Source organism: Podarcis melisellensis (genome assembly GCF_964234715.1).
Source record: "Podarcis melisellensis genome assembly, chromosome: 8".
NCBI classification, from domain to species: domain Eukaryota; kingdom Metazoa; phylum Chordata; class Lepidosauria; order Squamata; family Lacertidae; genus Podarcis; species Podarcis melisellensis.
Genome location: NC_138540.1, coordinates 83,843,528 through 83,984,727, shown reverse-complemented (window position 1 = coordinate 83,984,727; position 141,200 = coordinate 83,843,528). Strand labels below are relative to the sequence as shown.

The following is a 141,200-nucleotide window of genomic DNA, read 5'->3' as shown; positions in this document are numbered from 1 at the left end:
ACCTGATCCCAGAAGGAGATGGTAGTAATAATAATAACAACAACAATTTATTATTTATACCCTGCCCATCTGGCAGGGTTTCCCCAGGCACTCAACAAAGATTAAAAATACACTAAAATGTCACACCTTAAAAACTTCCCTAATCAGGGCTGCCTTCAGATGTCTTCTAAACGTCAGGTAGTTCTTTATCTCTTTGACATCTGATTGGAGGGCATTCCACAGGGCGGGTGCCACCACCAATAAGGCCCTCTGCCTGGTTCCGCGTAACTTGGCTTCTCGCAATGAGGGAACCGCCAGAAGGCCCTCGGCGCTGGACCTCCGTGTCCAGGCTGAACGATGGGGGTGGAGACGCTCCTTCAGGTATACTGGGTCGAGGCCGTTTAGGGCTTTAAAGGTCAACACCAACACTTTGAATCGTAGGTGATGTGCCAACCTCAATTTAGGCACCCGGGAGGATCAGGTGAGTTTGCCTTGGGTCTGGCCATGGCCTGGGTGGGGACGTGGAATACCTGCTGCTGGCTTGCAGTTATAAATAACTGGCAGGCGGGACGGAGGGAGGGGAGGAACGAGGGCACAGCGGCACCCTGCCCTTTCCCCTGGCTCCTGTAGCCAGAGACTACAAAGGCTCCTTTCATGCTCCCACACATGGGCTGCTGCTGCTGCTGCTGCCACCGCCATCGCACCAGCCAGAGACCAGCCCTGGGGCTGCCCCCGTCACATCCAGCACAGATGGGTCTGTTGTTCAGGCAGTTCCACACACCCACCCCAAAGTTGGCATAGGCCTTGCCCACTTGCCCACCGGGTTGAGGGAATCGGAGGCATGCCAGGTTCTTTCCCTTCCCTTCCTTTTACACACCCCGCCTTTCTCCCAGCAAAAACTCAAGGCAGGCTACATTAAAAAACAAAAAAAACCTTGTGCCGTTAAAAATTGCGCCCGCGCAAAACCAGAGAGTGTGGGGCAGCTCCAAACAGGGGAACTGAGGCCCGCAGATGAAACCCAAAGCCAAATAAAGCTGCGTCAACAACGGCTGGAACTTTTTTTTACTTCTTTGTTTCGGGTCAAGTGGAAAATATTGCTTTCTACGTGAAAAAATTAATGTATACAGACGAAATTCTGATGCCGGGAAATTTGGAGTCAAATCCGTTTGGGAGAATCCCGAAAAGGGTTTGGGGAGGCGGGGAGAGAGAGAAGGTCATGAAGGAAGGAAAATGCTAAAAGAGGCAGGAGAGAGAGATAAGTGCTGTATCTGTGAGAAGGGAGACAGGTCACAGTATGGCAGAGAACTGTGGTTTGTTAAGGGTACAGAGAGTGGTTTGAAGACCCCCACCCTCTTCCCCTCATAGAGGTACAGTCCTCAGAGTTCCCTGGGAACAGGGCCAGGACATTTTGCAGCTTGAGGGAAAACCTTCTTGCATATAATATCTGCATATAGCAACAAAATACTAAATGAAAGCTCAATAAGGGTGGGATATAATCTAACCACGGCATAAATTATGTGCAAGCAAATCAGGAATTTTAGATTAAAAAAAAGAAAATTGGAAATTATTTATGTATGCAACAACAGCGGCAAGAATTATATTAGCACATATGCATACATCTATATGTATATATGTATAATATCAATAAAAATTTATCCAAAAAAAAAGAATTATATTAGCACAAGCTTGGAAGACAGAGGAAATGCAAAACGAAAGAACAATGGCAAAGGAAATGTATGGAATATGCAGAACTGGCAAAATCAACAGATAAATTTCATGAAAAGGATAACAAAGACTTTACAAGATAATGGGAACCATTTACAGCATATATGAAGAAGCAACATAAAGAATTGGACTCACTGGCAGGGTTTGAATAAACAAACACAATTGTATATAACAAAAAGTAAGATTATATGTATGGGGAAAATTTTGGGAAACAACACGCAGGATGAGTACTATGGAAATAAAACAAAATAGGAATATGAAGGTTTCTGCTGCGTAACCCTGGAAACTGTAGTTTGTCCAGCATGCCGGGGGTTGTAGCTCTGTGAGGGGCAAAGTATTGTCGTTATTATTGATTAATTGATTGATTGAATTTATATACTTTCCTATATGGGACGCGGGTGGCGCTGTGGGTTAAACCACAGAGCCTAGGACTTGCCAGTCAGAAGGTCGGCGGTTCAAATCCCCGTGACGGGGTGAGCTCCCGTTGCTCGGTCCCTGTTCCTGCCCACCTAGCAGTTCGAAAGCATGTCAAAGTGCAAGTAGATAAATAGGTATCACTCCGGTGGGAAGGTAAACGGTGTTTCCGTGCGCTGCTCTGGTTCGCCAGAAGTGGCTTAATCATGCTGGCCACATAACCCGGAAGCTGTCTGCGGACAAATGCCGGCTCCTTTGGCCAATAAAGCGAGATGAGCGCCGCAACCCCAGAGTCGGTCACGACTGGACCTAATGGTCAGGGGTCCCTTTACCTTTTATACCTTCCTATACCAGGGGGTCTCAGGGCAGTTCACGGAATAAAATCAAGATATAAAACCATAAAATACCTAATAAAAATATAAACAACCACCCAATAGCCCCCCCTCCCACAAAAAAGCACATTTTAAAAAGATGTAAATCAGATCAACCAAAGGCCTGGTTAAAAAGGAACGTTTCTGACTGGCACCTAAAGGTGTATAATGAAGGCGCCAGGTAAACATCCCTGGGGAGAGCATTCCACAGACGGGGAGCCACTGCAGAGAAGGCCCCGTTCTCGTGTTGCCACCCTCTGGACCTCTTGCGGAGGAGGCACATGAAGGAGGGCCTCAGAAGATGGTCTCAGGGTCGGGGTAGGTTCATATGGAAAGAGGCATTCCTGTGGTGAAAACACTGTGCTTTCAATGTGCTGTAAATGTATGGTGTGTAAGCAGCAGCAGCAAAACAGCAGAGGTTGCCCTAAGCTTGTGGCTGAGGCGACATTTGAACCCAGCACCCAGCAGCTTACGCGACACACATAGCTGCTTATATAAGAATACGCAACTGCGGCAACGGCTTGTGTTTAAATATAATGTTCACACTGAATACCCGACACTGAGACAGCGATTGTGGGAGCAAGAGGAGAGCGGGCGAGACGGACTACAGACAGGTGGCGGGCACAAGGGATTGCCAAGGTGGCAACTGGAGTTTGGCAGGTGGGAACGGCGGGTGATTTTTTTCCTGTGCCCCCTTCAAGTGTTGGAATTCATCTCCGTCTGTGATTCGTTCCTGGGAACGCCGCGACCTAGGAGGCAGACCGTCTCGGGCGTCTGGAGTGGGGGGAAAACCACAATTCCGAAGGAGATGGCGAGAAATATTTTTATTTTTTGCAAAGCAGACGGTGTACCCCGTCGGCGTTGCTGGTCCCTTGGCTGCCCAGCCTTCCTCACATCCTCGCTCGGTTTCCCTGAAAACATCCGCCTCCTGGCCCCGGTTGCTTGGAGTTGCTTTATATATATCCATACATTATTAAATCAACACCGAGGCCTGTGTCTCTTCCAGGCCGTTGGGCCTCGGAGAACAGGACAGGGGGGGAGACACCAAACACTCGGGCCTTTGTATCCGGCTGGGTGGGCTGGGTGCAAAGACCTCGGCTTCCAGGCTAGGAGCATAAAGATGCTCCTGTCCGTGTTGCCAGTTTCCTTCCAAGGTGCAAGACACGAGGACAACTCAGACGGACAGAGCCGGGGTGGAAATGGACATCGGGTGGAGGGCGGGCGCGAAGGAGGGGGCTTCTTGAGAGAAGGTTGCAGTTGATGAAGGTGCGTTCCCAAAAACAGGCACGAGGGAAAGTTAAACTCACGTCCGTCCGTCCCCCTCTTCGCTCGTGAAGGAACAAGCCATCTCTCTCAAGTTATTGGAGCGAGGGTTGCGGGAAAGTTTTTCCGATGCCCTCGGAACCAGGTGGAAAACCTGCCGTCTGCTCCAGGATGACAGGGCACCGCAGGATTTACGTATAAGCTGAATAAGCTATAACTTAGGGACATAGCTGTCAACCTTCCCTTTTTTTGCGGGAAATTCCCTTATTCCAGTGCCGTTTCCCACTGCTATCCCGGATTGTTAGATATCCCGTAGACTGTCCCCGGGACAGGTGAGGCTGCTGATCCCTTATTTTCAAGGCTGCTGATCCCTTATTTTCAAATCTGAAAGTTGACAGCTATGCTTAGGGAACCAGTCTCTTGGGGGCCCCCAAAAATTTTAAAGAAAAAAAAAACCCTGGATGTACATTTCCAAAATATAAGATAAAAAACAAAATAAAACCTACATACAGCAACGGTGTTTTGTGTTGTGTCGGCTCCTATGATGTACCGCATTTTTCACTCTATAAAATGCTCCTAAAAAGTAAGGGGAAATATGTGTGCGTCTTATGGGGCGAATGCAGGCTGCGCAGCTATCGCTGAAGCCAGAACAGCAATCCCTCTTGCTGCTCTGGCTTCTGAGATTCAGAATATTTTTTTTCTTGTTTTCCTCCTCCAAAAGCTAGGTGTGTCTTGTGGTCTGGTGCGTCTTATAGAGCGAAAAATACGGTAAGTCATGGGCCCCGCCTGCTAGCCTGCTCCCTAAAATATCACTGCTTTGCTCCTTTCTATATATAGGGTGCCTTCATTCTGCATGGACTGGTTGCATGGCAACATGCGCAAATGGATTTAGATACCTATTAGGTCCATAAATTACCATATAGCATATATTCAACACAAAAAACAGCGACCATTTGTTGTTGACAAAGGACAGCTTGACATATGCAGCGTTTCCCAACCTTGGGCCTCCAGCTGTTTTTGGACTACAACTCCCATCATCCTTAGCTAGCAAGACCAGTGGTCAGGGATGATGGGAATTGTAGTCCGAAAACAGCTGGAAGCCCAAGGTTGGGAAACACTGATATAAAGGGCCCCATCACCTTCAGTAGCTTAGGGCCTCGTCAAACCTAAATCCGGCCCTAACTGCGAACATACCTTCCAACATTTTTCCGATGAAGATAGGGACATTTCGCATATGTGATGAACAGATAACATTTGTTGGTTTTCAAGAGACTCTGTGAAAAATAGAGAAATATTGTAAAAAAGAGAATAATAGGAGGGAAGGAGATATCTAAAGGCAATACTAAGTTAAGAAATGCATTAATAATATAGATGTAAACGAAAGATCGGCAGAGGAGCTGAGGGAAGTCAAAAAAGAAATGAATGTGTGATAAAATGTGAGTTGATTGTATAAAAAATTGTTGGAAAATGAATAAAAAATATTATTTTTTAAAAAAAAGAAGATAGGGACATTTCTCGCTCCCCGCCTATTGACCCTCCTCGACCCCCCCATTTTTTCTCCTCCAGCCCCACAGAGCATTTCCACCAAATTACACCGACGGGACCAGACCCTCCAGGTATCCCTATTTTCCAGGGACATCCCTGATTTAGAGAAGCCGTTCCAGTTTCTGATTTGATCCCGGAATGTCCCACTTTTCCTTAGGACGGCCCAATTTTCACTGGAGAAATGTTGGAGGGTGTTAGAGATTTAAAAAACCAAAACGAAACATAACAAAAAAACTGGTTCCTTAAGACTTTAAATCCCAGGATCCTTTAACTGTGTTTTTCCTGCATTGGTCACCCATCCTTGCACAATGATGTTTTTCTTTAAATAACATTTTACCTTTTCACCAATTTTCCCAGATCATTTTATTTAAAGGATCCTGAGACTATTAAGCCTTAAGGAACCAGGTCTGTTAAATCTCTAACAGGGGGTATGGAGTTATCCGGCCCCCGGGCAGTTTGAAAGCAATCCTGTATAAGGAAGGGCTTTTTAAATGTTGAATGTTTCATTATGTTTTTATATATGCCAGAAATAATACATAAAATTAATGAATCCCCTGCACAATCTACAATGTTGTCTTTTAGGTGTCTAGCACGAATACTTTTGCAAATAAGGCTGTTTCACATGTGACAAGTGGGTCACAGTCAGATATATTTTCACTTCAGGGTCATAATGATATTCAGCCCCTCTGAATGGATTACAGCATATATAAAAACATAATAAAAATTTGAACATTAAATAACTTCCCTACGCAGGGCTGCCTTCAGATGTCTTCTAAAGGTTGAATAGTTATTTACCTCCTTGTCTTTGGGGTTGCATAACTCCATACCCTCCTAAATTTATCCGATGAAAATAGGGATATCCTAAGGAAAAGCGGGAGATTCTGGGATCAAATCAGAAACCGGGACGGCTTTTGTAAATCCGGGACTTTGCCAGGAAAATAAATAAATAAAAGGGGGTGGGTATCTGCGGGGGTGGGAAGACTTTGGCAATCCCACCCACCATTGAACCCATTGCATTTTGACTATATGCCCAGAATGTAAATCGAGGGCTTGCTGTATATTTTTTAGGATCCACCCTGTTCCAGTGACTGCAATTGTTGGGAAACTGCTTTTAATGCTGCATTTTACGCCTCGGGACCTTACGGCGAAGGGCGAGTAAGAAACTGAAATACTAGCGATATTGAAAAACAAATGAGATTCAGTTTCCTGGGGTTGTGCGCACAGGAATGGGGAGGAATATATAGTGATTTTGGATCAGACTAGCCTATCAGAAACTGAAAACAAATACCGTATTTTTTGCTCTATAAGACTCACTTTTTCCCTCCTAAAAAGTAAGGGGAAGTGTGTGTGCGTCTTATGGAGCGAATGCAGGCTGCGCAGCTATCCCAGAAGCCAGAACAGCAAGAGGGATTGCTGCTTTCGCTGTGCAGCGATCCCTCTTGCTGTTCTGGCTTCTGAGATTCAGAATATTTTTTGTCTTGTTTTCCTCCTCCAAAAACTAGGCGCGTCTTATGGTCTGGTGCGTCTTATAGAGCGAAAAATACGGCACCTGATAGACTAGTGGCTGAGGGGGCATCATGAAAGGCTTTTATTGTGAGGTGGGTACATGGCATAATTGGCATCAAAGTGCCAGTCGGTATGCCCCCCTCCCTGCTTAATCCAGATTTAGCATTTCCAGGGGGGGATCTGGTAAATTAAAAGGAAAAACCTGTTGCCTACAACCTGTTCACAATATTTAAACAACCTGTTTACAGCAACCCAGAAGCAGGTTGGCAGTCTGGTTTCAGGAGAGTCTAAAGTGTTTAAGCTGGATTTCTCATATTGTCAATATCTGGAAGAAGCAAAGATCACCAGTGTCGAAGCAATGATTCTTCAACATCAGCTTTGTTGGACTGGTCATCTTGTGCAGATGCCTGATTATCGTCTTCCAAAGCAACTACTCTATTCCAAACTTTAAAACGGAAAGCGTAATGCTGGTGGTCAACAAAAGAGGTTTAAAGACTCTCCCAAAGGAAATCTTTAAAAATGTAGTATAAACACAGACAACTGGGAAACATTGGCCGGAGAGACAATCTTACTTGGCTACACCAAAGTAGAAGATGACATGTTTGTTGGTTTTTCCTACTCTCTGCTCTGCATCCTGCATTAAACAGGTTCGGCAGGTGCACACACACATCACAGAGCCTAGGGCTTGCCGATCAGAAGGTCGGCGGTTCGAATCCCGATGGGGTGAGCTCCCGCTGCTCGGTCCCTGTTCCTGCCCGCCTAGCAGTTTGAAAGCACGTCAAAGTGCAAGTAGATAAATAGGTACCACTCCAGTGGGAAGGTAAACAGTGGTTCCGTGTGCTGCTCTGGTTCACCAGAAGCGGCTTAGTCATGCTGTCTGCGGACTAACGTTGGCTCCCTCGGCTTAAAGAGCGAGATGAGCACTGCAACCCCAGAGTCAGTCACGACTGGACCTAATGGTCAGGGGTACCTTTACCTTTATCTATGGGCTTGCACACCAATGTTCTGGGTTCCTCCTCCCTCCTGCGTGTGGTGAGTGAGAACCCTGTTGCAACAGTTTAATAGAGATCATGCTTACTACAGCCTTGCTTCTCAATATTCTCTGGCTGGTTATTTTCTTCTTCTGATAGGGGACCTACTTAAGGAATCTATAGGGGCTCTTGGACACCCCATAAGGGAAAAGGATCACTACTTTTCTCATAACATAGACTTGGGCAATGTGCTCAGTTAGACTCTGGACTGAATGGTCTCAAGGGCCCCTTGCATTACAGTGGTACCTCTGGTTGTGAACGGGATTATTATTATTTAGAAGACATCTGAAGGCAGCCCTGTTTAGGGAAGCTTTTAATGTTTAATAGGTTATTGTATATTAGTGTTTTGTTGGAAGCCGCCCAGAGTGGCTGGGGAAGCCCAGCCAGATGGGCGGGGTATAAATAATAAATTATTATTATTATTATGAGCAGAAGGTAACCCACATCTGCGCGTGCGCGAGTCGTGATTCGCCACTTCTGCGCATGCGTGTGATGTCATTTTGCGCGTCTGCGCATGCGCGAACGTCGAAACCCGGAAGTAACCCTTTCCAGTACTTCTGAGTCACCGCGGGACGCAACCTGAAACCCTCAACCTGAAGCAAACGTAACATGAGGTATGACTGTACTTCACTTCTTCGAAAATGTGGCAAGCCTTAGCCAGGCCTGCTGTAGGGTGGAGTGTTTGGGGTTTTGCTCTTTTTTTGGGGTGCAAGAGGGTCCTTCTGCTCAGTGGGGTTCCCAGGCGGCTGCCCCCCAAGTACCTCTTGGACGGCACCCGCAGGGGAACCATGCCCATGACGGGCACCCTCAAGACGGTAAGAGAAGGTCCGGGCAGGAGCAAGCCTCCAGGCCCCACCCAGCTGGCATTGCCTCCCTGGCACCGGCCGGAGGGCAGCGGCGAGAACAGCGCCCGGGTTAATGTTTAATGGGTTGCCTGTCCCAGTTTGATGGATTAGCTCTGTCCTTGGGTGGCAGCCCGGTGGGAGAGGCCCTGCTGCTTCAGGCAGGAGGGTTAAGAGTCTATCATGAGGGCTGTATCTTGAGCACACATTCCGTGTTTGCCATGAGGGATTACCTCAGGGCTAGTCCCCCGCCAGGTCAGGTTTCGCACACCAGCTCTTCAATGGATGAGTGTGGACACGGAACCTTCCGGAGAAGATGCCAGGGGCACCATTGCCAATGATGAGCCTGGAGTCCACCATCGCCTCAGGCAATAATAATAATAATAATAATAATAATAATAATAATAATAATAACGATTTCATTATTTGGTTTTTAATTTTTTAAATTATTTTTCCGATACAGACAACCACAAAAGACACTACAACCAAAACCATAATAATAATAACACAATTTGACCATTCAGATTTAAATATACTGATATACCTATGACTGCACCCTTTTAACAATATTTCCCCACCTCTCTCTCCTCCCCCCCCCCACTTCCCCCCACTATCCGCCTTATCGCTTAAATATTCATTCCAGATTTCTTCATATTTATCCATTCTCAATTTGCGTTGATATGCAATTCGTTCATATGTAGCTAATCTGTCCATATGATCAATCCGTGTGCTCAACGGAATCTTTTTGTGGCTCTTCCAATTCATCAAAATAATTTTTTTTTTATTCTAATATAGCATGGTACATCCATTTTTTTTGACGATTTCATTATTTGTAACGTTTAGTGAGTAGATCACTAAGAGCAGGAGACTCTTAATCCGAAGGTTGTGGGTTCGAGACCCACGTTGGGCGAAAGATTCTTGCGTCGTGAGGGTTGGACTAGAGCACCTTTGGGGTCCCTTCCAGCTCTATGATTCTGTGAAATCTATACCCTGCCTCAAGTGATTAAGTGTCCCCTCAGGATCTGAGATGTCCGGTTGTTAGTGAGGGCTTCATCCAGGGGTTGGCAACCTAAGGCCCAAGGGCCACAAGCAGCCCATGGGGGTCGTTTAACCGGCCCACAAGCCGTCCCCAAACCAAGCTGCCTGCTCGGCGAGTCCCTGAGTGCTAAACCGGCGCAGTGCGGCGCAGGGACTTGCTTCCACGGCGCTGGAGATCGCATCTGCGCAGACGCAGACACCGGAAATCGCAAGCGTGCGCACGATCCAGCCCACAAGGGAATCTCCGCTGGAGTAAACCTTGATGACGCCTGGCTTCATCCATCCATCCTTAGAGTATCAGTCTTCCAGCAAAGATTTTGTTGTTGTTGTTGTTGAGTCATTTAGTCATGTCCGACTCTTCGCGACTCCCTGGACCAGAGCACGCCAGGCACTCCTGTCTTCCACTGCCTCCCGCAGTTTGGTCAAACTCATGCTGGTAGCTTTGAGAACACTGTCCAACCATCTCGTCCTCTGTCGTCCCCTTCTCCTTGTGCCCTCCATCTTTCCCAACATCAGGGTCTTTTCCAGGGAGTCTTCTCCAAAGTATTGGAGCCTCAGCTTCAGGATCTGTCCTTCCAGGGAGCACTCAGGGCTGATTTCCTTCAGAATGGAGAGGTCTAATCTTCGTGCAGTCCATGGGACTTTCAAGAGTCTCCTCCAGCACCAGAATTCAAAAGCATCAATCCTTCGGCCATCAGCCTTCTTTATGGTCCAGCTCTCACTTACATACATCATTACTGGGAAAACCATGGCTTTAACCATACGGACCTTTGTTGGCAAGGTGATGTCTCAGCTTTTTAAGATGCTGTCTAGGTTTGCCATCGCCTTTCTCCCAAGGAGCAGGCGTCTTATAATTTCGTCACTGCTGTCACCATCTGCAGTGATCATGGAGCCCAAGAAGGTAAAATCTCTCACTGCCTCCATTTCTTCCCCTTCTATTTGCCAGGAGGTGATGGGCCCAATGGCCATGATCTTTGTTTTTTTGATGTTGAGCTTCAGACCATATTTTGCGCTCTCCTATTTCACCCCCATTAAAAGGTTCTTTAATTCCTCCTCACTTTCTGCCATTGAAGGGAGAGGGGAACGGTTAATCATTAATATTATCTACACATAGTAAATTCCTGCACTCTGCTAGGATGGTCAAAACAGCCCAAAATTGCAGTTGCTTGCAAAAGTCTAAATCAGACAGGTCAGGAGGTCGTTTTCTGCCTAACCAGCTACTTGAAACTGCTGATGCTAGCTACAGGTCAGAAGGTCGCTTCCTGCCTAGCCAGAAAACTGCTGTTAACCGAGAAAACCACTAGCAAGATGTTTCCTACTTTACTTCTGCTTAGTAATGCAAGAATAAGAAGAGATACGAAGGGAATGCTTAGCTAGCAAAAGAAGACACGTGTACAAGGAGGTGGGAGGGAGTGCTTGGCTTAGCAGAAAGACAGGAATGTTTAGCAAGCAATAAAATGTGTTAAGCAAGCAATATTTGCTAGCCGATTGGGGAAGTCTGGGGGTATAAGAAAGTCTGCTGAAGTGTCTTGCTTTACAGCCAGTATTTCTAGGAACTAACTAGCAGGCTGTCTCTGAGTACAGACCTTGACTCTGTGCTCAGATCTCAATAAACTCTTTTTCTCCAAAGAAGATTTTGCTTTCCTGGTACTTTTGTTCCCTCCGAGGTCCAGGGGATGGCGTGGCTAATGGATCCCTAGGTAAAAAAGGCTTCATTTCTTTGGGGGCTCGTCCGGGATCAGCCCCCTCCCCAAATACGGACCGGAGGGCCAGGCTCAACCAAGGTGAACAGCTCCAATCGGCGTTCGCATTTCCGGTGCACACCCTGCCAGTTTGTAGGGGGAGATTGCCACACCGTCCTGGAGCGGAGACATCTAGTTGAGGGAGAACAAGAGGACAGAACGGCGCCGAGGGGACAGGTCCGCAGCGGAGAAAGGTAAGCCCGAAGGAAAGGGCTAGGGGCCCGAGGGAAAGGGCTAGGGGCCCGAGGGAAAGGGCCAGAGGCCTGATCAGCCTCACCTGGTAGTTGGCAGTAGAGTGCCCGGCAGTAAGAATGCCACCAGGAAAGGAATTGGTAAAGGTTTGGGAAAGGGAATGGGGCAGAGGGAATTGAGTGTTTTGTTGACATGTTGTGTGTCAGATACTCCAGTGGATGAATTGTTGAATGAGGGCCAAGGCTTAGTGTCCCCTTGGCCGAGCGATTGTAGGGTTGTGCATTTTCTGACAAACTGTAGCATGTGACATGTTGAAATTAAGTTATTTTGGTGTGTTTTGTGTATTGCATGCTGAAGTTATTTTGGTGTGTTTAGTGTGTTGAAATTATATTGGTGTGTTTTGTATGTTGTATGTTGCATGTCAAGATACTCCAGTGACTGAATTGTCAAGTGTGGGCCAGGGCTTAGTGTCCCCTTGGCCGAGCAATTGTAGGTCTGTTGTGTGTGAAGTGTGAGAGAATTTTTACTGTGAATAGTAGCGAAGGATCTGGAAGAAATGGGTTCTGGCCAAAGTAAAAGTACCCCTTTGAAATGCTTTTGGGGATTCAAGCTAATGAGAGGGGAGGACGAGGACATTGTGTAAATTAGATTGGCCCACCCCAAAATAACAAATTGGCCGTCCACTGGGACCCTTGATTTGCAACTCATTAATCCATTATATCAGAACATTTTGAATGTCCACCCTGATCAAATCCCCTACATTTCCACATGGAAGACCAATATGGAAAAGAACCCCCCCCTCCTGGCTGAAGTCATGCTGCCAAAAGGTCTCAGGCAGCAGTATCTGCTCAGTCAGGAAAACAGGAGGACAACCCCCCAGTCCTCCAGGATTCAGAGAAGGAAGAAGATAAAGTTTTAATGCCCCCACCGCCTTATGCCCCGGCAACAGCCCTGGCACCACCCCCGCCACAGGGAACAGATGGCCCAGCCCCAATCCCGTGGACAAAAGAGTGGGGAAAGCAGTGAAAAGAGTGACCCTCCATAGGGCACATAAAGCACAGGAGAAGGGCGCGGCCAGAGTGATGCCTCTCCATAGAGTGTATGACCCTCTGGCCCCCGCGGGACCTGATGGGGTGGTGCCCAATAGAACTCATACAGTTCAACATGTCCCTTCTCTAGTGCAGATGTTTGTAATTGGAGGAACCAAAAACCCTTCATTTGAGGAAAACCCTGCCAAAATCATTAAGCTGTTTGAGGGAATTTTTTTTAAAACATACAACCTCACTTTTTATGATGTGTAATATTTGATGGATGCCCTGCTAACTACAGAAGAGGCTAGGCAAATTCATGCTGAAGTCCGAGCACACATGAGAGCGCAGGGGGCAGGAGATCAAGCTGTTGCAGCAGGATATCCTGAAAATACACTGAATTGGGATTATCAGATCACTGAAGGGCAAAATACTCTCACCATTTATTGCCAGAATGTCTTAAATGGCATGAGGAGGGCAGCCAGAAAACTCACCAACTTCGTGGAGGCCAGAGAAATAGTACAAGGAACAGAGGAGGCCCCTGGAGCCTACTTAAAGAGGCTGAAGGAAGCCTACCGCCAGTATACTCCTGTGGACCCAGATGAGGCTGCCAATGCCCCTATCATAAAAACTGCTTTTGTAGCCCAGGCAGCGCCCGATATTTGCCGAAAAATCCAGATGGGCCACACCCTGAAATGGATGTTAGAAAATAGCCCAAACCACTTATAATCAGAGAGGAAAAGAGACCCAGAAGAAAAAGAAGTACCAGGCAAAGAAGTTGATGGCCCTGAAGACGGGAGGTCCACCGTTAGAAGAAGAGGAGGGCGAGGCCGCTTAGGAAAGAATCAGCGTGCCATCTGCCGAAAGGCACCTATTTCCTCTCCCAGGCTAAAATGAGGAAATGTCAGATGCTACTACTACATCCGCGTTAAAAATTCCAAGTCACCAGAGCCCTGAGCCTGGCAAAGGGACAGAAGATAAACATTTATACAGATTCTAAGTATGCATTCCTGACTTTACATGCCCATGGAGCCTTATGGAAAGAAAGAGGTTTGCTTACCTCCAGAGGAAGCCAGGTGGCCCACCCACAAGCTTTATTGAACCTTCTGGATGCTGTATGGGAGCCCGATGCAGTGGCAGTTATCCATTGTTATGGACACAAGACTGGACCAGGAGAAGTGGCCAGAGGAAACCGATTGGCAGACAGAGTGGCCAAGGAAGCAGCCCAAGAACTGGCCCCCGCCTCGGTTATTGGAGCACTGGTCCCAGAAGAAATTTTAAGCACCACTGACATGCCAGCTTACACGAAGCAGGAAAGGGACACTGCAGATGCTCAGGAGCTGACATTGTCCAAAGAAGGATGGTACCTTACCCCTGATGACAGGATATGGATTCCAGAGTCCCTTTCTCGGCAGATTACTCAGAGATACCATGATTCAACCCACATAGGACCAGATGCTACAACCAAGCAGCTGGAGAAATGCTTCTATACAGCCCACCTCTACCAACTGGCAGCCCAGATCTCCAGGAAATGCCTGCTGTGTCAAAAGAATAATCCCAGAGCCGGACCACTGGCTCCCCCAGGGATTCAGCACAGTAGAACGGCACCTATGGAAGATCTTGTCGTGGACTTTACTGAATTACCCCGTTGTGGACTACACCGCTACCTGCTGGTGGCAGTGTGCACCTACACCGGAGGGCCGAAGCATGGCCAACAAAGACTGAAAAGGCATTTGAAGTAACCAGGTGCCTGCTTAGGGAAATCATCCCTCGCTATGGATTGCCAAGGTCCATAGGATCTGACAATGGACCAGCATTTGTTCATGCAGTCCTACAGGGACTGGCAAAAGCGCTCCAGATCAACTGGAAGCTGCATACTGCTTATAGACCCCAGAGTTCTGGAAAGGTAGAGAGAATGAACAGGACTTTAAAGAATCAGCTATCCAAGCTGACGCAAGAAACAGGGTCTAATTGGGTGTCCATGTTGCCCTTGCCTTTGCTTAGAGTCTGTAGCCTCCCATTGAAACGTATTCACTTGTCACCCTTTTGAAGTGATGTTTGGGAGACCGGTTCCTTATGTGTGCATGCTTTCACCTATCCCTGCTCAAGATGTGGAATTGAACAATTATGTACAGTCTCTCTCTCGAGATTTTCTCTCTCAACCCAGGCCCGAACTTCTTGCATGACCAGTTTGAGCCAGGTGACGTGGTGTGGATGAGACCGGTCCCAGGCACCACTGCCGCCGTGCTGGAAGGGCCCATCTGCTCTCCACACCCACAGCTGTGAAGGTCGCTGGCACCACCCCTTGGGTCCACCACATAAGAAAGCTGCTTCAGATTGGACTGTGTCTCAGCATCCTGAAGATCCCCTCCAGTGACGACCGCCTTGCTGATATCTCTATGCACGGTGAAGAATTGGATGGGAGGGGCGCCCGCAGGCAGCGCCCCCAACGTAGACATTTGTTCTCCAGCCAATTTAGAGGCACCACCAGGACTTTTGATATTGGTACCAGAACTCACTCCAGACGATGTGGAACCACGTTACACCCTTGATGAACAGCAGTGGACCAGCCAAGAAGGAGCAACGCTCCAGGAAGGACCGGACAGCCGTGTTTTTGTGCCCCAACATCCGGCCAGCACAATTGTAAAAAATTACCACGAGCCCACCCATTTGGGAGGCCCAGCTGCTAAGGCGCACCTTGGGAGAATATTCTATATCCCAAAATGTGCCCTGTGCGCCAACCAAGAGACTGAGAACTATCGCCCTTTGAACTTCTATATGGCAGGCCAACCCCTTTCGTCCGAGGCATCCCCGCCGGTTTGGGCAGATGGGAGATCACATCACCCAAGAACAAGTGCAATCCCTGTGTTTGTTGTGTGTGTTTGCTCTCTTTCCAGGTATTCCCTCAAGCGTACACCTGCAGTCCCGTGGCAGTCTCGCTGAGCCGGTTCACCAGTCCCTCTGAGTGACAGCGTCTGGCAACCCCCTCATCCCCAACTGCAGTGAAAGTAGTCGAGGTGATCCCCTGGGTACATCACACGCATCTGAAGAAGGGTGTCTGGACTTGCAAAAGAAATCCCGCTGACCCTCTGAAGTTGATCATCACCTTGTGTCTGACGCTACCAGGAAAAAGCGTTAGGCCACGGGCAACGAGATCCTGCGACTAATCATCACAAGGACAGTTACAAAGACTTTCTCTTTTCTCTCTTATTTTCTTTATTGACTTGCTCTATGTCTTATTGCCCTGACCCTACCGAACCATACCAACCCTATTGGCCTGCTGGCCTCTGCTACGACTGGTTCGTCTTGCCGGTGGTAAGAGATGGCGTGCTCCTTGGCTATTGGCAACTGGGGTTTGATGAGGTTACCATATTAAGACATCCCACTACCCCGTTGTGGCTCCTCTTCCACACCACTGTCCAGCACATGTGGATAGTGCTCATACGGGAAGTTGCAGAGACGTTCGAAATCTATCGAGTTCTGGACTGCTCTTGCTGCTGTGGGAGGGTAGTCAACTGTTATCCGGGGGGTAGAGCACTGTACCAACCTGATCTAGCGGACCAGGTTCTAATCTTAATGCAGGCGATTGATGAGACGGAACCTATCTTAATGCAAGTACCGCAGGGGTGGGAGCCTTAGCCAGGTGTGCATTGAAATTACTAAACAAGTGCCAGTAAGAATTGCCACCCCAGGATTTCAGCTTCCATATGCTCTGGTCACTAGGGAGGCAGCACGAGAGTTCAATCCACCCAACAGGGCTAATAGAAAAATTGACCCACATAGTGGGAGCATCAGCTCACCGGTGGGCTCTCATCCTTGAGGCTCAACAGGTAGTCGGGCACAAATATCAGTGGGCTCTTCAACAATGAGCACACCCCCTGAATATTGGTGGGAGGAACCATGGAGATATTGGGTTTGGTGGGTAGGAGTGATATGTACCGCCCTTGTCGTATGGATGCTCTCGTATTTCTGTTGGCATGAACGGTATCGTATTTGTGGGGAGAATAGGCCCAATAATGCTTCTATTGCTTTTCTGCTTCTGTATACCCTGCTTATTGCAATGCTTGCAGCAAATGATGCAAAGACTCCTGTCACGGAAGCTAGGACCCACAGTCATCGCTGTGATGAGGGAGTATAGGCCCATACCCCAGAACGAACCTAAGTATTAGGTTGTTCAGAAGAAGAGGAGGGAGTGAAGGGAGAGGGGAACGGTTAATCATTAATATTATCTACACATAGTAAATTCCTGCACTCTGCTAGGATGGTCAAAACAGCCCAAAATTGCAGTTGCTTGCAAAAGTCTAAATCAGACAGGTCAGGAGGTCGTTTTCTGCCTAACCAGCTACTTGAAACTGCTGATGCTAGCTACAGGTCAGAAGGTCGCTTCCTGCCTAGCCAGAAAACTGCTGTTAACCGAGAAAACCACTAGCAAGATGTTTCCTACTTTACTTCTGCTTAGTAATGCAAGAATAAGAAGAGATACGAAGGGAATGCTTAGCTAGCAAAAGAAGACACGTGTACAAGGAGGTGGGAGGGAGTGCTTGGCTTAGCAGAAAGACAGGAATGTTTAGCAAGCAATAAAATGTGTTAAGCAAGCAATATTTGCTAGCCGATTGGGGAAGTCTGGGGGTATAAGAAAGTCTGCTGAAGTGTCTTGCTTTACAGCCAGTATTTCTAGGAACTAACTAGCAGGCTGTCTCTGAGTACAGACCTTGACTCTGTGCTCAGATCTCAATAAACTCTTTTTCTCCAAAGAAGATTTTGCTTTCCTGGTACTTTTGTTCCCTCCGAGGTCCAGGGGATGGCGTGGCTAATGGATCCCTAGGTAAAAAAGGCTTCACCATCAAGGTTGTGTCATCTGCATATCTGAGGTTGTTGATATTACTTCCGGCAATCTTAATTCCAGCTTGGGAAACGCTACCATGCAAATAGATCAATATGAATGCTCATTGTCGTATACTGGGGAAACCATAGCTTTAACTATACGGACCTTCGTTGGCAAGGTGATGTCTCTGCTTTTTAAGATGCTGTCTAAAAACACACTTTAGTTTTACAGGCCTACTTTTTTTTAACCCCTACTTTGGTATCCCAGGCAACCCCTGGGAGGGAGCCAGTCTGTGTTTTTTTTAAGCAATCGGCTGCACGGCAATCTCATGGCGCAGCCGGCCGCCATTTTGTTTCTCAGGCTCCTTAGGGTGAAGGGCGGGCAAGAAATAAATAAGTAAACATGCAAAGTTTCTGAATGCACCTACAAAAAAATCCAGTCTGGAGGGCTCGCCCAGCAAAAGCCAGTAGCCGGCCAGCAAAAGCTCTCATTTTTATTGGTCGAGCCCATAAAACCCTTGTCTTTTTTCACAATCAGTTTCGGGTCTTAAGAGCCTGGTGTCCGCAACTTCTAGCCTCGGTTTCTTTCTCAGCCAAGCCTGTGTAGCTCCCTCCTCACGATAAGGAAAAGGCTTTCATGATAAAAAAAACTGCCGTGAATCAACACTGATGACTAAGCTGCCTTTCAGCAAAACTGGTGCAGGGGCAAAATCTGATGTGTTGGGAGAACCCAGGTTTGGGAGGGGGCAGGCGATGGAGGGACTCCCTGTGTCACAGGGGGAAAGAGAAGCTTTCAGCCCATCCGGTAGCAAGTCACATTTGTGACGGAGCAAAACCAAAACCAAAAAATAAAAAAAACCTGATTATTTGTGTACACACGAAAAATGTGTTGCGCATCAGGGTGTTGTTGTTTTTTCTGCTCCTTTCAACCGTCTGCAAATATGCAGGATAGAATGGGAAAGTTCTGCTTGGAGGCAGCTTCGAAAGCCACTCCTCACATTTTGAAACAAGCAGCAAATGGGGCAAAGGCGAATCTCTGGCAGGAGCAGAGAAGAAAAAAGATTGAGCATTGTTCTCGGTCGCCTTTATGGAGGGCAGGGGTGTTGGACAGGGTGATAAGGAAGCCACGTTGGTGATTGCTAAACCCAAGAGAGAACCACAATGATGTAGAGTTGAGGAGGAACGAACATGGCGCCCTCCAGATTTTGCAGGACTACAACTCCCATCATGCTGGGAGTTGTAGTCCGACAACATCCAGAATACCCCATGTTGGCTACCCTCTAGTGTAGTGGATCTCTTTTATTGGATCATAGAGATGTAGGTTTGAACCCTTGCTCAGCTATAGCATTGGGCAACTTAAAGTGATCCATGCGACGGTCATCTCCAGGCTTGACTACTGTAACTCGCTCTACGCGGGGCTGCCCTTGAAGCTGTCCCAGAAACTCCAGCAGGTGCAGAATGCTGCAGCGAGGCTCCTCACGGGGTCTCTGCCATGGGAGCATATTCACCCAGTGATTTTCCAGCTGCACTGGCTCCCCGTATGCCCCACGGAGAGCCTCAAGGTCCATAAATAGCAACACCCTAGTGGTCCCGAGCCCTAAGTAAGTCAGATTAGCCTCAACCACAGCCAGGGCCTTTTCAACACTGGCTCCAGCCTGGTGGAACGCTCTGCCTCATGAGACCAGGGCCCTGCGGGATCTGATTTCTTTCCGCAGGGCCTGTAAGACAGAGTTGTTCCTTCTGGCCTTTGGCTTGGAGCCAATTTGATTCCATCTCTCTCTTTCTTTTTTCTTTTCCTTCTCCTCCTGCGATGAGGCTACATTTTAATATTTTAATGTTTCAATATTTTAATGTTGTATTTTAATTTTGTTTTTGAGTTGTAATCATTCAACTTGTTTTTATTATTGCTTGTAAGCCGCTCTGAGCCCGGCCTTGGCTGGGGAGGGTGGGGTATAAATAATAATAATAATAAAAATAATAATAATAATAATAATAATAATAATAATAATTAATTATATTGCGGCCAAATCTCTGCCAAACCCAGCCATCCCTAACCTAGCATCTTCCAGATGTTTTGGACGACGAGGCCCAGAATTAACTGCATTTATAGCTCACTTTTCCCTCCCAGGAGCTCCTCGTGGTGTACAGGGCTCTCCCCCTCCTCATTTAATCCCAACGACAACCTTATGAGGTAGGTTAAGCAGGAAGCAGCGTCTGGCTCAAGGTGAACATGACATCTGATTGGGGAATTTGAAACCCGTTCTCCCAGGTCCTCGTCTGACCCTCTAACCACTATGCCACACTGTCTATCCCTGGGCATAGGCAGGGGGGCAGCTGCTGCCCCCAATCACATCAATAAATAAAAATACTTCGCTAAAAGTAGAAATTGTGGAACGATTGTGGCAGATTTTTCGGAGCACTCGAGGTGAAAAGAGAAGTAATTTAAAACAACGGTTGTTGAGACATTTGGTTCCGGATCTGCTAGACAGAGCCAGACAGAGGAAGATGACAGGTAGGTCTCCTTGCTCCTCTCTAACATAAATCCTGTCTCTGTCTATGTCATTCATCTCAGAACAATCCTGCAAGGTGGCCTAGCTTGGCAGAAAGTACCCAGTTCAGCTTCCTAGTGGAGGTTTCTCCCATCTATTTCTGAACACAGATATCTCAATATTTCATCTTCCGGAGCATCAAATGCAGTCTAATAACAGTAATAATAATAATAATAATAATAATAATAATAATAATAATAATAATAATAATAATAATAATATATTTATACCCCGCCCATCTGGCTGGGCTTCCCCAGCCACTCTGGGTGGCTTCCCAAAAAATATTAAAATACTGTAATACATCAAACATTAAAAGCTTCCCTAAAGAGGGCTGCCTTCAGATGTCTTCTAAAAGTCTGGTAGTTGTTCTTCTCTTTGACATCTGGTGGGAGGGCGTTCCACAGGGCGGGCGCCACCACCGAGAAGGCCCTCTGCCTGGTTCCCTGTAATTTGGCTTCTCACAGTGAGGGAAACGCCAGAATGGCCTCAGTGCTGGACCTCAGTGTCTGGGCTGGACAATTAGGGTGGAGATGCTCCTTCAGGTATACTGGACCGAGGCCATTTAGGGCTTTAAAGGTCAGCACCAACACTTTGAATTGTGCTCGGAAACGTACTGGGAGCCAATGTAGGTCTTTCAAGACCAGTGTTATATGGTCTTGGCAGCCGCTCCCAGTCACCAGTCTAGCAGCCACATTCTGGATTAGTTGTAGTTTCCGGGTCACCTTCAAAGGTAGCCCCACGTAGAGTGCATTGCAGTAGTCCAAGCGGGAGATAACCAGAGCATGCACCACTCTGGCAAGGCAGTCCGCAGGCAGGTAGGGTCTCAGCCTATGTACCAGATGGAGCTGGTAAACAGCTGCCCTGGACACAGATTTGACCTGCGCCTCCATGGACAGCTGTGAGTCCAAAATGACTCCCAGGCTGTGCACCTGGTCCTTCAGGGGCACAGTTACCCCATTCAGGACCAGGGAATCCTCCACACCTGCCAGCCTCCTGTCCCCCCAAAACAGTACTTCTGCGTTGTCAGGATTCAACCTCAATCTGTTAGCCGCCATCCATCCTCCAACCGCCTCCAGGCACTCCAACAGCAGCATATCATAGATTGTACTGCCCTGCTCCCCCTGGAGAACTGGAGCTGACTGCACCCAATGCAGGAATAAAACCCCATTAAACTCACTGGGACTGATTGTCCGAGAAACCCATTTTTGCTATCAGGCCGAGCCAAAGATAACCCTGCGGGTTCCTTATGAACGCTGGTTTTTGGTGGCGGTGCATGTGGAGCGTGCCGCGGGATGGAAACGGTTAAGCCGCGGCGGCTACGTGTTATCTGTCGGGTGGGTCCCTTCCATCGCTACCCCTACCGTCTGTTCCCTTATCTCTTGTGGCCTTGGCCCCCACCTGTCACCGGTGATGCGGTCCGGTTGATGATTAACCAGGACTTCCTGTTTGTGGCTGTAGCATGGCAGAAGGCACCAGGTAGTTAGAGAAGGGCGAGAGAACGAAGAAATGGAAAAGAGAAAGGAGAGGCGGCCCGGGTCGTCCAGCCTTGCTGGCATCCCAGACTCTAGAAGCCAGACTCAAGAACTCTCAAAACTGGAGCCTTAGCAGACCAGGACTCCTAAAACTCACCTGTTCACTATAAAGCTGCCGTCAACCCTGACCCAAATTCTGGCGTCGTGGACGTCTTAAATTGGAGCATTAAAGAGGGCAGGGAGGGAGGTTGCGGCTCCAACGCCTTTCCAAAAGCCCCTTGTGGTTTTGCAAAAGGCAAAACAAACAAAAAAAATCCTTCCAGTAGCACCTTAAAGACCAACTAAGTTAGTTCTTGGTATGAGCTTTCGTGTGCATGCATGGGGTTTTGTGTGCATACATGGGGTTGGTATCTGAAGAAGTGTGCATGCACACGAAAGCTCATACCAAGAACTAACTTAGTTGGTCTTTAAGGTGCTACTGGAAGGAATTTTTTTTTTTTTTTGACTATGGCAGACCAACACGGCTACCTATCTGTAATTGCAAAAGGCAGTTATGTTGTGTGGCACCTTTTTTGGGAGGGAAATAAAGGCGTTAGAATGGTTCTTCTTCTGATGCTGTAAAAACAATTGTTTCGAAAAGCAAAGCTCCGTGCCAGTACCTCGGGTTAAGTACTTAATTCGTTCCAGAGGTCCGTTCTTAACCTGAAACTGTTCTTAACCTGAAGCACCACTTTAGCTAATGGGGCCTCCTGCTGCTGCTGCGCCGCCGGAGCACGATTTCTGTTCTCACCCTGAAGCAAAGTTCTTAACCTGAAGCACTATTTCTGGGTTAACAGAGTCTGTAACCTGAAGCGTATGTAACCCGAGGTACCACTGTATATGATGTTTTAGCTGCAAGGCAGCACGGCCTGAGAATGCATTGGCCTTGTGGAATGGTTAGATGTAGCTGTTCCTCATTAGCAAGGGACGTGCACTCTGCACATGCCCCGTGCCCCAGTTAAACTTTCACAGGATTATCTCCCGTGAATTTAAGTTCCAGCTTTGGGAAACCTTGACCTGACTGAAGAAGGGGCAGAGCTCAGGGATGTTTTTAAAAGGGGAGGTTGGATCCTTAATCTCCTTTACAATCTTGTCTGCGTGCAGGCCAACCAACCAACCCTTCGGGGATGGTACCCAAATAGGAACATCCTCAACTTCTTTTGGTATCCCTGGGATAATCACCCAGCCCAGTGGAAGTCTATTGCCCTCTAGTGGGCTCACTGGGTCATTTTCTCCTGTGGGCTTTTGCCATTTAAAAGAAACAAATAAACAAACACCGGGAAGCCCCACAAAATAACCTTTTCTGATGTATTTACCAAATGCTAAATACCATATGCTAGGGACGCAGGTGGCGCTGTGGGTTAAACCACAGAGCCTAGGGCTTGCCTATCAGAAGGTCGGCAGTTCGAATCCCCGTGATGGAGTGAGCTCCTGTTGCTCGGTCGCTGCTCCTGCCAACCTAGCCGTTCAAAAGCACACCAGTGCAAGTAGATAAATAGGTACCACTCCGGCGGGAAGGTAAACGGTGTTTCCGTGCGCTGCTCTGGTTCACCAGAAGCGGCTTAGTCATGCTGGCCACATGACCCGGAAGCTGTATGCCGGCTCCCTCAGCCAATAAAGCGAGATGAGCACCGCAACCCCAGAGTCGGTCACGACTAGACCTAACGGTCAGGGGTCCCTTTACCTTTTAAATACCATACGCTACCTGCAGACAAACTTAGCCTGATCTTTGAACTTAGCCTGATCTTTTATTCCCCTTCTTTCCTTCCCCCTCCCCTTTTTATGAAGATTACCCGCTCTGGGATCTCACAGCTAATTCTCCCCTGGTCTCCTCGCTGGCCCAAATAGGCCTAATTTAGCCAGCTAACCCTGGTGATCCTCTAATGTTTATTGGATGGATTTCCCCCCCTAAATTGATTTTTGAATTCTGAATTTATTGTTATTAACGTTTTATGCTGTATTTTATGCTGTTTTTTGTTGCATCAATTGTTTTAAATTTGTTGTTATCCGCCCTGAGCCCGGTTTTCTGAACCGGGAAGGGTGGGGTATAAATAAAAAATTATTATTATTATTATTATTAGGAGGAGGTTTTTAAGCAGAGGTTGGATGGCATCTATCACGGATGCTTTCACTGAGATTCCTGCATTTCAGGGGGTTGGACTAGATGACCACAGGAGTCCCAACTCTGCGATCCTGTGAACACTGGCTAGAACCCCAGCAGTTCAGAGCTTACGCTGTGAGGAAGAACGGTGCTCAGAAAAGTCACATTTCCTGACCTGGACGTTCTGTCCACAATCGCAGAGGTTGTCAGTCTAGTGGCGATTACCCAACGACGGACGGTCTAACTGTTCCTCTGTTTCGGGAACAATCCTGGTTTCCGCTCTCTGTCCCTGGCAAAAATCACGAACTTGTGTGTGTGTGTATCTCTGTACCTCCTAGAGGTGCCTTCTCAGTTAATCAGTCCATCGGTTCATTTGCATCGAGCGATGGGCATTGCCAATTCCTTCCGAGAAGGAAAACAACTTTGTGCGACTCCTTATCAGATGGACAGGTTCTGGGGAACTTGAAAACGGGCCATGGTTTTGTGACATTTTGGTTGGTCCAACTAAAGGTATTACCCAACTGTGGATTTTGGAACGTACATGCGGGACATAACGTGTTTTATAAAAAAGTAAAACAGCCTTTCAGGAACAGCCTGCCATTGCAAAAGCAGCAAAGAGAATTGTGGTACAGTTGTACCTTGGAACTCAAACAGCTCCATTCTTGAACGTTTCGGCTACCAAATGCTGAAAATCCGGAAGGAAGCGCTCCGGTTTTCGGACGTTCCTTGGAACACAAACATCCGATGCTGCTTCCGCTGTGCAAAAACCTAGCTGGCGGCCAATCGGAACTCGAACATTTCGGAAGACGAACCGTCTTCCGGAACAGATTACGTTCAAGTTCCTAGGTACCACTGTACCTTAAAGATTTACAAACATACCAGGGCATTTGTGGAATACAGTGACTGTGGTCTATGAAAGCTTATAACATAATATTATGTGTTAGGGTTGCATTATGTGTGCAACCCAGGCTGTGAACGTTTTATTCCAACTCCAGCACATTCCCATTGCTGAGAGACGTTGGCCACAATCCATCTCTCTTTTTAGGTGTCGTGAAAAATTCTTCTGTTTGACGCAATTCCCCTCAAACCAGCTTCCCTCCGATTTCAGTACAGTGGTACCTCAGGTTACATATGCTAACCCAGAAATAGTGCTTCAGATTAAGAACTTTGCTTCAGAATGAGAACAGAAATCGTGCTCCAGGGGCAGGGCAGCAGCGGGAGGTCCCATTAGCTAAAGTGGTGCTTTAGGTTAAGAACAGTTTCAGGTTAAGTACGGACCTCCAGGACGAATTAAGTACTTAACCCGAGGTACTACTGTATACAAGCCCTGGTTTACCCGAGGTGTGTACAGTTCAGACAGCCATTGCACATGCTCAGATGACAACATCTGCAGAGACGATGGCTTCATTGAATAGGAGTTTTGGGATGTTTGCAGGAAATGAGCATTGGGTGAAGACATCTCAGTCCTCTCTCGGGTGTGCCCAGTAAGCAGAAATGCAAATTCAGTATGATGTAGGCCACATTTGCACCATACATTGAAAGAGCTGTGTTACCACTTTAAACAATCATGGCTTCCCTCAGAGAATCCTGGGAGCTGTAGTTTGTGATGGGCGCTGACAGTTGTTAGGAGGAATCCTGGTCTCCTCACAGAGCTACAATTCTCAGAGTGCCAGTTACAGATAGGTAGCCGTGTTGGTCTGCCATAGTCAAAACAAAAAAAATTCCTTCCAGTAGCACCTTAAAGACCAACTAAGTTAGTTCTTGTTATGAGCTTTCGTGTGCATGCACACTTCTTCAGATACACTGAAACAGAAGTTTCCAGACCCTTTTATATAGTGAGAAGGTGGGGAGGGGTATTACTCAGAAGAGTGGTGGGAATGGGTGATTGGCAGATAGCTGACCTGGTCTGAACAAAGACATTGGATTCTTATCTCATTATACATGACAAAGCCATTTTTCACCTTCTCACCCCTTGCTTTTTCCTGTAAGACCTATTGCAGTCGTTAAGAGTCGTCAACAGGCTCATCACAGTTATCTGCCAATCACCCATTCCTACCACCCTTCTGAGTAATACCCCTCCCCACCTTCTCACTATATAGAAGGGTCTGGAAACTTCTGTTTCAGTGTATCTGAAGAAGTGTGCATGCACACGAAAGCTCATAACAAGAACTAACTTAGTTGGTCTTTAAGGTGCTACTGGAAGGAATTTTTTTTGTTTTAATTCTCAGAGTGGTTTAGCTCTCAGCCCCTCTTCATTGGAAATTGTAGTTCTGGGAGGGGAATGGGGGGTGTCTCCTATCAACTCCCAGCACCCTGAACGAACTACAACTCCCAGAATTATTGGAGTGTGTATATGCCTGTTTAAAGCGACATCACAGCGCTTTAAATAAATGGCGCGAAATTGGCCCTTCGCTGGCGTCAACCCTCAGTCTTTAAGGTATCACAAAGACTCTCTGTCGTTTATTTATTTTATTAAATACATATACCCCACTCCACCTGAAGATCCCGGGGCAGTTCACAGCATAAAAATACAAAAATAAAAACACAAAATACATAACAAAGACAAGAACAAACAAACCCATAACTCCTGTCCCACATACACACTTAAAAGGACATTGAATGTTAATAAGCCAAAGGCTGGGTTGATGAAGAATGTTTTTGCCTGGTGCCCAAAGATATGTAATGAAGGCGCCGGGTGAGCTTCCCTGGGGAGAGCATTCCACAAAAGGGGGGCCACTGCAAAAAAGTCCCCGCTCTCATGTTGCCACCCTACGGACCTCTCGTGGAGGAGGTCCACGAAGAAAGGTCTCAGATGGCGAGTGCAGGGTCTGGGAGATCGCCATCTTAGGTTCAGAGCACATGTGCTTAACTGGCAACTTTCCAAGGCAATTACGCTTCTTTCAAGGATATTTTTAACTGACAGAACAAACTCCCTCTTTGCTTCTTTAATCAGTGCGGCGGGGCAAACTGTTCCAGACAAAACGGATGCGGAATTCAGAACAAAGCGACGAAAGGGGGGGGGAGATTTAGCAGTGGGGGGAAAGATTCGGGCAGCGAGAAAGGCCGATTCTGCACAACCAGCTGGAAGCTGATCAGGCGAGCGTAGACTTTGGACCCACAGCTGTAGAGCTTTTGGCCTGTTCAGTGTTTACCCTAGCTCTGGAGGGTGAAGGGGGGCTCTTGGTGGTCAGGGTAAAAGACTCAGTGGGGAGAGGCAGCCCCCTGAACAGAAGGGGTCTTCCTGCAGCAGGGGGTGGGAGCTGTTTGCATTGCACACCTCCAGATAACTGAATATTCGGAGCAGGTTAACCCTTAGCACAGAGGGAGGACGAGGGTAACTGAGGGATCTATAGATGGGAGTAGATATCCGGGAGAGGGTTGCTGAAATTTATTCTCTGCTGTGGGTTGTGGTCAGCTTGGTGAAAGTTGCTTCTCTCTCTCGGGGCTCATCCAGACTTCCTTTTGCGCTGTGTTTCCAGGCATTTTAAAGCTCTGTGCCCAAGCATTGGGGTTTGTTTGTTTGTTCGTTTTGTCCTGGTGCTTTCCCTGGGAAAACGTGAATTATAGCATGCCTGGATAGCTCCGCTGGTTAGAGTGCAGTGCTGATAAGGCCAAGGCTACGAGTTCGATTCACTGTATGGACACACCGTATTTTTCGCTCTATAAGACACACTTTTCCCCCTTCAAAAATTAAGGGGAAATGTGTGCGCGTCTTATGAAGCGAATGCAGGCTCCTTGGCTTCAGCGATAGCAACACGAAGCCTCTGAAGCGCAGAGGGAGAGCTCCCCCTCGCTCCGGAGGCTTCGGGTTGCTTTCGCTGAAGCCGCCTGAAGCCCCCGGAGCACAGTGGGAACTCCCGCTTCGCTCCGGGGGCTTCAGGCAGCTATCCGCAAGCCTTCAGAGCACAGCAGGAGTTCCCGCTGCGCTCCGAAGGCTTGCGGATAGCCGCCTGAAGCCTGGAGAGCGAGAGGGGTCGGTGCACACCAATCCCTCTTGCTCTCCAGGCTTTGCTTCGCTGGAGAGGCGTTTCACAGTTTTCCCTCTCTGCGCAGCGCACCTTCAGCGAAGCGGGAGGAGAAATGGAAGGGGCTCCGCTTCTCCTGCCGCTTCGCTGAAGGGGCGCTGAGCAGAGAGGGGGAGAATTCCCCCCCCCGTTCTCCCCCTGCTATGGTCCAGTGCGTCCTATAGAGAGAGAAATACGGTAGCTGTCAACTTTTCCATTTTCTTGCGAGGAATCCTATTCGGAGTAAAGGAATTTCCCTTAAAAAATGGGAAACGTTGACAGCTATGCGTATGGGATAACAACAACAACAACACGTTTTTCCCAGTGCCAGGACAAAAACAAAACAAAACTACTCGGACATGAAGTTTTACAGCCTAGAAATGTGGCAGAAAAGGAAGTCTGGATGAGCTGTCAGTGTTCCACACCTGTAAAATGGGAGCATTAATTGGCTGGCTGCGGTCAACTCTTCGCGCAATTCCCCTGCCCGGCTGTAGAGATGCCCTGCTTAAGGGAAAGATATAAGGTGAGGCTGGGAATGTCCCCTGCCTTGAGAGCTGGCGCCTCGGCCTACAGAGCGAGATGAGCGCGCAACCCCAGAGTCGTTTGCGACTGGACTTAATGGTCAAGGGTCCCTTTACCTTTTATATTGCCATTGGCCACAAGGGGGAGCTACAGTGACAGAAGTGGAGTCCCTGACTCAGACCTTCCTGTAAATTCAATTAAAAGTTGATATGAATAGAACTTCCTGTTACAGGGCGGCTATATAAATTCCGTTAATACGTTAATAATAAAAATAAATAAATATTCCACTTAAGAAAACGCGTTGGCAGCTGAAGAAGGTCAGAGAGGCAGTCGCAGGGGAAGAGTCTACGGGGCTGTATTCAAAAGAGGAATAATCTATTTGTGTTTTGGTTTTTTATTACTTATCATTACCCCTTTTATTACTTTATTTATGGAGCGGTGCATTATATACTGCTCTGCGGTAGATATTACAAAGAACAGTCTAGGATTGCCTTAAACAAATATATTGGGGTTTCTGTACCCAACATCAGTTATCCGCAGAGCAGACTCGTTTAAATGAATGGCCGTGATTAACTATGGCCCTTTCTTTATTTACCCAATCTTTCATTCATCGCATTTATAGCCCGTTTCTGTCTCAAAAGGAGCTCAATTGGCACAGCCACTATTTTGAGCCCTCCGGTACTTTAAAAAAAAATAAAAGAAAAAGCAGATAAGGAAAAAACAGAGCGAACTCCTTGAGGAGCATAGTTGACAATTTTAAAATTGAAAAAAAAAAAAATTGCAGATACCTGAATTGGGCCAAGGGTACAGTAAGACTGGCAAAGTTGGAGCAGATTTTGGCAAGGTGCAATTTGACACTAGTTGACGGGCAGTTAGTAGCACCTCACACAATTCTGAATCTTACAACGATGCAATCTTGCAATTATACAATAACGGGTGCGTTGCCACAATCAATGTTGCATATTTGTTGCATTTCAGCTAGATCTACTACCGTATTTTTCGCTCCATAAGGCGCACTTTCTTCCTCCTAAAAAGTAAGGGGAAATGTGAGTGCGTCTTAAGGAGCGAATGGCGCTGAGCAGAGAGGGAGAGCTGTGCAGCGCCCCTTCAGCGAATCGCCTCTCCTGGCTTCTGCGCAGCCTCTTCGGGCAGGGGGAGCCTTCATCCCGCTGCCCGGGAGAGGCTGCTTGCGGCTATCCCAGAAGCCAGAACAGCCAGAGGCTATCCCAGAAGCCAGACCCCTCTTGCTGTTCTGGCTTCTGGGATTCAGAATATTTTTTTCCTTGTTTTCCTCCTCCAATAACTTAGGTGCGCCTTATGGTCTGGTGCGTCTTATGGAGCGAAAAATACGGTACGTTCTGTGACCCAAGCTGTGTTTTCCATTTTACGTCACAGAACTTGCGCAAGATTCCCTCAAAACCTCCAGCGTCCCCAAAGGCCCGGTTTTGGAGCATGTGGTGGCTAAAAAGCTCTCCCTTTTGTGCTGATCGAGCGGCTCTGAGACGCTGGAGGCAGGGACCCTCCAGCGGCAGAAATATTGCATCAACGGCACGACGCTGGACCACTGGTCACACAGGGCGTATTCTGGTGGGATACAGGCAAAGCCCGACCAAAAATAAATGGACCGCTTTGCTGGCTCCCTGACAGCCGCAGAATTCAAAGATGCAGTCCCTGAAAAGTTTGCACCAGCCTTCCCCAATCTGGTGCCCTCGGGTGTTTTTGACTACCGTTCCCATCAGTGCGGACAAGGACTGATGGGAGTTGTAGTCCAAACCTTCTGGATCAGGCAGCAGGGGTTTTGGGGTGGGTTTTTTTGGAACATAGCTGTCAACTTACAGATTTGAAAATAAGGGACCAGCAGCCTCGAAAATAAGGGATCAGCAGCCAAAATAAGGGATTTTCAGGACATAGATATGTTCGGCTTCTGAGCCCCTCTGAGCCAAAGGCAGAAAGCCCAGCCAGCAGCCAAACGAAGCCTCAAGCGGTGGTTCCCACAGCGCAGCAACCCGGCAAAGGGGATGCAGCAAGGAAAACCACCGTCACCTCTCCGCTGGGAAGCGCTGAGCAAAGGCGAGTCCTCAGGCAACGTGGCCAATTTGATCGGCACAGGGCATGCAAGCTCCACCCCCCAGTCGTTCTCAGACAGGGAGGGAGGGAGGGAGGGAGGGAGAGGAGCCGCTTCCTTTGAAACCCGGGAAATTTAAGGGACATGATCAATAAGGGACAGCAGCGGGACACGGCGCTGGGATAAGGGAGTTTCCCGCCAAATAAGGGACGGTCGACAGCTATGCCCCAACCTGGTGCCCTCGGGTGTTTTTGACTACCATTCCCATCAGTGCGGGCAAGGACTGATGGGAGTTGTAGTCCAAACCTTCTGGATCAGGCAGCAGAGGTTTTGGGGTGGGTTTGGAAACTGCCTGACCCCAATTCCCCTCCTCCCTGTCCACCCTGACTCCCCCCCTGGTGTTAGTGCCAACCTAAGGGGGGGTGGCCTTGCAGAGGGGTCTCCTTGGCGCTGGGGGAGGCAGGGGCAACGCCGTGCTGCTTCAGGAAGTCCCGCCTTTCTCGGGCTCTCCGGTTCTGGAACCAAATCTTCACCTTGGGGGGGGGGGGAGAAAGAGAAACAGAGGAAGAGGAGGTCAGTCGCCCGTCGCGCAGATTTGACCCACTTGGGATGCTCAGCCCCTGGTCAGTTTCTACGAAAATACGGAAGAGAGAAATGGGTCCGGAAATCAGAAATCGTTCAGCGCCTTCTCCCCATAGCAGATTTGATAATAAGGGACCAGCAGTTAAAGATCTGACTGGGACAAACCTTGTTACGCTGAATTTGTATTTTGCACAATTTGTATACGGTCTTTGTTTGATAATGTGTGGTTTGCTATGCCTAATGAAGGATTGACTTTTGATGTAAATCAGCTCCTTATTTTCACCTTACCAAACATTCAACTCAAACCTACAAACGTTTTCCAATGTTTACAGTTTTCTTTCATATGAAATACAAATTTGCTCCTGATCATAGCTGTCAACTTACAGATTTGAAAATAAGGGATCAACAGCCAAAATAAGGGATTTTGGCTTAGTTTATACAGAAATCCGCCACTGATGGAGCCATGCTGCTTTGGCTGCCACTGACGGTGTTTTGCAGGGTTTTGGACTAGATGATCCTAAGGGTCTACAACTCCGACCAGAGAAGAGTGGCAGACAAAACTGATGAACGACGTCCAGATGGCAAAGCTTACAGGCAGAATTAGAAACCAGGAAGAGGACCTCTTTAATAAAGAATGGGGAAAGTTTATAATTTAGTTGATAAGCTATTGTCAAGAGTTACATACATTGGTAGGATTGGCAGAAAACTTGTAGTAAAAATTTGAATTATGGATGGACAAATGATTTATAAAAATAGAGTTATGAGAGGGATGCAGAGGGGGAAATCACTACATTAAGATGCTGCACCGGTTGGAGGGGATGCTAAGCAGCCCGTCAGGGCTGCCGTCATCATGGTGCAAGGAGTTCCGCCGGCCCTTCCCCACCCGAGAGAGAGATAGGGAGGGAGAGAGACTCTCGCCCATGCTGTCCGTGAGCCCGGCATGAGGCAGTTGCGGCACTACAGCGGCCGCTGAAGCGCTGCCCTTCTGCGCCCATCCCCTCCTCTTCCTCCTCCCTCAGGCTTCCCCTGGCAGCGCGGTGGAAGTCTCGCAAGAGAGGGGCTGCCTGCCTGCCTGCCTGCCCGCCCGCCGCCACCCGTCTCCTCACAATGCACCCCTGAGGGGGAAAAGGGAGAGACGGAAATGCGGCAGCTCGTGCGTGTGCTCTCTCACATGGCGGAGCACCCTGAGCCGCTGCTTCCCTCCCGAGCCGGGCGAGCATGAAACCCGGGAAATTTAAGGGACATCATCAATAAGGGACAGCAGCGGGAGACGGCGCTGGGGTAAGGGAGTTTCCTGCCAAATAAGGGACGGTTGACAGCTATGCTTCTCCCACGAGCTAGTGTGGTGGACTAGACTACTAGGACCCTGGGGACCAGGGTTCGAATCCCAACTTGGGCCCAAAGGCATGTGGCCCCCAGGTGGTTCCCATTGGGGGAATGCGGCCCTCGGCCTGACAAAAAGTGCCCTGCCCCCACCTGGCACCAGGGGAACGTGTATAGGAAACTGGCAGCCCTCCAGAGCTTGTTGGACTACAAGTCCCATGATGCCTTGCCGTTGCTGCGCTGCCTGATGGGAGTCGGAGTCCAAGGACGTCCAGAAGGCTGCCGATTCCCAGTCCCAAGAGCAACTTCGCTTTGCTCCACCAGGAGGCACTGTCACAAAGCTGAGGGGCAAGGGCCACTCCAGGAGCAGCTCGGTGGCCCAGGAATCATAGAGTTCATAGCACTGTTGGGCTGGAAGGGATCCCCAGGCGTCATCCAGCCCAACCCGCTGCCGTGCAGGAGGTGGCAGAGCTACAGCATGCAGAGGTGACCACAGGGTTGGAGGACTGGGGTTCTTTCTTACCCGGTTCTCCGTGAGGCCCAGCAGCAAAGCTACCTCCTTCATCTGTTCGGTGCTCAGATAATGTGTTTGTTGGAAGCTGCTCTCCAAGATCCCCAGCTGAGAGGCAGAGAAGGGGACCCGGGGGCTTCGGTAGGGGGGCCGGGGGCCGCAGCCCGTCTGCTTCATCTCTGCAGGGAAGGGAGAAAACCCAGGTCAGGACCTGGAGCGCTGGGAGAATTGGCACAGGAAGAACCTGTGCCACCTTCCTGGGATACCTGTACCTTTATTTTATTTTTTATTTATTTTCTAATTTTTATTTCTACCCCCCCCCAAAAAAAAATTACAAACATCAAATTCAAAATCCATATTCATTTTCTAACATAAGCCTATTTACATAGATTACCTAAATTAAAATATATCTAATTGCTCTAGGCTTCCCTTTGCTATATGTAAATACAACACAATTAACATATGATATATATTTTTTGTAAAAAAAAAAATTCAATTTTTTAAAATTGATTTTCACATAATTATAAACAAACAAACAAACACAAAAACCACAAACAAACATAAATCATAACCTGATTAAAAATTACACTTATTAACATTGTTAAGTGACTTCCTCGCTTCCCCTTGGTTGAATTTCAGTGTATATCCTTTTAACGGTTTTCCAAATCACAGTTCTTATAAAATTTAACTTGAAGATTAACATCCTTAAATCTTTCCATTTGAAATTACATACTTTAGTTCATCACTTAGCTTATATAACAAATTATAACAAAGATGTAACAAATTATATCATAAATGATATTATAGGTTCCCATATACCCCCCATCTCAATATTGAGATGTGTGATCTCAATATTTTACTTCTTCCATCTTGTTGCGTTGTTATAATTTAATAATTATTCGATTGATTCTCTTATTATTTTCTTGCTTACCCCTGCACGTTTTACACATTCTCTATTAATATTTCAATTCCGGAACCATATTTTTTCATGTATTCCTTCACTCCATCCCACTCTCTAATTATGGATACCTGTACCTTTAAAGGCCCTCCAGATGTTCACAGAATTGTAGAGTCGGAAGGGACCCCAACCCCCCTGCAATGGAAGAACTTTTCGCCCAATGCGGCACTCGAACCCAGGTCCCTGAGATTAAGAAGCTCATTGAGCCCTGCCAAACTACAACTCCCATCAGCCCGAGAAAGCACAGCCAATAGCCAGGGAAGATGGAAGTTGTAGTTCAGCAATGGCTGAATTCCATACAGTAATGTATGGAAGTGAGAGCTGGACCATAAAGAAGGCTGATCGCCGAAGAATGGATGCTTTTGAATTCTGGTGCTGGAGGAGACCCTTGAGAGTCCCATAGACTGCAAGAAGATCAAACTGATCCATTCTGAAGGAAATCAGCCCTGAGTGCTCACTGGAAGGACAGATCCTGAAGCTGAGGCTCCAATACTTTGGCCAACTCATGAGAAGAGAAGACTCCCTGGAAAAGACCCTGATGTTGGGAAAGATGGAGAGCACAAGGAGAAGGGGACCACAGAGGACGAGATGGTCGGACAGTGTTCTCGAAGATACCAACATGAGCTTGACCAATCTGCGGGAGGCAGTGGAAGACAGGAGTGCCTGGCGTGCTCTGGTCCAGGGGTCAGGAAGAGTTGGACACGACTAAACAGCAACAATGCCTGAAGGGCCAGTAGTTTCCCCATGCCTGCCTTTGGCCCATCCCTGGCAAAACTATCTGCCGACTTAAGTTTCTAGACCTCTTGGTTAACAATACCTCTGCAGACAGATAATGCAGGCAGCTACGTGCATGCAGTAAAGGTAAAGGGACCCCTGACCATTAGGTCCAGTCGTGGACGGCTCTGGGGTTGCGGCGCTCATCTCGCTTTACTGGCCGAGGGAGCCGGCGTACAGCTTCCGGGTCATGTGGCCAGCATGACTAAGCCGCTTCTGGCGAACCAGAGCAGCGCACGGAAACGCCGTTTACCTTCCCGCTAGAGTGGTACCTATTTATCTACTTGCACTTTGACGTGCTTTTGAACTGCTAGGTGGGCAGGAGCAGGGACCGAGCAATGGGAGCTCACCCTGTCGCGGGGATTTGAACTCCCAACCATCTGATCGGCAAGTCCTAGGCTCTGTGGTTTAACCCACAGCGCCACCCGCGTCACATGCATGCAGTGAATGGACACAAATATTAGTTATCCATGCCAACCAGAACAAATGCTTAGTCAAGACAGGGCACATAACCACCGCGTAAGATTTGCGTAAGCAAATCAGGATAAATACAGTGGTACCTCGGGTTAAGTACTTAATTCGTTCTAGAGGTCCGTTTTTAACCTGAAACTGATCTTAACCTGAAGCAGCTCTTTAGCTAATGGGGCCTCCTGCTGCCGCCGTGCCGCCGGAGCATGATTTCTATTCTCATCCTGAAGCAAAGTTCTTAAGCTGAAGCACTATTTCTGGGTTAGCGGAGTCTGTAACCTGGAACGTCTGTAACCTGAAGCGTATTTAACCCGAGGTACCACTGTATTGACTAAACGGTTCGCCCGGAGGAGCTCAGAACAACCCCCAGGTTTTATCCTGGCTCCTCCGGTGCAACCCTGGGAGGCAACTTTTTGGTGCTGAGGCCTTACTTGGAACCGAAGGGGGCTTGAAGTGGCCGCATTGCATCCAGGTGTAGCCTTGAGAGGGGCTGCCCCATGGCATGACGCTCGCTCCTTCTGCCGGCTCCTGCTGTGTCTCCCCTTCCCCTTCGGAGCCATCCTGGGCCAGAATGGAACGAATGGAGAAATCCGCCACTCGCTGGGTAGACTTGGCCCTCTGCGGAACGAGGAGGTCCCAGTGGCTCGGATGATGCCACAGAGGCTCCGTCTGGGGGGCCAAGGTGGAAGCCCCCTCTCTGCTGACCAGGAGGGACAGGGGACGCCTCTTGGGACCCTCCAAGCTGGTGTTGGCCATTTGTCTCGAAGCTCCGACGGAGCCTTCCTGGGTGCGCTCACAGCCGGCAGGTTCTGGGGGAGAGGCGAGGCGTGGAAAGAGCTGCCAATGCCCGGACCCCCCTCTATTTAAGAGCCAGGGGCTGGTGCAGAGAGACAGAGGGAGATTTGCGAGGGATTTACCTGGGACCAATCCAGAGGCCTGCTCCGGAGGGATAAGATCACCTGACGGGAGCCCAATCTGTCGGGGATGGAAGGCACCGAAACACTTGCCAAAGTCTCCTGTTACAGGCGTAGGCGTTGAATGGGACACCTGATCTTCTAGGTCAAAAAGAAGTTTGTAGCAATCAGTGACAAATCCTTACCGCCCTCAGCTTTCTTTTGCCATTCATTTAGGAGCGGGGGGGGGGGGGAGAGAGAGAGATCTGGACCTGGAAGCCCTTCTCCTGGATCTGCTGCCGTCGAAAGATTCAGGAACAAAAAATTAAATAAAAAGAAAATAATTATTCAACACAGTGCGCACTCTTGACCTATGGAACTCTCTGCTGCAGGAGACGGCCACCAACACGGATGGCTTTAAAAGGAGATTGGACAAATTCATGAAGGTGTAATAAACAAAAATCTGCCCTTATTCCCTTATGGGGGACACAAGAGCCCTTATAGAGTCCTTTGCAGGTTCTCCATCGGTCGGAGGAAAGAACAGAGGCCAACCAGAGAATATTGAGAAGCAAAGCAGCTCATAAGCCTGATCTTTATTGATCTGTTGCAACAGGGTGCTCCCCTCACATGCAGAAAAGGAGGAGGACCCCAAACAAAGGTGTGCCCCCCCTTTATATAGACATTTTAAATTGCTTGCCCTGCAGTCCAAGACCACCCCCAGAAACATCATACCTACATCACAGAAGGGGTATAACCCAAGACCACCCCCCAGATACATCACACCTACATCACAGAAATGGCGGTCTACAACAGAAATCTGAGTGCGTTGTTTATCTCCTGTCTGGCAGGTTACCTGTTAATGTTCACTTGATTGGATTACCTGGGGAGCCTGGCCAGTTTTTTGTAATGATAAACGCTTAGTTCCTGAGCCAGGTCACAGGCTCACCCTATTCATACACAGACATAAACTTAAGACAGGATTTATGAACGAAAAGACAATGGGGAGGCTTTTCCATTTTCCTTCGACCCTGCAGAGAAATATTTGAGGTCAATTTGGGAGGGACAATTTGGTTTCAGGACTTTTCTGTGGGGTTTCAGACATGTGGTTTATATATGCCGTTATGAACATTTACCGTTTAATTTTTTTATTTCAAAGGCTTTCGGGAGAAGCTGTTGTGCTTCTGAACACCAGTTGCTGGAAACCCCAGGAAGGGAGAGTTGCTCTTGTGTTCGAATCCTGCTTAAAGGTTTCCTGCACGCATCTGGTTGGCCACTGTGAGAACAGGATACTGTGCTAGATGGGCCATTGGCCTGTTACGGAAAAATCTAGGAGTGAGGCTGCTCAGTCCCCCAGCTGGTCGGGCAGAGCCCGCGGGTCCCTGCGGAATAAAGGAAGGAGTCCAGCCAACCGGAGCAAATAGCTGTTGACCAAAGTTTATTGCGCAATAGGTTCAAAGAGCAAATTTGAACCCCGAGGATGGGGTGACAAAGACTTTTAAAACTTTCCCACCACATCCCAGAATACAGTTTGTACAGCATCATTGGTACATCACTGACATGTCACAAAAGGGGAGGGGTTAACCTTGGCAAACATGTCCAGACAAGTCCTTGGTACAAGATTAGCATGGCCAGACAAGACTCAGGTATAAGATGAGCATAGACAAATATGTCTTGAGTACCCACCACCCAAAAGTACAATAGAAGTTCCTTGGCATGTCTGGATCCTGAGGCGAGTCAGGTGATGAGATTTGGCTTCCTTGGCTATCAATGAGCCCAGCAATTGTCACCTCTGGGAACTTCCTGGAGTCCTTTTGCAAGGGGAAAATAGCTTTGGAATGGAGGAAACTGGGAAAGGAGATGATTTTATATTATTTTAAAGCTAGGTGACTTCCCTGGGCTGTCAAGTTGGAAGGATACATTCAGGCATAATATTTGTAATAATATTGTAATTTTAAAGATGTGCCCCCCCCCCCCGTAATTTCCGTAACAGGCCTGATCCATTTGGCTTTTCATGTGCTCTCTCAGTAGTACAGCAAATGGCACTCTCCACATGCTCCAAGATAGCCACTTCGATTTCTTCTGGGGGCCCACAGCCAAGTCTTGGCACCCAGGAAAGCTTCTGGGGCCCAGATCCTGGCTTGTGTTCAAGACGGGTTTTCCTCATGTGGCCTGTGTGGCTGAGGAAGAATCACAGAAGGGACCCACAGACATTATCTTGTCCAACCCTTTGCAATGCAGGAAGATGAAGCTGATCCTGACATGGATCGCTCAGTGATGCCTCAATGGAGTTTTAAAAGCACCGAGACAAAGCCTTCAGGAGAGGTGTAATGGAGACTGCGAATCCTTTGGATAAAACTGGCACCCGGTATACAGGGGACAATATTTTGTTGTTGTTTTTTTAAATAATTTTTATTGAATGATTTTATGTTACAAAAAACATTACAACCATACTACCACTAAATAGAATTGAGAAATAAAAATGACATACGTCAATATTTAGTTTGTTATTTGTTATTTACCGTCTTATGTCCTCCCAAACATTCCATGCAAAAACACACACAAAATAAATGATAATAATGAAAGTAATTATTTTCCCCTTTTATCTTTTCTTCAATTTTGACTTCCTGTCAAGTCCCTTCGCATATGTTTTATCTTACAATCGAATGTACACAAAACAATAAACCTTTCTATATAAATTTTCCAATACATCCTGAAAACATAATCAATCCTTAATTGTTATCCACCTCCTTTTACTTCCTTTGTCAATTGAATGCTAGTCAAAACTATTATTGTATTTTTGAACATATCTTCTATAACCATGCCATTTTCCAGCAAATTTTATGCTTTGAGTTTCCTCTGAGTTTGCTAGTCAGTTGAGCCATCTCCTGTAATTAGTTTTGCCAATCTCCTGTAATTAGATTTGCCAATCTGTTATTTTTGGAGCCTCGTGATCTTTCCATCAGGGGACAATATTTTGAACTGGGTCCAGTAATTAATTGGCAACCAGAGCAACAATGCGGGAGTTTCGAATGTAGCCTTATGAGGCTTTGCCCTCGGGTGGGAAAAATATTGCTCCCGGGAAAGGGAAAATGGGAGTCAACAGACACTCAAGCAATAGTTTCAGAGAAAAAGCTTTATTTCTACCATCCATGAACTGGTAGAAGGAGCAAGTGTGATAGTTCACAAAAACATGCACGGGTTCACAGTCATGTGCACAGAGCATATATTCCCCTTCTAGTTCCCTCCCCTTTCTCCTCTCTCAGGAGTCCTGCCCATGAGTTCCTCTGAGCATGAACAGAAAGCTCCCCTGTCTTGGGACTCTTTTGGACTCTTGGCGCCCTTCCCAGGAAAGGGGGGTGAGAGCCAAGGGGTCGAGGAGCCCTGGTGGTTCAGCATGTCCAAGATGTTGCAACCGAATGAGATAAGATTCAGTTCTCAGGCCTGCTCTGACAGAGTCTATTCATTAGCTTTTTGAAGTAACATTTTGCCTAGCACAGCATCTCGTGAGAAAAGCAGAGAAGAGCAGAGAAAAGCTGTTTTGGATTTTTAGAAGACAAAAGGAATTTTGGACAGTTTTGAGGCCTGGGGTGATTATTGGGGGGGTGACTTCGGGCCTAGGTGGGGTCACCTGTCCTCACCTTCCTTCAGAATGCCTGTCCCCAGCACAGCAGCCCTCTCTGGGCCAGTTGAAGGTTTCCAATGTGGAGCGTGCTGTAATAGCTTACAGAGTAACCCTAACCATGGCCACACCTACACTTAAAGCATTATGAATCACAGAATCTTAGAATTGGAAAGGGACCCGAGCGTCATCTACTCCAACCCACTGCAATGCAGGAATCTCAGCTAACGGAATCAATCAATCAATCAATCAATGCCGGAATCTCAGCTAAAGCATACATGACAGGTGGACAACCAAGCTCTGCTCATCCGACTTCAAAGAGTCACGACTTTCCCCCAAAGAATTCTGGGAGCTGTAGTTCGTGGAGGGTGCTGAGAGTTGGGGGGAAACGGTAAAGGACCTCTGACAGTTGAGTCCAGTCGTGGATGACTCTGGGGTTGCAACGCTCATCTTGCTTTACTGGCCAAGGGAGCCGACATTTGTCTGCAGACAGTTTTCCGAGTCATTTGGCCAGCATGACTAAGCCGCTTCTGGCGAACCAGAGCAGTGCACAGAAACGCCGTTTACCTTCCCGCCGGAGCGGTACCTATTTATCTACTTGCACTTTGACGTGCTTTCGAACTGCTAGGTTGGCAGAAGCTGGGACCGAGCAACGGGAGCTCACCCCGTAGTGGGGATTCAAACTGCCGACCTTCTCATCAGCAAGCCCTAGGCTCAGTGGTTTAGACCACAGCGCCACCTGTGGTTTCCCCGCAAAGAATTTTGGGAGCTGTAGTTCGTGGAGGGTGCTGAGAGTTGGTAAGGTAAAGGCAAAGGGACCCCTGACGATTAGGTCCAGTTGTGACTGACTCTGGGGTTGCGGCGCTCATCTCGCTTTATTGGCCGAGGGAGCCAGCATACAGCTTCCGGGTCATGTGGCCAGCATGACTAAGCCGCTTCTGGCGAAACCAGAGCAGTGCACGGAAACGCCGTTTACCTTCCCGCCGGAGTAGTACCTATTTATCTACTTGCACTTTGACATGCTTTCGAACTGCTAGGTTGGCAGGGGCAGGGACCGAACAACAGGAGCTCACCGCGTTGCAGGGATTCAAACCGCCGACCATCCAATCGGCAAGTCCTAGGCTCTGTGGTTTAACCCACAGCGCCACCCACGTCCCGCTGAGAGTTGGTAGGAGGCCCCAATTGTCCTCCCAGAGCTACAATTCGCAGAGTGGTTTAACAATCAAGCCCTCTTCATGGGGAACTGTGGGGATTGTGGCTGTGGGAGGGGAATGAGGGGAGGGGTGTCTGCCAACAACTCTCATCACCCTTCGGAAACCAGAGCTCCCAGAATTCTTTGGGGCAAAGTTATTTAAATGCATGGTGCGAACGTGGCCCGTGCCACTCACTTCTGAGCGAGTCCTATCGAGTTCAGAGCGGCTTCCTTCCAGGTGAGGAGGGTTACGATTCCAGCCCCAGTCTGGATCATAGCTGTCAACTTACAGATTTGAAAATAAGGGACCAGCAGCCTTGAAAATAAGGGATCAGCAGCCAAAATAAGGGATTTTAGTCAACCAGCAGCCAAACGAAGCCTCAAGCGGTGGTTCCCACAGCGCAGCAACCCGGCAAAGGGGATGCAGCAAGGAAAACCACCATCACCTCTCCGCTGGGAAGCGCTGAGCAAAGGCGAGTCCCCAGGCAACGCGGCTGATTCGATTGGCACAAGGCATGCAAGCTCCACCCCCCAGTCGTTCTTAGACTCCTTATTGGGTGAGCAACGCAGCCAAGCAACACCGTTGGAGCCTCCCTCCTCCCTAGCTGGCAGGGAGGGAGGGAGAGGAGCTGCTTCCTTTGAAACCCGGGAAATTTAAGGGACATCATCAATAAGGGACAGCAGTGGGACACGGCGCTGGGATAAGGGACTGTCGCGCCAAATAAGGGACACTTGACAGCTATGGTCTGGATGTCGTAACAGAGGCAAGATCCGCTTGTGTGCAGTGGCACCACCAGAGAGCAACCACGCCAAGGAATCTCCATGTGGGCACACACTCTCCTGTGTGCACAGAAAAGTTCTTTCTCCTAAGTCAGACCTATTGGTCCACTTAGTCCAGTACTGTCTACACTGACTGGCAGCAGCTGCTGAGGGTTTCCGACAGAGCTCTCTCCGAGTCCTACCAGGGGATGCTAGGGGTTGAACCCAGGACAAAGCAGCTGCTCTACCACCCAGCTACAGCCCTACTCAAGCCACTTGCAGAAGTTGCAAAGAGCATCCCGTTTCCACCTGGTTTATTTTACGGATGTTTCCTTAACAAACAGAAGCAGGTAATAATAATTTTAAAAAATTATTTTTATTCTGCCCTCTCCAGCCGAAGCCAGGCTCAGAGCAGCTAACAACAGTAAAAATAACACAGTTTACATAAAATCACCATCAATTAATTGTAATACATTCTAAAATCAATTCACTCAATTCAAAATCAAATTCATGGCAACCATTGGGCTAGAGTGCTATGAGGATTACCAAAGGAGGGAGTCAGACTGTGCCTTGGCCAAAGGCCTGGTGGAACAGCTCTGTCTTGCAGGCCCTGCGAAAAGATGTCAAGTCCCGCAGGGCCCTGGTCTCTTGTGACAGAGCGTTCCACCAGATCGGGGCCACGGCCGAAAAAGTCCTGGCTCTGGTTGAGGCCAGCCTAACCTCCCTGTGGCCCGGGACCTCTGAGATGTTTTTGTTTGAAGACCATAAGGTCCTCCGTGGGTCATACCAGGAGAGGCGGTCCCGTAGGTACGAGGCTCCTAGGCCGTATAGGTTAAAACCAGCGCCTTGAACCTGATCCTGTACTCCTCCAGGAGTCAGTGCAGCTGGTATAGCACCGGGTGAATGTGATCCTGCAGCGAGGAGAGGACCCCATAAGTCGTCTCGCCGCGGCATTCTGCACCCGCTGGAGTTTCTGGGTCAGTCTCAAGGGCAGCCCCACGTAGAGCAAGTTGCAATAATCAAGTCTGGAGGTGACGGTCGCGTGGATCACAGTGGCTAGGTCAGGGCGAGAGAGATAAGGAGCCAACTGCTTAGCTTGGCGGAGATTAAGAAAGGCCGCCTTTGTAAGAGCCCAGGGGGTTATAGCTGCTCTTCTTTGACCCCATATCTCTTCCCCTCTCTTCGGTGCTTTCCTCCTCCCTTCCCCATAGTGTCCTTGTCACCCCGAATCATATTTCCAAAGAGGCTCCCGTTACCTCCGCAGGTTCCCTGGTTCCCAAAGCGTTGTCAGGAGAAAGCCTCCGGTTCTAGGATTAAGGATCCAGAAGGGAAACAAAAGGAAACCAGGAAAAGAGCACAATTAACTAATTACCTCCCCTCCTCCTAATCCCTAGTTAAGGAGCAGCGGGTAACCCAATCTTAGTTGCACCCCGGTTACACAATTAAGCTCCCAGGAAACCAGCTAAAACCAGGTAAACATCTGTGTTATCTGACTGGCTGGGCAAATGGGCAGGAAAAGACTGGCAGCAGGGTGGGAAATCCCAGCTGAGCGGCTGGCACACAACAAAATGGAAATTTCAGAAATTTGAGAATAAGAAGCAGAGGGAGAAGGCAGCCTAGAATTTAAGTGATTGGATTAACCCCCAATTCAACCACGTGGAAGACATTTTCTTCTCTGAAGAAAATCCCCTTTCTTCTCCCAGTTTTTCCTCTCTTGGTCTGAACTCATCACATCATGGAAAATGGGGTGAAAGCTGTAGAATGCAACACTGGCTACATTAATTCAGCTTCCCTGAGTATCTTAGCTTTCACTTAAAAAAACACAGAGGATGTTTCTAGGCCTTGTAGTTGCAGATATTATTGGAAGCGGGTCAACAAGTCCTAGAAGGCATAAAGAAAGGCTGAATGAGATTGGCAGTTTTAAAAATGATGGGTTTCATATCCTTCGTAGCTCTGACCTCACCTCACACTGTGTGACTAATAGAAGATTAATTTATGCAAAACAGTAAAAACCGCAGACTGAATTATACAATAGGATAGACTGAAAAACAGCATGTGCATCTCCATACTACGTTTTAGAGGGAGAGCCACGTTGCAAAGAGTCGAGATCGAGAGTGGGTCCAGCGATCAAGAAGGCAGCTTCTGCACGTGTTGTTGAAGTGAGGGGCAGATGGGACTCATCCATCTGGGAAGCGAGACCCTCTGGACATGGGTAGGCAAACTAAGGCCCGGGGGTCAGATCCGGCCCAATCGCCTTCTCAATCTGGTCCGCGGATGGTCTGGGAATCAGCGTGTTTTGACATGAGTAGAATGTGTGCTTTTATTTAAAATGCATCTCTAGGGTATTTGTGGGGCATAGGAATTCGTTAATTCCCCCCCCCCCCAATATAGTCCGACCCCCCACAAGGTCCGAGGGACAGTGGACTGGCCCCCTGCTGAAAACGCTTGCTGACCCCTGCTCTAGGAGGAGCAAAACCTCATTGTGATATATATTCGGGGGGGGGGGGGAGAAGACTGAGGAGTTTTCATTGGCGATCACTTGTAGCCAAGTAAGATTGTCTTCCATAAACACGGTTTTAACAGGGAGTCCGTAAGTGACTATGGAGGCCGATTCTGGATCCACACATCCTTCCGCAGTGGGGACATTGGTTTCCGGGTGGGAGTTGATCACGGTGAAGGTTTGCCAAGCATGCCTTCCTCTTAGCTTCGTCCTGAATTCGAGCGTCTTCAAAACCCACGACACCTTTGGTAAAGGCTGTTCTCCAGTTGGAGCGCTCGCAGGCCAGTGTTTCTCAGTTGTCGGTGTTTATACTACATTTTTAAAGATTTGCTGAGAAGGGAGCCGCTCTAGGAGGAGCAAAACCTCCTTGTAAGATATCTTTGGGAGACCCAAATCCAGAGTGGAGTCCCTAAGATGGTTGGATGGCGCCTTGTGTGTCTCCTTCCGGCAACTCCTGCAGCCAAGCTGGTGCCAAACACATTGCTCTGCTTTCCTTTGGACCAGCGAGGCCAAGAGGGTTGCTTTGTTTTGTTTTTGTCGTCTGGGCAGCCCAGAACTTCCAGACACACTGCCCAGGCTTGCGGTTTGACTTCACATCCCCCACAAGGCACACTCCATTCTCCCTCGAGACAGACAGATGCTCACAAGTCAAGGCTGGCAGGGCTTGTATCCCAACAGCTGTTGAAGTGCCAAAGGTCTCTCCCTCATATAAAGGTAAAGGGACCCTTGACCGTTCAATCCAGTTGTGAACGACTCTGGGGTTGCGGCGCTCATCTTGCTTTACTGGCCGAGGGAGCCAGCATTTGTCCGCAGACAGCTTCTGGGTCATGCGGCCAGCATGACTAAGCCGCTTCTGGCAAACCAGAGCAGCGCACAGAAACGCCGTTTACCTTCCCGCCAGAGTGGAACCTTTTAATCTAATTGAACTGGTGTGCTTTCAAACTGCTAGATTGGCAGGAGCTGGGACAGAGCAACGGGAGCTCACCCCATCGCAGGGATTTGAACTGTCAACCTTCTGATCGACAAGCCCTTGGATCTGTAGTTTAGACCACAGCGCCGCCCGCATCCCTTTTCCCTCCTCATATGTTGTTGTCGTTTAGTCGTGTCAGACTCTTCGTGACCCCCTGGACCAGAGCACGCCAGGCACTCCTGTCTTCCACTGCCTCCCACAGTTTGGTCAAACTCATATTCGTAGCTTCGAGAACACTGTCCCACCATCTCGTCCTCTGTCGTCCCCTTCTCCTTATGCCCTCCATCTTTCCCAACATCAGGGTCTTTTCCAGGGAGTCTTCTCTTCTCATGAGGTGGCCAAAGTATTGGAGCCTCAGCTTCAGGATCTGTCCTTCCAGTGAGCACTCAGGGCTGATTTCCTTCAGAATGGAGAGGTTTGATCTTATTGCAGTCCATGGGACTCTCAAGAGTCTCCTCCAGCACCAGAATTCAAAAGCATCCATTCTTTGGCGATCAGCCTTCTTTATGGTCCAGCTCTCACTTCCATATATCACTACTGGGAAAACCATAGCTTTAACTATACGGACCTTTGTTGGCAAGGTGATGTCTCTGCTTTTTAAGATGCTGTCTAGGTTTGTCATTGCTTTTCTCCCAAGAAGCAGGCGTCTTTTAATTTCCTGGCTGCTGTCACCATCTGCAGTGATCATGGAGCCCAAGAAAGTAAAATCTCTCACTGCTTCCATTTCTTCCCCTTCTATTTGCCAGGAGCTGATGGGACCAGTAGCCATGATCTTCGTTTTTTTGATGTTGAGCTTCAAACCATATTTTGCTCTCTCTTCTTTCACCCTCATTAAAAGGTTCTTTAATTCCTCCTTTCTGCCATCAAGGTTGTGTCATCTGCATATCTGAGGTTGTTGATATTTCTTCCGGCAATCTTAATTCCGGCTTGGGATTCATCCAGCCCAGCCTTTCGCATGATGAATTCTGATTGAAAAGGTTAAGACACTTTAAATAAAAAGGGGCTGGTTACAAAAAGACAAAGTCTGTTTCGAAGGAAGCAAAATGCCATGTGGCTGTGAGGCCTCTTCTACACCTATGAATATGAACCAGACAGGCAGGTTTTCTCAGAATGTAAGACCCAGTATATTCAATTCTAATCCTAATTATCAAGTGTAGATTGAAGAAAAGTGGGTGACCCCACCCACATTTTAGGAATCCCCACTGGATGGGAGGGGCCTATTGGACTCTATTTCCCAGAATTCCTCGCGGACCTCTAGAGTCTCACAATTCCGCAGTGACCAACAACAAAACACCCGCCCTTTGAGCGAGAAAAAACTACATTACCCATAAACCCCTGCAAGCAGGCCTTTTCTTTGATAGGTTGGAAGCGGGTTGGGCCCTCCCCCGGGAGCCATATACCCAGAATGCAGCACGGTTCGCGTCCGCGTTCTCCTATTAAAAGGGGCGGGGTGGGGCCGAGCAGAGAGAGCGAGCCTTTTTGGAGGAAGCAGACTACGCTACCCAAGAGGCTTTGCTCCACGCGCAAGCGCACTAGCTAATAATTTAATACATATTTATCTCTCGAGAGAAATTTGGTTCCGCGAACATGGAGGCTTTGAAGAGGGCCGGCTAAAAAAAAAAAAAGGAAAAGAAAGCCGCCTGCTTCCCTTCGCTTCGGTGCGGCTCTGTCGATAAGAGGAGGCCGGTACGGTTTGAAACGGAGAGGCAGGCTTTGGGGCCTAGGGGGTTGTCATGGCAACGGAGAGGGCCGTTGGAGTACGGAAGCCCCCAGGCCCCGCGAAGATGGGGACTTTGTAGTTTTTATTAATTTACTTCCGTCACACCGTTTTCTCCGGGGAGTTCCAGAAGGCGCAGTTACCCCCCTCCCCGTTTTATCCTCGCAGCAGCCCTGCGAGGTAGGCCGGGCCGAGAGGGAGGGCGGCTGGCTGGCTACTCCCCCCGCCCAGGGCGCCCAAGTGAATTGTGCAGCTGAGGGGGGAGCGAGGTTTGAAGCCAGGCCGCCGTGGAAGCGCCTGGGTCGGGGCGGAGCTGGGGGAGCTGATGGGGTTGGGAGGGACCCCCAGGGGTCATCTAGCCCAACCCCCTGCGGCAGTATGTTTTTATACACAGCGGTACCTCGGGTTACATACGCTTCAGGTTACATACGCTTCAGGTTACAGACTCCGCTAACCCAGAAATAGTGCTTCAGGTCAAGAACTTTGCTTCAGGATGAGAACAGAAATTGTGCTCCGGTGGCGCAGCAGCAGCGGGAGGCCCCATTAGCTAAAGTGGTGCTTCAGGTTAAGAACAGTTTCAGGTTAAGAACGGACCTCCGGAACGAATTAAGTACTTAACCCCAGGTACCACTGTATGCTGGAAGCCGCCCAGAGTGACTGGGGCGACCCAGTCAGATGAGTGCGGTGCAAATAATAAAATTATCATTATCATCATTATTATTATACTGCAGGAAGGGTGGCCACTCAACCTCTTGTGTACAGTGGTGCCCCGCAAAACGAATGCCTCGCAAGACGGAAAACCCGCTAGACGAAAGGGTTTTCCGTTTTGGAGGTGCTTCGCAAAACGAATTTCCTATGGGCTTGCTTCGCAAGATGAAAATGTATTGCGATGTCCTGCGGGGTTTTTTTCCTCCCCCCCCTTTTTCCCAAGCCGCTAAGCCGCTTATCAGCTGATCCGCTAAGCCGCTAATAGCGCTAAGCCGCTAATGGGCTTGCTTCGCAAGACGAAAAAACTGCAAAAACTGCAAGATGAAGAGACTAGCGGAACGGATTCTTTTCGTCTTTCGAGGCACCACTGTAAAATAACCCCGACAAAGGAGAGAGCCCACCGCTTTCTGCTATGGCAAGGGTGGAACTGCTGGTTTGGGGGCAGAACGGCAAGGTGGACCTGGCAAGAGGAGCCCTCTGGCTGGTTCAAGCCAATGGTCCATTTAGCCCTGTTTTCAAAGAGGGGGGCCTGATTGGATGACCCTTGCTTTCCCCAGCCAAAGTGATCTGTTCCACAGATTTCCTGGCTGGGAGCTTACCCTCCTGTGTTAAAAGCAACACTGGTAACCGGTGGTGGGGAGACTCCATTGCCATTTCCAGTATATTGAGTAAAGCCTCTCGCACACAGATCCAAGGTGGTCTTTGGGTTCATTAGATTCAAGGTCTTTGGGGGTGTATAGAGATGGTTTGCGGTAAGTATTTTCAGAAACTGGAGAAAAATAGGAGGGAATTTTTTTCTTGGTGTACCTTTGTACAGTTGGAAAACAGGAAGCCTTGTTCAATGACACATTCCAGCCAGGCGAAACCACTTGAGGATGCAAAGCAGGGCTGGGGAGAGGGAATGGCCTCTGGAGAATCTTTTTTTTTTAAAATTAAATTTTATTGAATAATACAAGAATATCAAAACAAATTCCAAACATGTCCACATAAAAACGATTATTTACATATTTCGCAAACGAGGACTATAGAAAAGGATAAAGAAAAAAGAAAAGTTCTTTCCATAAACCATAATACCAAATTTATACTTACACACATTACGGAATTAAAATCTTAGTTAAAATCTTTTAAAAGACTTCCTTTTTTTTAAATTCTTTTTTATTCAATTTTCCAATAACCATTCCATTTATAATTTAACATCGAATTTAACTTATACATCTTTTAGACTTCCATCAGCCTATCTGACAATTTTCATATTTATCACAACTTCTCACATTTCCTAAATTTATGTTGCACTTTAACAATCCTTATTTTATCTTCTCTTTTAAGCGACATTCCTATCTATTCTTTTCACAGAGCTTCCTGAAATCCAGCAAGCGTTATTTCCTGATCACACACAGTTTTGATATACTCTGTAAATTTATTCCAGTCCTCGGTGAATCTCTGATCGCGTTGGTTTCGAATTTTCCCCGTTAATTTGTCCATTTCTGCATATTCCATCAGTTTCATTCTCCATTCTTCCCTCGTTGGCATTTCTTCCTGTTTCCATTTTTGGGCCAACAAAATTCTGGCTGCTGTAACTGCATATCTAAATAACTTCACATCTTTCTTTTCAACATCGTTCTCTAATATACCTAGTATAAGACTTCCACCGCCTTCACCACATGTCTTTTATTATCTAGTTCGCCTTTATCTCTGTTCTTCACTTCCTTCCCTTAAGTTCTTTCCTAATCCATTAAATCTTTGTATTCTTTATATTCTTCACAAGGCTAATCTAAACACAACCAAATTTTCACATTTGAGCCCTGTTTATGTAAATATTCATTTAAACAATCCCACTGTTTCTGTACCATAGTTTTGGGGGTTTGCCTTATTAAGTCTGTCAATTTAGCTAACTCCAGGTACTCACACAGTCTCTTTTTGTTGGAATATTATTTCCTTTCCAATGGCTGGCTATCAATATTCTCGCTGCTGTTGTTGCGTATAAAAATATATTGATTTTGTCTTTAGGGATATCTTTACTCAAGATTCCTAGTAAGTATGCATCTGCCCTTTTGCTATATGAAACCTTTATCAATTTTTTAACCTCTTCATGAATCATATCCCCAAAAGGGTATAGGGTACCCTTTATCCTATTGCATCTCCAACATTTGTTACTGTTCGTATTACATGAAGATCCACCACAGATGGTATTTGGCTCCAGATAGATTGTCAAAAATGAATAGAACAAACAGCCTCTGGAGAATCTTGAGGGCCGGCTAGAGAGGACCACATTTTGCTCTTCATCCTGAGGTTCCTAATGTCTCCTTCATGCTTCCTTTCTAGATCTCACCCTGACTGGCTGGATTTTGCCCACTGAACAGCGTGGGCAGCCATGGCTGGCGTAAGCAACATGGGCGACTCGGGCCTGTCCCGCATGAGCATCGCCTCCCAGTTCTTTGCCGGGGAGGAGCCGTCTGGCATAGACACCATGACTACCTCGGAGAGGGTAAGATTCCCGGGATCTGAGTCTACATGTGGATAGGTTGTGATAATCACTTTCGGAGAACATTTTTTGAAAAGCCTTCTTTCCCTTCCTTTTCAAAAAACAGGTGGTGGATTTGCTAAATCAAGCCGCCTTAATCAGCAATGATTCCAAAATCACAATCCTCAAACAGGTGAGTGGCATCGCTGCCTTTGCATTGATAAGATCTTAGGTGTAAACCGGGAATGCTTTCTGGTTAAACAGTCTTGTTTCTACAGGGCCTATGTACCTGGGCTGTCTTAAGACCTGTAGGTTTACATGAAGCTAACAAACTAGAAAGAGGATTGAAATATACTTCCCAGTTCCAGGACCTGCATGGCCTAACCTTGGTTTGGGAATGACTGGCAGTAATGATTCTCAGAAAATAGTCCCTATCCTGTCCAGTGGGGGCTGGGGGTGCAGTTAGGTGGGACGAAAGAAATAAATTTCTGTGTGATCTGCTCATGTCCTTCTACAGTTGTAGCCAAGTGAGTCAGCTCCTCCTCCCTTGAAACCTCTTAAGATCAGGAGCCCCACAACCGACATTAAAGGTATAGGTTAAGGGACCCCTGACCATTAGGTCCAGTCGTGACCGACTCTGGGGTTGCGGCGCTCATCTCGCTTTATTGGCCGAGGGAGCCGGCGTACAGCTTCCGGGTCATGTGGCCAGCATGACTAAGCCGCTTCTGGCGAACCAGAGCAGCGCACGGAAACGCCATTTACCTTCCCGCCGGAGCGGTACCTATTTATTGACTTGCACTTTGATGTGCTTTCAAACTGCTAGGTTGGCAGCAGCAGGGACCGAGCAATGGGATTCGAACCGCCAACCTTCTGATCAGCAAGTCCTAGGCTCTGTGGTTTAACCCACAGCGCCACCCACGTCCCACTACAACCAACATTACTTTGCATTAAATTCCATTAAATTTGCCATCTTGTAAAAATGACGATGTTGTGTCCAAGGCAGCCTTAAACGGATGTTATCCTCAAGTATATGTCTTTTATGTGCAGTTGCATTCCGAACACTTTGGAACAGGGTTTGTGCTGGGAGTGGGAGGGAAGTGTTTCTGAATTCAGGATCTGATAAGTTAATCTTCCTCTGCCTAGGTAGGTGCTCTGTATCATGTAACGTTCCCCACCTCTCTTCCAAGATGACTGTTGGGAAGAGGAGTTGTGTGGGTCTGGCTGGTAAGATTTAGTGCAGGCGTAGACAAACTCGGCCCTCCAGATGTTTTGGGACTACAACTCCCATCATCCCTAGCTAACAGGACCAGTGGTCAGGGATGATGGGAATTGCAGTCTCAAAACATCTGGAGGGCCGAGTTTGCCTATGCCTGATTTAGTGACCGGCAAGTAGGGAGTCGTCTGATCGCCTGATGATACACCATAAGTGTTCTCCTGGTTTATCTTCTCTACTTGGCTATATTAGTTATTCTTTTTGTTTCCCAGGTCCAGGAATTGATTATAAACAAAGATCCCACACTGTTGGATAATTTCCTGGATGTGAGTATTGCTTGTGCTAGAAACAGCCTTCCCTCCACCATCTCTGCCCTCCATGGACTCGGGACAGCCACTGCTGGTCCTGCTTGGTTCTGTTCCTTGTGTGTTCTGTTCTGTTCTGGCCCAGCTCAAAAGTGGATGGGGCTTTTCTGCCTGTTGGTGGCAGGCTTGAGAGAGAGGTAGCCGCCTCTGACCATCTCCTTATCCTTGCACCGCAGGAGATCATTGCTTTCCAGGCAGACAAGTCTGTTGAGGTTCGGAAGTTTGTCATCGGGTTCATAGAGGAAGCCTGGTAAGTCAGATGTTGTTATGCCATCCTAGCAATCGGCATCCCCTTAGCTGTTTCTGCGGGTCTTTGGGGTATGTGTGTATACTGCCCATCCCAGAGAAGGTTTTAGTGTGTGATTGTGGCGATCACACAGGGTCCCCGGACGTTTAACGGTCTATGATCCCTATGCCACCACTGTGACCGCTTCCCCGCTGCCACCAACCGGTTACTCTCTGGTAAAACACTGAGTCCAGACAGTTGTTAAAAGCGAACCCAAAAAACCAAGTTTATTTTACAAACATTAACAAGTTTATGGTTTCTCAGATAATATTCCTGTCAGTATCTTAACTTTAGTTTCTTTACCAGCCTATACCTTCCTAATACCTTCTGACTGATTATCTCAACTGTTTGACTGGCTCCTCTTAAAAAATTCTCTCTCTCTCTCACACCAGACTAGCCCAACCCACAGACTTATCTTCTCTGTCTCTTCTAACTCCAGACGGTTTTCTCAACCCCCCTAACTCTAACTCCTAACTCCTCTAAAAAAAACCTCTGTGCTTAAACCTTATACACAGTTAACTCCGCCCCTTGGGTTCCCATTGGTTAGTCATTTTACAATTAGTTAACCCTTTCCTTATGAACCCAGTATGATGTCACACAGCTAGGAGGGCAAACGCCACAGTGATGTTGTATTGTGCTTTTCCTATTTTTTGTTGGGAGCTGCCCAGAGTGGCTGGGGCAACACAGTCAGAGGGGCAGCATATATACCGTATTTTTTGCTCTATAAGACTCACTTTTTCTATCCTAAAAAGTAAGGGGAAATGTGTGTGCGTCTTATGGAGCGAATGCAGGTTGCGCAGCTATCCCAGAAGCCAGAACAGCAAGAGGGATTGCTGCTTTCGCTGCGCAGCGATCCCTCTTGCTGTTCTGGCTTCTGAGATTCAGAATACTTTTTTTCTTGTTTTCCTCCTCCAAAAACTAGGTGCGTTTGGTGTGTCTTATAGAGCGAAAAATACGGTATCTAGAGAGAGAGGGTTTGTACCACTGGGGACTAATAGACCCCTGCATGGTCCCATTTCTTTCATTGCTTCCTTTTTCTCCCAAACTGCTGCCTCTCGCCTCCAGCAAACGGGACACCGAGCTGCTGCTCAAGCTTATTGCCAACCTCAACATGCTGTTGAGGGATGAGAACGTCAATGTGGTGAAGAAGGCCATCCTCGCCATGACTCAGTTGTATAAGGTGGCACTGCAGGTGAGCTGCTCCCCCAGGGTGGGGTTGGGGGCAGCTGAGCTTCCTCTTTGAGACCCCTTTGCCTGCCTGGTCCCTGCTTCTTGTTTTCTGCCTGTCTCTCTCAAACCTGAGGCTGCTAATAATGCTCCCTGCCAACAGTGGATGGTGAAATCCAGAGTGATCAACGACATGCAGGAGGCCTGCTGGGAGATGGTGTCCGCCATGGCCAGTGAAATCATCCAGCTGCTGGACTCGGACAACGACGGCATACGCACCCACGCCATCAAGTTCGTGGAGGCGCTGATCATCACCCTCTCTCCCCGGATGCCGGAGTCGGAGGTGCCCAAGCGCCACGAGAACGACATCAGCCTCGACCGGGTCCCTGAGGACCACCCCTACATCAAATACAGTAAGCGGGTGTATGGCTCCCCTTTATCACACACACAGCCCGACAAGACAACGACAAAAATCCACCAACAGCATACAAATCAGTATGGCTCCTGTTTCTCTTAATCAGGGAAGTATTTCAGATATTCCTTAAGTGCTTGGTGGGTAGAAGCCATTTTGTTTTTGTTTTTGTCTTTAACAAGCATTTCAAATCTTAGAAGAAAAGCGGCTGTGAATAGGTCCCAATTATATATGAAAGTCCATCTGTACTCACTTTTTGAAGAGCAGTTTAGGTTCTTAATGAGACTTGGCATGCAATACGGATTGTTAATGTTAAAGGCAGAAGAAAAAACATATCAAGCCCCTCCAAATTCCAAACATCATGATGAGGATCTCTTTGAAGTTCGATCTTTTGCACCACAGACTGTACATACTGCGGGCTTCCCCCCAGCTTCGTCAGTTCAGAGCGTGTCTGTTTGTTTTTCAAATCTTTATATTTTCCCAAACAAATGCGTCCAGCTATGGGGTGGCATCGCAGGAGTGTCAGTCCCTTGCTCCATGACCCAGTGCCCCTGTCGTCTGCCACATCGGCAATCTGGGGCAAACCGCAGGTCATCGAGACAGTCCTCCCCTGCCCTGGGGAGGCCGCCAGGGCTAATTACCCCCATATCAGCCCTGAATTATCGGAACGGCTGAGATCCGATCGTGTGGGATCTGCCATTTTCCACTGCCGGAAACAGGAAGCCCCACAAATCAGTATGGCTAACCTGATCCAAAACACCCACCCACTGCACTCACACATGAAAACATAGACCACCACAGCCAACCACAAATGAACAGCCACACCCTAGGCCAACCCCAACCTCTCTCACCACCAAAGGAACACAAGTGAACAGCAGAGAACCTGCACAAGCAATGCTGACACCAAACCCCAAGTATATTAAATAAAATAGAAACATCACACCCGACCCCACCCATCTTTCCCCCCTCCATCTCTTTCCCCCTTTTCTTCCTAATGTCTCAACAAATGAAACTGATTTGTAAAAATGTTACATAGAAAAAAATAATAATACGAGAGAGAGACATTGCACACACTTTTGTAAGTCAAGAAAATATTTAATTTAAAAAAATAAATACAGCAAGTGGGTGAAGCCAAGGGAGGCGGCAGGGCTCCTGGGGAAACAGTCCTGGTCTGGATAAGATGGATAAGTGCAGAGCCCAGGAAGGGGTATCAGGTGTCTTGGTCATCCTGGGAAGGGACCAAACATTGCCTGCTCCAACCCTTTGATCACGAATGTCTGCTCCGAGCCCCCTCCTGTCTCGCCTGGATCACCTGCTGCAGGTGCAACATGGCAAGGTGCCTGCAAAGGTGGCGGCGGCTGCAGAATGCGTTGAGATCTCTGACCTCACAGCTGCTTTTTGTCTCTCGCTCTCAGACGTTCTGTGGGAAGAAGGGAAGACAGCGCTGGATCAGCTGTTGAAGTTCATGGTCCACCCAGCCATCTCCAGCATCAACCTGACGGCCGCGCTGGGCTCCTTGGCCTCCATCGCCCGCCAGCGGCCCATGTTCATGTCAGAGGTGATCCAGGCCTATGAGACACTGCACGGTAAGCCTGCCAAGCTCACAGTATCTGGTGCCCCGGGTATGCCTATTAAGATCGATCTGGTCTTCATTATTGGGGCTGCCCTAGTCTTTTAAAAAAATCAGAAATCTTCCTATCACCTTGAGGTGTTCCCTAAAGACTTGTAGTGATGGCACCAGGTGTGCCTCTGGGGAGAACATTCCACAAACAGGGACCCTCCGAACCTCTCTGGGGTGCGGGACATAGAGAAGGGCCTCAGGTGACAAGTGCTGGGTCTGGGTCAGTTCATATGGGGAGAGGTGATGTTAAAGTTTGTGGGTCGTAAATCCTTTGACCCATGTGAGTCTGCTGCAACGACCCTGCAATAAATTTGATTTATTGCCACTCCGACAAACTCCAGTGGCGCCCACACGCTTCCATGCTTCTCAGTTGCCGGATAATAGCAGAGTTCACATGCAGCGTAAAATGGCTTGTCTGTGTCAACGTGGTGTCTTCAATAACTCAGCTCGACACCAGTGCTTCTATTCTAACCCTCTTTATTTAGAAGCATTCAAAACAGAAAAGAAAAACCTACATAATCTATCTGCATGCTTGCAGCTTTCTGTCTCTAACAAAACGAAACTACCTTGCTCACATTCTCAGACTGCTCTCCAGAGAGAGCTCAGCCCCCACAGAGCACAGATCAAAGGAAAATGCCCGGGTCATGTGGGCAATGCACCCAGTGAATCAGAACGTAACTCTTGGCTGTCCAGAACCACAACAGGTGATCCTTAAGGTATTGAGGTCCTGAGCTGTTTGGACATATAGTGGAACCTCAGGTTACATACGCTTCAGGTTACAGACTCCGATAACCCAGAAATATTACCTCGCGTTAAGAACTTTGCTTCAGGATGAGAACAGAAACTGTGCAGCAGCAGGCCCCATTAGCTAAAGTGGTGCTTCAGGTTAAAAACAGTTTCAGGTTAAGAACAGACCTCCAGAATGAATTAAGTTCTTAACCTGAGGTACCACTATATAGGCTTAATCAGCTAAATTAAGCGGGCCCAATGGTGAGGTGCTGTAGAAGTGGGAACAGAGGGAGGCTGCATATTTCATATTTCCACTCGATCTCATAGGATGCTCCTCCTTGGGCCCAGGATCTGGGTTCCTCTCTAATGTTGTCGCTTGCGTGACTCGTTTCCTCTGCCCTCCTGCCGACAGCCAACCTCCCCCCGACGCTGGCCAAGTCCCAGGTGAGCAGCGTGCGGAAGAACCTCAAGCTGCACCTGTTGAGCGTCCTCAAGCACCCAGCCTCCGTGGAGTTCCAGGCCCAGATCACCACCCTGCTGATGGACCTGGGCACGCAGCAGGCCGAGATCACCCGCAACATGCCTAACCTGAAGGAGCTCCGCAAGCGCCCGCGGGATGATAGCGACCCTGCCATGAAGAAGATGAAGATGGGTGAGCGGGCAAAGGAGGGGCAGGAGTGGTCCGTGGAGAGGGACAGGCTTTTCTCCAAACGCTGTGATGATCCACCAACACCTGCCCCACCACATAAAACACACAAACACTTTCTCTTTCTCTGCTGCAGAGCCAAATCTTGGGGAGGATGATGAGGATAAAGACCTGGAGCAGGTGGCAGCCCCAGTCCCCAAGCCCTCCATCCAGGTCAGCACGCAGTCGGACACGGACATCACCGCTGAGTTTCTACAGCCCCTTCTGACTCCAGATAACGTGGCCAACCTGGTAGGTTTAGCTGGCGAACCTTGGCTGCTCCTCCCTTGAGTGCCGGGAGGGGAGAACCTTTGCCAAGGGGGCCCAGAAAGCAGACAGGTTGGCAGGAGACACAACTTCAGCTTGACCGAAGGGTGATCTTTCTGGAAAAGCCGGAGAGGCACGTGTTACTTTGCGTAAAGTTAGCCTGGCGCGCCTCATCCTTGTGAAAGCTGGATGAGTGGAGGTGTAGGGCAAGATTGGCCTTTTCTTAGGAATAGAAGTGTTTTCCTGCTTGGCTGTGGCACGCCAGGCCCTCTCACCATCTTTTTGCTTCCCAGGTGCTCATCAGCATGGTGTACCTGCCTGAAAACATGCCTGCTTCCTTCCAAGCCACCTATACCCCTGTGGAATCTGCTGGCACTGACGTCCAGATCAAGCACCTTGCCCGCCTCATGGCCACTCAGATGACGGCAGCTGGGCTAGGGCCAGGTATGCCCCTAAGAGGGACTCTGGGGGAGTTGCTATGAACTTCTAGCACAGATGGTCCCAGTCTCTGGGTGTTTGAGCAATACAGTGTTCTTTGTATTTGCAAAGGTTTTGCTTTGTTTTTGCATGGGCCCATAAAGAAAAACTAACTGGGATGCGATGTTTTGTGGGTGTGATTTTGCCAACTGTTCCATAGACAAGGGACGTGGATGGCACTGTGATCTAAACCACAGAGCCTAGGGCTTGCCTATCAGAAGGTCGGCGGTTCAAATCTCCACAACGGGGTGAGCTTCTGTTGCTCAGTCCCTGTTCCTGCCAACCTAGCAGTTTGAAAGCACGTCAAAGTGCAAGTAGATAAATAGGTACTGCTCTGGCGGGAAGGTAAACGGCGTTTCCATGCGTTGCTCTGGTTCGCCAGAAGCGGCTTAGTCATGCTGGCCACATGACCCGGAAAGCTGTCTGTGGACAAATGCCAGCTCCCTCGGCCAGTAAAACGAGATGAGCACTGCAACCCCAGAGTTGTTCACAACTGGACTTAATTGTCAGGGGTCCCTTTACCTTTTACCATAGACACAGCTGAATGGATTTAATTTAGGGGTGAGGGAGTCTTCCTTTCCCTCATGGGCACCCAAAGCGGGCAGAATAATGGGTGTGACTCTTCTATAGCAGGCTTCACTCCATCCACACAAACGCCAGAGTTTTCAGACATCCTGCAAACAAGAGACAATTGTCACAGTGCAAGGACACATTCCAGCTAGGCAAAAGCACTCTGGGAGGGCTTGGTGCAGGCCAAGGAGAGCTGGGGCCTGGGGCGAAGGCATGGCTTCAAAAGAGTTCTGTGGGATAGACGAAGAGGGCTGCTTTTGACCCTGGGACTGAGGTTCCTGATCCCTGATTCAGATCCTCAGAATGCTTGTTATTGAGGCTAACTGTCATACATGATTACCAAGCCCAAACAGTAAAACTGAGCCACGTACTGAGGTATCAAGTATACACATTTGCAGCACTGTATTTCAGTTCTTGCTATTTATTTAAGGGTCTGGGAGTGGTCTCTCTCTACCTATAAGACAGAAGAGAAGTTTTAAAAGTCAGAAGCTAGGGGCAGAGGATGAAGTGGGTTTTGCCAGATGATTGATTCCCTCTCCCTTTCTCCTGCAGGTGTGGAGCAAACCAAGCAGGTCAAGGAGTCGCTGAAAGAAGAGAAAATGCTCAAACCGGAAAGCGTGCTGATCAAGCGGCGCTTCTCTGCTCTCAATACAGGCCAGGCCATTTCTGTGTTGGGAGCCCAGGGCTCTGTCCCCTCTACTGAGCCTGGGGTGCCGCAGACCAAGCGGCGCCCAGAACCAATCATCCCTTCCACTCAGCCCAGGTGAGAGCCTGGTGAGAGCAACATCAGCCAGTGTGGTCTAGTGGTTAAGAGCGGTAGTCTCGTAATCTGGGGAACCAGGTTCGCGTCTCCGCTCCTCCACATGGTGCTGCTGGGTGACCTTGGGCCAGTCACACTTCTTTGAAGTCTCTCAGCCCCACTCACCCCACAGAGTGTTAGTTGTGGGGGAGGAAGGGAAAGGAGAATGTTAACCGCTTTGAGACTCCTTTGGGTAGTGATAAAGCGGGATATCAAATCCAAACTCCTCTTATTCTTCTCTTTGTCCTTTGAGGTTGAGGGGGGCGGTTCAGTTAAAGAACAATTAACAGGCAGCTTGTGAGACAAATGATAAACACCATTTGGGAAAGGGCCAAACAAACACAGAACATAAAATAAATGTATATGTGTTTATCAAGGTTGCAGCATGGTCCTAAAGTTATGAGACTATCTAGTTATAGATAAATCTACGAAAACGGGAGACCTGTCAGAAAAAGTTGGGATGATTTCTTCCCATTCACCTCGGCTGTCATATCCTTCCTCGTCTATCTAGATTGTAAGCCCTGTGGGGACCAGGAACTAACGTAACCTCTCTGACTGGTGGCCACTGTGGTCTCCCTGCTGCTCTCCTGGGCTGGTTGTATGCAAGAAGGCGTGTGCTTTGAGCAACCTGCTCTCGCAGGAGCAGTCTCCTTTGATTTTTGCAAATCCATTCCTGAGTGGCCGCTCAGCTTCTGTTTCCAGCTGCTGGAAGATCCCCCGCTTTCGTGAACTTGTGTCCTTACTCTATTTCCAATTCCACTGCATAATTGCAAAGGTTTTCCCCACATCCTTGCAAAGAAGACATATGCATTGGTTGGATAATGCACCCTCTTCGCTTGAGATCCTTCTCTGCCTGCCCTTCAGAGGCTGATGTGTTTTCCTTTTTCCCGCCTGCTTCTTCCCAGGTTGGCCGGAGCCACCGGCCGCAAGAAGATTTTCCGCCTGGGCGACGTGATCAAGCCTCTCACGGACGTGCAGATGGACAAGCTGAAGCTGGCAGCCGTGAAGCGGATCCTGCGCTCCGAGAAGGCCGTGGCCTGCAGCGGGGCTGCCCACGTAAGTGTCTCCCGCAGCCTTGTCGTGGTGGGATCCTGCCTGGGTCCAGCATCTCCGCCTCACCTTCGCCAGCTTCCTTCTTTCGCAGGCCCGGGTGAAGATCCTCTCTTCTCTGGTGACCCAGTTTGAGGTCCCTCTCAAGAGCGAAGTTCTGACCTTCATCCTGGACGACATCCGCAACCGCCTGGACCTCGCCTTCGCCTGGTTGTACCAGGAGTACAATGCCTACCTGAGCCAGTACCCTTCTGGCTCGCTCGACAACTACGACGAGTGTCTCATCGGCCTGCTCTCTGGTCTGCAGGAGAAGCCGGACCAAAAAGATGGGTGGGTACTTCGAGCCTTGTAGAGGTGTGTGGCGGGGTGAGGTTCAGGGACACAAAACCTCCCCTATGATTATTTGATCTCCCCTTTAGCCCCGTTGCTCCGAGACATTTAGAGAGCAAGATGGGTAAGCTACTAAATGCACCCCAATATAAGCTATGGTGACCCACGTAAGTCCCCCCCCCAAGAATATTTCAAAGCATTTATCACCATAAACATTTTTATAATATACAAATTTTCTTCTTGACTTCCCACCCCTCCTTTCCTAATTCCCCCCCCACTCCTTTTTATTAGGTGTTTTCTAACACATTTTTTTTATCTAAACCCTGCTACCATTAAAATTTTCATTAATCTACTGTTTATATTTCAAATCCTGCCCTTGACTTCATAGGTTGGTGATATTTTGATAGGTAATCCATCAGGGCTCTCTATTCCTCCTTAGACACTTTGTCATTATGTCCTCTTAGTTTTGGCAGTTAATGTTACCATTTCAGCATATTCCATCAGTTTCATAAGCCTTAGTTGGTAGTCCTTTCTGTTTCCACTTCTGTGCATACAAAGTTCACCCAAGGTAAAATGGTGCCACTCTTCAATAATAATAACAGTTTTTATTATTTGTACCCCACCATCTGACTGGGTTACCCCAGGCACTCTGAGCTGCTTTCAACACAATATGAAAACACAATAAAACATCCAGCATTAAAAACTTCCCTACCTGCAGGTTTCTTCTTAATGTTATGTAGCCGTTTGTCTCCTTGACATCTTAACAGTTAAATTAGCACCGTCTCCATGCTGAGGACTGGAGAGGGCCTTTTGGTTCAGTCCTTGCCCCACAGCTCCTACAAGACAGGCCTGTGGCCACAAATTCCTTACGGTTGCGGAATATTCTGGTGGAGCCGGTGAAACACAGAAAAACTTGGAACATCAAAATCTGCTCTTTTAAATTGGGGCTTGTTCAAAGAACCAATTCTCTCGTACAAGTTTTAATCAGTTTCTAATATGCCAGAGGAATAAGATTAAGGCTAGAGAAGGGGGGAAAGCATGCATACTTTGTTCTGAGATGGAGTACGTTGGCATGGCAGCTTTTTAGAAGAGGCCTGGACTGAGCAGGGAGAAACATATGTTTTAAGTTCTTCCTTTTTGAAAATGGTTATCTTAGGGCTTCCATTACAAAAACCAAAACCAAATCCTGCTGCCTGATACTGTTTTGGAGCATCTGTTAGAGGGGATTTTTACTCAAATAAGGATGCTATCATAAAACCTAAGAAGTCGGAAGAACTGGAGGTTCTTGCTCTCCTCCATCCTTTTTTGGTTCTGGCCCTTGGAATGCTTTCCTGAGGGGACCACAGGACTGTAAAGGCCACCAACTTAAAATGTTGCATCCCCAGTTATAAAATAATAGTTATTTCTGATTATTAGAGAGCCAGTGTGGTCTAGTGGTTAAGAGCGGTAGTCACGTAATCTGGGGAACCGGGTTCGCGTCTCCGCTCCTCCACATGCAGCTGCTGGGTGACCTTGGGCCAGTCACACTTCTCTGAAGTCTCTCAGCCCCACTCACCTCACAGAGTGTTTGTTGGGGGGGAGGAAGGGAAAGGAGAATGTTAACCGCTTTGAGACTCCTTTGGGTAGTGATAAAGCGGGATATCAAATCCAAACTCTTCTCTTGTTTTCTAAGCTCCTGGCTGTGACCAAGGCTTTTTCTGTTGTTGTTTTGCCTCACACAGGATCTTTACCAAGGTGGTACTTGAGGCCCCACTGATCACGGAGAGTGCCCTGGAAGTGATTCGGAAGTACTGCGAAGATGAGGTGTGTCCCTAATAAGATACCAGCCAGCGTTCATTTTAGAGCTCCCTCCATAGCTTTAGAAGGTTGCAGGGAAAGAAACCCTGCTGAAGCACTGGGGTCTGGCCAGCATAGTATGCTTGACACGTTTTAGGGCAACTATAAAAGGCATTCCTATCAGTAATCCTACCCCAAACTAGAAGAAATGCATTGAAAGCTTCTGGGACCTACAAAAATAGACTGCTGGATTGGCTGTTCTGACCTTGCCTCCTCCTTCCAACTCGCTCCTGTTTCACAAAAGCATCCCTGCGAAGTTGTCCAAAGGTTGGCACAGAGTTATGGCTTGTTGGAAACAGCGTGTGGGTTGTCCCCCAACCCCTCTCCCGGCCACAGTTTAAAAGTTTAAACATTTTACACTGTTACTCTTCCCCCAAACTGACAGCCTCCCTGGGAATGTGTTCGTTCACTCCCATAACTGTTTGAAAACCAAGGCGCGGTTTCCTATTGGCTGCAGGAGGTTCCTGCAGAAGCTGCGAAGCTGCATTGTAAGTTAGATTTCCCAAAAACATTTGCAAACTGGAACACTTCCGGGGTTGTGGCGTTCGGGAACTGATTTGTTTGGGAGCCAAGCCATTCAACAACCAAGATACCACTGTGTATATATATATATATATACACACACACACTGCTCAAAACTTTAACTGCACATGCTCAGAGCTTCTTTTGCATCTCTCCTACAGAGCCGGACGTACCTGGGCATGTCGACGCTTCGGGACCTGATCTTCAAGCGCCCGTCGAGGCAGTTCCAGTATCTGCATGTTCTCTTGGATCTTAGCTCCCACGAGAAGGACAAGGTGAGCCTTGAGCCTGTCTCTCTGGTGCTGTGGTGTGATCCGAGCAATGCAGCTGAAATAAGCTTGCAAGTCGCTCCTAACTGACCAAGGTGCCTGCAGGACTGCCTGCTCTTACATGAACCTGCCTAGCTACTAAGATCACCCTCAGAGGCATGGCTCTGTGTCCTCCTGTTTTTACGAAGTAAACTGGGTGGTGACTGGAGGGCCTTTTCAGCTGTGGCACCTTGACTTTGGAACCTCTTGGAAGAGATGGCCTGGTGCCATCTATATTATCACTTGGGTTCCTGCCGAAAGAAGAGACTGGGGTGGGGTAAGAGGTTAATCTAGCCCAGCATCATGTCCTTGTTGACATTTGCATTCCACCTTAAGGAACAAATATGGGATTGTTACGTGTCACATGTCTGTTTACATTCCAGCACAGTATGCTGGGAACTTCCGTTGTGTATAGCTTTTGCTTTTAGCTGCTCTCTTTGAGACGACATGAGAGAGAGAGACATGATTCTTTGTCCTGATTTATGATTAATAAATCTGTAGTTGTAGTATGCTTCCACAAGCCTCACGCCTATTCTGTGTGCGCAATTCAATCTGCTGATAGTGTGCCCTGGCTCTCAAGCCTGGGTCGCTGATTTACGTCAGAGCAGAGACCGATGGGTCTTCGCAGTGGGGTGGCTGGAAGGAGACAACCCAGCCAGGGCTAGCCAGCTGGCCTCCCGGCCCTCTGCATGTCGACAGCCCTCACAGTGACCAATGAGATGCACCTGGGAAGCATGCAAGCAGGACACCAGTGCAACAGGCCTTTTAAATTTTGTCGCACGCTTTTTGTAACTGCTTGCTGTGATTTGTTGAATGGATTTTACAATGGTGTTATGGTCATCTGGGAGTGGACCAGTGCTGGGCAACAGAGAGTGGACTTGGTGGTACTTGAACCGCTTTGGGGGGATTGTGCCCTTAGAAAAAGGCTACATCCCTAGCTGATCTAAGTGACGGAGAGCCTTGGTGATGCCCATATATTTTCTGTCTCCAACCCTCTTAAAATTCTTTTGCTTTTTCTCTCCTTTTGGGGAATGTCTGCTCTGGAACTTGCTCACAGTGGAAACAAGAACCAAAGAACACTAGGGCTCATCCAGGCTTCCTTTTGTGCTGCATTTCTAGGCGTGGATTCATGCTTTAAAGCATCATGTCAGAGTGTTCCCCGCCATACCCTTTCTCTGCAAAAACCTGCTCTTTACCACTGAATCAGAGCAAAAGGCAATCTGCAGAAAACCCGAGTTGCTCTTTGTTCCTGTTCAGCACGAAAGAGTGGCTTTTTGCAGGGAAAGTCCCCAGGGGCGGGGCAGAAACTAAGTGTGGAAAAAAGCCCTTAAAAATAATCTCAAATATGGAGTTATTTTTTAAAAAATTCTTGGGATTCCTGAAGTTTGCTAATGCACTGTCAAATGACCCATCTTTTGCCACCCATCTCAGGTTCGCCAGCAAGCGCTCCTATTCATCAAGCGGATGTACGAAAAGGACCAGCTGCGGGAATACGTGGAGAAGTTTGCACTCAATTATTTGCAGCTCCTGGTCCACCCCAATCCTCCCTCTGTTCTCTTTGGCGCAGACAAAGATACAGGTAACTGGGCCGCACCATGTCCAGGTGTGTCCGTGAGCAGGTGGCTTGGCGAAAAAATAATGATAGAGGCGAAAAAATCCCCATCACCACTTAGAAAGTGTCGCATGTGAAACTGCTTCCTGTATGGAGCCTTCACTGTGAGGCAAAACAGTGTGTGTGTTCTGAACCTCTGGGATAGCTCAGTCCGTAGAGCACAAGACCCTTGATCTCTGGGTTGCGGGTTCGAGCCCCACGTTGGGCAAAGATTCCTGGTTGCAAGGGGTTGGACTAGATGGCCCTGGTAGTTCCTTCCAAATCTACAATTCTCTGGTACTATATGTGACGGGCAATGGCGTTCACTTTCCCCCATGCTCAAATGGCATCCCATGTAAAAGAGGCTTTTCTAGGTTTATGGCTTTCCCCCTTTTAAGTTAAACTTGTACAACAGGAACTCCAAAAGGAGATGCCGTATTTTTTGCTCTATAACATGCACCAGACTATAACACGCACATAGTTTTTAGAGGAGGAAAACAAGACAAAAAATATTCTAAATGTAACCGTGGATGTATGATTTTTGTGGTTCATGCTGTGGCCACAGACATGTGATCTGACAGTGAGTTTGGAGTAGCCCAGTGCAAAAATCCTGAGGATCCATGTGGATCCATGCTTTGTAACCACGTTTTTGCACCACTGCGGCCCCAGGCAACAGTGGGTGCGTGATTTTTTTGGTGCAAGATGTAGCCATGGGCATGCTATGTGATCTGATGGTGAATTTGGGATGACCTAGTGCAAAAATCCTGAGGATCCATGTGGATCCGTGCTTTGTAACCACGTTTTAAGTGGGGAAGGAAGGAAAAGCACTCAAGGGACAAGGAACACGCGTGGGGTGTGTGGAGAAGGATGCTGCTAATAATGAAGAAGAGGGGTATAAGGGGAGAAGGCTCCTTCCCCTCCCGCTTTGCTCTTTTAAAGAAGCAGGCTCTCTGTCCCTCTCTCCTCCCCACTCCACGGCTCTTCTCCCGCTTTGTTGTTTCAAAGCGAGCCATGGAGGAGGGAAGGAAGGGGAACCATGGATCCTCTGCTCATGACTGCAGCAGATCCCCTCCGCCACCGGCAGGCATTCGCTGCATAACACGCACAGACATTTCCCCTTACTTTCTAGGAGGAAAACAGTGAGTGTTATGGTGCAAAAAATACGGTATTTCCCATTTCACAGCTGTATTTCCCTAGTTGTGAATGGCAAGGAGCCTGTCCCTGTGTCACCTGACACTCTGCATAAACCTTGGCGCCCAGTCTCTTTCTTCCCAACCCTCTTTTTGCCTTGCAGAGGTGGCTGCTCCCTGGACAGAAGAGACCATCAAGCAATGCCTCTATCTCTACTTGGCCCTCCTTCCCCAGAACCACAAACTGATCCATGAACTAGCGTCTGTATACACGGAGGCCATTGCTGACATCAAGCGCACTGTCCTCAGGGTTATTGAGCAGCCTGTGAGTTTGCTAGAGAAGGGGTACTTTGTGGTCCACCACAGGGGCGAATGAAGGCGTCATGACACCCGGGGCGGCAAACGGCTATGTACAGTGCATGTGCGGCCTCAAAACATACAGTGCATGTGCCATACGTAGCGACGCCGCACATACACTGTACATAGTGGTTTGCAGGCGCTCCAGCCCTGTACAGTGCCGGGATCCTCTGCTTGCAGCTGCAGCCACGAGCAGAGGATCCTCCGCGGCTGTAGCGGCAACGGAGGGATGCCACCGCTGTCCGTAGCGGCACCGGTGGCAAACCACTATGTACAGCGCATGTGCGTTGTCGTTACGTACAGCGCATGCATGTGATGCCACATATGTACTGTACATAGCGGTTTGCCACCAGCACCGGGATCCCCTGCTCGTGGCTGTAGCCGCGAACAGAGGATGCTCCACATGCAGCTGCACGATGGCTGCTCACGCCACTGCGAGCTGCCACAGGGTGCCTTCTTGTCACCCCCCAGACATGGCACCTGCCCCCCCCATTGCGACGCCACTGGTCCACCATCGTTCTTTATACCGTATTGGCCTGAATATGAGCCACACCCACAAATAAGCTGCACCTTTAAAATTTGGCGGCTTGGGAACTGCGCACAGGACGGGTGCCGTTGTCCTGCACTCCTGGGCTGCTCTCTGTGGGGGGCGGGGGAGCCGCACCACTTTGCCGGCGGCCTTCCCCCCTTCATTCCAATGGCTATGGGGAGGCTTGGGAGCGGCAGGCAGGCTGGGTGCCATTGCCCCGTGCTCTTTTCCTCCCCGCGCTACTGGGCTGCTTTCTGGGAGTGGGGAGCCGCACCGCTTTGCCGGCGGTGTAAGGTCGTGAATATAAGCCGCACTTTAACATTTTACGATCAGAATTGGGGGGGGGGTGAAATGTGGCTTATATTTGGGCCAATACAGTAGATGGCTCTCCTTTCCTCACATTCTCATCCCCCACCCCACCCCAAAAACCATCCCTTTCTTTATCTTTTCCTATCGCTTCCAGATCCGTGGGATGGGGATGAATTCCCGGGAGCTGCTCAAGCTGGTTAAAAACTGCCCCAAAGGTGCAGAGACCCTGGTGACCCGCTGTCTGCACAGCCTGACGGACAAAGGTACAATTACTTCAGCGTTTATATTTAGGTGCTGTTCGATACAAAGGCTTCACGGTGGCTCATGGCAACTCCACACAAGTAGTTGCTTCTGATGCTATGCAAAGCAGTCCAAGTTTGAGAGCTACTATTCAGACACACAATCTAATGTGATTGTCTCTACTTAGTTCCCCCCTCTCCGGAGCTTGTGAAGCGAGTTCGAGATCTGTACAACAAGAGGCTCCCGGATGTCCGGTTCCTTATCCCTGTCCTCAACGGTTTGGAGAAGGTACTTTCTGAGGCTCAGATGGAGGCTTGCTGATGATCTGCAATACTCCTCCCCCCTGCCCCCTTTCCCTGCCAAGATTATCTTGGTCTTAAGCCTTTTTAGTTGACATTTTCAATAGGCAGTTTATTTGGAACTTGGCTCAGGAATTCAAAGAAACCCCCCAAATAAGTGCAGTTTTGAAAAGCCTAGCCTGCCATCTGGATTCAAAATGGCGTACCATTGTATCCAGACACAGAAGAAAATCCGCTCCTTGATTTTGGGAGCCGCCATGGGAAATTGGGCACGATATCTCAAGAGGTATCCAAGCACATAGCAGACAAACAACTTTCCTAAAAGTACAGTAGATGAAGGAAGGACAGCCAACACATGTCGGGATTTAAAACAGCTTTTCCTTCTTACTGATGTGCGCGCTTTAGTAAATCCAGTGCAGACTTCAAGTTGATGGAACAGAAGTTGGGGAAACGAGGATTGTGCAAATGAGAGAGCTTAGAGGTTTACAGTTAAGTCTCCTCTCCCTTGGGTGCCGATGTGGAGGAGTTAATCCAGGGGGAAACTTCATAAGACATGGGGATTGAGAAGAGGCTTAAAGGAGGAGAGGGAGCCCTGCTTGAGTGACAGAGATGAGGGGAGCAGTGGGAAAGATGGCACAAGGGTGGGAGTGAGGGAAGAGGACCCCGGAGATTAGCAATGGAGGAGACAGCTTCTGTGTGCTCTCTAGCGATTTGCAGGAAGCATTCCATGTCCCCGCTACTTCCATTAAGTATCCCTGAGTATGCCTTTTCTCTGTTTGTGGTGCCTCATATCCTATGGGGGCTCTCTCCTCTGGGGGTGTGGTCAAGTGAGATGTGCATTCTTGCATTTCCTTTCCAGAAAGAGGTCATCCAGGCCCTGCCGAAGCTCATCAAGCTGAATCCCATTGTTGTGAAGGAGGTTTTCAACCGCCTGTTGGGAACGCAACACGGTAGGGATTCCTGGCCACATGGGGACCTTGAGTTTTCCGTGGCTTCCAGGGGGTCTTCTCAAAAGGGTGTCCCGAGGCTGTGGGGGGAGAGATTTGCTCGGTTTGAAAGGGATCAGCGGACTGGATGGCTTTACCGTCTGCTCCGTCAGTGGCTGATCTCTTCCTTGGCATTGATTCCGACAGGTGAAGGCAACTCGGCAGTTTCTCCTCTGAATCCAGGGGAGTTGTTGATTGCCCTCCACAACATCGACTCCACCAAGTGCGACATGAAGTCCATCATCAAAGGTAAGGGAGAATTCAGTTGCTTGTTTAGAGTCCTCCTAGCATTTCTCCTGTTCTGTGTTCAATATTTTGGGCTGCTATGGCTGCAAAAAAAAAACCCGCAAATAAACCCCCACCCTTTCAAGACACATAGGTTAAATTTCCCCATTACATTTTTCCATTCATAAAATTACAGTGGTACCTCTGGAACGGATCCCGTTCGCAACCTGAAAATAAATGCAACCCGTGTCTGCATGTGCGCAGGTTGCGATTCGTCGCTTCTGTGCACGATGTCATTTTGTGCGTCTGCGCATGCGCAAGCGGTGAAACGCCGGAAGTAACCCTTTCCAGTACTTCCAGGTCGCTGCGGGACGCAACCTGAAAATGCACAACCTGAAGAAAATGTAACATGAATTATGACTGTACATCCATAGAGAAAATTCATACACTTGAACTAGCTGTGAGTGCTGGAGTTTTATTTAGTATCCCAATCCTGTACAGTGGTATCTCCGGTTGCGAATGGGATCCGTTCCGGAAGTCCTGCCACATCCCGAGGAATTCACAAGCAGGGGTGCCACTTCTGCACAAGTGGCGAAATCCGGAAAAATACTTCCAGGTCTGCCGCGTTCAGATCCTTAAAGATACGCAACCAGAGGTGTGCGTATCTAGAGGTACCACTGTACATCTATTTGGAAGTATGGAGTCCTGCTTCTCCCCTTAAGCAGATGTGGCGAACCTTTGGCCCTCTAGATGTTGCTAAACTATAACTCCCATTACTTGCTTGCTGGGGCTCATGGGAACTGTAGTTCAGCAACACCTGCAGAGCCAAAGGCTTCCTCACTCCGGCCGTACAAGAACGGGCAGCTTCTGACCTCTGGCGTTCCCCTGCCTCTGTCCCTGTTACCTTGTGGCAGCTGCTCTGAGTTTTCTGCAGCAGCAGTTGCAGCAGCTGATCTCCATTTCCCTGCTTGCAGCCACCAACATGTGCTTTGCTGAGCGCAACGTGTACACGTCTGAGGTGCTGGCCGTGGTGATGCAGCAGCTCATGGAGCAAAACCCGCTGCCCATGCTCCTTATGCGGACCGTGATCCAGTCATTGACGATGTACCCACGTCTGGGCGGCTTCGTCATGAACATCCTCTCCCGACTCATCTTGAAGCAGGTGAGAAGTGTCAGGAGCTCAGTCTAGACTCGAGTAGGACCCTGGCAGAGACACATGCCCGACTGGCATGTTCCCTCCCTCCTGGTCGATAGTTTGGGAGCTTCAAAAGCTTTCTTCTGCCCGAACATCACAGCGACCCATGCCAACCGACACCGGCACACTTTGGGATCCACGGAATTTACGCATGTAACAGACCTCAGCAACTCAGCATTTTGGCTAATCTATTTACATAATAGTTAAACCACAGAGCCTAGGACTTGCCGATCGGAAGGTCAGCTGTTCGAATCGCCACGACGGGGTGAGCTCCTGTTACTCAGTCCCTCCTGCTGCCAACCTAGCAGTTCGAAAGCACATCAAAGTGCAAGTAGATAAATAGGTACCGCTCTGGTGGGAAGGTAAATAGTGTTTCCGTGCGCTGCTCTGGTTCGCCAGAAGCGGCTTAGTCATACTGGCCACATGACCCGGAAGCTGTACGCCGGCTCCCTCGGCCAATAAAGCGAGATGAGCGCTGCAACCCCAGAGTCGGCCATGACTGGACCTAATGGTCAGGGGTCCCTTTACCTTTATCTTATTTACATATAAACATACACGGAGCCCTGCAACATGGCTCCCACTCTCTCTAGCATCAGACAGCAAAGAGAAAAAATAGGACAATAGTCCCACTTCACGGAACAAAGTAATACAAACATCCTGTCTCCATCACTTCCCACTCTGTGGAGTCAAAACATATACCGCCATGTGAAAGACAACAATCCCATGACTGCAATCATGGAGCAGGAATTCTAACAAGGAGGACGTGGGGGAGGACAGTTTGTCCTCTGCAGCCAGGTTCCCATCATCCTTTGCTCCTTGCACTCATTGCTGCAGAGGGCAGCACTTCTGGGCAACGTGGCCACCCTTCTAAGGGGACTGCTTCAGCGGATTCACTCTGTTGGGGGCAGAGGGAGGTCTCTTACTGCGTGGCTGACTCTTCGCCAACCCGCAGAACCAAAAATATCTCCCAAGGGTGGGAGGAACAGCCGAGCACACAAGATATTGTAAGAAGGCAGCCAGTGGCCTCTCAAGTCCGGCATCCTGGTCTCACAGTGGCCAACCAGATGCCTGTTGGAAACCCACAAGCAGGATCTGAAAACAGGATCCCTCCTGCGGCTTCTTTGTTTAGTTGTGTCCGACTCTTTGTGACCCCCTGGACCAGAGCACGCCAGGCCCTCCTGTCTTCCACTGCCTCCCGCAGTTTCATCAAACTCATGCTGGTAGCTTCGAGAACACTGTCCCACCATCTTGTCCTGTTGTCCTCTTTTCCTTGTGCCCTCCATCTTTCCCAGCATCAGGGTCTTTTCCAGGGAGTCTTCTCTTCTCATGAGGTGGCCAAAGTATTGGAGCCTCAGCTTCAGGACCTGTCCCTCCAGTGAGCCCTCAGGCTGATTTCCCTAAGAATGGATAGGTTTGATCTTCTTGCAGTCCATGGGACTCTCAAGAGTCTCCTCCGGCACCAGAATTCATAATGCGGCTTCTAGCAACTGCTATTCAGAAGCATTGCTGCCTCTGAGCCTTGTGGCTAGTAGCCATTGATAGAAGAAGAAGAAGAAGAGTTTGGATTTGATATCCCGCCTTTCACTCCCCTTCGGGAGTCTCAAAGCGGCTAACATTCTCCTTTCCCTTCCTCCCCCACAACAAACACTCTGTGAGGTGAGTGGGGCTGAGAGACTTGAGAGAAGTGTGACTGGCCCAAGGTCACCCAGCAGCTGCATGTGGAGGAGCGGAGACGCGAACCCGATTCCTCAGATTAGGAGACTACCGCTCTTAACCACTACACCACACTGGCTCTCAATGATAGCCATTGTCCAGTTCTCTTCTAAAGCGACCCTGGTTGGTAGCTATCACTGCCTCCTGTGGGAGGGAGTTCCATAGATTAACTGTGGTGCATGAATAATCATGGGACACGGATGGCGCTGTGGGTTAAACCACAGGGCCTAGGGCTTACCGATCAGAAGGTCGGCGGTTCGAATCCCCACAATGGGGTGAGCTCCCGTTGCTCAGTCCCTGCTCCTGCCCACCTAGCAGTTCGAAAGCTGCTCTGGTTCGCCAGAAGCGGCTTAGTCATGCTGGCCACAATCCGGAAGCTGTATGCCGACTCCCTCGGCCAATAAAGCGAGATGAGAGTCGCAACCCCAGAGTCGGCCACGACTGGACCTAATGGTCAGGGGTTCCTTAACTTATTATTATTATTTATTATTTATTCCCCGCCCATCTGGCTGGGTTTCCCCAGCCACTCAGGGTGGCTCCCAACCAAACAATACAGCAATAAACATTAACAACTTCCCTACACAAAGAGCTTTCTTTGGTCTGTCCTGAATCTTCCATTGTCCGGCTTCATAGCATGTCCATAAGTTCTAATGTTATAAGCGGGAGAAAAACTTGAGTAGCAAAGGACACTGTTGTAGATGGCTTTTTAAAAAAATTTGGACAGACTCATGCAGCGTAGGCCTGTGGGTGCCCACGATGTCACGATAGAAAAATGCAACTTCTGTGTACGGATACCCCTATACCTCTGCATGCTGGTTGGCCTATAGGGGAAATCCAGTGCTTTCATTCCTGGCTTTTGACCCGTCCAGAGGCATCTGGCTGGCGGCCACTGCTGGAAACAGGCCGTTCAGCCTGATGAGCCTTAGGCCACTGGGGTGAGACACAGAGCAGGCTCTGGCTGCTGGTGCCGCATTTTAACTCTTTCCCTTCCTCCCCCAGGTGTGGAAGTACCCCAAGGTCTGGGAGGGCTTCATCAAGTGCTGCCAGCGGACCAAGCCCCAGTCCTTCCAAGTTATCCTCCAGTTGCCTCCTCAGCAGCTCACCGCCGTCTTCGAGAAGTGCCCAGAGCTGCGGGAGCCTCTGCTGGCCCATGTCCGCTCCTTCACCCCACATCAGGTACTGCCCCACACAAAGCTGCAGTTGCAGAGCACATGGTCCTGCAGCGAGCTGGGGGAGAGGTTATTCGAGTCAAAACAAAATTCAGGGTGCCTTTTTAAATCCAGGTTCGCAGTTTGAAGGGCATTGTTTAAAGCGGAGCTTTCCAAACTTTTCAGGTTGCTGACACACTTTTTAGACACACCTCATTTTGTGACATACTCAGTTTTACTAGCAAATCGGAGTTACAGGTAGGTAGCCATGTTGGTCTGCCGTAGTCGAAACAAAATAAAAAAACAAAAAATTATTTCCAGTAGCACCTTAGAGACCAACTAAGTTGGTTATTGGTATGAGCTTTCGTGTGCATGCACACAGTATCTGAAGAAGTGTGCATGCCCATGAAAGTTCATACTAATAACAAATTTAGTTGGTCTCTTAAGTGCTACTGGTAGCAAGTCGGAGGTTAAACTAACCGCTTTCCGGCCCCAGGAGGAGCATGGGGAGCGTTTGCATGACACACTGCATTCAGCACATTAATGTGTCACAACACACAGTTTGGAAAGCTCTGGTTTAAAGAATCCTAAGAGGTAACATGTTGGTTCATTTTATTGTATTACATTCTTATCCCATTTTTAGCTAGCATTGGCTCCCAAAGCAGCCCACGATTAAAAACCCACTGAAAGGCATGGTATATTAAGATACACAGAGTCTTTTGGTTCCTGCTCCTTGTATGTGCTAGGCTTTTCCGTGGACAGGCACTTCTGAAGACAAAGATCCCACACATGCAGACCTTTCCTATCTAAATCAGGGCTGGGGAGTCTGTGACCCTCCAGATGTTGTTGGACTACAACTCCCATCATCCCAGACCATTGGGCACCCTGGCTGGAGTTGAAGGGAGCTGGCGTCAGAAAGGGAGGGGCTCCCCAGCCCTGGTCTAAAGAGTGGGGCATGGCAGACCTAGAAGTCCTACTTGAAACTCAGTCCTTACAGGTTGGGATAGGTCAGAAGACACAAGAAAACCCAGTACTACGTCAGTAATACTCCCATGCACGCAGTCCAGAACAGTAATTTTAAATAAGACCACAAAGTCTTTGTGGGTTTCTTGCAAAACGTACTAATGAACTTCTGTTCAACCAGCCCAGTAGGATTTTAACCAAGATAGGGTATGGGTGAAAGTATCAGAGAGAATACTGTTTGAGAGAATACTTTCAAATGCAATGATTGGCGCACGTCTGGATGAGGTACCCCCTCTGCTTTTTCTCCACCAGCAAGCTCATGTTCCCAATTCCACCATGGCCATCCTAGAAGCCAGCAACAAGCAAGACCTTGAAGGGAAGGAGTTGCAGCCTCTGGAGGAGGCGAGGGGCTCAGCCCCACCCAGGACCAAGGAGCTGAGAAGAGAGAAAGAGGTCAGAGCACACGGTGGGCAGGGAGGGGGCGGCGTTCATAGCATTGAACAAATGTGGGTTTTGCCAGGTTACAGTAACATGCATAGTGAGCCTTCAGTGTGTTGAGATTGCCAGAAACGGAGGGTGGGGAGAAGGGAACTGTGAAAGACAATTCAGCTGTCTTTGGATTTCTGTTTCTGTGACCTTCACGGTGAACCTTGGCAGTCGGTCCCACTGTGTTCAGTAGGCCTTATGCTCCTGTGTGAGCATACATAGGAGCGCAGCTTGAGTGGGTGATGGTAGGAGGAGCAAAGCACTGTGGAGAGACTCAAAAGGGCCTTGGAAGGTAGAAAGAACCATTTCAGTGATGTCCAGTCAGAGTTTGCAAATGGGAGCAGAAGTGCAATGGTTTTTATTTTTGCAAGCCTGCAGCACTGCAGATACGTGATCGCAGCTTAGCCCAAACTTGGAGACCTTGATGCAAACAGGTTTTGCATAAAGGTAAAGGGGCCCCTGACCATTAGGTCCAGTCATGACCAACTCTGGGGTTGCAGCGCTCATCTCGCTTTATGGGCCGAGGGAGCCGGCGTACAGCTTCCGGGTCATGTGGCCAGCATGACTAAGCCGCTTCTGGTGAACCAGAGCAGCGCACGGAAACGCCGTTTACCTTCCCGCCGGAAGTACCTATTTATCTACTTGCTCTACCTGCTTTCGAACTGCTAGGTTGGCAGGAGCAGGGACCCAGCAACAGGAGCTCACCCCGTGGCGGGGATTCGAACCGCCGACCTTCTGATTGGCAAGTCCTAGGCTTTGTGGTTCAACCCACAGCGCCACCTGCGTCCCTAAGTTTTGCATAGTGTTCTTTTATTTCTGCATGTTTGGGAACACTTTCACAGAATGGAAGCCAGGCTACCTTGCTTCCCTGTATTAGACATAGAAATAGAGGCCCAGCGTGGGGAGGGATCCACCACAGAACAGTGTTGGGAATTGGGATCCAGTGCTAGGAGCATGGTGCACTCATTCCTTCCCCCCCCCGCCAACTAGAAAGGGGTTTGAAAAAGGAGTGGACACTTTGCAGGGCCTAACACAGCTCAATGCCAATCCTAGGAAGAAATGGAGCCTCAGCCCCTCCTGCCTCGCGTGTCCCAGGATATGATTGCCCTGCGCTTGGCGCAGGAGAAGGCCCTCAAGCGCCAGCTGGAGGAGGAGCAGAAATTGAAGCAGCAGCAGCAGCAGCCTCTCCGCCCAGCAGCCCCCCAGACCCCACTCCCTTCCGAGGAATCTGTGGACTTGCAGGAGGAGGTGCCTGAGGCGGAGACTCCCACCATCTTCATCAGCATGCAGGAGGAAGATGAGAGTTTTGGAGGAGACAGCTCCCAGCTGGATTCCAGCTTAGAGGGCCCCTGGCCACCCAAGGTACCCCAACTTTTTTTTTTTTTGCTTGTCAGTGAAGTAGCCATCAAACCTCCTGTAGTTCCACCTATGAAAGCACCTCGGTTGTGTCTTGGATTTCTGTCATTCCCTGCCGAGAGGATTATAGACGCAGCGCAAGCCGCCGAAACCGTATCTGGTTCAGGCAGGCAACCCCTTGAAAGCCGGATTAATTTCCCAAGACAGCAGTCTTTGACACAAGTGATGTTGAGCTTCTCTGCCTTTCGAGTTCTGAGATGAGCCAATGTGAGTTCTGCACACTGATGGTGGTTTCTTGGTCTCTTCCCCAGGAGCTGCAGAGCAAGGAAGGAGCAGCCAGCAGCAGCAGCAGTAGCAGTAGCAGCAGCAGTAGCAGCAGTAGTAGCAGCAGCAGCGGCAGCTCAGATGAGGGATCCTCAAGCAAGCCACCCACAGCCACGCAAGTCACCCTCTCCCTCGAGGAAGAGGAGCCGGCCGCAGACGGTGGGGCACCACCTCCTGCCCCTTCCGCTGCTCTGGTTGCAAACTCTCCCAGCCCAGCAGAGGAGCTGCCGGACCCCATTGTGGAGCAAGAGGAGAAGGCAGACAGCTTATGATTCAGGAAAAGAAGATTGGGGGGAAAGGGGTTAACTGGGAAAGGAAGCAGGAAAATAAGAATAAAGTGGATTAGATTTCTAAATAAAGAATCTTGGGTCTCAACTGCTTTTCTGTCTGTACTGGAGTTTTTTTATCCTGCTGGTGTAAAGTGGGGTGGCGTAGTTCTTAATTATAAAAAAGAGATAATCTGTTAGTTGGGTAAACACAGCTGATGCTATATGTAAATTGCCTTGAACTTCATGTGCCTTTGAGGTAATAAATATGGTTGGTTTTTTGGGTGGGGCTGAGAGGAGGAGGAGGATGGCTTAGAAAAGCCCGGTGCTGTCAGACTTTTTTTATTGACAGGTAGGTAGCCATGTTGGTCTGCCATAGTCGAAACAAAATAAATTCCTTATAGTAGCACCTTAGAGACCAACTAAATTTGTCTTATACCAGTAACAAATTTAGTTGGTCTCTAAGGTGCTACTTGGAAGGATTTTTTAAAATTGAATTTATATACTGCCCTATACCCAGAGGTCTCAGGGTGGTTCACAAAACATAAAACCACAAATTATATAATCAAAATAAAAGAAACATCCCAGTAACCCCACCCCAGCCTAAAAAAACCCACATTTTTAAAGGGCATTGTACGTAAATCATATCAAACGCCTGGTTAAAATGGAATGTTTTTGCCTGGTGCCTAAAAGTATACAGTGGTACCTCAGGTTAAGTACTTAATTCGTTCCAGAGGTCCGTTCTTAACCTGAAACTGTTCTTAACCTGAAGCACCACTTTAGCTAATGGGGCCTCTTGCTGCTGCCGTGCCGCCGGAGCACAATTTCTGTTCTCATCCTGAAGCAAAGTTCTTAACCCGAGGCACTATTTCTGGGTTAGCGTAGTCTGTAACCTGAAGCGTATGTAACCCGAGGTAAAACTGTAATGGAAGGCGCCAGTTGAACCTCCCTGGGGAGAGCATTGCACAGACAGGGAGCCACTGCAGAGAAGGCCCTTGTCTTGCCACCCTGAGATTTCCCGCTCCCGAAGTCCCTCCATCCTCTCTGCTCCCGAGACAGGCCTGTTAAGCGCAGGCCCCGTTGCTAAGGCCCGCATCCTCCCTCGGTTGCTAAGGGCCTCGCCCTCTCCCCCAAGCCCCGCCCCGCTGAGGGCGGCCGTCGTTCCAGGGAGGCGGGGCTCCCCCGTCGCCCGGCAACCTCCCCTCCGGCGTTGCCAAGGCGCCGCGGCGCAGCTTCCGGGCGCGGCGAGGTGAGCCGCGGGTCGCGACTTCCGGCAGGCAGGCAGGCAGGAGGCGGCGGCCGCGGCCCGGCGGGAAGATGGCGGCGGCGCTGGCTCCCCCGGCCCCAGCGGCGGCGGCGCCGGTCCCCGACGGAGGCCCGTCCCCGCCGCAGCCGCCGCACGAGATCAAGAGCCAGTTCCGCACCCGAGAGGGCTCCTACCGGCTGCTGGGGGCGCCGGAGCCCCGCGCCAGGCCCGCCCCGCCCGCCGCCCCCGCCTCGGCCAGCGCCGCCCCGCCGCAGCCGCCCCCGCCGCCCTCCGGGGTCCCCGTCGGAGCCCCCGCGCCGCCAGCCCCCTCGCTGCCCCCCGTGCGCCTCTCGCTGGTGCGCCTCAGCCCGGCCTCGGGGGGCGCGGGGGGCGGCGGAGGAGGAGGAGGAGGAGGAGGCGACCCTTGCGGGGAGGGGGACCCGGGGGGCCTGGCCGCCGAGCGCAGCCGCGTCTGCTTCAACCTGGGCCGAGAGCTGTACTTCTACTCGGGCTCCGGGGGCGCGCCCGGGCGGGGACGCAGGGTGAGCGGCCGCCGAGCTTGGGGTGGGGTGGGGTGGGGGGAGGTCAGAGGGAGAGGGGGGCGATGGGTGGGGTTGGGCTGGTCCAGGTGAGGAAGTGGGGCTGCGCAGGTATGCAGAAGAGGGAGGTTTAGGGTGTGGTTGGCGGGGGGGGGGTAGGACCAGAAAAGATGGAGAGAATTTGAGAGTTGTTGTAGCTACCACGAGGGTCTTCTAGTCCAACCGCCTGCCATGCAAGGATCTTTGGGGACTCGAACTCACAGCCCTGGGATTGAGAGCCTCTAACCGGCAGAGCTGGTGTTCTGTGCCTGTGTTTTGTAGTCAAGCTGAGGAAGGGCGTGCAAGGAGGAGGGCGCTGAAAGGGCAACTGAGGATGCGGGGAGGAAGGAGCAGCCAGGTTGCCCGGAGATGGGCAGAAGCAGTTGTGAAGGCATTGGGGTAATGTGGAAGAGGAGGCTACGGTGGCAGGAAAACAGGGCTCAGAAATGGCATGGGGTTGGTAAGGAAACGGGCTGGTCGGTGGGTAATCTCAGAAGCCGGAGGAGCGTGGATTTAATTCTTCGCAAGAGGGAGGATCGGTTGCTTGCAGAGGTATTTGCCGGTCCGGATGGCCAGGGAAAGCAGGAATGCAAAATGACAAAAGGATGCTGTTGCTTAACTTGGAGCTGTGGTCTCCTGTGGCAACTGAGAATCGCTTCAGCGTAACCAGGCAGGAGAGCTTAATAAAGGCTCTTTCCCACCAGCAGCTTTTAGGTCGGTGTGAAGCGAGTGACTTTCATAGCCTTGCCAGTGTGGTGTAGTGGTTAAGAGTGGTAGTCTCGTAATCGGGGAACCGGGTTCGCGTCTCCGCTCCTCCATATGCAGCTGCTGGGTGACCTTGGGCCAGTCACACTTCTCTGAAGTCTCTCAGCCCCACTCACCTCACAGAGTGTTTGTTGTGGGGGAGGAAGGGAAAGGAGAATGTTAGCCGCTTTGAGACTCCTTTGGGTAGTGATAAAGCGGGATATCAAATCCAAACTCTCTTCTTCTTGCTTGCAAAGTTGATGCAGGTAGATACGAAATGGGTGGAGAACGGCAGTTGCTGAAAGGCCAAGAAATGTGTCTCCAGAGAGGGCTCTGTGTGCTCCGAGGCCATTTCTGTGCTCCACACACAGCTGTAGGCACTCCCTGTGTTTCTCTTATGCAAAGTGAAGGAAGTGTCGGCAGGTGGCTTTTCCATTTCTTGCTTCCATGTCAGATTCCCTTCCAGGGCTTGATTCCTGCAGTCTAACTTCCCACCCATTCTGTTTTTGTTGGCTTTCCAGTCTATCGACCTGAAGAAGCCCATCGACAAGCGGATCTATAAGGGGACGCAGCCCACCTGCCACGACTTCAACCAGTTCACAGCTGCTTCCGAAAGCATCTCGCTGCTGGTAGGCTTCTCAGCTGGGCAAGTGCAGTACCTGGATCTCATCAAGAAGGATACTAGTAAGCTCTTCAACGAGGAGGTGAGTCCAGAGTGTTCTGCAGAAGCAGCGACTCAGAGTCGATACAGATCAATTGGAGTCTCTTATTTCATTCCTCCCAGGTCAATGGGCTTGGGTTAGGGCCTCTGTTTAAATGTCGCTCCTTAATTGCTGCTGTTAATTGCTTATAACGTGTAGAGCTACAAGTTTCAGCTGGCTTAAACAATCAAAGTGTGGTTTAATGTGACTGCTTGTCGATTGTATTCTTAAGTCGCCCTGAGAGATTTTTCAGAAAGGCAGCTGGGAAATGTTGCCGGTTCGTAGCCATAGAGCTGTGCCCAAGAAATGATGCCTTGGAAAAATAAGTACAGTGGTACCTCAGGTTACATACGCTTCAGGTTACATATGCTTCAGGTTACAGACTCTGCTAACCCAGAAATTGTACCTCGGGTTAAGAACTTTGCTTCAGGATGAGAACAGAAATCGCGCGGCAGTGGCGCGATGGCAGCGGGAGGCCCCATTAGCTAAAGTGGTGCTTCAGGTTAGGAACAGACCTTTGGAACGAATTAAGTACGTAACCAGAGGTACCACTGTACTTCAAGCCAAAGTTGGCACAGGTGTTTGGCCCAAGGCTACTTCTGAAAGTGCTGTTTAATGCTGGGGGTTGCAAGGTAGCTCTTCATAACCTCTTGTTGACTCTCCCTGGCCTGCGCTGATGATCTCTGCCTAGAGATCACTAAGGGCGGTTAAGAGACTCGTTCCTGTTAAATATTTTATAGTGAGAGTATGGTGCACATTTGTGGGCCTGTTCCCAGCAAGTTCAAGCAGGGAGGGCTGCACTGAATGGCTGGGGGAACTCCATGGGCATTCTCAACTCACCTTTCTCCTTGCCTCCCACCCGACAGAGGCTGATTGACAAGACAAAGGTCACCTTTGTGAAGTGGATCCCTGAGACGGAGAGCCTCTTCCTGGCTTCCCACGCCAGCGGCCACCTGTACCTGTACAATGTGGAGCACCCCTGCGGCTCCGCCTCGCCCCAGTACACCCTCCTCAAGCAGGGCGAGGGCTTCACGGTCTACGCCTGCAAGAGCAAGAGCGCCCGCAACCCGCTGCTGAAGTGGGCGGTGGGCGAAGGAGCGCTGAACGAGTTTGCCTTCTCGCCCGACGGCCGCTACCTGGCCTGCGTCAGCCAAGACGGCTGCCTCCGCGTCTTCCACTTCGATTCCATGCTCCTGCAGGGGATGATGAAGAGCTATTTTGGGGGGCTGCTGTGCGTCTGCTGGAGCCCCGACGGGCGCTACATCGTGACGGGCGGCGAGGATGACCTGGTGACGGTCTGGTCCTTTGCCGAGGGCCGGGTCATCGCCAGGGGCCACGGCCACAAGTCGTGGGTCAACGCGGTGGCCTTTGACCCCTTCACCACCAGCACGGAGGACGACGAGAGCGGCGAGTTCAGCGGCAGCGACGAGGACATCCAGGACTCTGCCAATTTCTGCAGGGTGCGGACCAGCAGCACGCTGTCCCACCTCTCTAAGCACAGCACCAAAAGCACCCCGACGGTGACTTACCGGTTTGGGTCTGCCGGCCAGGACACCCAGTTCTGCCTTTGGGACCTGACGGAGGACGTCCTGTACCCCCACCACCCGCTCTCCCGGGCCCGAACGCTCACCAACACCTTCAGCGCCGGCATCCCCCCCTCCGGGAGCGGCGGGAGCAACCTGGCAGCCGAGGCCGGCGGGGGGGCCCTGCCCCGCTCGCTGTCCCGCTCCAACAGCCTGCCACACCCAGCCGTCACCAGCGCCGCCAAGAGCCACGTGGCGGACGGCGCAGTGCCCTTCAGCATTGGGAAGTTCGCCACGCTCACCCTGCAGGAGCGGAAGGACAAGAACGCCGAGAAGGAGCACAAGCGCTACCACAGCCTGGGCAACATCAGCAAGAGCAACGACAAGCTCAACGTGGTGCCCCGGAGCAAGCTGGACACGGCCAAGGTCCTGGGCACGGCGCTGTGCCCCCGCATCAACGAAGTGCCCCTCCTGGAGCCCCTCGTCTGCAAGAAGATTGCCCATGAGCGGCTGACGGTGCTGCTCTTCCTGGAGGACTGCATCATCACCGCCTGCCAGGAGGGCCTCATCTGCACGTGGGCCAGGCCAGGGAAGGCGGTGAGTGGGGCAGCCCCTTGATGCTGGCAGGAGGGCTTCAAAGCTTGGGTTGCCCTAGGAAGTGGCCGCTTCTGATCTAGGGGGAAGCCGTCCTGGGAAAGGGGCGTGGCTCACGGTAGGGCATGCGACCAGCAGGCTGGTTCAGTCCTGGCAAAGCAGAAAAGCACACCAAGAACTCTGGCCAATATAAATTTCAATAGTGGGAGTGGTCCCTCCTCGCAAATCAAGAGTCAATTATAACAAAAACTAATCCATTCCAAAGTATGTATTCTGACAAGGATTACAGAGATTACAAACTCAAACTCGGATATGTGTAACACAATAATTCGTTTCAGTGTTTAGAGATAAAAGTTTATGAGTAGAGATAAGTTCATGTTAGTCCGTAGTCAGATTGACCACCCCCACTATTGAAATTTATATTGGCCCAGAGTTCTTGGTGTGCTTTTTTCTTGGTATATTGAATAACAAGGACTCCCAACTTATTTAACCTTGGTTCAGTCCTGGCAGCATCTGCTGGGAAAGGCTCTGACCTGAGACCCTGCAGAACTGCTGGTCACCAACCAGGAGGAGGTAACAGCGAGTGGGACGGATCTAGAGCAGGGCAGGCCAACTTTTCACACCAAGTGGGCCACAGGAGTACTTCAACATGGAACCTGTGGGCTGCTCACTGCTTTGTCGCATGCGGCGGAGAGGCCAAAATTTGGGGGTGGGGAGAGACGGGGACCCTGCAGCCTTCGTTCTGCTAAGCATGGCCTTGGGCTTTGGGAAAGAGACGAAGCTGTGGCAGGGTCCTATAGCCCTCCAACTTCCTTCCCAAAGCTGGAAAAGCACCAACTAACTAGGCCAGCCTTTCTCAACCTGTGGGTCCCCAGATGATGTTGAACTACAACTCCCATCACCCCTAGCTAGCAAGGCCAGAGCTCAGGGACGATGGGAGTTGTAGTCCAACAACATCTGGGGACCCACAGGTTGAGAAACGCTGAACTAGGCTTTGGGAAGCAGGATGGAGGGCTCTAGGACCCTGTCAGAGCCCTCATGCCTCCTTCTCAAACCCCAGAGCTTCAGTTACTCGGATTCCGGACTGCATGTTAGACCACCCTGGAATAATGAAATGTTCTCAGCAGAATGTCGGCTTGGCTTCCATTAGCTTGATCAGCAGGGATCTCGCGAGCTCGCAGGACTCTTCATCCCAGTGTTGTTCTTCCCTGCGCCCGTTTCCTCTTGGTTCCTTCATCCTTCCTTTCGCATCAGTTGCGAAGGGTGACCCTGAGCCCAGCAACCCAGGCAGTATCCCACGAATCCACCTTTGTTTATCCCCCAGAGCCGCAAGTCCAGAACGGGAGCAGGGCGTTGCTGCTCGTGCAGTGTGGTGCCTCCGATGGCGCAGGCCATTAAGCCAAACCACAGGCTAGGAGGAGAGAGAGTGGCTGGCTTGGGGGAACCCTGCCCAGTCCTGGCCCCAAACACTGCAGTGGTGAAAATGCTTCATCAGTGATGAAGCAAAATCTATCCACCAAACCGGCCGAATGCTTCACTCCTTGTTGAAGCCCAGGCACAAATACGGAAGATCAGCTTAGTGGAGGCCCAGGAGGACAAGCAAGACGGGAGCTGCATTGCGTGCTCTCAGAACGCCGTCGAGAGAGACGAGGTGGTCTCATTTTTTGTCTTATTACTTTTATATTCCACCTTTTCTCCAGGGAGCGGAAGGCGGCGTACGTGGCTCTCTTCCCCACCCTGCCTCGTCTCGTCCTCACAACAACCCTGTGAGGTGGGCTGGGCTTAAGAGATAGTGGCCGGCCCCCGGGGTCGCCCAGCGTGAAGTCCCTGTCTGAGTGGGGATTTGGGTCCTGGCCAGACACTCTTTTAAGCACTGCAGCACACAAAAAGTGGAGCGACACTGCTGTGAAACGGCTTTGGGTGGAGCAGTGGCGTAGCGTGGGGGGTGCAGGGGGGGCGCAACATCTGGGGGTTAGGGTTAGGGAGCGCAAATCCACGGGTTAGGGGGTGCAAATCCATGAGTTAGGGGGCGCAAATTACTTGCCTTGCCCCGGGTGCTGACAACCCACGCTACGCCACTGGGGTGCAGTTAAGAGGCCAAGATCCGTGAGGGCAAGTGAGAGGGTCTCTTCTCCCCCGATTTCACTGGGGAGCAAATCCCAGCCGGCCATTAAAGAGCTTCCTGTAGCAATTCTCTCAGTGCTTCTGGCCTACTGCACAACTCCTCACCCCCACCCCACAAACAGATGCTACCATTTCCCAGTACCGTTTGCTCCAGTCTAGTTGGAGAAAACCCAGCGCTGGGCCTTCAGGGCAGCGGCTGATACCTGCCTGCTTGCCTGCCTCTCTTTCTTTCCCTCCTGACTTTAATTCTGAGTGGGCAGACAGGCAGACAGCCAAGCTGAATGCCTGTTTTCTCCAGCTGGGAAACAAAGGACCAGTCCAGGCATAAGGCAGCAGCAAAGCTTAAGAGCTTCTGAGGAGGCCTGGCTTGCTTCTTGGGGGGCAACGCAGAGGTGGGCTTTGTCAGTGGTGGCCTTTGAAACACCCTCCCCAGGTGGCCTGAGAGGCAGGGACGGTAACCGGATTTTAACTCCTCTGGAAGCAGATGTGAGGAATCTGCAGGTGTTGTTGGACTACAACTCCCATCATCCCTGATCCCTGGCCATGCTGCATGTGGGAGTATTTGGATGGTCCCTGTCTTAAAGACATACATTTTTAACCCAAGCTTTCAGGAGCTCTGATACTCAATTCTTAAACCTTCTTTTCCTTTTCTTTGCTCACTTTTTCTATAATAATTAGTTAAATATATATATTTATTTACCTTTATATATATTATATATATACATAATATATTATGTTATATATAATATAATATATATAATGTAATATAATATATTATATTATATTACATTATATTATATTATATTACATTATATTATATTATACATTATATTATATAATGTAATATAATATATGGGACGCAGGTGGCGCTGTGGGTTAAAGCCTCAGCGCCTAGGACTTGCCGATTGAAAGGTCGGCGTTTCGAATCCCTGCGGCGGGGTGCGCTCCCGCTGCTCGGTCCCAGCGCCTGCCAACCTAGCAGTTCGAAAGCACCCTCGGGTGCAAGTAGATAAATAGGGACCGCTTTCTAGCGGGAAGGTAAACGGCGTTTCCGTGTGCAGCTCTGGCGCGCCAGAGCAGCGATGTCACGCTGGCCACGTGACCCGGAAGTGTCTCTGGACAGCGCTGGCCCCTGGCCTCTTAAGTGAGATGGGCGCACAACCCCAGAGTCTGTCAAGACTGGCCCATACGGGCAGGGGTACCTTTACCTTTACCTTTAATATAATATATATATATTATATAACCACAGAGCCTAGGACTTGCCGATCAGAAGGTCAGTGGTTCAAATCCCTGCGACAGGGTGAGCTCCCGTTGCTCGGTCCCTGCTCCTGCCAACCTAGCAGTTTGAAAGCACACCAAAAAGTGCAAGTAGATAAATAGGTACTGCTTCGGCGGGAAGGTAAATGGCGTTTCCGTGCGCTGCTCTGGTTCGCCAAAAGCGGCTTAGTCATGCTGGCCACATGACCCGGAAGCTGTACACCGGCTCCCTCGGCCAGTAAAGCGAGATGAGCGCCACAACCCCAGAGTCGGCCACGACTGGACCTAATGGTCAGGAGTCCCTTTACCTTTACCTTATTTACCTTCCAGAAGGCATGTATTAGATGGCTTTAGTTTTAATCCCACGTTATTTTAAATAAATTTCTTTTTATTTTTACTAAGCAGTATATAAACTGTATACATAAAAGTTCCAAACCGCCCTTCACATAGAAAAGTTGCATTTCAGGGAGAAGGAGCCCAGCAGCCCTTCCTGACCTGCTCTTTTTCTTCTCAGCGCTTAAAACTCTTCTCTCCCCCACCCTGTTTCCTTTTCAGACCCTGAACTCCCAGAACGGCGGCTCTCCCAGCGGCACGGTGGTATAACCGGACGGTGCCCCCCCTCCTTTGGCTGACCTCCTCCTCACAGGTGTCTGTGACTCTTTGCCCTGCCGAGGCCCCTTGGCCAAGATGGCGAAGCTCTCTGCCTCTCCAGCCGCTTCTGAGTATGTACAGGTTATCCCCTTCCTCCTTCGCCTGTGACACTTAACTGTATGGAAAAAGAGAGAGAGAGAGACTAACAGAGTTAATATATTGAGACCTATGTAGCACAGGACCCTTTGCACTTCTTCTCAGCTATTTAAAGAAAAAAAAAGTATTAATATGAACCATATTTAAAGCTAAGATCTTAGCACAGGCTGCTGCCGGGGCAGATTTTGCACAAGGGTGAACTGAGCTGCCTCCACCCCACCTTGCCCCCTTGCCCCTCGTCTCCCAGGCGGGGATTCCTCACTGCCTTCCAGCTGCCCTGCTGCTCTGGACTGGATAGGACCCGTCTGCGATCTTCACCCACTCCTCGGAGAAAGCGGAAGGAATCCCTTTTGCACAGGGGGAGGACGACCCAGCCCCAAAGGAAGAACACCTCCCCTCCTCTTCATCTCTTCGTTTTAAATTTATGTGTGTTTTGCACAACGCGTCCCAGTTTCTTGCGGGACCCAAGACCCTCCCCTCTGCCAACAGGGTCTCTTCAGTCTTTAACAGCAGGTGTATCTCCCCAACTTTCCCTCCTTCTCCTCCTCCCAGTGTAACCATCTGGTCCACAGACACACGTTGCCAGGTGTTTGAGATCCAGCGAGATACTGCCCGGGTCCTCTTGCCAATGTCCCAGGTCCCAGCCTTGGGGCCTAGACAGCTGCCCATCCTCACAACCTTCTCTGTGGTCCTTTCAGAAGCAAAACGGACCTTTTCCACTGAACTGAGCTGACACGCAGCTTGGTTTCTCAGCTCTTTCTCTCCTCCACGGATCTGCCTCTGGATTCGATCTCGTCTCTGGGCCAGCAAGATGCGCTCTGCCCTCAACTGCTCGGGCCTGTTTGTACCACATGGTCTTCCCCACCCTAGTTTGATCGAGTCTGTCAATGCACATTTTAAATAGCCAGCCCTCCTAATGTTGATCACGGGTTGCCAGCCCCAGGCAGGTGCAAGGAAATCGATGGGATGTTTCAGCCGCTCGGAAGCCCAGAGTCTCAAACCCTCAACTTTGAAGGGTTGCATTTACAGGAAGAGCAGCTGCCATCTTGTTTTCAAAAGCATAAATTTGGGCACTAGTGGAAGACGTTTAAGAGAACAGGATACGGAAGCGGAATTATCCGTGCAGTAACTGGAAGTTCATGTGTCCCGGTAGATGGTTGCTTGGGCTCGGCAGTTTTCCTACTGTGGATGTGGCTTAGCGGCAGAGAAAGCCGTCTGCTTTCTTTTCTCCCCAAGCCTCTTGGCCAGAGACAAGAGTCGAGGGCTGAAGCAAAGAGCAGCATGGGCAGAAATTCAGGCTGGGCAGCCGTTCTGGTGCATAACTTTGCGCAGAGCCTTAAGAGAGCCCTGGGGATGCCATGGTAGGTCTTTGTTGGGGCATGGCCAGGATCCCAGTAGAGCTTATCTCTAGACATTTCAGCCGCCTATCTGTATTCTGTCCACCGAAAAAATTATAGGAATATGTGTCTATTCTGGGAAAGGTTTTGATCTGCTTGAGGATTCTTGGTTGCACCTGATGCAACGCCCTACGCAGAGTAGACCCCTTGGAATTAGTGGGCCTAAGTTAGGCCGGGTAATTTAAGTGGGTCTACTCAAAGTAGGGCTTAGCGCCAGCTACAACCCCTCCTGTCGCAGAAAACAGCTGCTCCAAAATGGATTCAAAGAAATACACGTGTTTCATTCAGTATGTGGCCATTTAAAATATTCCTAACATCCTTTGATCCTTTGGCAATTGAGGGCAGTTTTAAGAGACACGCACAGAGAGCCAGTTTTCTGCAAGTGTGTGCTATTTTATTTATTGCTTCATAAGCGTTAAAAGTACAATTTGGGGCAGCTTTGAGCCTCTCTCTACCACACCTGCATTTATGTACGCAGTGCCACACTTGTGCGGTTTATCTTACAGCCTGGAGTACAGGCAGAGCAGCCTTCGCCAACCCGGCGCCCTCCGGGCGTTTGGGACTACAACTCCCACAAGGCCCAGCCTGCGCAGCTGTGGGGAGTTGTAGCCCAAAACACCTGGGAGGGTGCAGTTTGGGGAGGCGTGCCGGCCAAAAAAAATTCCAATAACCTGGGCTGAAAACTTCCCGCAAACTTCCAAGAGGATCCCTGGGCTTCTCCCTCTCGCTGTTTTTGCTTTAGCACCGACAGGCTTAGAGGGAAGCCCTGGGCTACATGCACTAGGAGCAGTTTTCTTTGTGGGGAGTAGTATTCCGTTTGCAGCTCCTCGCCCTGCGTATTTGAGCTTCCAGCAAGTCAGGATAAAGGATGCTGGTTTCTGCAGAAGCATCCCATGTCCTACCAGTTTGCCTGTTTATCGTGGTCATGGGGGGGCCAGGATTTGTGCCTGTAACAGTCTCCAAACTCACCAGTAGAATTGGTTGAGGCCTGGCGCTGCCCAGTGGATTCAAAAGCAGCTCTTGTTTTATAGCGTTTCCGGTGGCGGCAAGCCTGGGCAGGAGCAGGGCTTGACTGAGTTGCTCTGAAGGCAGGGCAGCCTGCCTGCCATGCCTGGTTTCCAACACAAGAGGGCGTTAGGAACTTCCCAGGGGAGCCGGCTGTCATTTTACGGTGGCCACCTGCGCATGCCCAGAGGCGCCCACGCTCTCGTTGGTAATACCTGCACACATCATGGGGTTGGGCCCTTAGCATTCGAGACGCACCCAGGAGACTCTGCCCGCCTCTAGCCCAACCACCCGCGTTCGCCACGAGCCTTCACCTTGGGACCACCTATCAGCTGCCCAGCAAAGGCTCGAAGGCGGGCGGGCGGATGCCAGCCTGGCAAGGGGACCCGTCTTGTATGTCACGCTGTGCTCACTGTGAACCCATCGTCAGCTCTGCATGTTTGCAAAACGCGGCCCAGCTGCCAGAGAAACCAACGGGGATGGGTGGGTGGGTGAAAAAACCCCTCTCTCAGAGGACTGACGACCACGGGACTGGCTCCCCTCCCCCCAGGAAAAAAAAGCCATACTGGGTGCCGAGCCACTTCACACAATCTTCACACCCGCTTCATCCCAGCCTGGTCAGAGGAACGTGGGGAGCAGAGGAGGGACTCTGCCTTGCCCCCCCCCCCCGGTCTGCTTGGATCCTTCGCAGAGACCTTGGCAGACAGTATTACTTTTGCTCTCCCCCCCCCCCGCCTCCCAAATGCATGTTGCCCTCACACTCTTGTCTGCCTCCCTCCCCTCCCGGTCCTGCGGCATTTGCCTGCCAGCTGGTGTCTGGCAGCCGAGACCCCCAAACTCCCCCCACCCCAAAGTCCGCAGAAGAACACGCCCGGAAGCTGCGACGATGACGCCCCCCCCTGTGCCTTCGTCACTTTACTACCTGCTCTCTAAACGTTTGTTACTGTTGTGTCTGAAGAGTGTTTAAATTATAGAATCGTGAACTCCTATTTATACTAAAGAGACAGTTTTCACACCACAGGCCTCCCCTGCTAAATGTTGGTGGTTTTGGGGGTGGGGTGGGGGGCACGAGGGAGGAGGAGGAACGGAAGCTTGTGGAACATAAATTCTGGTGCCAGTAAAAAAAAAACCACCACGGTGGGTGCTCTAAGGAAACAGAGAGAGCTCTGTTTTGCAAAAATCAGTGCGTGAGACAGTCGTTTTCCTTGTCACGTGTGAAAGCGTGGAGTTGCTTGTGATGGTGGCATCAGTGTGTCTTGCCCCCTGCCCCAGTTCCTTCCCCTCCCGTGTTTTGTCTTGGCCCCTAGTTGCAAAATTCCTACATTGCAGTGCAGCAAAAGGCTACGGAAGAATCCAATTTTATTTCATCTCTGAAGAGGGAGCAGCAACATCCTTAACACACAGTGTCACAAATGTACAGTGTTCTCATGCATCCAGCCCCTGTGTGCCGTATTATTACACCAAGGAGGGGACGGGGAGGGGGGAGACGGAATAATAAATATGGGGAGAAAGGAAGGTGACCAGGGACCAAGAGGAGAGCATAGTGCAAAAACTTAAAACTAGCACAGTTCCCCCCCCCCAACTTCAAGCTAAACATTCTCCTGTGCGCTTCCCTTCGTTAGAGACGAGTGCGCGCACACCTTTTGGAAGAGGCAGGGAACAGAGGTCCGCCACCTGCTGGAGGGGGAAATAAGATTTACAGCTAAACACCACAATCCCAAATAAATTACCAACAACCTTGTGTACGTGCGGCAGTGTGGAGCAAGCAAGGCTTGGTGCTGCCACCAGGTGCCAGAAGTGTAGAAGTGCAGGTATAAGTCATTTTTCTGTTGCCGGTGGCGCTTCCCATCAAGCGAACTTGAGACATGCCTAGCTTTGCGGTCTTCTCCAAGGTCCCGCCTGGGCTTTGGGGCAGCTACCCAGAGACCGTCCTAGCCCAACCAATCCCAGGTGCGAAGCGTGACTCGGAAGCACGGCGTACAACATCTGTTTGCACGGATTCCGACCGATAGCAGAGCGTCCTCCAAGCAAAACCAGAATCCGAGTCCAGTCCTCTTCCATCAGCCACCCCCCCACCAACCGCCCTTGCGCCAAACTCCCAAGGGGGTGGGTGGGAGCTGGTGCAAAGCAGCCATGGGTCATTGGGGCGGCAGTCGTGATCCGAGGGGGGAGCGTCGCCTCGTCGGTGCAAAAGGGGTAAGTGGAAGCTGCGTCCCCAGGAAGACACTTGCCACGAAGGAATTCCCCCCCCCCAGCCTTCACCTCTTGGAAACAGCCATGTCAGAATCAGAGATGGGGGGCTGACTAGAAGGGCTGGGGGGGGCAGGATTCCTGGGCTCCTTCCCCTACAGGAATTTAAGGGGTTAAACTGAGGATGCTGGGAATCCTGGCTCCTACAGCAGCTCCCAAATTTTGCCCCTCGTTTTTTGAGGCGGAGCAGCCTGAGGATAAAAAGTGGGAAGGAGCTGGGGGTCGAGAGGTCTTGGGGGGGGGGTCTCTGCCGGGTTCTCTTCGGCCACTCGTGGCCCTTTAGGAAATTCCTCCCTGGCTTCTACCAGTAATGTGAGCTGGGGAGACCAGTGCTGTGTTCACAAAGCAAGGCGCGTTCAGAGGCAGGGCTCAGAGTGTAGGGAAGCAAGGCCCCAGGGAGTGGCTGGGGCTCGGCCGTTGGTTCAGGCAGCATCTGGATCGCAAAGGGTCTTCTTCCTTGCCAGGGCACAAGCCGAAGGGGGTGTTCGGCCCTCTGGGCCCCAATCTCCCTTCTGGAGGCAGCTGGCAAGTGATAAAGGAGGTTGTCCCAGGCGCCTGGCAAGGGCAGAGCGGACTGAGCAGCAGCTGTTGGGCACAAGGGTCTCCCCCCTCGCCGATGGCCTTCATGCCACCTCCACCAGGCTCCGAGGAGAGGCGTCCAGGGCAAATCTGCCAGTGCATAAGAGCAGGTATCCCACCTTGACGATGCAGGGCCTATGTACCTGTGAAGGGAAAACAGGCTGGTCAAGACAGAAGAAAGCCCTTGGGTTTGGGGGAGCCAGTGGGTTTGAGACCCAGCGGATCCCTGCTGCTGGAACCACAAGGGACCGTAAGTCATCCCGCTTGTTCGGAGAGTCCCTGGATTGCCCCATCCCATGCAAGTACAGTAATAATAGGCTGAGCTTCTGGGCAGATGGGGCCACTCCAAAAAGGCCCTGCCTTCCCAGAAACCTCAGCCGAGGGACACTAGTTTGAAATAAAACTTGGGAGGCGCCCTCAAGCCCTGGGAAGGTTTGCTTTCAGGTATGTAAGAATAACTACACAATCCTGCTTTCTCTGTGCTCAGTCACTCCTGCTACTCTCACAGTCAAGCCACACCTGGGTGTACCACTGCAAGGCCGGGTGTCCTCACAACTGAGTATTCTGCCCTAAAATTTAAAGGTTCCTGCCCAAGGAAAGCTAGCATGTCGAAGTAGGCTAGTGCCTTTTTCCCTGGCACACTAGATTTCTTCAGGAATGGATTGGCCCTTGGTGGTGCTCAGCAGAGGCTGGCGGAGAACAAACTGAAGAACTGGCACTCACGGAGAGACGGAGCAGCCAGCCTCCCAATGGGCTCCAGAGGACAAAATGGCTGGAGAGAACTGGAGCAGACAGTTCTGGGCCGGCCCATCCATGAGGTAGGCTGAGGCAGCCGCCTCAGGCAACAGAATCCAAGGAGCATTCTTCAGGCGTGTCTCCTATCGCTGGGGAAGTGGTTGCAGTGGCGCCTGGGTTCTGGCAAGATCTTGTGAGAGCCCCGCGAAATTGTACGGAGACCTCTGGGACCTCTTGCACGATACCGCCAGAAGCCAAGGCTATGTGACTCCAGTTGGGGAGGGTTTGGTGGGGGCGGCGAAATGGGACGGGGTGGCCCGGTTCTTGGCAAGCTGGGCCTTCGGCCTAAGCGGACAGGCCCGCTGGCGCCATATTATTCCAAAACCATGTGCCACAAGAAAGGCTATTAAATAAATGGCAGCTTTTATTGCCGTTAAATTCATTTATTTATTTCACCCCCAAGGTCCCTGGGGTGGGGGTGGGGCAGGTTACCCGATTAAAACACTGCATTAAAAAAACAGTTCAAAACAACTTTCAATCCCTAAAATTAAGTTGGTCCTAAGAATATACACCTCAGGTGTCAAAGGCCAGGGTGCAAGAGCATCCTCCCTAAGCTGCATAATGGAGGGGGGGGTTCCACACTTTAGGGGCCACCACAGAGAAGGCCCACCCCACCCCCAATCCTCTTGAGGGCAGAGGGACAACCAAGAGGGGCCCCACTGCCAAACTCAGCCCCCAAGAGGACCTGTAGGGAAGGAGGCAGTTTTTCAGGTATTTTAATCCCTCTTCTGCAATCAGTGCTCTGCCCCAACCACCTTCCAATCAGGCTGTGTTGCCCTGTCTCTGCACAGGGCCTGTTTTTGCCCTCGATGGCTTTCTGTTAGTCGAGAGGGGTAAAAGAACACGATACCAGAAGAGCTGGGAGCGGAAGGCCGCTCTCAGGCCAAACAAGCTCTGGCTTCAGGTGAGCCGAGGAGAGGGAGAGAGAGAGGTCTGTGTGTTTGCACATGCGCGATGATGGCAGCCGACGTACCCTAGAAAAGAGCAGCAAGTGCCGGTACAGAGGTACCACAAGCGGGTATTCACAAAGCCGAGATGCCATGGTGCCGCCTTGCTGGAAAGAGAGAGCAGAAGTCAGCGGCGCAGAGTGCCAGGCAATTGGGGGGTGGCGGCGAGTGGGTGGGCTGGGGGGAGAGACCAGATCAGAGCACAGCTGCTTGCTTTCTCTGTGCACATGCTGCCAGAAACCCCCCCACCCCCCCAGCTGCCGTTTGGGCTGTGGGTTGTGACAGCCACTGCCCTTTGTCTTTATGGAACCAAGTTTCTAGCCCTCTTGGAATGAAACCTTTCCCATCTTTCGCCTTTTCAAGAAAAACGCAACAAACCAGGAAGTCTAATGTTTGAAACACGAAAGCAAAGTTGCATAAGAGAATGTGAATAAGCTGCACCCACCCCCTTTCCAAAAATAAAATGCAAAATACATTCTGGGTGCGGAATGTGGGGGGCGCGGAAGGTTGATGCAGGACCCACAGAGCCCCAGAGTCAGAGGACCCCAATATTGGGCAGACTAGAAAGAGTCATCTCCCCTCCTCACCCAGAAGGGAGCCTAAGCTCGTGGGGCGAGCGGGGGACACATCCCTCTCCCTCCCCCACCTCCTCCATGAGGTACGGCAACCTGCAGAGTCAGGCTTACATTTGCCAGGCGCTCCACGCGGCACAAGAAAGGGTGGGTGTGGTTGGGGGGCCAGCGGGGGCTCCAGCCCAGAGCAGCTGGAAGGAAAAGAGAAACGTGGGGCCGAGTTTCCTTTGTGGGGGGGGCGGGGTGTTGGTGGTGAATGGGTGGGGAAGGGGAGGACAATGTACAGAGAAAGAGCGTAGCCTACAGGGCATGCGGGAACAAGCCGGGCAAAAGAAGCGGCTCCGTTGCCATGCGCCGCACATCGCATGCTATGCTTCCCTCGGCGCACAAAGGCCAGCAGGTTTCTCACTCGACCCTCAGCGATTGACAGCTCTCGTGCTGTCATAGCTCACTGTGATGGCCTGGGATTCGGACTCAGAGGCTGAACCTGAGGGATCCCAGCCTGCACAGGAGTCCCCGCCTCCAGAACCAGCTGAGCTGGGGCTGGGGCCTGAGCCTGAAGGGTCCTCACCTGTGCTGGATCTTCAGGTGCAGGCGTCAGCTGAGTCTGCTCTGGCTCCTGAGGTGATGAAGAACCCATTGCCTGCAGGTGCTCCACTCTCAGCCCCGTCAGAGGAAGCTGAGGTTGCCTCTGGGTCCGGTAACCCTCCAGCCTCCAGCAGAGGCTCAGGGCAGAGAGGCGGAGGGAACTAAGTTCCCTCAGGAGGAGTGCTCACCTCCAGGCCAGCAGAGGCGAGTCACCTGAGGATCGGGGCCGCCCTATGCCTCGGGGCAGATAAAAGCCGGCCAGTCCCAAGTTGCGGGAGCAACCTTGTTGGTTCCTAGTTCCTGCCTGCACCCTGTCCTGCTTTTCTGCCTGACCCACCCTGGCTCTCTGCTTGCTTGTTCCTGACTTCACCTGCCTCCCTGCCCTGCACCCAGCTCCAGCTACTACGGACTGCCTCCATGCTGCACCTTTGACCACGGACCGGACTTGGACCTTAGCCTCTCGGATAACCCACGGGACCAGCACACTCACATACAGACAGACCCGTCTTTCCCATTGGGTTTACTGGTGCGTCGCGCCAGGGCGCCGGCCTCTCAGGGGCACCCCAGCAAGTGGGGGAGCTGCGCGGCTTTGCCGGCGGCCTCCCCTTTCCCTCCTGAAGGCCCGCCAGCTGCGCCCCATCAACCATATGGCTGGTGGGCATGCAGCTTGCCTCCCAAGCCTCCTCGGGAGGACAGTGATCGCTGCAGAGGCTTGGGAAAAGGTCGACAACTCTGGGAAACAGGGAGTGGGGCACTGGAGGGATCTTTGCACCATGGCACCGGATATGCGTAAGACAGATCTGCATACAGACCTGCAGCACACCTAAGAACCTAGGAAGAGGCCTGATGCGCCAGGACAATTAAGTCCCCATTTGGTTCAACACCCTGTTGTCACAATGGCCAACCAGATGGTCCAAGCAGGACTTGAGTGCATGAGCAACTCTTCCCCACTTGAGACACAACAGCATTGCCAGAGCATAGAAAAGACCCTACAAGTGTCCTGGAAAAAATGGAACATCTCATCGCCCCGGCAAGAGCACAGTGGCCATTTTTGGTGTCGTGACCTCACGTGATTTTGCGCCCAGCCCTTGTGCTTTTCTCAGGGCCGCAATCTCTCATGGTGCACCCCCCAAACACGTTTCGGGGTGCCGTGCCGTTGTGCGAGAGCACAGCTCCGAGAAAAATAGTGTATTTAGGGCTCCATGATCTTGCATGTGACTTGTGCAGGAACACAGACGGGAAGACGTGTGTCCTGGTTTTGAGACTCGGAGGGCATGCCTGGATACCTGAAGGAGCGTCTCCACCCCCATCGTTCTGCCCAGACACTGAGGTGCAGATCCGAGGGCCTTCTGGCGGTTCCCTCACTGCGAGGAGCCAAGTTACAGGGAACCAGGCAGAGGGCCTTCTCGGTGGTGGCACCCGCCCTGTGGAACGCCCTCCCACCAGATGTCAAAGAGAACAACTACCAGACTTTTAGAAGACATCTGAAGGCAGCCCAGTTTAGGGAAGCTTTTAATGTTTAATAGGTTATTCCAAGTTATGCCCTTTCGTTCTAGGCTACTGCTAGATGGGGCCGGGGGGCAGGTGGAGGCTCCCTCCTCACTCCAAACCCAGTCAGCGAGGAGCTGGGCCTAGAGATCCAAGCATTCAGCCTGCTGGTGGATCCGGCAATGAACATCAGGCAAAGACAGCCCAGTCATCTCTCTGGAAACGTGGCCCCCCTCTCTGGAAAGGCAGGGGTGGGGGTGGCCCCACTGTGTTTTAAGCAGTCTCAGAATCAGTGGGTTCAAGTTGGCCAAGGGGTCTGCTCTGAGTACGCACCATACACCCAAAGAGCCAAGAGACCACTTTGTAAACAGTCACGGCTTCCTCCAAAGGAATCCTGGCAGCTGTAAGTTGTTCAGGTTGCTGAGCTTTGTTAGGAAACCTCCCTATCCTCCCCCCACCAAACTACAGTTCCCAGGGTTCCCTGTGAAGAGGGATATATGGATAAACTACTCTGGAAATCGTAGCTCTTGGAGGAAAATACAGTCATACCTCGGATTACAGATGCTTCAGGTTGCGTTTTTTTAAGGTTACGGACGTTCCGAAACCCAGAAGTACCGGAACGGGTTACTTCTGGGTTTCAGAGATCACGCATGCGCAGAAGCGCTGAATCGCAACCCACGCGTGCGCAGATGCGCCCCTGCGGGTTGCGAACGTGCATCCCACATGGATCATGTTCGCAACCCGAGCGTCCACTGTAGGTCTATTATTATTAATAAGAATATTATTTGAATTTATATACCGCCCTATTATAGCCCAGAGGTCTCAAGGCAGTTCAGAGAACGAAATAAAAAATATTAAAACCACAAAATACGTAATCAAAATAAAAACAACAACAGGTCTAGCAGCATCCTGAACAAGCCACAGCTCCCAGAATACTCCGGGGGAAACCATGATGGTTTAAAGTGGTACCACAATGCTTTCAATGTGTGGTGTGAAAAACGATTTTTCTCTCTCGCGTGCACCTCCCTTCAACTGCCCGCCGTCACCAATATGGTTCCCTCCGGAAGTTTTGAATCGTGACTCCCACCATCCCCGACTGTTGGCCATGCTGGCTGTGGATGATGGGAGTTGTAGTCCAAAGCACTCAGTCCGTGCGTGCAGCTGGGGCCGAGCTCCCTGCCTTGCTTCTGGGTGCAGCGCTGGCCTTGGGACACGTGCTTCTTCCAAACCGTGGAAGGGAAGGGGGTGAAAGAGCTGGAACCGAAGGGACTGGTCAGCAAGCTGAGGGGTCGCAGCGCAGAGCGGAGTCTGCCAGGAACGCAAGCTGGACGTGGGGCTGCAGGCAGGAGGAGGGAAGGGGCTCCGGTGAAACTTGCCTTCCTCGGCCATCGGCCTCATCACTTCGATCTGCTCCTCAAGGCGTTTGATCTGAGCTTCCAGTTCCAAATTGCGACTCTCGGCTTCCTTGAGTTGGCTGGGCAGGAAAAGGCGAGACAATCAGTATTTGATGCGAGGAAAGTGGGAAGCCTGGGAGAAGGACTGATCTACCCGTTATTTAATGTTATTATTATTTTATATACAGTCATACCTCATGTTACGTTCTTTCAGGTTACGTTCCGCGGTGACCCGGAAGTACCGGAAAGGGTTACTTCCGGGTTTCGCCACTCGCGCATGCGCAGAAGTGCAAAATGACGTCACGCGCATGCGCAGGAGCAGCGAATTGCAACCCGCACGTGCGCAGACGCGCCGCTATGGGTTGCGCTCTTTTCATATCACAAACGGGCCTCCAGAACGGATCCCGTTTGCAACCAGAGGTACCACTGTATATAAATTTTCCATAGAATTTACAACACGTTCGAAATTCCTATCAAACAATTCAGTAATTTTGGCATCCCCCCTCCTCCATGGTTTCCCCAGTTTCCCAATGAACGCTGCATATTCTAGTTATTCTGTACCTGATCTTCTCCACACTGTTTTCAGATATAAGTTTTACTGCTGTTCTTACCCTGAAGCAACTCGCGTTATTTAACTTTATTAAAGCTCCACGCCGCCCTTCCTGCCGACGGAGCCCAGGAGCGGCAAACACAAAGCAGTAAAACAGTACAATTAAGAAAGAAATCCCACTGAAAAATGGTTAAGAACAACTAAACTACGGTAGGTTTGTTTTTCATGCCCTATTAACTAATCATTTCAGTAACTTTCAGCCTTCATGTGCCTGAGGGGAATGGGCCCATTCACCCTGTCTGCCGTCTAACATGGAAAGTCCAGCTTCCTCGGACTCTATTCATTCTTCGTGGAAACATAGGAGAGTCTCCTCCAAATTCCTGCCTTCCCACCCTTTCCCCTCTCTCGAATGGGATAATTCTCACGGAGTAACTCTGGAATGAGAAAATCCAGATCAGGAGAGGAAGAAAGTGTGGGGAGACAGGGATTTGGAAGAGAGCATCATTCGAGGAGAATTAATGGAGGTCAAGTTACAGAAAGGTAGCCGTGTTGGTCTGCCATAGTCAAAACAAAACAAAAATTCCTTCCAGTAGCACCTTAAAGACCAACTAAGTTAGTTCTTGGTATGAGCTTTCGTGTGCATGCACATTTCTTCAGGTATCTGCACACGAAAGCTCATACCAAGAACTAACTTAGTTGGTCTTTAAGGTGCTACTGGAAGGAAATTTTTAATGGAGGTCAATGAAGCTTACCTTCCCGCCAGAGTGGTACCTATTTATCTACTTGCACTTGGTGTGCTTTCGAACTGCTAGGTTGGCAGGAGCTGGGACTGAGCAACAGGAGCTCACCCCGTCGTGAGGATTTAACTCACAGCGCCACCCGCGTCCCTTAAAGCATATTTTCAAGCAGTTTATTCAGCGTAGTTCAGGAAAAGAAAACATGCCTGCTCTCTTTCATGTCCAAGTAAAAGCAAAAGCTATACACAACGGACGTTCCCAGCAGGCTGTGCTGGAAGTAAACAGACGTGACATACAACAACTCCACATGCCCGCTCTTAAGGTGGAATGGAACATCAATATCCTAACACCCATAGCCCTCACCTGGCAAAGGTCTGGTTGGCCACCTTGACCATGCTGAGCTCTTGACACAGCATCTCCCGGCTTCTCAGCTCCTCTTCAAGTGCCGACTGCAACTCTAGGAAAGTGGTCACGTCAAGTTTCTGCCCATCCGGGAGTTTGCATGCCTGGTAGGGAGTAAGACGGAGGTGTCTGTGAAACGTCAGACACTGAGGTGCCTCTGGGGTACCAGGTCAGGCTCTCCACCGCCCCATCCTGGCTCCAGTTGGTCCCCCAAACCTACCAGCTCCTCCGGGGTTTGCTTGGGGGTCTGCTCTGGGGGCAAAGTCCTCTGGCTGCTGTCGACCTCCATGCTGACGTCCCCGCGGCCTCTTTCCTCCGGCTCATTCTGTCTGAAAGAAAGGGAGAGCCTCACGGACCCAATCCTGGCAGGGTCTCCACGTTGCCGCAGGACCGTTTTGCCCAGGGGTCAACTTGGGACCAGGGACTCAGCTAGGTAAAGGTAAAGGGACCCCTGACCATTAGGTCTAGTCGTGACCGACTCTGGGGTTGCGGCGCTCATCTCGCTTTATTGGCCCAGGGAGCCGGCGTACAGCTTCTGGGTCATGTGGCCAGCATGACTAAGCCGCTTCTGGCGAACCAGAGCAGCGCACGGAAACACTGTTTACCTTCCCGCCAGAGCAGTACCTATTTATCTACTTTCACTTGGACGTGCTTTCGAACTGCTAGGTTGGCAGGAGCAGGGACCGAGGAACGGGAGCTCACCCTGTCGTGGGGATTCGAACCACCGACCTTCTGATTGGCAAGTCCTAGGCTCTGTGGTTAAACCCACAGCGCCACCTGCGTCCCTCAGGGACTCAACTATGTGGTTGCAAATGTAACGTCTTAAGCGCATTACACAAACGGGACACCAGATGGCGATGGTGAGCTAATGAAAAATTCAATATATATTTTAAAACGGTCATTTTTTTTAAAGCATTTTTTTCTATATAGGTCTAGATTCAGCCTAGGTGTACCACTGCCACCTTCTTCACAGGTGACAGGACCCCTCTCCCTTCCTGGTGCCCGGCTACCTCAATTCCAGGGCCTGCAACTGGCTTCTGACACCAGCCTAGGGGTTCCCAACCCAAGCGCCCCCCGGCACCCCCAAAGGCGTCTTACTTTGCTGCTGCCGTGTAGGTGTACGAATACCCCACGAAGGGCAGGTGCACGCCGAGCGGAGAGCTCTCCATCACATCCGACAAGGTTTCCTAGGAAAGGGGAGACACAAGCACACAGAGGGTGGGTGGGTGGTTTTTTGGGGGGGTAAGTTCTAACTGGAGCAGCAGCAGCAGGCTGGGCATAGCGCCCCCTACTGGCAGTGCCGGATTTACATACAGTGGTACCTCAACCTTGGGTTCCTCAACGTCGTCAGATTACATCAACTGGGGGATCAAGGCTGAGGAAAAATTGCACTAGGGTTTCTGCAGCGGACTTTCAGGGAATGCCGTGGGCCTGCTGGGGGCAGAGGGATAGTGGGAGAAACCAGCTGGGGGATGGAACAAGGGAAGAAGGCTGAGAGCCAGGGGATTGGTGGTGGGACAACAAAGAGTAGATGATGAGATACCACGGTGGGGAAAAAGAATCTTTCTATATGCAAGTACAGCTGCTAGAATAGTGACTGCTGCTAGGTGGAAGCCACAAACTATACCCACAAAGGAGGAATGGATTTGTAAACTAAATGAATATTTAATTTTGGCAAAATTAACTGCTATAAGAAGAAACCGGTCAAATCCCAAATTAAAAATGCTTTGATGAATATATGGCAAAATATTGCTCAAAAAAAAGATATGCCTAGATTAAGATGTGAAGTGCTGGATGGAAAAAAAATTAGTAAGGAAAGATAATAAGAATATATCGATGATTTGAGAAGATTGTAGAATGCAAAGATTATTGTAAATTGTATGTGGAGGAAATCGAGTGGGGGCGGAGAGGAGGAAGGAGGAAATAATAATATGATGTCTTGAGGAAATAGAAATGTAAATGTGGGGGGGGGGATGGGCAGGAAATGGTGTTGGCTTTGGTACATCTGTATTGTAATGTAATATCTGAAAACCAATAATAATAATAAAAAGAGTAGTCAGAGGGAGAAGATGGGGAAGAGGAGGTGTTGGAGGCGGAAGAGGGAACAGGGTTTAGCGAGCTGGGAGAGTCTGTGGCAGAGAGCAGCCCAGAATCAGAGGCAGGAGAGGAAACAGGAGAGGCGGGAGGCCAAGAGGCAGAGATGAGTCTGGCTGGCGAAGTATCACAGGTGTTTCCCGCCTCTCCTGCATCAAGCTCCTCTCCCCACTTGTCTCCCAGAACCAGGAGAGGCATGAAAAGAGTGGAGGATGGGTTGGCTGAAGGCAGGCATAGTCTCTGATTGTTTGGGGAAAACCCATGGAGGGGAGGTGACTTAGATGGCAGTGGTGAGATAGGAACTTTGAGTAGGGTTGCCATATTTCAAAAAAATCCGGACACAAAAGCTTTGTGGTGGGGGAACAAAGTTGTTGAACTTTTTTGGCGGAAATCACACAAAAAATTGACATTTCTGAGCAATTTTTCAGGGAAAGCGGCAAAAACGACACTGCCGACATGGGTTGCTCTACGTACGGATTTTCCCAGACATATGGCAACCCTACTTTTAGTCTCGGCAACTGATTCAAGGGGGTAAGAAAAAAATCCAAACTCTTCTAAGACCTACTGGGGATGAGCTGCTGTAGTCATTAGGTCTGACACTCAGCCAAGTGTGTGAAGATTGTGTTTTAGTTGTCGTAAACTGCCAAGTTCAGGGCAGGACTCTGGGGCGGTTTCCTGGGCCCCACCTAGGAGAATAAACATGAACCCCCTCCTCACTGCCCCATACCCAGTAGGGCTGGCTCGCCACATTTTGAAACGAGCGAAGCAATGGGAATTATTGTCCGAAGAGCGGGACGAGGAAGGTGACACCTCTGTAGAACCATCTCAAACCCCGGAGTCCACAATTACCCGTAGGACCCTCGTACCTACAGGACCGCCTCTCCCGGTATGTCCCACAGAGGAATTTACAGTCTTCAAACAAAAACATCTCGGAGGTCCCGGGCCACAGGGAGCTTACGCTGGCCTCAACCAGAGCCAGGGCTTTTTCAGCTGTGGCCCCAATCTGGTGGAACGCTCTGTCCCAAGAGACTAGGGCCCTGCGGGACTTGACATATTTCCGCAGGGCCTGCAAGACGGAGCTGTTCCACCAGGCCTTTGGCCAAGGCACAGCCTGACCCCCTCCTTTGGTAATCCTCACAGAACTCTAGCCCAGTGGTTGCCATTAATTTTGTTTGAACTGATTTTATAATGAAATGATTTTAGAATGTTGTACTATTTTATGCCCGGCTTCGGCTGGGAGGGTGGGATATAAATAGAATTTATTATTATTATTATTATTATTATTATTATTATTATTATTATTACCTAAATGGTGTTTCTCAGATGAACTGGCACTGGGGGGGGGGAGAGGAATCGGGAGTAGAGGGGGACAAATAAAAAGTCACGTACCCCTCCCCCGCTCACCATGTCAGTGAGACAGTCATCCACCACGTCAAAGTTGCAGGTGTCCGTGGCGTTGGCAAATTCGGGCACGAACGACGGCATGCAGTCCCGCAGCGAGTCCCAGTCCACGCCCACAAAGAAGGGGTGCTCCTGGAAGTCCCGGACTCCGTTGCGCCCCAGCCGCATCTCCCGGGGGCAGATGAGCCCTTCGATCAAGGCCAGAGCTTCGGGAGGGACGTCGGGCACCGACGGAGGGAACCGGAAGTGATCCTTCGGAAAGGGGAATTTTGACAATCGGCAAGGGCACCCAGGGAGAGATTTTGGCCCCGATTCTCCATCTGCAGAGGCAAACCCACATAGACACGCAGACCTCTGCCCCTCGCTTACTTTGAAATGGATTATCTTTCCGTACGTCTCCACCACGGAGTCGGCAAAGAAAGGAGTGTGGCCAAAGAACATCTCATAGGCGAAGACGCCGAGGGACCACCAGTCGCACTCTGTGCCGTAGGAGTGAGCGCCGTCTTCCACCGCTTGCAGGATCTCGGGGGACAGGTAATCTGGGGTGCCCACGGCTATCGTTGAGCAGACCTGCCACACACAGAACACGTATTTGTGTGCTGGTTTTTTTGTGTGTGTTTTTGCGGGAGTAGGGGTTTCCTACACTTTGCCGTAGCTATGTACATTTTGGCACATGTTTCCGAGCACAATTCAAAGTGTTGGTGCGGACCTTTAAAGCCCTAAATGGCCTCAAAGGCCCAGTATACCTGAAGGAGCATCTCCACCCCCATTGTTCTACCCGGACACTGAGGTCCAGCTCCGAGAGTCTTCTGGCAGTTCCCTCAGTGTGAGAAGTAAGGTTACAGGGAACCAGGCAGGGGCCTTCTCGGTAGAGGCACCTGCCCTGTGGAATGCCCTCCCACCAGATGTCAAGGAAATAAGCAACTACCTGGCTTTTAGAAGACCTCTGAAGGCAGCCCTGTTTAGGGAAGTTTTTAATGTTTGATATTTTATCGTGTTTATAATATTCTGTTGGGAGCCGCCCAGAGGGGCTCGGGAAACCCAGCCGGTTGGGTGGGGCATAAAAATAAAAATAATAATTATTATTAGCTGGAGAACTGCCCTGAAAAATTCAAAGAAGTGCAAATTTCTGAGGGTGTCCATGTTTCAGTTTTTGTATTGTTTCAGAAAGGGCAAATTAATTATGTCAGTTTGCCTCTAAAGGCAGGCTGAACAGTGGCGTAGCGTGGGGGGTGCAGGGGGGCCGGCCGCACCGGGCGCAACATCTGGGGGTTAGGGTTAGGGGGCGCAAATCCATGGGTTAAGGGGCACAAATTACTTGCCTTGCCCCAGGTGCTGACAACCCACGCTACGCCACTGAGGCTGAATAATAATAATAATAATAATAATAATAATAATAATAATAATAATAATATAATACAACACCACACTGCCCATCTGATCGGGTTGCCCAGCCACACTGGGCAGCTTTCAAAATAATAAAAACACAATACACATCAAACATTAACAACTTCCTTATACAGGGCTGCCTTCAGATGTCTTCAAAAGGTTGTGTAGCTATTCATCTGTTTGACAGCTGACGGGTGGGTGTTCCACAGAGCGGGTGCCACTACCAAGAAGGCCCTGTGCCTGGTACCCTGTCCCCAATCGCCCCCACCCCCAATTCAAGTCTCACCGTCCCGTCTTTGCGGAGCTTGAGGCAGGAGCCAAAGTCCCCCAGCCGGATATGTCCGCATCGGTCCAGGAGGATGTTGTCTGGTTTGATGTCTCTGTTGGGGAGTGGAAAGAGATAAGTGAGAAAGTCTGGAGACTGGGAAACTGAAACAAGGAGTCCTGGGGAAGTAGAGAGGGGCTCAGTCCCTCCTCAAAGGCTGGATCCTCTGGCAAGGCAGCCAGATTGCTGCTCATGGTTTGTTGTTGTCGTTTAGTTGTGTCTGACTCTTTGTGACCCCCTGGACCAGAGCACACCAGGCACTCCTGTCTTCCACTGCCTCCCGCAGTTTGGTCAAACTCATGTTTGTAGCTTTGAGAACACTGTCCAACAATCTCGTCCTCTGTGGTCCCCTTCTCCTTGTGCCCTCCATCTTTCCCAACATCAGGGTCTTTTCCAGGAGTCTTCTCTTCTCATGAGGTGGCCAAAGTATTGGAGCCTCAGCTTCAGGATCTGTCCTTCCAGTGAGCACTCAGGGCTGATTTCCTTCAGAATGGATAGGTTTGATCTTCTTGCAGTCCATGGGACTCTCAAGAGTCTCCTCCAGCACCAGAATTCAAAAGCATCAATTCTTTGGCGATCAGCCTTCTTTAGGGTCCAGCTATCACTTCCATACATCACTACTGGGAAAGCCATTGATTTAACCATAGCTGTCAACGCTTCCCTTTTTTTAAGGGAAATTCCCTTATTCTGAATAGGATTCCTCGCATGAAAAGGGAAAAGTTGACAGCTATGGCTTTAACTATATGGCACTGCTCATGGTTACTGAACAGCAAAAGAAGGAAGCTCTGCACATGCTCAGAGGCAATGCCATCTGATGCACCACAGGGCATTTCTGTCCAGAGCTGGGGCCCAAATTAAGACCTCCTGCTTTGTTTCATCAGCAGCATTTGGGGCTATTTAGGTGAGAGGAAAGGCACAGAGGAGGTGGTTCTTTGGGGGTCTTTCCTGACCACCTCCTCTCCCCAAAAACATGAGCAGTGGCAGTCAGTTCCCTGCCTCAATGAATAAAAGGAAGATTGGGATTCCAAAGAAGAAAAACATCTCAAGATTTCTCCCCAAAACGGACAAAGTGGAGGCACAGGAACTTCCTGGGGACGGAGTTCCGGAGGTCACCACTGAAAAGACCCTGTCTACAATGTGGGGCATTCTCCGTTAGGGTCCCAAGATTTAAGCGGGTCCCTAGAAGCCTCTGTCGGGGTTTCTGTTGCTTGGGGGATTCCTCCTTTGAAAGCCGCTCCGCCTTCAATACCCCCCAGCACCCCTCCCTCGCTCTGCCCCCACCCCACCGGCAGGCCCCTCTGCATTCCCAAGCCTCAGCCGCTCATGTGGTTTGGAGGGAAGCCCAGCTTGTCTTGCACAGCCTGAGATGAATTAGGCGATTATGAATCTAGGACAACATTTATGGCTGTTTTGGCTCGTGGAGGAGCTCTGTGTGCGAGGGGGGCGCCGGCAGGCCTCATGGACCCAGCAGCTGGGGGCGGGGAGGCGGGCGAGTCACAAAGACTCTGGAATTCTTGCCTGGTCCTCCCCACCCCACAACCCCTCCTGACCCCATAGACGTTCCTCTGCCCCCCTCTGGAGCAGGCTGCAGAGTCAGGAAGGGGGGGAGAGCCTGGCGGAGACCTGCAAACCGAAAGAGTTTGCTTTGCAAGGGGATTACAGCCCAGAAATTCCAGAGGCAAAAGCAAGAAAGTGGGAGGGGGTTGATCTCTCCCCCCCCAACACCCCCCACACGCACTCTGCCTCCAATATTCTGCTTCTTTGAACACTGCGATGGGCAAAGGAGAAGGGATTTGGGGGTTTGAGGAGCTGGCGGCAAATCGGCGTGGAACTCCAAGGAGAAAGCCCCAGTGCCGGGTTCGAGTTCTGCTCATTCTGGAGTGAAGAGCTGGGATTTAGGGTGACTGATTGGGCGGGGGGAAGGTAAGTGAATGGGTGCAGGGAGCCAAAGGAAAAGAAGTGTCATTACATAATAGATTAAATGGTTTTTCAATTTTTCCCTCTCTCCTTTTCTTCCTTTATGTTTCCACTGCCTCCTTATTTTTATTCAATGCCCCCCCAATTGCACCTGAGACTACAACTGCCCTCTGGATCGTTCCAGCGCCCCCCAGGGGATGGTATCGCCCACTTTGCAAACACCAGTCTAGCCAGTCAAAAGCTTTCTGGGTGCAAAGCTGAGCTGGTTACGGTGAGGCCTAGGGAGAGTCCTGAGGGCCACATAAAGAAGGCTAGAGGGCCACATTCAGACCCTGGGCCGGAGTTTCCTGGGGCCTAGCCCAGAGTGCTCTTTCTTGGCCCTTCCCCCCACGAGACCCCCACCTGCCTGCTCCACCTACCTGTGTACGTAACCTATCCGGTGTATTGAGTCTATGGCCATCACCATCTCGGCCAGGTAGAAGCGAGCCATCTCCATCGGGATGCGGTCCCCAAACTTGCTCAGCAGCGTCAAGAGGTCTCCCCCAACATAGTAGTCCATCACCAGATACTACGGATGGATGAAGTTGAGAAAGGTTCAGAAACAGCACCAGTTCCTCCTTTTTAGGCAGCCGTGTTCTCACAGACCAGTGTTTTCCAACCTGACAAGCTCTGGCTGATGGGAATTGTAGTCCAAAACAGCCAGAGGGCACCAGGATGGCAAAGACTGGGGTATCGTTTATCGCAACGCCAACTGCTGTTTGGGGCCCCGGAAACTCAAAGTCCCCCCACAAGCTGCCACAACCAGAGACAGAGGCTGCATCTACAAAGTTATAAAAAAATGCTCTGAGGAAAAAACACACGTTTTAAAGCCCACAATGGAAAATTTCATAGAGTTCCTATCTTAGCTCTACAGCGCCATCTGGTGTCACGGTGTAATAACGCATTTATAACGTTTTATTTTTTACTAATGTAGTTGAGTCCAGGGTTTCGAATCTCAGGATAGCTCAGTTGGTTAGAGCGTGGTGCTGATAACGCCAAGGTTGCAGGTTCGAGCCCCGTATGGGGAAGCTGCATATTCCTGCATTGCAGGGGGTGGAGTCTCAGGGTCTCTTCCAGCTCTATGATTCTATGAAGCCAAAAAAAACTCTGGCAAGAGGGCTGGTGCTTACACTCTGTGTCAAACTGATGCCCACACCTGGAGTCAGTAAAGAAGTTCTGTCCGACCCTAGTTATTATTTTTATTTTATTTTATTTACTACCATTTTTCCCAGCTGTCTTAAAACAACCCTACAAGGCAAGATAGTATTATTATTATTATTATTATTATTATTATTATTATTATTATTATTATCCCCATACTGCAGATGGAGAAGCTGAGGTAAACGCTAACTATAGTGAATTTGAAGGGCTCCGTTCTTCACTTGTAGAATGTGCCGTTCTCTGTTTAGCCTTTGTGTCTTGAAAGTTCAGGGCAGGCTACAGTTTTACTGAACTTAAACTATGTACTGCCTCCACTGAGGGGGAAAAAATATGCCTCTGAATACAATTTTCTGAGGATAGGGCTGTTGTGCTCAGGTCTTCCTTCTGGCAGTTCCCTCACTGCGAGAAGCCAAGTTGCAGGGAACCAGGCAGAGGGCCTTGTTGGTAGTGGCACCCGCCTTGTGGAACGCCCTCCCTTCAGATGTCAAGGAAATAAACAACTATCTTACTTTTAGAAGACATCTGAAGGTAGCCCTGTTTAGGAAAGCTTTTAATGTTTGATGCATTTCTGTGTTTTAATATTTTGTTGAAAGCCGCCCAGAGTGGCTGGGGAAGCCCAGCCAGATGGGCAGGGTATAAATAACAAATTATTATTATTATTATTATTATTATTATTATTATTATTATTATTATTATTATTCCTTGTGGGTTTCCTATATGGGGCATCAGGTTGGCCATTGTGAGAATAAGGTGATGCATTTGAGGAGCCTTCAGTCTGCAAAAAGCTTCTTTGCCTCACAGCTCACGGCGAAAGCGACTTAACCCCCACAGGGGCTCTCCATCGACACTCCTCCCTTTCCCCTCCGAATTAAAAAACAAAACGTTTCGACTCGCTCCAGACATCCCCAAACCACAAAGCGCAGACTCCCCGCTAACTCGCATGCCCAGCAAAACCCTAAAAGGCTAAACTCCGGAGAGAACAAATTTGTCGGTGGTGGTCATTTGGGGGCAGAATACCGCCAGATCTGGAGCAAACTAGAAGGGATGGCAAACATCAGCGTTTTTTTTCGAAACCGGAGGACGGCTTGCCTTTTGAAGTGGAGGCTCTTAATTCCAGACCTGTGTGGGCTGGACATAATCCAGCGAGGAAGGAAAGGCACCCATGTACAGATCTCCCCTTCCTGTTGTTGCTTCTGTCCTGACTTTCTTGTTGAAAAACTGGACTACGGGGCTGAGCCCAGACTCCCGTGTCCTGCCTGTGATCTTCCGCCAGAGTCCCGGTTGCCCACTGTCAGAGACAGAGCACTGGGCCAAATGGATCTCCACTGCGTCTTCTTCGGTTCTTATCTCATACTCAGCAGCCCCATATTGGCTGTGAGTCGTGCAAGACCTTTCTCCCTGATTTGCTAGCCTCTTCCCACCTGACTGGGGAGGGCGGAGCCCTCAGTGGCTGACTGACAGACCAGCGGACTGACTCCAGCTACAAAAGCTGAGGCTGCACAAGGGACTGTTTTGGTTGTGAGTCACAGAAACGTAGACTTGGAGGGGACAAAAGGGGTCATCTAGACCAACTCCCTGCAATGGAAGAATCGTTTGCCAGTTTGGGGCTCAGGATGCCTAAAAGTTATTGGGGTGGGGTATTGCTTTGGGTTATTTGTTCGCCAATACAGTGGTTCCTCAGGTTATGTCCTTAATTGGTTCCGGAATTCCGTTCTTAACCTGAAGCGTTTTTAACCTGAAGCGGACTTTCCCATTGAAAGTAATGGAAAATCGATTGATCCGTTCCAGACGGTGGAAAAACACCCCCTAAAACAGCAATTTAACACGAATTTTACTGTCTAACAAGACCATTAATCCATAAAATGAAGGCAATAATCAATGTAAAGGTAAAGGGACCCCTGACCATTAGGTCCAGGAGGCTTCGCGTTGCTTTCACTGAAGTCAGGAGAGCAAGAGGGATCGGTGCGCACCGATCCCTCTTGCTCTCCTGGCTTCGCTTCGCTGGAGAGGTGCTGCGCAGCTTTCCCTCTCTGCGCAGCATCCCTTCAGCGAAGCGGGAGGAGAAACAGAGCCCCTTCCATTTCTCCTCCCGCTTCCCTGAAGGGGCGCTGAGCAGAGAAGGAGAGAATATTTTATTTCTTGTTCTCCTCCTCTAAAACTAGGTGCGTCTTACGGTCTGGTGCATCTTATAGAGCGAAAAATACGGCACTTAATTTTGTTCGTGCATGTTTCAAAACATTTTTACGTACTGCTTATGATGTATTTTTGTAAGTCTTTTCGTGCTGTAAGCAGCCCTGAGTGTGGCTTTATCCATGGAAAGGCGGCCTACAGATAAACGATGCTGATGACTCACCAGGTAATTCTCGTCTTGGAAAGCAAAGTGCAGCTGGGTAATCCATCGCTTGTCTCCGTTGACCAACACGTCCCGCTCCTCTCGGAAGCAGGAAACCTGAGGGGCGCACCATCGACATCGATTTATTTTCTCAATTCAGTTCACAATTATTTGTTATACCATCTAATTTAAGTTCTTCTTTGGGTAGCTAAGCATAAGTAAAGGAACCCCTGACCATTAGGTCCAGTCGTGGCCGACTCTGGGGTTGCGGCGCTCATCTCGCTTTATTGGCCAAGGGAGCCGGCGTACAGCTTCCGGGTCATGTGGCCAGCATGACTAAGCCGCTTCTGGCGAAGCAGAGCAGCGCATAGAAACGCCGTTTACCTTCCCGCCAGAGCGGTACCTATTAATCTACTTGCACTTTGACGTGCTTTTGAACTGGCAGGAACAGGGACCGAGCAACAGGAGCTCACCCCGTCGCGGGGATTCGAACCGCCATCCTTCTGATCAGCAAGTCCAAGGCTCTGTGGTTTAGGTTGATACGCAGTAGCTTTGCTTCATTTGACTGTTGCCAATGAGAGTGAGTGTTTAGAGAGCCAGTCGGGTGCTATGAGCCACCAAACCTCGGAAATACATTTTTCCTAAAAGGTTTCCACAATTTTGGCAACTAGTGTAAATCGCCTCCTCTCCAGGGTTTTCCCCAAGCAATCGGAGACTGTGTCTGCATGCAGTCAACCTCCCCTCCACTCTCTTCTCATCTCTCTTCTGGTTCTGTGAGTAAAGAGGAGGGAGCTGGTTGCAGCAGGAGAGGGAGACCCCCTTGACTCTTCCCCGGCCAGACTCATCTCTGCCTCTGCTTCTGCCTCTGATTCTGAACTGCTCTCTGTCACAGACTCTCCCTGCTCACTAAGACCTGTCCTCTCTTCAGCTTCTGACACCACCTTCTCCCAGTCTGCTCCCTCTTCTCTCTCCGACCGCTCATTGTCGTCCCACCACTACTCTCCTGGCTCTGTGCCTTCTTCCTTGGTGATTCCCCAACTGGTTCCTCTCACCATTCCTTTGTGTCCAACCAGTCCATGACAAGTCACCTGAGAATCCCACTCTTTTTGGGTACCATCCAAAGAGCTGGTGTTGACCTATAAAGGCCAAACCACCCACACAGGGCCTTGAGGGCACACCTTGCCATACCCACCTCGACCCGCTTCAACATGTCCCATTTATTCATTATCTTCATGGCGTACACCTGGGATGTCCTCTTCAGCTTCACGACCGCTACCTGTGCAGGTAAAATAGGGGGTGGGAGTCTGTGTTGAAGAAGGAGCTGGACTGACACACCCGAGCCATCACCATCATTATTATTATTATAACAGTGGTACCTCAGGTTAAGTACTTAATTCGTTCCGGAGGTCCGTTCTTAACCTGAAACTGTTCTTAACCTGAAGCACCACTTTAGCTAATGGGGCCTCCTGCTGCCGCCGCACCGCCGGAGCACGATTTCTGTTCTTATCCTGAAGCAAAGTTCTTAACCTGAAGCACTATTTCTGGGTTAGCAGAGTCTGTAACCTGAAGCGTATGTAACCTGAAGCATATGTAACCTGAGGTACCACTGTATTATTATTTTATTTATACGCAGCCCAACTGGGGAAACCACTCAAAAACAGTCATGGCTTCCCCCAAAGAATTATGGGAGCTTTAGTTTGCCGAGGGTGCAGAGCGCTGTCAAGGGGCCACTATTCCCTTTGCAGAGCTACAGTTCCCAGGGTGACCCATGAAGAGGGACGGATGGTTAAACCGCTCTGGGAATTGTAGCGCAGTGAGGAGCCGTCCCTGCCGGAACTTTGCCCCAAGTCAGCCTTAGCCAGGCTGGCTGATGGGAGTTATAGTACTCAGGGTAAGACCCTCCCTGCCAGCAGACTGTTCCGCCAGAGTGGTGCATGTTCTAGTTATCTCCCGCTTGGACTACTGCGATACGCTCTATGCGGGGCTACCTTTGAAGGTGACCCGGAAACTGCAATCAATCCAGAATGCGGCAGCTAGACTGGTGACTGGGAATGGCCGCCAGGACCACATAACCCCAGTCCTGAGAGATCTGCATTGGTTCCCAGTACGTTTCCAAGCACAATTCAAAGTGTTGGTGCTGACCTTTAAAGCCATAAACGGCCTCGGTCCTGTATCCCTGAAGGAGCGTCTCCACCCCCATCGTTCAGCCGGGACACTGGGGTCCAGCACCGAGGGCCTTTTGGCGGTTTCCTCATTGCGAGAAGCCAAGTTACAGGGAACCAGGCAGAGGGCCTTCTCGGTGGTGGCACCCACCCTGTGGAACACCCTCCCTTCAGATGTGAAGGAAATAAACAGCTATCCTATCTTTAAAAGACATCTGAAGACAGCCCTGTTTAGGGAAGTTTTTAATGTTTAAAGTTGTACTGTTTTTAACACTTGATTGGGAGCCGCCCAGAGTGGCTGGGGAAACTCAGCCAGATAGGCGGGGTATAAATAATAAATTATTTTTATTATATTAATATTATATCTGCAGGGCACCAGGTTGGCCAAAGCTGCCCTATGGTTACCAGGAAGGGCCCGATATTTCAGCGTTGTTTTCACCTGGACTATTGAAAAGTTTGCCCCACTGGCTGTCTGGTACCGAGGGCAGCTGATAGCAGAGAGTGCCCCCCAAAAAACCAGCACAGTGCCCTTCTCACCTCACTGAAGGCTCCCCGTCCAATCACTTTGAGGATCTCGAAATCGTCCCGTTGCAGCCGCAGCGCTTTCAGCCTGGAGGTGACTGGCTCCGCTGGTGGGACAGAAAAGCAAATTATTTTGAGGGGGGGCAGGGAGGGGAAAGAAGAGAAACCCAGAAGGGCAGAATGGCAGCTAGGAGGGTTTTAAAGGATGGCCACCTACTTTAGCCAAGAAACCTGCATTGCAGTGTGTTAGACTAGATGACGTTGGGATACCTGCCAACTCTACAATTCTATGATCTGAGGCCCTTCTTTGTGTGCCTTCTCTGTGTGAGGTCCAGAGGGTGGCAACACAAGAACGGGGCCTTCTCTGCAGTGGCTCCCTGTCTGTGGAATGCTCTCCCCAGGGAGTCTCGCCTGGTGCCTTCATTACATTTCTTAAAAAAAAAAAAATATTAAGCAATTTCAACATTACAAATTATCAGACCATATAATCCCATACATTTTCCCCCTTCCCCCCTTCCATCCCTCCCTCCCCCATATTATTCTCTGCATGTTATAACATTATACATATCCTTGCCTTATCTATCATATAATCGACCAATAAATTTGTGGATGTTTATTCAAGACCTGCCAAGGAGTCCCGATCATTTTGTTTTGTTTTTTAGATAATTTGAAAAAGTTCCCATTCTTCCTTAAAGTCACAGTTGTCCTTATCACACAGTTTGTATGTCAATTTAGCCAGCTCTGCGTAGCTCATCAATTTTTCTTGTTCTTTCGTTGGGATTTCCTCATTCTTCCATCCTTGTGCTATTAAGACTCTTGCCGCTGTTGTCGCATACATAAAGAGATTCCTGGTTTTTCTTGACTGGTCTTGTCCTACAATCCCTAACAAAACCGCTTCTGGCTTTTTTTACAAATGTCATTTTAAACATTTTTTCCAATTCATTGTATATCATTTCCCAATTTTTAAAAAATTTCTCTGCATTCCCACCACATGTGATAAAAAGTCCCTTCTTTTTCTTTACATTTCCAACATTTGTTTGACCCGGTTTTATACATTTTTGCTATCTGTACTGGTGTAATATACCATCTGTACATCATTTTCATAGAGTTTTCTTTCAAAAGAGAACAGCCTGTAAATTTCAAATCTACATTTCAAAATTTCAAATCTTCATTACATTTATTTAGGCGCCAGGCAAAAACGTTCCTCTTCAACCAGACCTTTGGCTGATTAATATTCTACAGCCTTTAAAATCTGGTTTTGGTGCTGGGGGGAAGTTATTGTTTAATCGTTTCTGTTTTAACTATTTATGTGTGTTTTTATATTATGTTTTTATCTTGTGAACCATCCTGAGATCTTTTGATGAAGGGCAGAATATAAATCTAATTAATAATAATAATGGTTGTGTTTAGAATAATCTTGTGTGTAATATAAAAAATACAAAGTGAGACATTAAGGAAAGCCAAAGGGAAAATATGAAGAACAGAGGATCTGACAAACGGATGATTAAAAACGTGTGAGGCAAACGGTGGAAGTCTTTTTTAAAAAAACAACACTTTATTTAAGGTAGATAAGGACAAGATGAAATTATACAATTGAATATAAATATAGATGGGAAACGGCTATGTATGGTGAATACTTATCTACTTTAAAAAATTTTAACCTATGATCTTTTTCTTTTACTTCTTTATTTTTTTATTTGTTCTTTTTTCTGATATCTTACCTATCATTTCACTCCTTTATTGTGAATAGCATTTTATAGAGGTATAAATAACTGTAAATATGAAAAAAGTATTCTCTGATTTTTTTCCCTTGGTTATATGTATTTTCTTTTCTTTTGTATTTTCTTTTGTTGTAAATATGTATGTTTTCTAATTTGTACTTAATAAAATAATAATAATAATATTATTATTATTATTATTATTATTATTATTATTATTATTATTATTATTATTATTATTTTATTAAGTACAAATTAGAAAACATACATATTTACAACAAAAGAAAATACAAAAGAAAAGATAATAATAATAATAATAATAATAATAATAATAATAATGGCTCACATCCACACTTTGTCACCCCTCTCCTTCCTTCTGCCTCTCCCCTGCCTCACTTTGCCTAACGATAGGGCCGGCTCTGTGTGGCACAGCTGCTGAAAACCCAGAGAATTTAGATCAACAGTTATTTGAAAATGCAAATAAAAAAATAATTGGGGAAAAAGAGAGCCCATGGGGTGTAGTGGTTGGAGCGTCACACTACGACCTGGGAGACCAGGGTTCGAATCCCCCTACTCGGTCGTGAAGTTCACTGGGCGAGACCTTGGACCCTGCATCTCTTCGCCTAACCTACCTCACAGGGTTGTTGTGGGGAGAAAATGAGGAGGGGTAGAAACACGCCCCACCCACCACCTTGAGCTCCTTGGAGAAAAAGGTGAGATGTAAACACAATAAACAAAAATAAAATAAACTTAGTGCCCTGGCCAAGTTCGGATGGGCATTATCTAATAAATAATTTTTGTTTGTTTTTACACACATTTTCCAACATAACATCCTTTTAAGCATCATTTCGAATTTTTGGGCTATCACTGCCTCAGACTTCCTTCAACCTCGACCGATGTTTTTCTAAAGCCTTTCTAATTATGCATTTTGTTTCTATAGTTACTGCTACAAACTCACATTTCCGATACATCTATTCTTAATTCTCCTCGCAATAATTTATAAATTACAAAACTTATTTTAACCCTACGAGGGATGTCAATGGATTACAACTGCAGTCGAAAACTACTTCCATTCCTTTAGGAAAGTCTGGTTCTGTGGGCATTGCCGTCCAAAAAATAAATAAAAATAAATTGAGGGCACCAGGTTGGCAGAAGCTCATCAACCCCACATAACGCAGGCAGATGCGCTCACGTTTATTTTCGTGCCTTAGCTACCCTCTGGCAGATGGTCTTTCGGATGAGCAAGAAGCGGGGAAATAATGTGGCATTTTCGAGCCCACCTGCTATAGCCTCCGGACCGCCTAGGCATTGGCCTGGGTCATATTAATAGCGGGCCAGAGCTTCCCTTATAAGCAACGCCAACTGTGGGCAGGGGTAGCATGACTCAGAGGTTTCTCAGAGAAGGCCCTGTGCACCACCAGAGCCCTGAGCGCATGCCTTAAAATAAACTGTGCGGCCAACTGGTGGGGTGGGGAGGTCACGTGACCCGGCGAGGGGGGTCAGGTGACCTCAGCACTTGGCGTCAACCGGGTGACTCAACCGGCGGCAACGACGACGTCTCAGAGATGTGGTGTTTGGGGAAACAGATAGCCCCTGAGCATCTCGAAAGCGATTTCCTCACATGGCGACGGAAAGATGAAGCAAAGAGATGCTCGGGGAGAGATGCAATCGCCGCCGCCTTGGCAGGGCGACAGCTGGAAGTCTCAAGGCGGGGAGGGAGAGAGAAACAGCTTATAAATAGCGCAAGGATGTGACCCAGGAGGATGGAATGGGGTTTGTTTGGGGAGGAGATTGCAAAAGACTTGGGGGGAGAGGCAGGAGGGGAAGCATGGCATGCTTGGTACGCCCGAACGTCACACGCCCTAAAAAGAGCCTTCCTAAAGGTAAAGGGACCCCTGACCGTTAGGTCCAGTCGTGGCCGACTCTGGGGTTGCGGCGCTCATCTCGCTTTATTGGCCGAGGGAGCCGGCGTACAGCTTCCGGGTCATGTGGCCAGCATGACTAAGCCACTTCTGGCGAACCAAAGCAGCGCACGGAAACGCCGTTTACCTTCCCGCCGGAGCGGTACCTATTTATCTACTTGCACTGGTGTGCTTTCGAACTGCTGGGTTGGAAGCAGGGACCGAGCAACAGGAGCTCACCCCGTCACAGGGATTCGAACCGCCGACCTTCTGATCAGCAAGTCCTAGGCTCTGTGGTTTAACCCACAGCACCACCCGCGTCCCTAAAGGTAAAGGATCCAGCCAAAATGGCGCCTTTTCATCCTTCTTAGGGTGCCGCGATGCCATTTTAAACAGCGATGGATTCCCCCCCAAAAATATACTGGTAGCTGTAGTGTGTTAAGGGTGCTGAGAGACACCCCTATTCCAAGAGCAGTTTAACAAACCATCCCTCTTCCCAGGGGGCCTTGGGAATCGTTGCTCTGGAAGAGGAATAGTAGTCCTCCACAGAGACGCGGGTGGCGCTGTGGTCTAAACCACTGAGCCACTTGGGCTTGCCAGTCAGAAGGTCGGCGGTTCGAATCCCCACAATAAGGTGAGCTCCCATTGGTCTGTCCCAGCTCCTGCCAACCTAGCAGTTCAAAAGCACGCCAGTGCAAGTAGATAAACAGGTACCACTCTGGCGGGAAGGTAAACGGCGTTTCCATGTGCTCTGGTTTCCGTCACTGTGTCCCATTGGGCCAGAAGCAGTTTAGTCATGCCGGCCACATAACCCGGAAAGCTGTCTGTGGGCAAACGCCGGCTCCCTCGGCCTGAATGCGAGATGAACGCCGCAACCCCATAGTCGCCTTTGACTGGACTTAACTGTCCAGGGGTCCTTTACCTTAGGGGTCCTCTGCTAAATGTGTGGCAGCACTGGGGTAGCACGGCAGAACAACATATGCTAAGACCTCAGGGTATAGGGCGGCATATAAATGCAAAAAATAATAATAACATCAATCCATAATGTCTACCATGAATGCAGCAGGAAGAACATACTTCAGAATTACACCCACAATTAAAAAAAAAAAAACCAGTGTAGAGAGGCTCTCTGTCACACAGGGAAGATTTTCCGCCACTCTCATGCAAGCACAAAGGGCATCTTTGATCCCTGTGTTTGCCACATTAAAAAAAAAATGAATTAATGCTCCATCGGCTTTGACAATGACCCAACATGCAGACAATCTGGGGCTGTTTGTTTTCAGCCGGGAGAAATGATTGGGAAAGCATAAGTTTTCTGCGTACCTCCTACTAATGCCAGGGCAGAAAAGGAGAGAGAGTGTGTGTGACACTGGCAACCCTACCCCTCTGCCAAGGCAGCCAGAAGGGCAGGAATCGGGGCAAAAGGAGCCTTATTGGATCAGACCAGAGAGTCCCATCTAATCTAGGATCCTGCTCTCCATAAAATACCTCAGGGGAAGGTGCAGAAGCAAAGCAGGAAGGCAAGAATCACTTGAATGCGTTCCTTGCTCCCCAGATTCCAGGATTCAAAGATAGACTGTCTCTGAAGCTGAAGGTTCCACTTTGAGTTTTCATGACTTGTAGCTATCGATGGAGACATTTCTCTCTCATACGCGCATGAAGAACCTTGTACCCAGCATTGCTCAATGCATTTTTAGAAGGTGCCGCCTGCTGTCGATTCAAAATTGCATCCCACCGTACCCAAAAACTGACAGAAACCTGCTCCTTGATCTCAAGAACCACATCATTTGGTTACGGCGTCTTTAAAGGTAAAGGTAAAGGGACCCCTGACCATTAGGTCCAGTTGTGGCCGACTCTGGGGTTGCGGCGCTCATCTCGCTTTATTGGCTGAGGAAGCCGGCGTACAGGTCATGTGGCCAGCATGACTAAGCCGCTTCTGGCGAGCCAGAGCAGCGCACGGAAACGCCGTTTACCTTCTCGCCAGAGCGGTTCCTATTTATCTACTTGCACTTTTGACATGCTTTTGAACTGCTAGGTTGGCAGGAGCAGGGACTAAGCAATGGGAGCTCACCCCGTCACAGGGATTCAAACCACCAACCTTCTGATTGGCAAGTCCTAGGCTCTGTGGTTTAACCCACAGCGCCACCCGCATCCCCAAGGCGTCCGAATGCACAGAGGTCACGGAAACCACTTCCCAAAATATTTTGCCAATCCTCCAAGTTTCCCTATTTTCCAGGACGTCCCTCATTTAGATAAGTTGTCCCGGTTTCTGATTTGATCCTGCTTTTCCTTAGGACGTCCCCATTTTCACTGGAGAAACGTTGGAGGGTATAGAGTTATTTGACTCCCGAGCTGTCTGAAGGCAATTCTGCACAGGGAGAGGGTTTTTTCTTTTAATGTTTTGTTATGTTTTGATATATGTCAGAAGCTGCCCAGAATGGCTGGGGCCACGGTAAGATGTGTGGGTTATAAACACTAAAAATATCATTATGGAATGGGACGCCCCTATTTTCATCGGAGAAAGGTTGGAGGGTATGATATAATATAATAATAATAATAATAATAATAATAATAATAATAATAATAATAATAATATATTTATACCTCGCTCACCGGCCAGAGCTGGGCTCAGGGCGGCTAACACCAGTAAAATTATAATAAAAACATAATAGGAAAAAAAGAGAGAAAACAATTTAAAATACAGGTTAAGATGCAATTTAAAATGCAGCCTCATTTTAAAAGTAGCCCATAGATCAAAACCATAAGGGGAGGGACCAAAGGCCAGGCGGAACAGCTCTGTGTTGCAGGCCCTGCGGAAAGATGTACAGTGGTACCTCAGGTTAAGAACTTAATTCGTTCCGGAGGTCCGTTCTTAACCTGAAACTGTTCTAAACCTGAGGTACCACTTTAGCTCATGGGGCCTCCCGCCGCCACCGCACCGCTGCTGCGCGATTTCTGTTCTCATCCTGAAGCAAAGTTCTTAATCTGAAGCACTATTTCTGGGTTAGCGGAGTCTGTAACCTGAAGCGTCTGTAACCCGAGGTACCACTGTATAGCGAGCGCTTTTAAAGCCCACCGGAGCTCGCTCAACCCATCACCGTCTCTTGAACCTGCAGAAGTTGTGGCGCACTTGGCCTCCCCCAGCTGCGCATGGTGGCCCATCAGAGGCGCATTGAGCCTTGTGGTTTGGGGTGGTTCGGCTGTCTGCCTGGTGGGCTGCTTCCAGCTCAAAGGGATTTGTGTATCTTTAGCCATTCAGCAGCAGAGGGGATTTCGCAGTCCCTGCGCCGCTGAGGCAGAGAAGAAGGTCAGGCTCACACCCTGAGCAGCTGTTCCTCCTCTCTTCCCTCTGGACCTGCCGAAATATTGCACGAGAAGGACTCTCACACATGGGGCCTTGACCTTGGTTGCGTCTGGGGGAGAGCGGCTGCATTTTGACGCCCCGGCGCTCTCCGTCCGAGACTGGCCCTGTTCCACCGGCTTTTCGAGAGGGAGTGAAATATTATTTGCTTGGGTAAATATATTTATTTGCCTTCAAGGCATTGTTCAAGGAGCAGGACTGGAGCCAGGTTGCAGGTGGCGTGGGGTAGAGAGGTTAATTTGCTCTCTGGCAGCTGCTAGACTTGCAAGATATTGAACCAGGAAAGAGGTTTGTGTGCCCACAATGTTTCAGTGTGCAATGCGGGGTAGAACATGATAGAAGCTTATAAGATTATATATATATATATATATATATATATATATATATATATGTGAATGGAAATGGTTTATCGAATATTTACAGATAAATTATAAACAGGTAAAAACATTGGCAGGATTTTCGTAACAACCTGCAGTTTTAGAAGAGTATATACTTTAAGAAGACGAAATAAATGAGCAAATTAAATTAATGTGGATATGCAGAAGATATTAAAAACAAATTTAAGGAACCGCAGAAAGAGGAGGGGTGGAAGTCAAGTTTGGAAATGTCAAAGGCTGAGGGCCTTCTTGGTAGTGGCACCCGCCCTGTGGAATGCCCTCCCACTAGATGTCAAAGAGAAGAACAACTACCAGACTTTTAGAAGACATCTGAAGGCAGCCCGGTTTAGGGAAGCTTTTAATGTTTAATAGACTACTGTATTTTAATACTCTGTTGGAAGCCACCCAGAGTGGCTGGGGAGGCCCAGCCAGATGGGCGGGGTATAAATAATAAATTATTATTATAAAATGAATGTAGAATTAGTGAAATGTATAAAATTAGTGAAATGTATAAACTTGAAAAGTATAAATAAATAAATAGAATATAAAAAAGAAAGAAGCTTATAAGAAGCTTATAAGATGATATCTGGTGAGGAGAAAGTAGAGAGCATTGTTTTTCTCCCTCTCACATCTTATTAGGCGAGCAATAGATTCAAGCCAGAAAAAAGAAATGATTACTTTGCACAATGCAAAGTTACCTTCTGGAACTCCCTGCCACAAGATGCATTCATAGGCAATGGCTTAGAAAGCTTTAACAAAAACACAGGGGAGGGGAATTCACATAGGATAAGAGGTCTAGAACTTACTGTTCAAACAAAAGTGGGTCAAGCCCTACACCACCCCCGCCCCCCCAAAACACATTTGTGGAATAAGAAGTATTTCAGCAGGAAGTTACACACTGGTTGGAAATGAAGTAGGGGAGGCACCCCAAAATTTCTGCAGGGTGTACACGACATCGAAAGAGGAGTCACAGTATGACTGCCCTGATAGTACAAATAACTGCGAACGCACAATAAAAAGGCAATAAAAATAAAAGTGGCTTGTTCTCCATCAGCAAATAAAAATGAACAATAAAAATGAAGAGGCTTTAACTGGCATCTTAAACAGAGGCTCTCCTGCAAAATGCTTTGCTCGTAGAATAAGTAGCTGACAGCTGCCAATCATCAGAACTCCACAACAACAGAACAAGTCAGATATGAGGTTAAAATAAAAAGCGGGAGGGGTGGGTTGGTTGGAAGTCCGGTGTCCAGTTCTGGGCACCTCAGAGTGGTGCATGCTCTAGTTATCTCCCGCTTGGACTACTGCAATGCGCTCTACGTGGGGCTACCTTTGAAGGTGACCCGGAAACTGCAACTAATCCAGAATGCGGCAGCCAGACTGGTGACTGGGAGCGGCCGCCGAGGCCATATAACACCAGTCCTGAAAGACCTACATTGGCTCCCAGTATGTTTCCGAGCACAATTCAAAGTGTTGGTGCTGACCTTTAAAGCCCTAAATGGCCTCGGCCCAGTATACCTGAAGGAGCGTCTCCACCCCCACCGTTCTGCCCGGACACTGAGGTCCAGCGCCAAGAGCCTTCTGGCGTTTCCCTCACTGCGAGAAGCCAAGTTACAGGGAACCAGGCAGAGGGCCTTCTCAGTAGTGGCGCCTGCCCTGTGGAACACCCTCCCACCAGATGTCAAAGAGATAAACAACTACCTGACATTTAGAAAACATCTGAAAGCAGCCCTGTTTAGGGAAGTTTTTAATGTGTGACATTTTGATGTATTTTAAATCTTTGTTGGACGCCACCCAGAGTGGCTGGGCAGGTTACAAATAATAAATTATTATTATTATTATTATTATTAACAAGCTGGAAGCTGTGCAGAGGACAACAACCAAGATGATCAAGGCTGTGGAAACAAAGCCTGATGAGGAACGGTTGAAGAAGCTGGGCATGTTTAGCCTGGAGAAGAGGAGGCTCAGAGCCATCTTCCAAATGCTGCAACATGGAAGTGGAGCGAGATGCTCCAGAGGGGAGAATCGGACTAAGAGATTCAAGAAAGGAGATTCCGAATAAAAATCAGGTGGAATTTTCAGACAGTAACAGCCGCTTGACGGTGGAACAGTCCGCCACTGGAGGTTGCGGACTCTCCTTCCTTGGAGGCTTTTAAGCAGAGGTTGGGTGGCCATCTGTCAGGGGGGCTTCAGCTGAAATTCCTGCATTGCAGGCAGAGGCGTAGCAAGGTCAGGTGGTACCGGGTGCGAATTTATTTTGTCACTCCCCCCCACTGACGGCTCAGGGTAGGCTTGGGAGTCACGGGCAGGTGGCGTGCCGAATGTCACTCCCTTAGTGATGACATCCAGGGTGGCCCACCGCCCCCACCCCCTTCCTACGCCTCTGATTTCAGGGGGTCAGGCTAGATGGCCCTTGGGGGTCCCTCCCATCTCTATCATTATATGATTCTACTATGAAAATAAGAGCGTGCAGTGTGTGTGGGGGGGTATCTTTCTCCATCTTTCTGTGCTTCCTCGCAATCCCGTCTGCTTTCAGACGCTGCTGATGGAGAACAGGGCAGGCTTTCTTCTTCAAGGGAACACGCCACACAAGGCAAGCCAGCGAGGCCAAGGCTTAATATTAGTACATTTCCCCCCTTCCCTCCTGAACCCAGCGCAAGAAAGCAACAGTGTTGTTGGTTTTTTTTTTTTTGGGGGGGGGGTTCTTCTTAAAGCCTCATGGAAAAATCCACCAGAGCCAGCCGTGTCTCCTGAGGACAACCTGTCAGCTGAGTTGCTGCAGCGCGTTTGCCAGCTCTTGCAAAAGTCTGACTTCTTTTCAAGCCTGCAAACGGCAGCGGCAAGATGGCGAGGCTGGCTGGCTGCATTTGTTAAGAATTTGCAGGCAAGCTTTTTAAAAAAAGGGCGCAGATTTAGATGCGGGTGAACAAGCACCACCTGTTTATCCTCTCTGCCTTTCAGGAGCCGAGAGAGAGAGAGAGAGAGAGAGAGAGATGGACCCCAGGAACTGCCGCCACAAAAGTCTTACCCCACTTCCAACGTGCTTCTGCTCTCTTTCAGCAACCTGTTTTTGACTTTTCAGTCTGGCACCAGAAGTTGGCAGAGCAGAGCGATGGCTGGGACACCTGGCCCTGTTCGGGGGTTTGCCAAGAGCCCACAGCCCCCTCTCAGCTGTTGCTCAGCGTCCTCTGCATCTGAGCGGTGCAAACCCTACAGTCTGGGGTGTCTGAAAAACCATAGCTGTCAACCGTCCCTTATTTGTCGGGAAACTCCCTTATCCCAGCGCCGTGTCCTGCTGCTGTCCCTTAAATTTCCCGGATTTCATGTTCGCCCGGCTCGGGAGGGAAGCAGCGACTCAGGGTCCTCCGTCGTGAGAGAGAGAGCGTGTGCACGAGCTGCCGCGTCTCCGTCTCTCCCTTTTCCCCCTCAGGGGCGCGTCGTGAGGAGACGGGTGGTGGTGAGTGGGCAGGCAGCCCCTCTCTTGCGAGACTTCTGCTGCACTGCCAGGGGAAGCCGGAGGCGGCAGCGGCGGCTGAGGAGGCGGCCTGAGGGAGGAGGAAGAGGAGGGTATGGGGAGGGACGCAAAAGGGCGGCGCTTCAGCGGCGCTGCAACTGCCTCATGCCGGGCTCAGGGGTGAGAGTCTCTCTCCCTCCCTATCTCTCTCTCGGGTGGGGAAGGGCCGATGGAACTCCTTGCACCAGGACGACGGCAGCCCCGACGTGCTGCTTAGCATCCCCTCCAACCAGTGCAGCATCTTAATGTAGTGATTTCCCCCTCTGCATCCCTTTCATAACTCTATTTTTACAAATCATTTGTCCATCCATAGTTCAAATTTTTACTACAAGTGTTCTGTCAATCCTACCAACGTATGTAGCTCTTGACAATAGCTTAACAACTAAATTATAAACTTTCCCCATTCTTTATTAAAGAGGTCCTCTTCCTGGTTTCTAATTCTGCCTGTAAGCTTTGCCATCTCGACGTCGTTCATCAGTTTTGTCTTCTTTGGTGGGAGTTGTGGACCCTTAGGATCATCTCGTCCAACCCCCTGCAAAACACAGTCAGTGGCAGCCAAAGCAGCATGGCTCCATCAGTGCCGGATTTCTGTATAAGCGAAGCAAAATCCCTTATTTTGGCTGCTGATCCCTTATTTTCGAGGCTGCCGGTCCCTTATTTTCAAATCTGTAAGTTGACAGCTATGCTGAGAAACCCCCTTTTCTGCCTGGGCATGGTCGGCCAATTGGTGCCAAAGAAGGATAGAACCTTTTTTACGTATGCTACAACAGCAGCAAGAATACTTATTGCAAAGTACTGGAAGACACAAGATCTACCCACCCGGGAAGAATGGCAGATGAAGGTGATGGGCTACATGGAACTGGCGGAAATGACTGGCAGAATCCGAGACCAGGGAGAAGAGTCGGTGGAGGAAGACTGGAAGAAATTTAAAGACTATCTACAGAAACATTGTAAAATTAATGAATGCTAGAAGGTTGTTGGAATGAAGTTATGTGGTTTTAGCAGAAATGTTTTAAAGGTTTAGGAAAAAACCAGACTGTTAATTGGTGAAAGGAGGGAAAGTAAAGTTACATTATATTAAGATAAATTACAGGACAAAAATTGGAAAAGATGGAAAGGATTTGCTGAAATAGTTAACTGAACTAGAATACAAAAAAGGGAGGTGTGAGGAGGTCAAGGAAACAAGCAAATGAAAGATAAGTTATGGCAAGATTCGATGTGTTGTTGTTTTTTAATGGATTTTATTTTTCTGATTTTTCTTTTCACTTTTTCTTTTTCTTTCTTTTTTCTTTCTTTATTGTGATGTGTTGTTTCGTTTTTGTTTAATATGGTGTTTTTACTTTTTCCTTTGGTAATCTTTAAAACTTTAATAAATATTATTTTTTTAAAAAAGAGAAACCCCCTTTTGTGAATCCACCTTGGTCGCTTCCGTCACAGACTCTGCCTTCACTTCTGCCCCCAATGCCCCCAATGCCGGAAGAGCCCCTTCTTGGACCAGGATATTTCAAGTGTTCCCCAGAAAAGGAGGGAGCTCTCCCTTCACTCCAGTCTTACCTGCCTACACATGTTAGAGTGCATCGCCCAGGCAGGCGCTTATTGCAAGAGGGGGACTTCTCAAGCATGCAAGGTTTTTTGTTTTGTTTTGTGTGATGGCCTGGGACTCAGGCTCAGACTCGGAACCAGAGGAGTCTCAGTCCGCACCGGATCCTTTGCCTCAGGCATCACCTGAACCAAGTCTGGGGCCTGATCCTGAAGAGCCCCACAGGTTCCCCTGCAACAAGCACCAGCTGGGCTGAGTCAGGGGCCTGAGCCTGCCCTGGCTCCAGATGTGGGGATGACCTCATTGCCTTCAGCTGGGCCATCACTTACAGCTGCTCCGCTACCGTTTGGTCAGGGGAGACTGAGGCGGCCCCTGGGTCTAGTAACCCACCGACGTCCCCTGAACTGCAGAGACTAAGGTCTGAGAGAAGGAGAGACCTGAGTACTCGCAGGAGGAGTGCTTGCCTTCGGGCGAAACAGGAGGTGAGTTGCCGGGGGATCAGGACCGGCCACTACCCCAACAAAGATAAAAGGCTGTTGAACCCCGCCCCAGGTTGCGGGAGCAACATTGCTGTATGCAAGAACCTGCCTGTGATCCTGCCTGACCTTGCCTGGTTTTCTGCCTCGTGTCCTGCCTTGGACCTGCCAGACTGACTTCTCCCCCCTGGATTCGGGACTGGACCTGGACTGCGCTACTCGGGTTACCCCCGGGCCCAGCACACTTTTGTTTTGCAGACCTGATGTAAAAATGCCGGTTTCTACATCCCAGCTCAATTTCCTCTGGGCTTGCTATATAGTGGTACCTCGGTTTAAGTACAGCCCTGTTTACAAACTATTTGGTTTACGAACTCCGCAAAACCGGAAGTTTGCGAACTTTACCGGCGGCGGGAGGCCTTATTAAGGGAAAGCACCTTGGTTTAAGAAGGGATTTGGTTTAAGAATGGACTTCCGGAATGGATTAAATTCGTAAACCGAGGCACCACTGTACAGTGCTACCTCGGGTTAAGTACTTAATTCGTTCTGGAGGTCCGTTCTTAACCTGAAACTGTTCTTAACCTGAAGCACCACTTTAGCTAATGGGACCTCCCACTGCTGCTGCACCACCGGAGCACAATTTCTGTTCTCATCCTGAAGCAAAGTTCTTAACCTGAAGCACTATTTCTGGGTTAGCGGGGTCTGTAACCTGAAGCTTATGTAACCTGAAGCGTATGTAACCTGAGATACCACTGTAATGCCGAAAATAACGTCTTATTTCAGAGCAAAAGCCCCAAGTTATTGTAGGAACACTTTCTGGGAACGCCAGGGTCCCAATACAGCGTTGTCCAGAGAATTACTACCTCTTACAATCTCAAAATAGTTTTGAAATTTTTTAGTTGTATCTTCTTCTTTAAAACAAAAACAAAAAAAAACAACATGACTTAGGGATCATCTACATTTCCATTTGTCCTAGGACTCGGTCGTAGAGGTTTTTTCTTTCATCCTGCCACTTTCCATGGGAAAACCCACTGATGATGGAAGACATGTCAATCAGGGATTGACGTTTGTTCTGATTCAGCAGTAAAGAGCAGGTTTTTCTGGGGGGAGAGGCAGGATGGAAGAAAAACCTCTCAGACCCATGCCTAGCAAACGTGGGGCAAACAGAACAAATCCTGGACCCAACAGAAGTGAGCCCTGAGATAAGGTTAGAAAGTAGACAGAATGAACAAAACAGCATTCTGAATGTAAAGGGCTTTTTAGACGATTGTTTCCATTCATTCTTTACAACGAACGGTGTCAGCTTTAAATCTATTATTAACGGCTTGATTCGTTTTACTGTAAGGTTCTCTTGGATGCTGTCAGCTTGAAAACAAATTCAGGAACTATATTTTAAAACAACCTGTTGCCAGTGACCAGCTCACAGTATGAATCACCTCCAGTCTGATTAGGGGTTAAAATCAGTTTGACCACTCAGTTAATGCAAATCAAACTAGCAGACAATTGGGAGTCAATAAAGGAAGTTCTAGCTTACAAATCATCTTCTCATCTCAAGGATGCAAAAACCCAGGTGACTAGTAGCCACATGCCAGTAAGGTAAAGGGACCCCTGACCATTAGGTCCAGTCGTGGCCGACTCTGGGGTTGCTGCGCTCATCTCGCTTTATTGGCCGAGGGAGCCGGCGTTCAGCTTCCGGGTCATGTGGCCAGCATGACTAAGCCACTTCTGGCGAACCAGAGCAGCGCATGGAAACGCCATTTACCTTCCCGCCGGAGTGGTACCTATTTATCTACTTGCACTTTGACGTGCTTTCAAACTGCTAGGTGGGCAGGAGCAGGGACCGAGCAATGGGAGCTCACCCCGTCGCGGGGATTCGAATTGCCAGCCTTCTGATCAGCAAGTCCTAGGCTCTGTGGTTTAACCCATAGCGCCACCTGCATCCCTCACATGCCAGTAGAATGGAATTTGCTCCCGCAAGTTGTAATTATGGCCACCTGCTTGAATGGTTTCAAAGGGGAGTAGATGAATTTGTGGAGGATATTCGCTGGAGAGAGTGCTGTGGTATCAAGTTCCCAGAGGCTTCAGGTTGGCCACGGAGAGGGCAGGATCCTGGGGTAGATGGGCCCTTGGCCTGATCCAGTGGGACTCTTCTTATTATTAGGAGTTAGGGGCAGGTGGGCTGTATGCTGAGACCCTTCTAACCCCTCGATCCAGCATGTGTTAAAAGAGAAGCTAGGCTAGCTTCCTGGTGAGGTGATCGCCTGGGCGATGAGCTATTAAAGGGAACAAAGGAAGTGGATCTGTGCGAGATGCAAACGGCTGGTAGTTAGGAAAAAAGGCAAAGGGTTCGGTGATGTGAGCCAAAGGAAAAAGCAGCAAGATGGAGAGAGAGAGAGAGAGAGAGAGAGAGAGAGAGAGAGAGAGAGAGAGAGAGAGATATGTTTGGTTCTTGTTTGAATCCAAGGCTGCAGCTATGGGAGAAACAATATCCTTCTGGGTGTTAAAGCTATGAACCCCTCCATCATACATGAGCTCAGGTTGTATATATGTGTAAAGAAACCATATATCATAAAGACACCACTGCTACCTATGGGCCTCATTTCCAATGGAAACACGAACCCAGAGTAAGTGTCTGGAACCCCTGGAATCTGCTCAGGGATCGGGGTGTTGTGCAACGTTATGTTCTTAAAAGGTAAAGGGACCCCTGACCGTTAGGTCCAGTCGTGGCTGACTCTGGGGTTGCGGCGCTTTATTGGCCGAGGGAGCTCGCGTACAGCTTCCGGGTCATGTGGCCAGCATGACTAAGCCGCTTCCGGCGAACCAGAGCAGTGCACGGAAACACCGTTTACCTTCCCGCCGGAGTGGTACCTATTTATCTACTTGCACTTTTGATGTGCTTTCAAACTGCTAGGTTGGCAGGAGCAGGGACCGAGCAACGGGAGCTCACCCCGTCACGGGGATTCGAACCGCCGACCTTCTGATCGGCAAGTCCTAGGCTCTGTGGTTTAACCCACAGGGCCACCCTTTATGTTATGTTCTTAGGTTCACTTAAAAAACAACAACCTGAGACTAGCAACTGAAAATTGGTTAGATCTTGTGCCCCCGCAATAAAGCACTATGGGGGGGGGGGGGCTGATGACAACATTGCTCAAGATGGCAGCTTTGCCAGCCATTCCATTTCGCCCTGCAATTAAAACAGCAAACGCTTTTGATCCAACGCAGAACAGTTCACCAAACTGGGCATCCGGTGGCGCAACAGGAGGCCCCATTAGCTAAAGTGGTGCTTCAGGTTAAGAACAGTTTCAGGTTAAGAACGGACCTCCGGAACGAATTAAGTACTTAACCCGAGGTACCGCTGTACTGAAAACGACAGATCTCTCCTGCTCTTGCAGATGTATTGCATTCGGTATCTCTTTCCCCTCTCCAGGCCGACTTCTAAAATTTGTTAGGATGTTTTACGTCCCTGTCATCGACCGCCACCCCGGTCACTTTTTCCTTTCCATGCTCTGTGAGGAGAAGCACTGTCAAATTCCAGGCATGGCCAACTGCCTCGTGGCACCAAGCCAAGAGGCCAACTGGCATCTCCTCCTGCCAAGCCAACCTTGCCCAGTGACGTTGGGGGTGGGTTGAACAACCCCCTTTGAGAACAAATGGCCCAGGATTAATTTACTTCAAAAAATCATAGATTCGTGGAAGGGACCCCTGTGGTCATCTAGTCCAACCCCCTGCAATGCAGGAATCTCAGCTAAAGCATCCATGACAGGTGGCCATCCAACCTCTGCTTAGAAACCACCAAGGAATATCGACGAAAGAAGAATGGCAGACAAAATTAATGGACTACGCAGAATTGGATAAAACGACGGGAAGGATTCGAAACCTGCGGGACCAGAGATTTACAGAAGATTGGAAGAAATATACGAATTACAGTGGTACCTCGGGACCTCGTTCCGGAGGTCCATTCTTAACCTGAAACTGTTCTTAACCTGAAGCACCACTTTGGTCAATGGGGCCTCCCACTGCCACCGCGCGGCCGGAGCACGATTTCTGTTCTCATCCAGAAGCAAAGTACTTAACCCAAGGTACTAGTTCTGGGTTAGCGGAGTCTGTAACCTGAAGCGTATGTAACCTGAGGTACCACTGTACTTGAAGAGCAACTGTAATGAACAAATTACGCTAGAAGTTTTGTAAGGAGAAATATATGAAATATTGCAAAGAAGAGAGATATTAGTTATGATATTTAAATGTACTAGTGAAAGTAAAAAGGTAAAGGGACCCCTGACCATTAGGTCCAATTGTGACCGACTGTGGGGTTGCGGCGCTCATCTCGCTTTATTGGCCGAAGGAGCCGGCGTACAGCTTCCAGGTCATGTGGCCAGCATGACTAAGCCGCTTCTGGCGGACCAGAGCAGCGCACGGAAACGCCGTTTACCTTCCCGCTGGAGTGGTACCAATTTATCTACTTGACTTTGACGTGCTTTCGAACTGCTAGGTTGGCAGGAGCAGGGACTGAGCAACGGGAGCTCACCCCATGGCGGGGATTCGAACCGCCAACCTTCTGATTGGCAAGCCCTAGGCTCAGTGGTTTAACCCACAGTGCCACCCGCGTCCCTATAGTGAAAGTAAAAAATGTCAATTAAGTGATAAGAGTGGAAAATTTTCAGATGTGATTGATGGAAGTAAAAAAAAATTGTATAAGATATAAAAGTATGTTTAATAATTGTTGAAAATGGTATGTTAAAAAACTAATTACACACACACACACATATGTAACCACCAAGGAAGGGGAGTCCACAACCTCCTGAGGGAGTCCGTCTCCCTGTCAAATGGCTCTTGCTGTCAGAAAGTTATGCCTGATGTTTAGTCAGAATCTCCTTTCTTGTAGCCTGAAGCCTTTGGTTCGAGTCCTACCCTCCCAAGCAGGAGAAAGAAGAAGAAGAAGAGGAAGAAGAGTTTGGATTTGATATCCCGCCTTTCACTCCCTTTAAGGAGTCTCAAAGCGGCCAACATTCTCCTTTCCCTTCCTCCCCCACAACAAACACTCTGTGAGGTGAGTGGGGCTGAGAGACTTCAGAGAAGTGTGACTGGCCCAAGGTCACCCAGCAGCTGCATGTGGAGGAGCGGGGAATCGAACCCGGTTCCCCAGATTACGAGACTACCAGAGAGAGGGTCTTCTCGGTAGTGGCGCCCGCCCTGTGGAACGCCCTTTAGATGTGAAGGAAATAAGCAGCTATCTTCTCTTTAAAAGTCATCTGAAGGCAGCCCTGTTCGGGGAAGTTTTTAATATTTAACGCTGTACTGTTTTTAACACTTGATTGGGAGCCGCCCATAGTGGCTGAGGAAACTCAGCCAGATAGGCGGGGTATAAGTAAATAAATAAATTTATTATTATTATTATTATTATTATTATTATTATTATTATTATTATTATTTATTATACGCTGCTTGGCTGTAAAACCAAAATAAAACCAAAAAACCTCAAGCCAGGTTTACAAAAACAATAAAATCTATCAATAGGAAAAACTAGCAGCAATAGCGTGAGATGTTCGAAAAGCCAAAATAACAACGGACTAAAAACAGATGAAAACTCGCACTGACTTTCTAAACATCTGGGAAGTCCAAAGCAAAGTGGTTTTCAGATGCCCAAAAAGAGAACGGCGAAAGAGCCCGAACTGAAATCAAGAGGCAGGGAGTTCCAACTGGAAACTGCAAGAATGGTTTCACACAAACAGCTGAGTTGGATGGGTGGATGCAGTGTCTGTGAATCTGTTAGCTGCGACCTACAAAGGCCTCACTCAGTCTCCTACAGTGGAAAGCTGCATACACACAACAGATCCAATGGCTTGATATTTTGGGGTACTTAAAAAAAAGAACCCCCCCTCCAAAACAAAAACCCCCAACCCTCCATCTAGAATGGGGGGGGGAGAGAAAGAGAGAGGGGATTCCTTCCAAGCTGCCCTGGGGCATTTGTCAGATTCTGTCCGAAACCAGCTGCTTTGCTCCCCTTTCGGTGGCTTCCTATTTCGGGCAGGAGATGATGGGTTGGGAATCTGGGCTTGCAGCAATTCTCAGATTCCAAGCAGGGCCCTCGGAGACTCTCTTGCATACTAGCACGGGAGAACAGAGGGTTTTTGTGTGTGTGTGGAATTCCTGCGCATGGAAACTTTTTCAGGACGCAAGCCTGCCGAAGCCCAAAGTTTGGGCTCTCACTCAGAAACCGTTTCCGTGCCGGGCCTCAGCCATGGGGTTTTTGCAGAAACGACGCCAGAGGGGATGTTCCGGAGCACGTGCAGAGTGCTTTTTGCCAATCGACAACTGCAGCTGATCCCCTGGCAGCAAAGGGTGATGGACTCCACAGTTCTACAATATATACCCAAAGGTCGCAGAGAGAGAGAGAGAGAGAGAGAGAGAGAGATAGAGAGAGAGTACATGCGCCTCTTTATCTCAGAGTCGTGGCTTTGCGTCTGACGTTTGGCAAAAGATTCCTGCATTGAAATCTGTGGGGCTTACTAAACATACATAGGATTACGCGGTGCTATTTTTCTGGGAGGACGCAGGGCTATGCATACCCCTAAACATTTTTTGAATCTTGTACTTTTGTCCATTTACTGCATTTATTTCCCCCGGTTCGAACTATAAAATGGTGATTTTCCTGAGTCAAAATGAGAGTACCCCTAAACATTTGTTTAAGAAAAAAAAAGCACTGCGATTATGCTACAGTGGTACCTCCGGTTAAGTACTTAATTCGTTCCGGAGGTCCGTTCTTAACCTGAAACTGTTCTTAACCTGAAGCACCACTTTAGCTAATGGGGCCTCCTGTTGCTGCCACGCCACCAGAGCACGATTTCTGTTCTCATCCTGAAGCAAAGTTCTTAACCTGAAGCACTATTTCTGGGTTAGCGGAGTCTGTAACCTGAAGCGTATGTAACCTGAAGCGTATGTAACCTGAGGTATCACTGTACTAAACTTCCTGCTTTTTTAGAAACCCTTCCACCCTCCCCGAACTTTTAATCCTGCTTCAGAAAATCCAAATAATTCCCCCCCACCAAACCAAAGACAGCAAAAATATAATCATATACATAACAGTCAGCTTGCTGGCCTTCAGTTTCCTACAGGGTTGGTCATTTGCTGGGGCAGGGCCGTAGCACAGTGGTTAGAGCATCATCTTTTCCATGCAGATCTCAGGTTCAATCCCCCCATGGCATCTCCTGGAGAGCTGTAGGCGGTCAGTGTGGTCAAGGCTGAATTCGGTATTCCCCAAATAGGACATGGTTACAGTGCTACCTCTGGTTACGTAGTTAATTCATTCCGGAGGTCCGTTCCTAACCTGAAACTGTTCTTAACCTGAAACAGACTTCTCACCCTGAAGCAAAGCTCTTAAACTGAGGTACTATTTTTGGGTTAGCAGAGTCTGTAACCTGAAGCGTCTGTAACCTGTATAAGGAAGCTCCCTGTTTTTGTTGTTTAGTTGTTTAGTCGTGTCCGACTCTTTGTGACCCCCTGGACCAGAGCACGCCAGGCACTCCTGTCTTCCACTGCCTCCCGCAGTTTGGTCCAACTCATGCTGGTAGCTTCGAGAACACTGTCCCACCATCTCGTCCTCTGTCGTCCCCTTCTCCTTGTGCCCTCCATCTTTCCCAACATCAGGGTCTTTCCCAGGGAGTCTTCTCTTCTCATGAGGTGGCCAAAGTCTTGGAGCCTCAGCTTCAGGATCTGTCCTTCCAGTGAGCACTCAGGGCTGATTTCCTTCAGAATGGAGAGGTTGGATCTTCTTGCAGTCCATGGGACTCTCAAGAATCTCCTCCAGCACCAGAATTCAAAAGCATCCATTCTTTGGCGATCAGCCTAATCTATCCAACCTCTGCTTAAAAACCAGCAAGGAAGGTCCACAGCCTCTCGACAGAGACCTACTATCAAACAGCTCTTACTGTCAGAAAGTTATTCCTGATGTTTAGCCAGAATCTCCTTTCTTGTTCGAGTCCTACCCTCCAGACCCGGAGGAAACAAACTTGTTCCTTCTTCCATATGACAGTCCTTGAGATACTGCGGTACCTTGGGTTACAGATGCTTCAGGTTACAGACTCTGCTAACCCAGAAATAGTACCTCAGGTTGAGAACTTTGCTTCAGGATGAGAACAGAAATCGCACGGCAGCGGGAGGCCCCCTTAGGTAAAGTGGTACCTCAGGTTAAGAACAGTTTCAGGTTAAGAACCGACCTCCAGAACGAATTAAGTTGTTACCCGAGGTACCACTGTATGTGAAGATGGCTCTCATATCTCCTCTCAGTCTCCTCTTTTCCAGGCTAAGTATGCCCAACTCCCTCAACCATTCCTCATCAGGCTTGGTTTCCAGACCCTTGATCATCTTGGTTGCCCTCCTCTGCCCACCTCCCAGCTTGTCAACATCCTTCTTAAACTGTGGTGCCCAGAAATGGACACAGTATTCCAGGTGTGGTCTGACCATGGCAGAATAGAGTGGCACTATTACTTCCCTTGTGGGACGCGGGTGGTGCTGTGGTGTAAACTACAGAGCCTAGGACTTGTTGATCAGAAGGTCGGCGGTTCGAATCCCCGCGACGGGGTGAGCTCCCGTTGCTGGGTCCCTGCTTCTGCCAACCTAGCAGTTTGAAAGCACGTCAAAGTGCAAGTAGATCAATAGGTACCACTCTGGCGGGAAGGTAAACGGTGTTTCCGTGTGCTGCTCTGGTTTCACCAGAAACGGCTTAGTCATGCTGGCCACATGACCCGGAAAAAGTGTCTGCGGTCAAACGTCGGCTCCCTCGGCCTGTAAAGCGAGATGAGCGCCGCAACCCTAGAGTCGTCCGCAACTAGACTTAACTGTCAGAGGTCCTTTACCTTTACCTTTATTACTTCCGACACTAGACTTCTGTTGATGCCACAGCCTAGAATAACATTAGCTTTTTTTGCTGCTGCATCACACTGTTGACTCATTGTAAACTTGTGGTCCACCAAGACCCCCAGATCCTTTTTACATGAACTGCTAATAAGCCAAGTGTCCCTTGTCTTATATTTGTGCATCTGGTTCTTCCTGCCCACGTGCAGAACCTTAGAATCATAGAATCATAGAGTTGGAAGAGACCACAAGGGCCATCGAGTCCAACCCCCTGCCAAGCAGGAAACACCATCAGAGCACTCCTGACAGATGGTTGTCAAGCCTCTGCTTCAAGACCTCCAAAGAAGGAGACTCCACCACACTCCTGGGCAGCAAATTCCACTGTCGAACAGCTCTTACTGTCAGGAAGTTCTTCCTAATGTTTAGGTGGAATCTTCTTTCTTGTACTTTGGATCCATTGCTCCGTGTCCGCTTCTCTGGAGCAGCAGAAAACAACCTTTCTCCCTCCCCTATGTGACATCCTTTTATATATTTGAACATGGCTATCATATCACCCCTTAACCTCCTCTTCTCCAGGCTAAACATGCCCAGCTCCCTTAGCCGTTCCTCATAAGGCATCGTTTCCAGGCCTTTGACCATTTTGGTTGCCCTCCTCTGGACACGTTCCAGTTTGTCAGTGTCCTTCTTGAACTGTGGTGCCCAGAACTGGACACAGTACTCCAGGTGAGGTCTGACCAGAGCAGAATACAGTGGCACTATTACCTCCCTTGATCTAGATGCTATACTCCTATTGATGCAGCCCAGAATTGCATTGGCTTTTTTACCTTACATTTGTCTCTACTGAAATTCATTTTATTAGCATGGATGGGCCCAGTTCTCCAATCCGTTAAGGTCATTTTGAATCCCGATTCTGTCTTCTGCAGCATGAGCTGCCCCTCTCCGTTTGGTGCCATTCTCACGACGATAGGAAATTAATGGCACAGAAATGAGCAGAGATTGCAAGCATGTGTTAGGCCTGGAACTGAGCCCCCCCCCAATAGCATGGTTTGGAGTGGGGAGCAGGGGGGGGAGAGAAGGAGGAGGAGGCGAGGAAGACGACGCGAGGGAGCCAAACGGGCACATGGAGAGTGCATGTCCATAGCAGGCAGCCTTTTATGGCGTTTTGCAAAGTCTCCGTGGCCCAAGCAACATCTCACACAAGCCCCGGCCGTCGCAGGAACACGCACGGCCGGATCTCCCTGGTAAAGGGGGTAGGGCTATGCCATCTTGTCCACAAAAGGCAGTCTGTGCACGGCCAAGGGGGTGGGATGGCGTGCGTGCTTTGCTGTGGCGGCGGTGTTGAAAAGGAAGCTGCCAGAACAGTCTGCACAACCCTCCCTTGTCTGCTCTCTCCCTTTCTGTCGCAGCTAACACAAAGCTTGCGAGAGACTGCGAGAGAACGGAACAGGGACAACAAATAATACGGCCACCGTGATGCCCAGAGTCCTCTTTGCAAAGGCGGCTCGCCGTTTTCCAGGAAGTTCCCTTTGCAGTTCCAAAGACTAGAGCCCCTTATTTTAGAAAAAAACACAAAACACAAACAAACATGTAGCCGGGAACTCCTGGTCGCTGGCATGTGCTATTGAAAGGGCTTTTTATATGTCCGTAAAATGCCAGCAAGGACTTTGAGGGCTCCGTTCCATGCACACATACACAGACGTGGTTGAGTGCCAGGGCTCAGCTCTGGAATCGTCCAAATAGGAGCAAGATGACTCCTAGACATGTGCAAAGTGCCTCTCTCGCTATTCAGTAATTAGAACCTCCTTTGCATGTAAGTTCTACCTGCCTGGGTTCAGCAGAGCGTCTGGATCAAAACACTTAAATTCCAGGCATGCTTGAACAGCAATAACTTTTAGACTGAGCCCTGGAGATTCATTATTTGCCATTATATCCCACATTTTTTTCTCCAAGGAGCTCAAAGCGTGACGTACACGAATCTCCCCCTCCTGAAGTCATCCCCACTGCAACCTTGCGAGGTAGGCCGGTCTGAGAGGAGACTGGCCCAGGTCCTAGTCTGATACCCAAACTGCTACACCGCACTGACTAACCGCTTTCAAATTTATTCACGCATGGCAGAAGTGGCCACAGGAAGGGGTGAGGGCAGTTCATGGCTTCTTCTTGGCGCACAAATGTGTTCCCCACAACATCCAGCTGCAACAGTTCGCAGGGTGCAGATATCCACCAAGAACTGACCCGATTTCCAGAACTAAACCCTAAAAAGGCACGCCACCCTGAATAAGACTGGTATTAAAACCTGCTTCTATTTAAAGAAGAAGAAGAGGAAGACAGCATCCTATCCCCAGCTTCTGTACACTTCAAAGGAAAGAAAGGCGAAAATCCCATTACAGTACGTTATTCACAGCTGTTCGCACTCAAACAACAAACAGATCTGAGCAAAGGGAGCTGGAATATCTGGGTTTCTCCCCAGCAGGTGAACTGGAGGCAGGATACGGTGTGGGCTTTTTGTGTGTTCGGCTGCGAGCTCAGCGCCTTGCATTCCCTGCCCTCTCGAACGCTTCTGTTTCTACATTTATTTATTTCTGCGGGCAGCTTCTCTGCCGCTCCTGCTGAAACGCAACTCTAAGCAGTTGGCCATGGGGTTAAAGCGCCTTAAATGAAACACCAACGGTGGGGTGGGAATTTGCCCGTTCTCTAAAATGCAACTAGCAAGCCAACCAAGCGCCAAGAAACATGAGATGCAAGCATCTGCTGCGTGAAAAACCTGGGAAGTTCAAAGTGAAGAACTGCACTGCAGGGGGGGTGGACTAGATGATCATGGGAGGTCCCTTCCAATTCCAAATCTGTGATTCTTAGAGATCCTGCCTCCTGGACTAATCTTTGGCCACAGCGGGGCTGATGAGAATCAAGGGACACAATGAGCCTTTCCTTCCCAGTCAAGGAAAAAAGCAACCTTTGTTGGGCGTGAGTGTGGGGAGCTACAAAAATCAAAGGCAGAAATCCAGCCTTCGACACCTCATTCTGGTAATGCTGGTGGTCAACAAAAGAGGTTTAAGGACTCTCTCAAGGCAAATCTTTAAAAAATGTAGTATAAACACAGACAACTGGGAAACACTGGCCTGCGAGCGCTCCAGTTGGAGAACAGCCTTTACCAAAGGTGTCATGGGCTTTGAAGACACTCGAACTCAGGACGCAAGAGAGAAACGTGCTAAGAGGAAGGAAGGCATGCTTGGCAAATCCACACCGTGATCAACTCCTGCCCGGGAACTAATGTCCCAACTGGAAGGACGTGTGGGTCCAGAACTGGCCTCCACAGTCACTTACAGACTCATTGTTAAAACCGTGTTTATGGGAGACAATCTTACTCGGCTATGAGGAAGTGTCATTAGACAATAGATTAAATGGTTTTTCATTTTTCTTTTTTTTTTTTTAAAGGACCCCTGTACAGATGGCACGAAGATGCCCAGTTTGGTGTAAAGGAGATTCCCATCACAGAATCTGTAGAGCTGGAAGGGACCCAAACGGTTATCTAGTCCAACCCCTTGCAATGGAACCAAACCTCTTTCTGGGTGCAATTTGTTGACCTCTCTTTTATCAATGGGGAGCTCCCCACTCCTCAACCCCACCAGCACCACCAACGAGAGGAAGAAATGAACCGCAAGCAACCAGCCAGGCAAAGCTTGTCAACCGCAAAATAATTTTTTTCCCTTTTGGGGTCTTCAACATGCTATTTCATTTATTACTGGATTTCTTTTATATTACTCATTCAATCGACATTCCTCCCAAAAGAGCCTGGGGCAGCATTCTTAAATTTATATCCTGCCTTTCATCCAAAGAATTTAAAGTGGCTTACGTAGCTCTCGTTTTATCCTCAAAACAACCTTGTGAGGTAGGCTAGGCTGAGAGGACTCAGCTACAACAACAGTGTTTTAAATGCACTATAAACATTCAACACCAGATGGTGCTGTAGAGCACAAAACTTTCCTATGAGATTTTACATAGGGTTTTTCCCCCTTTTGTTGTAACAATTTAATTTATGATTTATTTATAGCGGGGGGGTTTTCCCCCTGTGTGTAGATCCATCCAGAGAGAGAGACACTAGCCAATATTTCCCAACAAGCTTCTTGGGCCAAGTTGAGATGTGAACCCTTGACTCCCAAATCCTAGTCCAACTCTTTTTAACTTACGCTAGCAGGGGTAGGGACTAGCCTGTTTTCATAGAATAACAGAGTTGGAAGGGACCCAGGGGGTCATCTAGACCAACCCCCTGCGATGCAGGAATTTGCGGCTGTCCCAATGGGGGATCGAAACCTTGGGATTATCAGCACCACGCTCTAACCAGCTGAGCTATCCTGTTGGACCTGATTCACAAGGTTTCGAGGTCCTGGACGGCAGGACGACCACCAGCCTAGGGGCCAGGCATGTGTTACTAGTATCAATAACAGGTCTATACAGAGGCCACTCCTTGCAGGAGGTTCTTAAAAGTCTGAGCTGTGGCTCTACTCACTGGCAAACCCAGCGGAGCAAAGATGAGATCATCACAAAGGAGGAGGGAAGCTGTAGGGACAAGAGGGAAACCGAGTCACAGGGGAAAGATCCGTTTGGGGGAGGCGGGGAAAGGAAGCAGCACAGAGTGTGCAGGAGCTAACCAGGTTTCTAAATCGGGCAGGACAGCGAGAGAACAAATCAAGTTTAGATGGACATGGGTGGGTGTGTCACTGCGGAGAATATAGGAGACACTGGTTTTGCAGCCCAATCTGCAAATTGCGTGATTCCAGGGCCTCGGTTTTCCCCCCTTCCGCAAAACCGGAACAGTAAGGTGGAATGACTTTATGGGGTTTAACAAACCCACTGTGGAGCGGAGGTCTATCGATGGCTATTGACCATAATAGCTAAGTGGAACATCCAGGAACAGAGGCAGTTTATCACTCTAGCTGGAGACAAGCGACAGGGGAAAAGGCTACCTTATAAGACCATTGCTAAAGACCGACAAGGCAACTATAGGAGAACATTCAGGAAGCACAATGTAAAATAGCCACTGGGAGAGAGAAAGGGGCCTCAGATTCCAGTATTAAAGGGCAGCTTGTGGGATCTGGGCACAGGTAAAGAAAGCTGGGCTTCTATGTCCCCCCAAAAAGCCACAAGCCCATTTTTACTAGCTCTAAGGAGGTTGGCTGTGGCACAACAACAGAAAAAAGGAGGAGGCTATCTCCTTCTTTTTTTTCTTTTACTTTGAAAAGGCTTCCCTGTCCAGCTACCAGGCCAGTGGCTATTTGCAAGCCTGGATAGGAAGGTTTCCAGCAAGGATCTGGCAGACTCACCCCACTGTAAAAACTCCATGATGTATTTCTCCTGGGCCAGGGGCGACGTGCTCAGCTCGTGGTGCACGCAGAGCAGAAGGTCCACCAAGGTCTCCAGACCCACAGCGCTCCGGTCCAGGACCAGCTCCTCCAGTTTCTTCAGTCGCACCTCGGCAGCCATGGCAGGGGCGGGGGGCACCCCAGCGTCTGCCGTGCCTCCTGCCACATCCAGGGACGGCTGGCAGGAGCCGCCCTGGCTTGCGTCCTCTATGCCAGGCTGGCACCCCCCTGCCCCATGGGGGGCACAGTCTTCTCCTTCCTGGGCGATCAACCCGGCTTCTAGAAGCCCACAGGGTGGTCCAGAATGGCGGGCGGGATGGAGAGAGCAGCTTTCTGGCGGCTGCTGGAGATGCGCGTGGCTCTTTCTCTCTGTCTCACATTCAGCCTTCTCCCCGCACAAACTTTCCCAGACTTTTCCCTCTCTCACGCTGTCCGAACTGCCAGTCTTTCTCGCCGGGCACACAGGGACTTGTGCGCTCTTGTCCCTGGCGCACGCCACTGTCCCCGTCCTTTCTGCTGCCTTGCGCACCGTTGTCCCTCCTTTTCTGTGGTCCGAAAACACACCCACGCTCCTCCCCTGCCCCCCTCTCTCTCACATGGACAAACACCCCTCGCCCCCTCCCTCTCACTAGCAGCTCTCCCCTTGAATCACACAAGCACACCCAACCAGGCCCCACAAACGTGCAAGACCTGGGTCTCCCTTCTCCCTTCGCTTTTGCGCACTGCAAAAAGAAACCTTGCGCAAATTTTGGCAGTGGCTCTCCTGAGCCAACTTGCAAAGTCCTGTCTCTCTCCCCCCCCCCGCCTCCCCTGGCTCAGTTTACCCCAGAAAAGCCCCCCCTCTCTCCTGACCACACCCTGCCCTTCCAGCCCAGCCCAGCCTGGGATGCCTCTGTGCCAGGGACTCGCAGCAGCAGCAGCCGCAGGCACAAACAACCCCATGCCCATTTAAAGGCCCCAGGAATGGAGTTCCAGGCCAAGAGGCTGGACTCCTCTTTAACCCCTTCTCAGCTCTCTCTCTCTCTCCTGCTCTCTCTCTCTCCCTTTCCCCAGCCACAGAGTTCCACAACAGTCTCCCTAGAACCCAGGCTCCATTATAACCTGACAGCTGATGGTGGGGTACAGGGAAGATGGAGCCAGCGTCAGGGAAGCAGGATTACATAGCTTGGCCCTTGATCAGAACCTCTCTACTCCACCTGATTCCCCACCCTGGACCCTGAAAGGACAAAGAAAGCCCTGCTTTTTGTGACAGGCACCCCCTCCGTTCTTTTGACTGCGAAGGAAGCCACCTCCCCACAAACTGGGAACAGAACTTTCTTCCAAACCAAGCAGGCTCAGAACTGGGCATTCCTGTTAAAACGACTTCCGGTGCCTGGCAAAGATTTCCCCTCCCACCCCTTTATTCTTCCAGGAAGAAAGTCTGGTTCTTTAGTTTTAACTGATTTTTACCTTTCCTGTGTGGTCTTTTCAGTACACCGCTTGGAGAGATTGTTTTGGTTTACAGTGGTACCTCGGGTTACAGACGCTTCAGGTTACAGACTCTGCTAACCCAGAAATAGTACCTTGGGTTAAGAACTTTGCTTCAGAATAAGAACAGAAATTGTGCAGCGGCGGTGTGATGGCAGCGGGAGGCCCCATTAGCTAAAGTGGTGCTTCAGGTTAAGAACAGTTTCAGGTTCAGAACGGACCTCCAGAACAAAAGTTCTTAACCTGAGGTACAACTGTATAAGCGGTTTGTAGACCGCTGTACAAGCGGTCTACAACTGTATAAGCGGTTTGTAGACCGCTTGAACGAAATCAAATTCATAAAAACAAAGCTGAAATTCAGGTGTCTCTCCGTCTTCAACTGGCTTCTGGAGCACTTGTTCTAATTTGTTTCACCTAAATTTGTAGGGAGATTGTTCTTAAATTTAGATACTGCCCTTCTTCAAAAGGCCACAAGTGGTTTACAGCATTTAAATGTAACGAACATGTCAGATACAAAACATGTCTATATAATACAAAAATTAAAGCAGTTCTATAAATGCAATTACAAGAAGAAATACCTCAGATTCTCAAAACATAAATTGTTACCTACTCATCTCAGGTTAGACGGGGTTATCTATTTACTTCTGATTTGTTGGCAGGTTATACAATGTTGTGTTATCCGGCACTTTCCTGAACATTTCTCTGTCCTTATAAAAAAAAAAATCTATTTTGTTGTTGTTGCAGGTGGGTAGGTGGGGCGTTGATTTTGTTGGGCCCCACCTGAAAACCGTGGCAGTCTGGAAGCCGCCATAGCTCCCAAATGCCGCAAGTTCTGATGACACTACAGTTGTGATAAACATCTAGGGCAGGGGTACCCAACACTCTCACCACTGAGCATGCTGGCTGGGAATGATGGGAACTGGAGTCCTCCAGAAGACCCCACATCAGCTACCCATGCAGCCACTGAGCGGGTTTAGAGGTGCAAATAATAATAATAATAATAATAATAATAATAATAATAATAATAATAATAATAATATATTATTTATACCCCACCCATCTGGCTGCACTTCCCCAGCCACTCTGGGCAGCTTTCAACAAAATATTAAAATACAGTAATGCATCAAACATTAAAACCTTCCATAACAAGGGCTGCCTTCAGATGTCTTCTAAAAATCTGGTAGTTGTTGTTCTCTTTGACATCTGGTGGGAGGGCATTCCACAGGGCGGGCACCACCACCAAGAAGTCCCTCTGCCTGGTTCCCTGTAACTTGGCTTCTTGCAGTGAGGGAACCGCCAGAAGGCCCTTGGCGCTGGACCTCAGTGTCCGGGTAGAACGGTGGGGGTGGAGACGCTCCTTCAGGTATCCTCGGCAGAGGCCGTTTAGGGCTTTCAAGGTCAGCACCTGAATGAATTGTGCTCGGAAATGTACTGGGAGCCAATGTAGGTCTTTTAAGACCGGTGTTATGTGGTCTCGGCGGCCGCCCCCAGTCACCAGCTTAGCTGCCACATTCTGGATTAGTTGGTAGTTTTCGGGACACCTTCAAAGGTAGCCCCACATAGAGCGCATTGCAGTAGTCCAAGCGGGAGATAACCAGAGCATGCACCACTCTGGCAAGACAGTCCGCGGGCAGGGAGGGTCTC

General features: G+C 49.5%; 3 protein-coding genes and 2 long non-coding RNA genes across 10 annotated transcripts; 3 read left to right on the top strand and 2 right to left on the bottom strand.

Moving 5' to 3' along the window:
- Nucleotides 1–10,788: 10,788 nt before the first annotated feature.
- On the top strand, nt 10,789–17,433 carry LOC309376234. Its single transcript, XR_014171089.1, has 2 exons — nt 10,789–11,650; nt 15,574–17,433. It is a non-coding gene; the product is annotated as an uncharacterized lncRNA (long non-coding RNA).
- Nucleotides 17,434–46,263: 28,830 nt separating this feature from the next.
- SYMPK (symplekin scaffold protein) lies at nt 46,264–75,555 on the top strand. Its single transcript, XM_081921904.1, has 27 exons — nt 46,264–46,487; nt 49,549–49,711; nt 49,815–49,880; nt 51,173–51,226; nt 51,442–51,515; nt 52,617–52,743; nt 52,882–53,131; nt 54,546–54,716; nt 55,893–56,132; nt 56,263–56,417; nt 56,726–56,876; nt 58,032–58,242; nt 59,184–59,334; nt 59,423–59,658; nt 61,380–61,461; nt 62,178–62,291; nt 63,756–63,903; nt 65,210–65,370; nt 66,395–66,503; nt 66,668–66,768; nt 67,639–67,729; nt 67,913–68,014; nt 68,965–69,152; nt 71,898–72,074; nt 73,322–73,462; nt 74,549–74,857; nt 75,163–75,555. Exons 2-27 carry the CDS (start codon nt 49,598–49,600, stop codon nt 75,445–75,447), a joined length of 4,008 nt encoding a protein of 1,335 aa, XP_081778030.1. The 5' UTR covers nt 46,264–46,487; nt 49,549–49,597; the 3' UTR covers nt 75,448–75,555.
- LOC309376266 lies at nt 60,314–61,422 on the bottom strand. Its single transcript, XR_014171134.1, has 3 exons — nt 61,312–61,422; nt 61,003–61,063; nt 60,314–60,737 (listed from the first exon to the last, which is right to left on the bottom strand). It is a non-coding gene; the product is annotated as an uncharacterized lncRNA (long non-coding RNA).
- A 1,193-nt stretch (nt 75,556–76,748) lies between the features above and the next one.
- DMWD (DM1 locus, WD repeat containing) lies at nt 76,749–85,032 on the top strand. Its single transcript, XM_081922106.1, has 4 exons — nt 76,749–77,229; nt 78,531–78,713; nt 79,577–80,830; nt 84,764–85,032. Exons 1-4 carry the CDS (start codon nt 76,759–76,761, stop codon nt 84,809–84,811), a joined length of 1,956 nt encoding a protein of 651 aa, XP_081778232.1. The 5' UTR covers nt 76,749–76,758; the 3' UTR covers nt 84,812–85,032.
- Nucleotides 85,033–88,699: 3,667 nt separating this feature from the next.
- On the bottom strand, nt 88,700–138,353 carry DMPK (DM1 protein kinase). 6 transcript variants are annotated; one of them, XM_081922038.1, is made up of 15 exons: nt 138,051–138,353; nt 111,017–111,108; nt 109,510–109,593; nt 108,339–108,434; nt 105,205–105,353; nt 102,830–102,923; nt 101,524–101,724; nt 101,143–101,406; nt 98,758–98,846; nt 97,880–97,988; nt 97,621–97,763; nt 95,953–96,050; nt 92,615–92,691; nt 91,955–92,031; nt 88,700–90,329 (listed from the first exon to the last, which is right to left on the bottom strand). In XM_081922038.1, the coding sequence occupies exons 1-15, from the start codon at nt 138,208–138,210 to the stop codon at nt 89,909–89,911; spliced, it is 2,154 nt and encodes a 717-aa protein (XP_081778164.1). In that variant the 5' UTR covers nt 138,211–138,353; the 3' UTR covers nt 88,700–89,908. The 6 variants fall into 6 exon arrangements, with proteins under 6 accessions (XP_081778164.1, XP_081778165.1, XP_081778166.1 ...); XM_081922039.1 differs by having other exon boundaries at nt 101,158–101,406; XM_081922040.1 differs by having other exon boundaries at nt 90,085–90,329; nt 91,955–92,035.
- Between the last annotated feature and the right edge of the window lie 2,847 nt (nt 138,354–141,200).

Excerpts from the sequence above, each read along its gene's own strand:
- SYMPK (XM_081921904.1), top strand. The coding sequence starts at position 49,598 with ATGGCTGGCGTAAGCAACATGGGCGACTCGGGCCTGTCCCGCATGAGC. Across the intron at positions 69,153-71,897 it reads CCCGACTCATCTTGAAGCAG|GTGTGGAAGTACCCCAAGGT; the intron begins GTGAGAAGTGTC and ends TTCCTCCCCCAG. Across the intron at positions 73,463-74,548 it reads AGCTGAGAAGAGAGAAAGAG|GAAGAAATGGAGCCTCAGCC; the intron begins GTCAGAGCACAC and ends TGCCAATCCTAG.
- DMWD (XM_081922106.1), top strand. The coding sequence starts at position 76,759 with ATGGCGGCGGCGCTGGCTCCCCCGGCCCCAGCGGCGGCGGCGCCGGTC. Across the intron at positions 77,230-78,530 it reads CGCCCGGGCGGGGACGCAGG|TCTATCGACCTGAAGAAGCC; the intron begins GTGAGCGGCCGC and ends TTGGCTTTCCAG. Across the intron at positions 78,714-79,576 it reads GTAAGCTCTTCAACGAGGAG|AGGCTGATTGACAAGACAAA; the intron begins GTGAGTCCAGAG and ends CCCACCCGACAG.
- DMPK (XM_081922038.1), bottom strand. The coding sequence starts at position 138,210 with ATGGCTGCCGAGGTGCGACTGAAGAAACTGGAGGAGCTGGTCCTGGAC. Across the intron at positions 111,109-138,050 it reads CATGGAGTTTTTACAGTGGG|CGGAGCCAGTCACCTCCAGG; the intron begins GTGAGTCTGCCA and ends CTGTCCCACCAG. Across the intron at positions 108,435-109,509 it reads ACATGTTGAAGCGGGTCGAG|GTTTCCTGCTTCCGAGAGGA; the intron begins GTGGGTATGGCA and ends TGCGCCCCTCAG.